Here is a 144179-nt window from a genome sequence, read left to right as displayed (position 1 = left end):
CTGCAGCCACAGTTGGTGCAGGGGACGGCCTCTCTCCTAGTCTCCCTAGCACCAGCACCCCCGAGCTCCATAGTGCTCGGCTCAGAAGTGCTGGGGGATGGAATGGACGGCCCCAACTCTGGACGCCCGCGGGTAGCCAACAGGGTATCTAGGCGAATCGACATGTCCACCAGCTGATCGAAACTTAGGTTGGTGTCCCTGCAGGCCAACTCTCGATGAACTTCCTCCCTTAGGCTGTACCTGTAGTGGTCGATGAGGGCCCTTTCATTCCATCCCGCATTGGCAGCCAGAGTCCGGAAGTCCAGTGCGAACTCCTGCGCGCTCCTCTTCCCTTGTCTGAGGTGGAACAGACGCTCACCCGCCGCCTTCCCCTCTGGGGGATGATCGAATACCGCCCTGAAGCGGCGGGTGAACTCCGCATAGTTTACTGTAGCGGCGTCTATTCCCCCCCACTCGGCGTTGGCCCACTCCAGTGCCTTGCCGGACAGACAGGAGATGAGGGCGGACACGCTCTCGTATCCCGAGGGCACCGGGTGGATGGTTGCCAGGTAGAGTTCCACTTGGAGCAGGAAACCCTGCCATCATAAGCCCTCTGGAGCGAGAGCCGAATCCCACTGGACTCCAGAGGTGAAACGATGGGTATGGCTGATGGTGGTGGTGTCGTTGGAGGAGGTGTGGGCAAACCTCCTCTTTCCCTTCGCCTCAAAGTGTTCATCACCCCTTCCATGGCGGTGCCAAGATCCTGGATCATAGCCGCCTGTTGTAAAACACGCTTCTCCAGTGATCCCGTTGGCACCGCCGCTCCTGCTGACTCCATGTCGTGGTGTGTTATTCTGTCACGAATGTCAGTGTAATGCGGTGAAAGAAGTCAGGCGCAGGACGTAGAAACTCTAAGAAACGTACTTTACTAAACGAAGTAAAGAACACAACACAGAATACCTCCTCCACACAGGGAGGAACTAACCCGCTCACCAACGACACACATAACAATGAACAATAACACACAAATTCCAAATGAGGGACAGGGGTAAATATAGGGAATACAATCAAACATAATGGGGAACAGGTGTAAACAATAAAGACTAAACTAGACCAACACCGAAACATCGATCGGCAGCAGCTAGTACTCCGGGGACGACGAACGTCGAAGCCTGCCCGAGCAAGGAGGAGGAGCATCCTCGGCTGAATCCGTGACACACCTACTCATTCTACTTCTATTTTTTGGTTACTACATGATTCCATATGAGTTATTTCATAGTTTTGATGTCTTCCCTATTATTCTACAATGTAGAAAATAGTAAAAATAAAGAAAAACCCTTGAATGAGTAGGTGTGTCCAAACGTTTGACTGGTACTGTATATATATTAATATTTCAATCTCGGACATCGCTCGTTCTGATATTAATGTATTTAAAAAATCTAATTTAAAAACTTGATTAATTTGTATTGCTATTACTGCACTGTCAGAGCTAGAAACACAAACATTTCGCTCTATCCGCGATAACATCTGCAAATCTGTGTACGCGACCAATAAACTTTGATTTGATTTGAAATCATTTTTTCACAGAGATATAAAGTAAGTTGATAAATAGCTACGACAGGTTGTCATCTATCAACAAAAATATGTAGTATACTCAAGTTCATTGAAGTTTTTATGTTAGAAAATTGCAGACGGTACATTGATTTCAATACAATATGAGTGATTAATTTGCACTCGCTATTGATTACAGTACAACAAGCTAATCAAACCCAGTCTTGAATGACCTCTTGGTAAATATTGGTGTGTGTGAAGTTTATAAGGTACTAATTTAGCAAAATACAAATACTCTAAACACAAGTGTGACACGTGTGTGCTGGGAGTAACTTTGATGTATTGGTCTTCACAATATCATGACTTTAGCATATTGATTATGCTATAATTTTGGTGGTATTAGTGAAATGATGAAAATATGTTTGTCCTGTCTACTTATACTGTACATATTCACAAATTGGGGTGAGAAGGAACGTCATCACGTGGAGTGGAGAAACATCAACAAATAGGACACTCACAACTAGCTAATCTTATCTGTTGCTGTTGACAGGTTTTTTTTAAAACACGAAACACCATTACAAATGTAACAAGAGCACAACAACATAAATAAACAAGTTATAAAAAAAAAAATTTGCGGGTGCCTTTTTATGATCATATCCACTTGTGGTGTCTAGCTGCACCAATCAAAGCAGTTGAGCCGAACATGTAGTGAAGCAAAACTTTAGTGGTCAAAACGATTCATCTTGGGCCGATGGGGGGAGCAGGGTTGCAAAATGCAATCATATCACGCATTTATACCATTTATAAAGTGGTCAGATTTATACTTTATTTATTTTTATTGAGTAGTTCAAAAATAAGTGAAAATTGAAAAATTATCCAATGGATTATGATAATTTTCTGGTAAAAAGTGGACGTGCAAAAACATAAATTTGCACCCCATATTTTAATTTGCTCCATGGCTCAGTGGACAAAAGGCTGTTTGGTTCAGCTCAGTTGCGACACGAAGAGGAAGAACTTTGCAGCTGTCTGTGATTAATAAACAATGCCAAGCTGGTGGGTGGCAACATTCAAATAAAATCCAGCCCTGAAACAAAGCGTAGGCTTTTCATAGGAAAAGACACTGCATTGGCATGGATTTCCACAAATGTCCCACTTCATGGCCAAATATATCATACTTTGACTAAAATGATGACCTATTGACGTAAATTGCTGTACAACATTATGGGTATACTCTGGCCATCGTCTTTCTTCTCGAAAAAGTGGATTTCAAATCAAATCAAATCAAATTTTATTGGTCACATGCGCCGAATACAACAGGTGCAGACATTACAGTGAAATGCTTACTTACAGCCCTTAACCAACAGTGCATTTATTTTAAACAAAAAAAGTAAGAATAAAACAACAACAAAAAAAGTGTTGAGAAAAAAAGAGCAGAAGTAAAATAAAGTGACAGTAGGGAGGCTATATATACAGTAAAATAAAGTGACAGTAGGGAGGCTATATATACAGGGGGGTACCGTTGCAGAGTCAATGTGCGGGGGCACCGGCTAGTTGAGGTAGTTGAGGTAATATGTACATGTGGGTAGAGTTAAAGTGACTATGCATAAATACTTAACAGAGTAGCAGCAGCGTAAAAAGGATGGGGTGGGGGGGCAGTGCAAATAGTCCGGGTAGCCATGATTAGCTGTTCAGGAGTCTTATGGCTTGGGGGTAGAAGCTGTTGAGAAGTCTTTTGGACCTAGACTTGGCACTCCGGTACCGCTTGCCGTGCGGTAGCAGAGAGAACAGTCTATGACTAGGGTGGCTGGAGTCTTTGACAATTTTGAGGGCCTTCCTCTGACACCGCCTGGTATAGAGGTCCTGGATGGCAGGGAGCTTTGCCCCAGTGATGTACTGGGCCGTACGCACTACCCTCTGTAGTGCCTTGCGGTCAGAGGCCATACCAGGCGGTGATGCAACCAGTCAGGATGCTCTCGATGGTGCAGCTGTAGAATTTTTTGAGGATCTGAGGACCCATGCCAAATCTTTTTAGTCTCCTGAGGGGGAATAGGCTTTGTCGTGCCCTCTTCACGACTGTCTTGGTGTGTTTGGACCATGATAGTTCGTTGGTGATGTGGACACCAAGGAACTTGAAGCTCTCAACCTGTTCCACTACAGCCCCGTCGATGAGAATGGGGGCGTGCTCAGTCCTCTTTTTTTTCCTGTAGTCCACAATCATCTCCTTTGTCTTGGTCACGTTGAGGGAGAGGTTGTTGTCCTGGCACCACACGGCCAGATCTCTGACCTCCTCCCTATAGGCTGTTTCATCGTTGTCGGTGATCAGGCCTACCACTGTTGTGTCGTCGGCAAACTTAATGATGGTGTTGGAGTCGTGCCTGGCCATGCAGTCATGGGTGAACAGAGAGTACAGGAGGGGACTGAGCACGCACCCCTGAGGGGCCCCCGTGTTGAGGATCAGTGTGGCAGATGTGTTGTTACCTACCCTTACCACCTGGGGGCGGCCCGTCAGGAAGTCCAGGATCCAGTTGCAGAGGGAGGTGTTTAGTCCCAGGATCCTTAGCTTAGTGATGAGCTTAGAGGGCACTATGGTGTTGAATGCTGAGCTGTAGTCAATGAATAGCATTCTCACGTAGGTGTTCCTCTTGTCCAGGTGGGAAAGGGCAGTGTGGAGTGCGATAGAGATTGCATCATCTGTGGATCTGTTGGGGCGGTATGCAAATTGGAGTGGGTCTAGGGTTTCTGGGATTATGCTGTTGATGTGAGCCATGACCAGTCTTTCAAAGCACTTCATGGCTACAGACGTCAGTGCTACGGGTCGGTAGTCATTTAGGCAGGTTATCTTAGAGTTCTTGGGCACGGGGACTATGGTGGTCTGCTTGAAACATGTTGGTATTACAGACTCAGTCAGGGACATGTTGAAAATGTCAGTGAAGACACTTGCCAGTTGGTCAGCACATGCTCGGAGTACACGTCCTGGTAATCCGTCTGGCCCTGCGGCCTTGTGAATGTTGACCTGCTTAAAAGTCTTACTCACATCGGCTACGGAGAGCGTGATCACATAGTCGTCCGGAACAGCTGGTGCTCTCATGCATGCTTCAGTGTTGCTTGCCTCGAAGCGAGCATAGAAGTGGTTTAGCTCGTCTGGTAGGCTTGTGTCACTGGGCAGCTCGCGGCTGTGCTTCCCTTTGTAGTCTGTAATAGTTTTCAAGCCCTGCCACATCCGACGAGCGTCAGAGCCAGTGTAGTATGATTCAATCTTAGACCTGTATTGACTCTTTGCCTGTTTGATGGTTCGTCGGAGGTCAAGGAACGGGTTAGAGTCCCGTTCCTTGAAAGCGGCAGCTCTACCCTTTAGCTCAGTGCGGATGTTTCCTGTAATCCATGGCTTCTGGTTGGGGTATGTAGGTACGGTCACTGTGGGGACGACATCATCGATGCACTTATTGATGAAGCCAGTGACTGATGTGGTGTACTCCTCAATGCTGTCTGAAGAATCCCGGAACATGTTCCAGTCTGTGCTAGCAAAACAGTCCTGTAGCTTAGCATCTGCGTCATCTGACCACTTTTTTATTAACCGAATCACTGGTGCTTCCTGCTTCAGTTTTTGCTTATAAGCAGGAATCAGGAGGATTTCTTCTGGTGTGGGCGTTTAATGTTTAATTTAGCCAAATTATATTTAGCCAAATATACTGTAAAAGACCTAACCCTGTCGAACACTTTACAAAGACGCCTATTTCATTTCAAGGCTTTGTGTCTTGCCTTTTTTTCATTCTTCTTCTTTTGAGCATCAGCTGCAATATTTCCAAGTTGACTTTTCATAAGGAAGCATTCAATAATGAATTGGTGCTTGGCTTTCAACCATGGGTGATGTCATGAAAAGCAATCTAGGGAGAGCAGATTATGGATTAGAGCAGTGGTTCCCAACCTTTTTCTCTTACTGTACCGCCTACTGAATTTTGCTCTGCTCGGAGTACCCCTGAAGTACCCCCTCATGTGCATTTTACCAGTAAGCCTATGGTCTCAAGGGTCTTCTGAAGTACCCCCTGTGGATAGGCCAAGTACCCCCAGTGGTCCTATTACCCCTGGTTGGGAACCACTAGAGTAGAGGGATGAGTAGAGGTTTACTACAATTAGTTGCCCACTGCAGGTCTCTGAAGTATTGTCTCAATGAATTCCACTTGGTTAGGAGAGAATTTTCAAGCTCAGAAAGGGACTAGGGGTTGCTCTATGTATTGGATGTTGCTATCTGTATTGTCATTGATGGATTTGGAGTGCAATGGAGGGGTGTGCTTTAGACATACCTTTTGACTGAATGCATGCTGGGAGTGTTCTCCAATATACAGTGAGGAAAAAAAGTATTTGATCCCCTGCTGATTTTGTACGTTTGCCGACTGACAAAGAAATGATCAGTCTATAATTTTAATGGTAGGTTTATTTGAACAGTGAGAGACAGAATAACAACAAAAAAATCCAGAAAAACGCATGTCAAAAATGTTATAAATTGATTTGCATTTTAATGAGGGAAATAAGTATTTGACCCCTCTGCTAAACATGACTTAGTACTTGGTGCCAGAGGTCAGACGTTTTTTGTAGTTGGCCACCAGGTTTGCACACATCTCAGGAGGGATTTTGTCCCACTCCTCTTTGCAGATCTTCTCCAAGTCATTAAGGTTTCAAGGCTGACGTTTGGCAACTCGAACCTTCAGCTCCCTCCAAAGATTTTCTATGGGATTAAGGTCTGGAGACTGGCTAGGCCACTCCAGGACCTTAATGTGCTCCTTCTTGAGCCACTCCTTTGTTGCCTTGGCTGTGTGTTTTGGGTCATTGTCATGCTGGAATACCCATCCACGACCCATTTTCAATGCCCTGGCTGAGGGAAGGAGGTTCTCACTCAAGATTTGACGTTACATGGCCCTGTTCATCGTCCCTTTGATGCGGTGAAGTTGTCCTGTCCCCTTAGCAGAAAAACACCCCCAAAGCATAATGTTTCCACCTCCATGTTTGAAGGAGGGGATGGTGTTCTTGGGATCATAGGCAGCATTCCTCCTCCTCCAAACACGCGAGTTGTGTTGATGCCAAAGAGATCGATTTTGGTCTCATCTTACCACAACACTTTCACCCAGTTCTCCTCTGGATCATTCAGATGTTCATTGGCAAACTTCAGACGGCCCTGTATATGTGCATTCTTGAGCAGGGGGACCTTGCGGGCGCTGCAGGATTTCAGTCCTTCATGGCGTAGTGTGTTACCAATTGTTTTCTTGGTGACTATGGTCCCTGCTGCCTTGAGATCATTGACAAGATCCTCCTGTGTAGTTCTGGGTTGAATCCTCACCGTTCTCATGATCATTGCAACTCCACGAGGTGAGATCTTGCATGGAGCCCCAGGCCGAGGGAGATTGACAGTTATTTTGTGTTTCTTCCATTTGCGAATAATCGCACCAATTGTTGTCACCTTCTCACCAAGCTGCTTGGCGATGGTCTTGTAGCCCATTCCAGCCTTGTGTAGGTCTACAATCTTGTCCCTGACATCCTTGGAGAGCTCTTTGGTCTTGGCCATGGTGGAGAGTTTGGAATCTGATTGATTGCTTCTGTGGACAGGTGTCTTTTATACAGGTAACAAGCTGAGATTAGGAGCACTCCCTTTAAGAGTGTTCTCCTAATCTCAGCTCGTTGCCTGTATAAAAGACACCTGGGAGCCAGAAATCTTTCTGATTGAGAGGGGGTTAAATAATGATTTCCCTCATTAAAATGCAAATCAATTTATAACATTTTTGCCATGAGTTTTTCTGGATTTTTTTGTTGTTATTCTGTCTCTCACTGTTCAAATAAACCTACCATTAAAATTATAGACTGATCATTTCTTTGTCAGTGGGCAAACGTACAAAATCAGCAGGGGATCAAATACTTTTTTCCCTCACTGTAGATTAAGGCTACTTACTACATTATATTAGGTTATAGTGTGACAAGAATCATTTCAGATTAGTATGGAAGGTATGGTTTGGCAGAATTCAAAAGGAAATTTATACGAGGAAATATTTTTTGTAATTATTGTCTCATGAGCATCAAGAAAACACTCAACACCATGTCTGAGTACTATTATAAAAATGTAAGAACAGCGCTCAAGTCCTTCTGAAACATGCCATGTGTAGAGATGTAATTAACTGTGACATGTACCTGTGTAATATATATATATATATATATATATATATATATATATATATATATATATATATATATATATATATATATATATATATATATATACACACAATGCCTTCGGAAAGTATTCAGACCCCTTGACTTTTTCCACTTTGTTTCATTTGTTAGTTTTTCAGTTTGTTTGTCAGAACATAACGGACAACTAGTCAAAGCTCAAACCAAGTTTTTCTCACCCACGGGGTCAAACAGCTGAAAAGACAAAGACATGTTTACACAAGCACATACACTACCGTTCAAAAGTTTTCGGTCACTTAGAAATGTCCTTGTTTTCGAAAGAAAAGCAATTTCTTTGTCCATTAAAATAACATTGAATCAAATTTGATCAGAAATACAGTGTAGACATTGTTAATGTTGTAAATGGCTATTGTAGCTGGAAACGGCTGATTTTTTAAATGGAATATCTACATAGGCGTAGAGAGGCCCATTATCAGCAACCATCAGTCCTGTAATGGGAGAAGAAGGTGTATGTGCGGTCAGTGTTTATTACGCCTTCACAGAAGGCAGGAATCGTGGTCACATACAGGCAATGGTCATACACAGGTAGGCAAACATGCAGGTGAAACAAAACTAGGACTGAAGGCTAAAACTGGTTCTCACAAACGAGCTAGGAAAAGGCTTAGTAGAGTCAAAACGAACAATAATTCACAAGGCACAAACAGAAAGAACTGAACTACATAAGGAGCTGATGAGACCAGGTGAGTAACTAACACAGGTGAAATCAATGTACAAAATGAAAGACAGGGCTACGTTCAAGAACACAAGGTGAACTAGGAAAATAAATACAGAACCTTACAGTACCCCCCCCCCCCACCCCCCCCCCCACCCCCCCCCGGGGGCGAGGTCCGACAGGCTGGTTCGACACAGTCGTGGACTGACCCGACGTTCTGCGTCGCGGCTGATGTCCAGTAGGTCTGTTCGGGGGTCGACCCCGAGGTCGGGGAGCGGGACAATCCGGACGGTTATGGTGGAATGCCTGAATCATCTCTGGGTCGAGGAGGTCCTAGTCGGGACCCAGGACCGGTCTTCAGGCCCATAACCTTCCCAGTCCACTAGATAGTGGATGCGACCTCTCAGGCATTTGGAATCAAGGATGGCCTGAATGGCGTAGGCGGAGGGATGAATGCATGAGTGATTTCTGAACGTATTCGGCCCAGGCCATATACCGACTTCAGTCGTATGGAGAGGCAGAACATTGTTGGTCTGGGGATGGTTCCCGGAGGAGAGGCGGAGGGCGACCCCCAGTCGGTCACAGAAGGCTCGCCACACCCGGGTGGGACCAGGGTCTGTGAGGGATTGGCAAAGGTTGACGCTTACAGGAAGGGAGATGACGAGGGCTTTTGGTACGGACGCAGACTGGACAGGAGAGTACGTAATCCCTGACGTCGGATACCAGTGAGGACCACCAGAAGTTACGGGTTAGAAGTTTGGTGGTTCGTGCAATGCCCGGATGTCCTGACCCCAAGGACGTGTGACACCATTGCATCAGGTGGGGTCTAACAGCTGCTGGTACGTAACTCTTCCCAGCTGGTGTCTCAGGAGGAGCCGGGTCTGAGGTTAGGGCTTCTTGTATGGCAGATTGAACCTCCCACTGTACCGGTCCCATAATGCAAGAGGAAGGAAGAATGGGTGTAGGGTCTGAGTTACTGGTCGGAAGGTCAAACTGGCGGGAGAGAACATCAGCTTTTACGTTTTTCTTTCCAGGGATGTAAGTAACATGAAAATGGAAGTGTGTGAAGAGAGCCAAGCGGGCTTGTCTGGAGTTTAACCTCTTAGCCCCTCTGATATATTCCAGATTACGATGATCTGTTAGGATGAGAAAGGGATGGTGTGCACCCTCCAACCAGTGGCGCCACTCCTCGAGGGCCAGCTTGATGGCGAGGAGTTCTCTGTTCCCTACATCATAATTCCTCTCAGCAGGGGATAACTTCCTGGAGAAGAAGGCACAAGATGTGATTTTGGAGGTGTTCCCACCCGCTGAGAGTGTATGGCTCCTGCTCCTACTTCGGAGGCATCCACCTCCAGGGTGAAAGGAAGGGTCGATCAGGTTGGCGAAGGACAGGAGCTGAGGTGAAGAGGCGTTTCAAGGTGTTGAAAGCAATCATTCCATTGAAGGGTCCGGGTCTTTTGGCTGGTAAGGACAGTGAGGGGCAGTAGAACTGAAGTTCCGAATGAACCGGCGATAGAAGTTGGAGAACCCAATAAAACGTTGGAGTTCCTTAACAGTGCTGGATTTAGGCCAGATACTGACGGCGGTGACTTTGTTCTCATCCATGCTGACCCCTCCAGGTGTCAGTACGAAACCGAGGAAGTTTACTGAGGTTACATGGAAGGTGCTCTTTTCAGTCTTCACATAAAGATTATCGCCAAGGAGCCGTTGAAGAACCCTTTGTACATGATGTATGTGTTCCTTGATGGAGTGGGAGTAAATCAGGATGTCATCAACGTAGACAATGAGAAAGTGGTTGATCATATCATGGAAAACCTAGTTCATAAAGGATTGGAATACGGCGGTGGCGTTAGTAAGGCCGTAGGGCATGACCAGGTATTCGTAGTGCCCTCGGATGGGTGATAAAGGCCGTCTTCCATTCGTCACCTTCACGTATTCGGACAAGGTTATAAGCACTCCGCAGGTCGAGTTTTGTATAGATGTTGGTGTGGCCCACTTGTTCAAGGGTCACTGGGATCAGAGGAAGAGTGAAACAGTTCTTGACCGTAACGTCATTCAGGGAACGGTAATCAATACATGGACGAATGAAACCGTTTAAGTGCTTCATCAATGTAGTTCTCCATTGCCTCATTTTCCGGGATAGATAGAGGGTAAACACGGCCCTTCGGTGGGGACACACTTGATTTTGCTGAAGACATTGCTGTACTGGGCGTATTCAGATGGTATGGTGGGTGGCACTGCAGAGGCGGAGTCCTCACTGGTCGTGGCTCTGCAGGGTAGGCTGAGACAACTGGTGAAGCAGGTAGAATACCAGGACAGTAGTTCACCTTGTCGTGACGACAAAGCCAGGGGTGTCCGAGGATGAGAGGCTGTTTGGGGGATGAGAGTTCCATGAGTTGAATGGTTTCGGTGTGGAAGACTCCAATCTGGAGGGTAACGCTCTGTGTCAGGTGCGTAATGAAGCCTGTGCCCAATGGCTGCCCGTCCATGGTGTTAATCCTTAAGGGAGGGGTGACAGGTGTAAGATCAATGTCAAGCTCTTGTACTAGCTGGTGATCGAATCTATCAAGCCCTCTACGTACTTCGTAACCCCCTTCACTGTTATCAATACTGGGATTGATAATTGCTTCTGGGAGATATTTAGAAATACGGACCCGCCTACCTGCATGGCAGCGGAGGGACCCTTCTCAACTCTCCGTGGGGGGCGAACAGGGCAATGACTGAGTAGATGATGTTTCCCTGCACAGTATAGGCAGAGCCCTTCTTGGATCCGCCTTTGACGTTCGATACATGGGAGAGGAGCATGACCCAACTGCATGGGCTCTAGAAGATTCGGACGGGATGATGGAATCATGGAAAGAGAAGGTTTCGGGTTCCTGGGTGGCAGAGTTCTTTGGCGGTTGGCGATGAGGTGGTCGATGGAGATGGACATACGAATGTATTGATTTAAATCCTGAAGGTCACCTCTACAGGCCAGCTCCGCCTGAAGATCCCTGTTGAGCCCTCTTCGGTAGACGGTAAGTAAAGCAGCCTCACTCCATCCACTCCCTGCAGCCATGGTGCGGAACTCGAGGGCATACCCGGCAGCTGAATTGCATCCTTGTTGAAGGTCTATGAGGAGGTCCCCTATAGGACGACCGGAAGGAGAGTGATCAAATATCTCTTTGAAGAGGGTGTGGAAATGTGTGTATGTGTGACGTTCAACTTGTCTTCATAGTAGTCTCTATATTGGTCACAATTAGCTGTCCTTCCTCTGCTACAAGCTATACCCTGTATCACTATGAACAGTGGAGTGGTATCGTTCCCCAGAGACTCTATTACCCACTTCCTTCATTCTCAAACACATGCCCCCTATGTACCTTGCCTCTGGTCACAAATTAATTTGCACATAGATCATTCCATCTAACCATAACACTTTAGTCACTACTGCTAGTCCACTTATATAGTTATAAACATACTAAAACATGCTCAAATCAATCAGTCAGTTTCCAACAATCCCTCATCTGGAACAATGATCACTCATGTTCGACACCACCTCATTGACTTGAACAGGGAAGAGTGAAAATACATGTTTAATAATTTCACACCACCCTTGATGAGAATGAGATTGGGGCAAGGACCGTCCATCCATTCTGTTCTATGCCAATGGGATGCTAGTCTCTATGCCAGTCTCCTTCATCCTCATCCTCGGGTGTCAAAGCAAGACACAGACTATGAGCCTTGTACTTAATTAATTGTACTGTATCATCCAGAAAGCCATATGTATTGATGCACTTTAACATTAGGATTCTGATGACATGGTAAAACAAAACCCCTGCTATCAATGTCCCCATCATGGTTAGCCCAAGCTACCATCTAGTGGGTTCTCTAATAACCTCCCTCTCGGAGGACACAAAAAGATAAGGTTTCCTGGGAGGAAACCCACCCTAGACTCAATCAATTAGAGCAGTGCACCCTCCCTTCAATATGTGCTCTCCTCACAGCTTAGGTTATCTCTCTCTCTCTCTCTCTCTCTCTCTCTCTCTCTCTCTCTCTCTCTCTCTCTCTCTCTCTCTCTCTCTCTCTCTCTCTCTCTCTCTCTCTCTCTCTCTCTCTCTCTCTCTCTCTCTCTCTCTCTCTCTCTCTCTCTCTCTCTCTCTCTCTCTCTCTCTCTCTCTCTCTCTCTCTCTCTCTCTCACTCACTCACTCACTCACTCACTCACTCACTCACTCTCTCACTCACTCTCTCTCTCTCTCTCTCTCTCTCTCTCTCTCTCTCTCTCTCTCTCTCTCTCTCTCTCTCTCTCTCTCCTTTCCGTATCATAATTAAAACAATTGACCCAAATTTGGAATGAAAGTCGTTAGTGCTTCATGTTGAGTCTATCACTCGTATTCAAGACCCTCAACTTAGCACCTACCGACACGGTTTGAATGTACTTTTACAGACAGGGAAAATATATCGACAGTATGTACTACTTATATAACCATTATTCACTTTTCAAATCACGGCCCCCGTTTATCCCTGTCTTACTCTGTCGCGAGTGGCATGTTAATGACAGATCAATATCTCAATGCCTTTTAATCTAAATTACAATAAACTTCCCAGTGTGCAGACCTCCAAAATGAACCTGATACCCCAAATAAACAGTTTAGGGCAACCCTAAATCAATTTACGGGCACAGTTGACCACCCCCCTCCTTCCCGGCACTCTTCTTCTGGCATCTCTTGATTTTCTTCAGATAGCTTTACAGTTCATCCTCACAATGGCACATATCTAACTCATGCCTGTCAAATTGGATGGCCCTTGATAATGTCCCAATTCCAATATCTGGGACATAATCAGATTTTCCCAAGCAAACTAATCTCTCACCTGAAGCCTACACCACCATTCTGTACGATCCATTCTGTCTTGTCCATTTGCCCACTAGTGCACCAGCAGCATGAGAGGAGTTTGGACGTGATCTCTCTCCATGCTCACTCCACATGCATGGTCTCAAGACCCATGCCACACTCCTGCCGCTCGTACACAGGTTGCTGGCTTGGACTCAGGTCTCAGTAGAAGTGGTGAAAGCCAAGGTCGTAGTGAACAGCCGGTTAGAGGGGGTGAAGCGCACACTGTTCTCGGTCGAATTATTCCTTCTAGATAACATCTGTAGTCACTATCGCCATAATGTTGAGAGAGGACAGACCAAAACAACAGTTTAAGGCATTTCTGATTCAGAAACTCTTCACCGTATGACAAATTATTACATTCCCAATTTTCTTAACACAAAATACCTAAGAGAAATGTCAAAGAGCATTACAACACACTGCTGAAACAATTTTGCAAATTGGCTTATAGTCCCATATCATACTGGCAACCTCATCGCAGACTTACAGGGTTAGGGAGTTAGAGAACTAACCCTTAGGGAGAAATCCCATCCATACAGCAGACCCAATCTGGTGAGATTTGTATTTAACAAAAGACAAAAACAAGAACAACCAAAACAACAACAGCATTACACTTCTTCATTTATACTTAAATATCACCCAATGTCTCTATCATTCCTAGTGAGGTTGATCAGGCCTCACCAGAAAGTCAGAACAAAGGTCATTCAACACCATTAGGGTATTTTCTTTCCCTTTTCTTTCCCTGTATTTAAAAACATTTCACAAATGTTCTGTGTGCCAGGTTTACATTGGGTTTCTCATTATATTTCTTATCAGGAGAATTTACATGGGTGCAACCAATATTCACCCATGAAGAACCTACTACAACCAAATGAAAAAGACCCCACACAATAAATCAATCACGGTATTAACACCACTAACAAATATTCATAATCGGTGGGCTGTGTGTGCGTGGTAAAATGTAGTGCAAAAACAAACAAATGGCCAGGTCTTACTTATTTGGGATCTCCCTTTACGGATCCGGGCACCTTTATACTTAATAAAACAGCAGAATTTCATTAACTGCTCTCCCAAGACAGTCCTTTCAAAGAGAGAGATAAGGACACTCTCTCCTCTCCTAGAAGAAAAAGTGTACATTTCGTTAGTATTCACTATGCTAAATCTTAACCAGCAAAACAAAAGTTTTAATTACAGACAAAACAAAACATGATAAGGATATGTCCACTGTCCTCAATACACTCATTAATTGTTTGTGTTTTGATCCATCCCAACGTTTATGTACCCTCGCCCCCGAGTCTAACGATTTACTCCCGTATATGACTGGTCTCTCTTTCCCGCTGTGATTTTACGTAACCACCGCACTACAATGCCCTAAAAGTAATTTTAGGTTTGCCAACCCAAATGGTGGCGCCTGACACAACTGCTTCTTTAGCTCGACAAACAAACAAAAACGCTTCCTCGCACTCTTGACTCCACTCTATTTTCTCGTGACCCCTCCTCCTTTTCGTCAATTCTATGAAGCTATTTCAGAATAAGACGGAATAAAGTGTCTCACGAGATTTAAAAACCTAGTGTTTTCCTGAGTGTGCGAGGGGTGTTTGATTGTGCCAAAGAACGCATTGTTCCTACTCGATCACATGTAATGTGCTTCGTGCCTTTTGAAATTGATACCCCCAAAATACACTACCAGTCCCAAGTTTTAGAAAACCTACTCATTCAAGCGTTTTTCTTTATTTTTACTATTTTCTACATTATAGAATAATCGTGAAGACATCAAAACTGTGAAATAACACATATGGAATCATGTAGTAACCAAAAACGTGTTAAACAAATCAAAATATAGTTTATTTAGAGATTCTTCAAATAGCCACCCTTTGCCTTGATGACAGCTTTGCACACGCTTGGCATTCTCTCGACCAGCTTCATGAGATAGTCACCTGGAATCCATTTCAATTAACAGGTGTGCCTTGTTAAAAGTTAATTTGTGAAATTTCTTTCCTTCTAAATGCATTTGAGCCAATCAGTTGTGTTATGACAAGGTAGGGGGGGTATACAGAAGATACAAAGACCAAGTCCATACTATGGCAAGAACAGCTCAAATAATCAAAGAGAAACGATAGTCCATCATTACTTTAAGACATGAAGGTCAGTCATTCCGGAAAATTCCAAGAACTTTGAAAGTTTCTTCAAGTGCAGTCGCAAAAACCATCAAGTGCTATTATGAAACTGGCTCTCATGAGGACCGCCACAGGAAAGGAAGACCCAGAGTTACCTCTGCTGCAGAGGATAAGTTCATTATAGTTACCAGCCTCAGAAATTGCAGCCCAGATATTGCAGCCCAGAAAAGTGCGTCACAGAGTTCAAGTAACAGACACATCTCAACATCAACTGTTTAGAGGAGATTGCATGAATCAGGCCTTCATGGTCGAATTGCTGCAAAGAAACCACTACTAAAGGACACCAATAATAAGAAGAGACTTGCTTGGGCCAAGAAACACGTGCAATGGACATTAGACTGGTGGAAATCTGTCTTTGGTTTGGAGTCCAAATTTGAGATTTTTGGTTACAACCGCTGTGTCTTTGTGAGACGCAGTGTAGGTGAACGGATGATCTCCGTATGTGTAGTTCCCACCGTGAAGCATGGAGGAAGAGGTGTGATTGTGTGGGGGTGCTTTGCTAGTGACACTGTCTGTGATTTATTTATAATTCAAGGCACACTTAACCAGCATGGCTACCACAGCATTCTGCAGTGATATGCCATCCCATCTGGTTTGGGTTTAGTGGGACAATCATTCGTTTTTCAACAGGACAATGACCCAACACACCTCCAGGCTATGTAAGGGCTATTTGACCAAGACGGAGAGTGATGGAGTGCTGCATCAGATGACTTGGTCTCCACAATCCTCCGACCTCAATCAAACTGAGATGGTTTGGGATGAGTCGAACCGCAGAGTGAAGGAAAAGCAGCCAACAAGTGCTAAGCATATGTGGGAACTCCTTCAAGACTGTTGGAAAAGCATTCCAGGTGAAGCTGGTTGAGAGAATGCAAAGCTGTCATCAAGGCAAAGGGTGGCTATTTGAAGAATGTCAAATATAAAAATGTATTTTGATTTGTTAAAAAAAAAATTGGTTACTACTTGATTCCATATGTACTATTTCATAGTTTTGATGTCTTCACTATTATTTTACAATGGTTAAAATAAAGAAAAACCCTTGAATGAGTAGGTGTGTCCAAACTTTTCACTGGTACTGTGTATAAATATCTATAACTTTTTTGGGGAACTCAGTCAGGGTCTGAACTTACTGTTGACAGTTAGAATAGTAGAATACACAAGGTGTAAGTTGGACATTTGGTTGTGCATCAGCAGTTTCTCTCATTTTGTCAGTCACTGATAGTCACTCAATAAGCCATGTCAGCTAACACTTTTTAGATTGGTAAATTAATCTAGCCAGTTATCTAAACTTGTATTAATCATGGCCGAATACCGACCTGGCATGTAGGGCACGTGCCTAGGGGTCTTGTCCTCCAGGGGGCACCCATTGATGTTGTTAGTCACTCTCACTCAGTTTGGCATAAGTCATGGAAAATGTGTAGAATATCAGGAAATGTGCTTTAAAACTGCAAAAATGTATCTCCGCCGTCAAGGTGGGAGCCACAAAACATATGTGTCCACTTGGTGGGGTGGCCCCCAACCAAATCTCGCTTAGGGCCCCCAAAAGGCTAGAGCTGGCCCAGCCATTCCAAAGAGGGAGGAAAGTGATAGTTCAAAAAAATGGAAGAGGCATCCGAAATGGGGCATATGTGCATGGGTTTATTTATTTATCTCTATCCAAATTGGGTGGGTTATGAATGATAACCTGTTCACTCAGGTGGAAGGATTTTCACCCAAAATATTGATCATGAATAATTTCTTATACAAAGTTCTCCAAAACTGAAATCACAATTCAGGAAATAAAGTGCTGAGCAAAAATGTCAGGCCCTATATTTTTTTTAGGCAGTATTTAAAACTCACTTCATGTATTTTGGTGTATGCCTCTTGAATTTGAAATATTTGTTCCTACTTTTTTAACATGAAAAAAATGATGTTTTATACAGTTGTTACAAAACTGTGTTTGCTTTCTGCATGTTATTACATGTCATAGTCAACATAGAATACACAGTCTATGATAATACATTGTATATTGTAGGTGTATATATTTATGTAAAAAAGCCACTCCATTCCATTATTATGAACAATCCTCCGTCACCAGCCTCCACTGGCTTTTATATAGACCCACAATGTATAGCCTAAACGACACGAAGCTTAACAATCCCACACAACATTATACCGAACAGTACAGGGCTAAATAGGGGTGGTGATGAGATGATGAGGTGCAGGTGCGCTGGAGGTATTTAGGGTGCATTGGGTTTCCATTCCGGTGTTGCCGAGGTGGTGCGCTTAGACCGGTGGCTCAGTAGACTGGCGAATCAGAGCACCGGAGGGGATCAACGGGAGGAGACAAGACAATATCTGGACTTCGATTGAGCTTTTCCAGTGTTAGAAGCTATTGTTGTACTTACTGAAATTGCTGGAAACTTTGTTTAACTAAATCGAGCTATGCGTGATGAAAACTCCACTTGGTCCTTTTGATTTTCAATGGAGAATGAGTCTCGTTTGCGCGGGCTTAGCACAATGGCTTTTACTCATACAAAGGACCATCACATACTCATGTAAAGCCCAGCTCATTGGCTATCTAGCTAGCTATGTTACAAAACGATAGGTGGTCTTTGGACCAAGATACAAGTCAATCAAGTGAACACCGCCCTTCTTGGTGCGTAATGAGGTCAGCCCTTGGTGGGCTAAAATAACTTTTGTGTAGCCTATCCGTCATGCAGAATAATGAAAAAGTTTGGTTGCCTTCTTGAGTATCTGAGGATCTCAGAAAAACAGAACTTGACCGGGTGAAACAAGGTGTAGCGTTTATATTACATCAATGCTTTGTTGCAAGTTGAACGAGTCGGAATTCAGGCGGAACGCTGTATACAACATGGATTGTGTTAGGATCCCAAAATTGATTTTATCAAACAAAACTGCTAATCTTCAAACAATAGCATGGTATTTTTTCGCTGTAATAAATTGGACAATGCAGTTAGATTAACAATAACTTAAGCTTTCTGCCCATTTAAGACATGGATATGTCCGTGAAAATGTGCTTTTGTTTACAACGTCATTATAGTCACATTATCCGTATTGAGCAACAACTGTCCCGATTTCGGGACACCCATCCAGCAGAGGCGGAGAGAAAAATCTGCAGTTTTACAGCTAATTTCCTGCAATTCTACACATTTTGCCATAGGGTGGAGGCAAACTCGACCATGCTTACTACAAGTTTAGAAAGCTGTCCACTAGATTAACTGACCAATCAAAAAAATGAAATGCTGACATGGCCTAACTCAGTGACTGCTGATGCACAACCAAACTTCGAAATTGCACCTTGCGTATTCTATTATTCTAACTCTTAACAGTAAGTGGAGACCCTGGCTGAGTTCCAAATTCGTTTTAAATAAATTAACATTTAAATATATTGGTCCACGGGCCTACAAAAGGGCCAGTTGCCCATCCCTGATGGAGAATATAGACTAGAAGGCCTTACATAGAAAAAGGTCACAAATTCACATCCAAATCAAATCAAATTTTATTGGTCACATGCGCCGAATACAACAGGTGCAGACATTACAGTGAAATGCTTACTTACAGCCCTTAACCAACAGTGCATTTATTTTAAACTAAAAAAGTAAAAAAAAAAAAAAGTGTTGAGAAAAAAAAGAGCAGAAGTAAAATAAAGTGACAGTAGGGAGGCTATATATACAGGGGGGTACCGTTGCAGAGTCTGCCTCTCTAACCTGGTGGTCCCTGCACGCACGACCCACGTGGAGTTCCAGGTCTCAGGCAGCCTCTGGAACTGCCGTTCTGCTGCCAACAAGGCAGACTTCATCCCAGCCTATGCTACCCTCCAGTCCCTCGACTTCTTGGCGCTGACGGAAACATGGATTACCACTGAAAACACTGCTACTCCTGCTGCTCTCTCCTCGTCTGACCATGTGTTCTCGCATACCCCAAGAGCATCTGGTCAGCGGGGTGGTGGCACAGGAATCCTCATCTCTCCCAAGTGGACATTCTCAATTTTTCCCCTGACCCATCTGTCTGTCTCCTCATTTGAATTCCATGCTGTCACAGTCACTAGCCCATTTAAGCTTAATATCCTTGTCATCTATCGCCCTCCAGGTTCCCTTGGAGAGTTCATCAACGAGCTTGACGCCTTGATAAGTTCCTTTCCTGAGGATGGCTCACCCCTCACAGTTCTGGGGGATTTCAACCTCCCTACGTCTACATTTGACTCATTTCTCTCTGCCTCCTTCTTTCCACTCCTCTCCTCTTTTGACCTCACCCTCTCACCGTCCCCCCCTACTCACAAGGCAGGCAATACGCTTGACCTCATCTTTACTAGATGCTGTTCTTCTACTAATCTCACTGCAACTCCCCTCCAAGTCTCCGACCACTACTTTGTATCCTTTTCTCTCTCCCTCTCCTCCAACACTACTCACTCTGCCCCTACACAGATGGTAATGCGCCGTCGCAACCTTCGCTCTCTCTCTCCCGCTACTCTCTCCTCTTCCATCCTATCATCTCTTCCTTCTGCTCAATCCTTCTCCCTCCAATCTCCTGATTCTGCCTCCTCAACCCTCCTCTCCCTTTCTGCATCCTTTGACTCTCTATGTCCCCTATCCTCCCGGCCGGCTCGGTCCTCCCCTCCAGCTCAGTGGCTTGATGACTCATTGCGAGCTCACAGAACAGAGCTCCGGGCAGCTGAGCAGAAATGGAAGAAAACTAGAATCCCTGCAGACCTGGCATCTTTTCACTCCCTCCTCTCTACATTTTCTTCATCTGTTTCTGCTGCTAAGGCCACTTTCTACCACTCTAAATTCCAAGCATCCGCCTCTAACCCTAGGAAGCTCATTGCCACATTCTCCTCCCTGCTGAATCCCCCCTCACCCCCCCCCCCTCCTCCCTCTCTGTGGATGACTTCGTCAACCATTTTGAAAAGAAGGTTGACGACATCCGATCCTCGTTTGTTAAGTCAAATGACACTGCTGGTCCTGCTCACACTGCCCTACCCTATGCTTTGACTTCTTTCTCCCCTCTCTCTCCAGATAAAATCTTGCAACCTGTGATGGCAGGCCGCCCAACAACCTGCCCGCTTGACCCTATCCCCTCCTCTCTTCTCCAGACCATCTCCGGTGACCTTCTCCCTTACCTCACCTCGCTGATCAACTCATCCTTGACCGCTGGCTATGTCCCTTCCGTCTTCAAGAGAGCGAGAGTTGCACCCCTTCTAAAAAACCAACACTCGATCCCTCTGATGTCAACAACTACAGACCAGTATCCCTTCTTTCTTTTCTCTCCAAAACTATTGAGCGTGCCGTCTTTAGCCAACTCTCTTGCTATCTCTCTCAGAATGACCTTCTTGATCCAAACCAGTCAGGTTTCAGGACTGGTCATTCAACTGAGACTGCTCTTCTCTGTGTCACAGAGGCTCTCCGCACTGCTAAAGCTAACTCTCTCTCCTCTGCTCTTGTCCTTCTAGACTTCTAGACTAATCTTCTCCTTTCCCCCTTCTGATAACCAGGTGGCGAATCGCATCTCTGCATGTCTGGCAGACATATCAGTATGGATGACGGATCACCACCTCAAGCTGAACCTCGGCAAGACGGAGCTGCTCTTCCTCCCGGGGAAGGACTGCCCGTTCCATGATCTCGCCATCACGGTTGGCATCTCCATTGTGTCCTCCTCCCAGAGTGCGAAGAGCCTTGGCGTGACCCTGGACAACACCCTGTCGTTCTCCGCTAACATCAAGGCGGTGACCCGATCCTGTAGGTTCATGCTCTACAACATTCGGAGAGTACGACCCTGCCTTACACAGGAAGCGGCACAGGTCCTAATCCAGGCACTTGTCATCTCCCGTCTGGATTACTGCAACTCGCTGTTGGCTGGGCTCCCTGCCTGTGCCATTAAACCCCTACAACTCATCCAGAATGCCGCAGCCCGTCTGGTGTTCAACCTTCCCAAGTTCTCTCAAGTCACCCCGCTCCTCCGCACACTCCACTGGCTTCCAGTTGAAGCTCGCATTTGCTACAAGACCATGGTGCTTGCCTACAGAGCTGTGAGGGGAACGGCACCTCCGTCCCTTCAGGCTCTGATCAGTCCCTACACCCAAACGAGGGCACTGCGTTCATCCACCTCTGGCCTGCTGGCTCCCCTACCTCTGCGGAAGCATAGTTCCCGCTCAGCTCAGTCAAAACTGTTCGCTGCTCTGGCACCCCAATGGTGGAACAAGCTCCCTCACGACGCCAGTACAGCGGAGTCACTCACCACCTTCCGGAGACATTTGAAACCCCACCTCTTTAAGGAATACCTGGGATAGGATAACGTAATCCTTCTACCCCCCCCCCCCCTTTACTCCAACCCACCACCCCCCCCCCCCCCCCCCCCAAAAAAAAAGTGGCTATCCCACTGGCTATAAGGTAAATCCACATATTTGTAAGTCGCTCTGGATAAGAGCGTCTGCTAAATTACGTAAATGTAAATGTAAATATGTACATGTGGGTAGAGTTGTGACTATGCATAAATAATTAACAGAGTAGCAGCAGCGTAAAATGATGGGGTGGGGGGGCAGTGCAAATAGTCCGGGTAGCCATGATTAGCTGTTCAGGAGTCTTATGGCTTGGGGGTAGAAGCTGTTGAGAAGTCTTTTGGACCTAGACTTGGCACTCCGGTACCGCTTGCCGTGCGGTAGCAGAGAGAACAGTCTATGACTAGGGTGGCTGGAGTCTTTGACAATTTTGAGGGCCTTCCTTTGACACCGCCTGGTATAGAGGTCCTGGATGGCAGGAAGCTTTGCCCCAGTGATGTACTGGGCCGTACGCACTACCCTCTGTAGTGCCTTGCGGTCGGAGGCCAAGCAGTTGCCATACCAGGCGGTGATGCAACCAGTCAGGATGCTCTCGATGGTGCAGCTGTAGAATTTTTTGAGGATCTGAGGACCCATGCCAAATCTTTTCAGTCTCCTGAGGGGGAATAGGCTTTGTCGTGCCCTCTACACGACTGTCTTGTTGTGTTTGGACCATGATAGTTCGTTGGTGATGTGGACACCAAGGAACTTGAAGCTCTCAACCTGTTCCACTACAGCCCCATCGATGAGAATGGGGGCGTGCTCAGTCCTCTTTTTTTTTCCTGTAGTCCACAATCATCTCCTTTGTCTTGGTCACGTTGAGGGAGAGGTTGTTGTCCTGGCACCACATGGCCAGATCTCTGACCTCCTCCCTATAGGCTGTCTCATCGTTGTCGGTGATCAGGCCTACCACTGTTGTGTCGTCGGCAAACTTAATGATGGTGTTGGAGTCGTGCCTGGCCATGCAGTCATGGGTGAACAGAGAGTACAGGAGGGGTCTGAGCACGCACCCCTGAGGGGCCCCCGTGTTGAGGATCAGTGTGGCAGATGTGTTGTTACCTACCCTTACCACCTGGGGGCGGCCCGTCAGGATGTCCAGGATCCAGTTGCAGAGGGAGGTGTTTAGTCCCAGGATCCTTAGCTTAGTGATGAGCTTAGAGGGCACTATGGTGTTGAATGCTGAGCTGTAGTCAATGAATAGCATTCTCACGTAGGTGTTCCTCTTGTCCAGGTGGGAAAGGGCAGTGTGGAGTGCAATAGAGATTGCATCATCTGTGGATCTGTTGGGGCGGTATGCAAATTGGAGTGGGTCTAGGGTTTCTGGGATAATGCTGTTGATGTGAGCCATGACCAGCCTTTCAAAGCACTTCATGGCTACAGACGTCAGTGCTACGGGTCGGTAGTCATTTAGGCAGGTTATCTTAGAGTCCTTGGGCACGGGGACTATGGTGGTCTGCTTGAAAAATGTTGGTATTATAGAGTCAGTCAGGGAAATGTTGAAAATGTCAGTGAAGACACTTGCCAGTTGGTCAGCACATGCTCGGAGTACACGCCTGGTAATCCGGCCCTCCATTCCAGCCTTTTACTGTACACAGATCTATAAACCACTTACAGTTTGTACAGCTATTTTTCCCTCAACTGTAACCGATTGGCTTTGACTTCCAAACCATCTCACAGTGCGTGAGTAAAAGACATACTGTATGTAAAACTCCTTTCATATGCCTTCCACTGACAGCATTGAAATTAACCACAGATTCACCATCGATCCTCATTGGGCATTTTGTTGGATATGTTTTTTGTGTGAGAAAAATACCTTTCTGCTTAAAAGCAAAGATATTTATATATGCATTTGTTGCAAACCAACCCTCAACACTCCAGTGCCCTGAGACTGCAGTGGCCCCCAAGGTTAAACCGGACATTGGGATGTAATTAAGATAAAGATAATATAATTCAGTTATAGTTCAATAAGCCACAGTTTAATTGTAATGACTTAGCCCAACTTTCTCTCCTAGTAATAGTTAAAATAAAACATAAAAACAGTAATTGATTTTCAGTTTCATGCAGCTCTGGAAAGGGATCAGTATAATGCTCAGGAGAAATGGCCACCTGAGCCAGCAGCGCATTTACACACAAATGGATTCAATATTGTTTGTGCAGTGTGTGCGTGTGTGTGTGCGTGCATTCATTCATGCGTTTGTTTGTGTATGTGTGTTTACTGCACAAACAATATTAAATCCATTTGTTTGCTTTGGAACACACAGGGATTTATCTCCCTCTCCAGGTTCACAGCATTAACATCTCAAAGCAAACACGCTGGCATGACTAACACATAAAGTGGGGATCACACCGGAAGCAGTGCTGATGACTTGATTGGGCTCAGAGGACTAGACTTTACTGCAGTTAATATTCATGTTGACTTTCTGTAACACCCAGGTCAATAGACTGCTGTCTTTCTCACAGCATATGATTTAAAAATGAAGAAAATGCTGTGAGAGTGTCCTCCACAAAATGTTCCTTGCCTGGGCTACAAAGCATATATGCAGTATCATGGGAGTCTTTTGGCATGGCATGAAAAGAATGAATGAGACAGAGGGAGAGCACTAAGCTGCCTCCCCAATTTTCTGCCCTTGATGTTGTGGAGAGAGAGAAGAGCACAGCAAAGCCAAGCGTGTCACACAGGCCAGGAAGGAGCGGCAGGGAGATACAGGAGGTTACACTGTTCATTATTTAACACACAGTACAACATGTGGCCCTCGACACTCACTGTCAAGGGACCAGTGCAAGGGATGAGGAGGAAGATGAGGAGGCTTATGAGGAGAGGTGATGCGTTACTCTAATTAATTTCAACTGACACCTAGCCTAAATTCCAGTTCCATTGAAATGCATTATCTGCAATAACAATGTTGTAGGTCTAATATATCCCTTTACATTGTTGCTGCTATTACTATGTAACTACACAGTTATAACTGTAGCAACAACATAGTATTTAGATAGGTGTTACAATGTAATTACATGGTAATGAGGTTGTAGCACTATCCATGATTACACAATTGGAACAAGGAATGTGCAATCACACATCAACTTGCTGAAGGTTATTACCCATTTTCTTGTTCCACTATGTAACTGTTTTGTTATTACACATTTGAAAGTCACATGTAAAATACAGTGGAGGCTCCTCAGAGGAGGAAGGGGAGGACCATCCTCAGTGAATTTCATGAAAATTAAAATAGTGAAACATTAAAAAAGTGTTCCTTTTTAGATAAGACTATACTAAATATATTCACGTCACAAAATAATTGATTAAAACAGACTGTTTTGCAATGAAGGTCTACAGTAGCCTCAACACAACTCTCTAGTGTAGCACCATGGTGTAGCTGGAGGACAGCTAGTATCCGTCCTCCTCTGGTTACATTGATTTCAATATAAAATCTAAGATGCTCATGGTTCTCACCCCCTTCCATAGACTTACACAGTAATTATGACAACTTGCGTAGGACGTCCTCCAACCTATTAGAGCTCTTGCAGCATGAACTGACATGTTGTCCACCAAATCAAAGGATCAGAGAATGAATCAATTACTGAAAGCATAAGCAACAGCTAGCTAGAACTGCAGTTAATAAATTGTGGTGAGTAGTTGACTCAAAGAGAGAGAAAAACAATAGTTGAACAGTTTTGAACAAATTCAGATCTTCAAAAATGAAAGAGAAGCAAGAGAGAGAGAGAACTAGCTATATTTCATATTCTTGGTACTTTCACTTTCACTTACTTCGCTAGCAAATGCAGCTAGATAGTTTAGCCTACTCAAACACCCGGCTAAAACAAAGAGGGATGCTATATTACCTAGTTGGCTATCACTATCCAACACGGGAACTCTTCCAATTCAAGGTAAGCTATTGGTTTGATTAATTTATTGCCACTGGGGCCCACCTGTGTAACTGCTAAACTGCTTGCTAACTGTAAACTGTAGCGGGTTTACTAACGCGTTAGTTCTAGTAGCTATGTTGACTTGACGTTAGCTTATATGGTGACAACTATGTAGGCTATGTGTAGCGGTTAGTGGATATGATATGAATGTTTGGCTTGGAAAGGTTTTTTCGCCTGGTCACAGACAGAACTGAAGTCCACAAGCCAAGGTAAAGGTGAGAGGAAGAGAGTGCATAGATGCAATAAGGAATTATCCAACGATCACAGGGCTCATGCTGTTTGATATGTGGCTGCTATGAAAGTGAACTGTGTTTGTGTGTGATCAGGGGTATATTCATTCCGCCGATTCTGTGAAAAGCGTTTCTTAACTGGAAGCAAACGGAACGAAATGGGGATAAACATACCTGAATTTGTCTAATAGAAACTCTCGTTTGGAACTGTTGGACTAATGATTACACCCTAGATCAACTAGATCATGGTTGCCCAACCCTGTTCCTGGAGAGCTGCCCTCCTGTAGGTTTTCGCTCCAACCCCAAGTGTTACTAACCTGATTCATCTTATCAACCTGCTAATTATTAGAATCAGGTGTGCTAGATTAGGGTTGGAGCAAAAACCTACAGGACGGTAGCGCTCCAGGAACAGGGTTGAGCAGTCCTGAGCTAGATACAGGCAAGATCGTGCAAGGCGGTATTGAATGTGTCAATGTCTGTCACCTTGATTACTCACATTTTTCTCGATCTGTTCACCTATGTTGTAAACTTTCATTCATAGGCTAGGTTGTAGGTTGTAGGTTGTAGATGGGTATAGGAAAAATTAAAGTATCATGTAGTAGCCTAAAACTATCGATGTTACATTGGGCTGGGTGAATGGAATATGAATGACAGTAATCCAATATGCTGTAATAGAAATAAGGCCATTCTCATAAAAAATATAAAAAATAGTTATCCCTCATCTTAAACGGCACCGACTGCCACTGGTGAAATACCATGTTAATAACTCAAACCAAAATCTGACCTTGTGATATGTTTAACCTTGAGTCCATGTCCACACACCCGCAGAAATCTAATTAGTGTAATAAAAAAATCCCCATAAAAGTCTGTTAGTTTAAGGTAGAGATATCAATTTCAAAGGATCTGAAAACTTGTGTAAATAAGGTATCTGTTTTTATGATTTATACATTTGCTAAAATATACCATAATGACAAAGCGAAAACAGGTTTTTATACATGTTTGCTAATATTTACATAAGTATTCAGACCCTTTGCTATGAGACTCGAAATTGAGCTCAGGTGCACCCTGTTTCCATTGATCATCCTTGAGATGTTTCTACAACTTGATTGGAGTCCACCTGTGGTAAACTCAGTTGATTGGACATGATTTGGAAAGGCACACACCTGTTTATAGATGGTCCCACAGCTGACCGTACATGTCAGAGCAAAAAAAAGCCAGGTCAAAGGAATTGTCCGTAGAGCTCAGAGACGGGATTGTGTCAAGGCACAGATCTGGGGAAGGGTACCAAAACAATTCTGCAGCATTGAAGGTCCCCAAGAACACAGTGGCCTCCATAATTCATAAATGGAAGAAGTTTGGAACCACCGAGACTCTTACTAGAGCTGGCCACCCATCCAAACTGAGCAATCGGGGGAGAAGGGCCTTGGTCAGGGAGGTGACCAAGAACCCGATGGTCACTCTGACAGCGCTCCAGAGTTCCTCTGTGAAGATGGGATAACCTTCCAGAAGGACAACCATCTCTGCAGCAGTCCACCAATCAGGCCTTTATGGTAGAGTGGCCAGACGGAAGCCATTCCTCAGTAAAAGGCACATGACAGCCCACTTGGAGATTGCCAAAAGGCACCTAAAGGACTCAGACCATGAGAAACAAGATTCTCTGGTCTAACGAAACCAAGATTGAACTATTTTAGCCTGAATGCCAAGCGTCACGTCTGGAGGAAACCGGGCACCCTCCCTACGGTGAAGCATGGTGGTGGCAGCATCATGCTGTTGGGATGTTTTTCAGTGGCAGGGACTGGGAGACTAGTCAGGATCGAGGTACAGTACCGAGAGATCCTTGATGAAAACCTTCTCCAGAGCACTCAGGACCTCAAACTGGGGCGAAGGTTCACCTTCCAACAGGACAATGACTCTATGCACACAGCCAAGACAACGCAGGAGTGGCTTCGGGACATTTCTCTGAATGCCATTGAGTGGCCCAGCCAGAGCCCAGACTTGAACCCGATCTAACATCTCTGGAGAGACCTGAAAATAGCTGGGCAGCGACGCTCCCCATCAAACCTGACAGAGCTTGACAGGATCTGCAGAGAAGAATGGGAGAAACTCCCCAAATACAGGTGTGCTAAGCTTGTAGTGTCATACACAAGAAGACTCAAGGCTGTAATGGCTGCCAAAGGGGTTTCAACAAAGTACTGAGTAAAGGGTCTGAATACTTATGTAAATGTGATATGTTAAAAAAAAATTATAAATTTTTTAAAAATTCTATAAACCTGTTTTTGCGTTGTCATTATGGGGTATAGTGTGTAGATTGATGAGGGAAAAAAAACAATTTAATACATTTTTGAATAAGGCCACGTAACAAAATGTGAAAGTCAAGGGGTCTGAATACTTTCCAAATGTGCTTTATATGGAGACTTTAGCGCCCAAAATTAAGGGGTTAAATACATGTAAAAAAATATATATTCCTGATGTTTCTTATCACTTCTGTTAGCTGTTGATTTTATTCTTCAATAACACAGACCCCAAAGCAAATCAGGGGGGGGGATATATTTATTCAAAGAGAACAAATCATAGTTGTTATGCTGGGAAGTAGATGGTAGATCTTAATTCTCCTCTGTTCTCAATGTTTCTCCACTGAACAAAGAGACAGAATGTAGTGGATAGCCTCAAGCCTAGCATGTCGCTGACCAATTAGAATTCCTTGCAATAAAATTGGGCCAATGGCACACCCCACAAGTATCCTGTTTCAGGCTCAATGTATAGACCATTTGGACCAATGAAAACTTGCTACATGTAGCTATGAAAAAAAAAAAACTATTTCCATTGATTGTTAATTCCCTCTTGACCTCTATAAGGCTATTGACCACTAGTCCTCTTGACCACTAGTCCTCTTGACCACTAGTCCCCTGCATTGTGTATATTTATCTTCAAATGTTCTTACACTCCACCCTAGACCATTTAAAAAAGAAATATACTTAAAATGTATTTAGAAAACAAGAGAAAACATGAACAAATAGACAGTATAAAAAACATTAGCTGTAAGCATAAAATCATTTACATGAAACATCTTGCATGTCTATAAAACACAAAGGGCATATTTTACTTGCTGTTGAAATAAGAAATAGATTTCAAACAAAGCTATAGAAAAATAAGTATTGAACAGGTGTGATGATGATGACCCACATCCTGTATTAGGAGGAAACTCACACAATTATTTTGTCTGCAAGACAATAATATTCAATTGTCCAATTGGCAAGGCAATCATTCACAGAGTCTTTAAGAGTGACCAGCTGTTCCGCACCAGTGTCAGTCCCACATAGTTAACTACTAGAGAGTATGTTCTGACAGCCTGCCGGTGGTGATGAATTCTTCTTCCGTTGCACTGGTTGATAAGGACGTCTCTAATGAACAGTTCACCAGTAATCCTGTATCGTTTCAGGTACAGGCCTTGGGTCAAGGGATATTACTGCAGCTTCTGACGATAGATTCTCCTAACTTGTAATGAAGGCAAAAAAAGTGAAAGTAGGGTAAGAGTGCATTTGGCGCTACACATCTCAGGTTGTATTTCCAAACACCTTCTTGATTGAGTATGCACCCTGCAGCCGTCCATTCCCACACTTCAAATTTTGGTGCACTGCTCTGAATGTCTCTAATGTGTTGCAATGTATCCAAGGTATATTTCCTAATCAGTTTAGGTGACAGAGGTGTTCTCTTGGTAGCCGCCTTGGCATCTCTGTCAGCCAGATCATTACCTTGACTCTCGTCTGTAAAGATTTTTCCATGTGCTTTCATTTTCAAAATCGCAACTTGTTCAGGTAACTGGAGAGCATTCAGTAGAACCATCACCTCTGGTCCATTCTTCACAGGAACTCCCAGTGATGTCATGAATCCTCTGTTTTTCCATATTTTTCCAAAATGATGAGTAACACCGAAACCACACCTTGAATCTGTGTAGATGTTAGCTGTTTTTTTCTTCAGCCTGTTTGCATGCTTCTGTCAAAGCCACCAATTCCGCCACCTGTGCTGATGTTCCTGCAGGTAACGTGCCTGCCACTATCACATTGTCCATTGTAGTAACTGCCCAGCCTGCCTTCCTCACACCCACCTCCACAATGCTTGAACCGTCTGCGTATAAGATAAACTCAGGGTTTTCTTTTAATAAACCCATCAGAGAGCTGATCCAACACCAACTTAAAACAGTCGTGTTCAAGTAATGTGGTATCTGGAGTAAGCATCAGAGTAGCTGGATTAGATGGTGTACCATGTTGTATGATGATGTTAGGAGCCTCCAACACCGTTGACCACTTGTTCCAACAAGCAGCTGTGATCTGTGCAGCTCTTCATAGTCAGAAGAGTATGAACAGCATGTGGACACTTGATGGTAAGATGTTGGTCGAGAACAAGCGATGCCACCATCGACACAGCGACATAAGTAGCCTGCATAGCTCTGAGACATGGACCCCATCCCAATGGAACATCATCCAGTTTCTTCGAATAGTAGTCTACAGGTTTCTGACAACCACTATGGTCTTGTGTCAGCACTGAAGTCAAGTAGCCATCTTTTTCAGCCACAAAGAGGGTGAACGGTTGACCTGACCAAAAACCTCTTTCTGTTCTTCCGTGAAAACTACAGTCTTTTGAATCAGGGTCTCCCTTGAGAAGGTCCTTAAGGGGTTGTGCAATTTCGGCAAAGAAGTCCACCCAGTATCTGTTGTAGTTGCACAAGTCCATGAAGGCACAAAGTTCTTTAATAGTAGTGGGCTCCTTGGCAGCTGGTATGGTAGCAGTACGACTTTGTGTGATCTCTCTTTTTCCCTGTGAGACCAGTTGACCGAGGTAGATAACCTGTGATTGCTTGAGTTGGGCGTTATTAGGGCTAGCTTTACGGCCTTTGGCATGCAAGTGGTCTTTACGGCCTTTGGCATGCAGTGATTTTACATCCTTGGCATGTGTTTCCTCATCTTCAGACACTAACAATATATCATCAACATATTGTATGACAACAGATGACATCGGAGGAAGATCTTGTAGATGTCTCCACAATGCCTGATGATAAATCAAAGGACTTTTATGAAGGCCCATAGGAGTCCTAGTCCACTGATAATGTTGTCCATCCACAGAAAAAGCAAGCCATGGACGGACCTCTGATGTAAGGGTACTGACCAAAACCCATTAGCCATATCAATGACTGAGAACACAGAGTGAGCAGGTGACAATGAGGAAAAAATGGTTGAGGGGTCAGCCACCAGTGGAGTGAGTTTAGAGATGGCTTCATTTGCAATCCTGTAATCCACTGTCACCCGCCAGTCACCACTTGATGTTTTCTTTGGCCATACCGGGCTATTAGAGGCAGAGTGTGTCTTTTCAACAATACCCATGTCCCATAAATCTTGAATCACTACTTTAGTAGCAGCCATAGCTTCCTTGCTAATGGGATATTGTTTAGTGCAAGGTGGGGCAACACCTGTCAAGCACACTGGTTCCGTGTCTAAAGTTCCACACTCATTTTTCGTCGTAGTCCAAATAGGATGGTTCTGAACCGTAGATCCCTGCAGTTGTCTAATTTTCCACGCCATCTTTCCTTCAGAGATGTTCAGTGTAGAGTCAGGTTGCAGAATAACATCAAGGCCTAGAATAGGTTGTTCAAAGGATCCTATCCACACCCCTGCATCAATCTTCATTGGACCAATGGTATCTGTCTTCCCCCCTGTTTCCATTTTCCCTTGGACGACCCCTGCTTCTCTAGGCCGCTTCTCAAAAGGACACGTTTTCTTGTCCGTCATTCTCGTAGCCAGTGACCAAAAATCCCGCAATAATTACATACACTAGGTTTCTCTTCTGCTGAACGAGTAATGTTGTTGGTTTCACTCGGAACCTGCACAACTCTGATGACAGCCGGTTTATTATGTTGATTGATGTCTCTGTCCAGTCGTGACAGCCTGTCAATGATGTTGCCATAGTTTTGTCTCTCACAATCAGTGGTTGTGGAAACAAAAGTATTGCACAAATCATCGTGTATGGATTGCATCAACTTATGTGTGATTGCCCCATTCTTGGAGGAGTTGAGTGCATCTTCATCCTCCATATCGGGTAACCAACTGTGTCTAACCACCTCTGCTCCAAACCTCTCTTCTAATTCAACAAATGGCTTGTTTGGTTTTTGGACACATTTGGTTATCTCTCCCCAATTGGTGGTGGCATTGGTCAGACCCTTAAGGAAAGCAAGTATGGCTCTCCATCCATCAGCCATATCTTGCTCTTCACCACCCACAGCGCCATAAACCTTTTCTTCAAGTATGCCATGTTCACGTTTGTTCAAAACAAAGGCTAATAACTGTAACCCAACATAAGGATGTAGATTGTAGAGTTTTTTATATCGCTTTCAATGGTCCCATGTCTTCATACTCACGTCTCGTGGATGCTTCAAAGTCTTTGACCATTCATCGAACTGTTTTGGAGATGCTGATTTATGTGTGATTACTGTCACCGGAGGTTTGTCTTTACTCCCTTTAACAGCCTGTGTTCTGGTTGGCCTAAGACATCGTTCGTCACCGCTGTCGGAATCTGTTGACTCAAAGCCAGGCAGTGTTGACCAGATGCTTGAAACCTGATCTGCCTTTTGCAACTCAGCATGAGGGTAGATTGACGGAACAAAGAGCCCACAGATGGGGGCCAAGTCTGCCTTTAACACACTTGTATTCTGTAATTGTTGAATTTCCTCTTAATGTTCTTATGTGTTCACCAAGAGCCCTCAAACTCTATTCATCACAGCTCTCTGGTCTTGGCCATTATGGAGAGGTTGGAGTCTGTTTGATTGAGTGTGTGGACAGGTGTCTTTTATATAGGTAACGAGTTCAAACAGGTGCAGTTAATACAGGTAATGAGTGGAGAACAGGAGGGCTTCTTAAAGAAAAACTAACAAGTCTGTGAGAGACGGAATTCTTACTGGTTGGTAGGTGATCAAATACTTATGTCATGCAATAAAATGCAAATTAATTACTTAAAAATCATACAATGTGATTTTCTGGATTTTTGTTTTAGATTCCGTCTCTCACAGTTGAAGTGTACCTATGATACAAACTACAGACCTCTACATGCTTTGTAAGTAGGAAAACCTGCAAAATCGGCAGTGTATCAAATACTTGTTCTCCCCACTGTATATCTATATGTTTATATGCTTATTTAACCCCAATATATATATATAACCCATTGAGGACCCATTGAGGACTCAAACCTCTATCTATATAACACAAATTGTTTCTGTAGGGCCTGGTTACCCATAAAAAAACAGTGTTTGCTTCATAAGCTTGTTGAGGACTTGAACCTCCTAAAACTTGTCTTCACTTCAAAAGCTTGTTGAGGACTTGAACCTCATAAAACGTGTGTTCACTTCAAAAGCTTGTAAAGTGCTTACAAGGATGACATTACCCAAAATTCAAAAGCTTGTAAAATGCTTACAAGGCTTACATCACCCAAAAGCTTGTCAAGTGCTTAAAATGCTTACATTATCCAAAATTGCTACTCAACTAGCAACTCACTTCTATACAAAAAGAAGGTTTCACTCCCTTAATCAATTAATGCTTATTTTAACTGATAGGGCTTTTACAAAGGACTCTAACCTTTAACAAAGGACTTTAACCTTTATACATCACATATACATATCACTCATTGCATGCACTTATTTTAACCTGATTTTGTTATTTTAGATGATATAGGTCTAGACTCACCCAGCAATTATGCCATCAATCAGGAGATTAAGAACTGAATCCCGAAGTGGGTTGAGCACAGCCCTCTCTTTTTCCCCTGGATCAACACACAGTTGATGAGTTTTTCTTGTTGTTGGTCAAGACCAATTCATCCGGATCACGGCAACAATTATTCAATAACACAGACCCCAAATCAAATCAGGGGGAGAAAAATATATTTATTCAAAGAGAACAAATCATAGTTGTTATGCTGTGAAGTAGAAGGTAGATGTTCATTCTCACATGTTCTCAATGTTTCTCCTCTGAACAAAGAGACAGGATGAAGCCTAGCATGTTGCTGACCAATTAGAATTTGTTGCAATAACATTAGGCCAATGCCAACCCCCCAAGTATCCTGTTTCAGGCTCAATGTATAGACCATTTGAACCAATGGAAACTTGCCACATGTAGCTATGAATAAAAACAACTATTTCCATTGATCATTAATTCCCTCTTGACCTCTAGTCCTCTATTGACCACTAGTCTGCTTGACCACTAGTCCTCTGCGTTGTGTATATTTATCTTTGAATATTCTTACACTTCAGAACAAACTCCCTTTAGAGTTATTATTTATTTGTTTACTATCTGTTGTTATATGTAGTGAATCTGTAATTCAATGCATTTGTATGGGCTAATAGCAGTAAGGCCAAAATTGTAAATATTTAATGTTTTCTTTAAATACTTCAAGGGGTCTTAAAATTCTAAATCAAATAGCTAAATGATCCTTGGTATGACCTTCTTAAAACAATTCAATATAGCTTAGTAGAACCCCCCCTCCTCCCCTGGCATAGACAGGGCTTAGCCTCTTATGGGTTAACAGCTAACTAAAATAGTTATTGCTTTGAGTCTGAAATGGGAAATGGAATTTGAACGGTTTGAATATGAATCTTTGTCAAATCCGTTAACGAAAAGTCAAACTGCAAACATTTAGCCTTTCTCGTTATTTTTCCTGGTTAGCCTATTTTCTGCAAAGGTTGTAACATTGTAACTACAAAGTAATTAAAGATGTTACTTCACATTAAGTTGCCTGCTCCTGGGTTATTACACATGTGTAATAACCTTCAGCTAGTAGATGTGTAATTGCACATTTCCTGTTCCAATTGTGTAATAACTGATAGCGCTACAACATTAACTTTTATAACATGGCATTGTTGAATACTCGTTTCTGATTGGCGAGAAGGGCATTCTAGAATTGGCATTAAAACTAGATATCGGGACAGTTGGAAAAGATTTCGGGACACCATGAAATCATGACGCAATATGCTCCTACACATACAGACCACTTGCTACAAAGTTACAGAAAGCTAAACCAACAACCACACAAAGCAAAATTGGATACATTGTAAACGCAGATTCAACAAGGAAAAATGTCCAGCATTGATTTGCTTTTGCAGAGACTTATTTTCTTGGAGCATCTGATGAACGTGGTGAGTGAAGAACATGAATTTCTCCGGGCCCTACTATTGCAGTCATGACGCAAGTGGCGCTATGCTGTCAAATCGTCCCACATGTTTCTAGTTTGACAAGTTGTTTTCAGCAACATATTTTTGTATTTGGTTGTCATACTGGCAGGTTTGCAAGCAATAAACTATTTAGCTAGCTTCGGGCCTAGTGTTTGATATGTAATGCGATCTCCTCATATTGAACAGTGTCGAGTATCCTGACGAGAAAGTTAACTTTCTAGCTATGCCAGGCAAAATTAGGCATCATCATTCATTTGGATGTATCCAAATAAATGTAAATAGAAAACAGCTTAAACAAACGATAATGCAGCGACTTTGCTGTTGGTCTCATAGACTAGACGTAACATAGTAAAAGTAAATCAGGGATACTCATTAGTATGATATGAATTAGTATGGTATAACGCAAACATCTAGCAACATAAAGGTTGCGAGTTCGAATCTCATCACGGACAACTTTAGCTTTTTTGCTTATTAGCAACTTTTCAACGACTTACCACTTTTGCAACTTTACAACTACTTAGCATGTTAGCTAACCCTTTCCCTAACCTTAACCATTTAGCTAACCCTAACCATTTAACCTAACTCCTAAACATAACCCTAACCTTAACCGCTAGCCTAGATAACGTTAGCCAGCTAGCTAGAATTTGTAACATATCATACGTTTTTCAAATGTGTAAAATATTGTAGGTTTCGCAAATTTGTAACTCATTGTATATTTTGCAAATTCGTAACATATAATATGAATTGTAATTTGTAACATATCACATGAAATGGGTGATGGACATCCACAAATTAATATATACTATACGAAATGTAAAATATCATACTAAACGGAGTGTTCCGGATTTACGTACAGAATATGAAATACTCTGAGATAAGGTTGGATATTCTGGCTGCAGAGGTCGTGACTTTGTTAGCCGTTGCTATTTGGCTAGCAAGCAAGGGATAAGAACGTTGCCAGTGAAAATGGCAGTGGAACACAGAGAATGAAAAATTGGGTTGCGTACATAAAAATATAACTAATTCCTCTGAATGGCGCCGGAGGAGATGGCTGCTGTTTTAGAGCCCCCTAACCAATTGTGTTATTATGTGTGTTTTTTCACTTTATTTGTAATTTATTCTGTACATAATGTTTCTGCCACCATCTCTTATGACCAAAAATAGCTTCTGGATATAAGGAAAGATTTTTTCTTTAATGAGTCGGACGCAAATTATATTCTACCGACACCCGACAAGGCCCAAATCTCGTCATTCGTATGAGAAAGAGACAGAGATATCATGCACGTAGGTCGGGGTGCCTTGTAAGGATCCGACGGCAAGCGAGTAATCTGCCTCTTCCATCAGTCCTATTAGCCAAAGTACAATCATTGGAAAACAAAATGGACGACCTAAGATCAAGGATATCCTACCAACGGGACAATAAAAACGGTAGTAACTTATGTTTCACCGAGTCGTGGCTGAATCAACGACATGGATAACATACAGCTGGCAGGATATACGCAGGATATACGCTCTGCAGGATAGAACGGCTGACTCCGGTAAGACAAGGGGTGGTGGTCTGTTTATATTTATAAACAACAGCTGGTGCACGAAATCTAATATTGAGGAAGTCTCAACGTTTTGATCGCCTGAGGTAGAGTATCTCATTATAAGCTGTAGACCACACTATTTACCAAGAGAGTTTTCTTCTATATTTTTTGTAGCTGTCGATTTACCACCACAAACCGATGCTGGCACTAAGATTGCACTCAATGATCTGTATAAGGCCATAAGCAAACAGGGAAAAACTCATCCAGAGGCAGCGCTCCTAGTGGCCGGGGACTTTAATGCAGGGAAACTTAAATCCGTTCGACCTAATTTCTACCAGCATGTTAAATGTTCAACCAGAGGAAGAAAAAAAAAACTCTAGACCACTTTTACTCCACACACAGAGACGCGTACAAAGCTCTTCCTCGTCCTCCATTTGGCAAATCTGACCATAACTATATCCTCCTGATTCCTGCTTATAAGCTAAAACTAAAGCAGGAAGCACTAGTGACTCGGTTAATAATGAAGTGGTCAGATGACGCAGATGCTAAGCAACAGGACTGTTTTGCTAGCACAGACTGGAATATGTTCCGGGATTTTCCGATGTAATTGAGGAGTACACCACATCAGTCACTGGCTTTATCAAATAAAATAAAATAAAATGTAATTGGCCACATACGCCGAATACAACAGGTGTAGACCTTACAGTGAAATGCTTACTTACAAGCCCTTAACCAACAATGCAGTGTTAAGTAAAAAATAGATAAGTAAAAAATGTAAATAGCAAATAATTAAAGAGCAGCAGTAAATAAAATAACAGTAGGGAGGCTATATACAGAGGGTACCGGTACAGAGTCAATGTGCGGGGGCACCGGTTAGTCGAGGTAATTGAGGTAATATGTAATATGTGGGTAGAGTTAAAGTGACTATGCATAGATAATAAATAGAGTAGCAGCAGCGTCAAAGAGGGTGTGGGGGCGGGGGGGACTAAACACCTCCCTCTGCAACTGGATCCTGGACTTCCTGACGGGCCGCACCCTGGTGGTAAGGGTAGGTAACAACACATCTACCATGCTGATCCTCAACACGGGGGCCCCTCAGGGGTGCGTGCTCAGTCCTCTCCTGTACTCCCTGTTCACCCATGGCTGCATGGCCAGGCACGACTCCAACACCATCATTAAGTTTGCCGACGAAACAACAGTTGAAGGCCTGATCACCGACAACGATGAGACAGCCTATAGGGAGGAGGTCAGAGACCTGGCCGTGTGGTGCCAGGATAACAACCTCTCCCTCAACGTGATCAAGACAAAGGAGATGATTGTGGACTACAGGAAAAAAAAGAGGACTGAGCACACCCCTATTCTCATCGACAGGGCTGTAGTGGAACAGATTGGAGAGCTTCAAGTTCCTTGGTGTCCACATCAACAACAAACTATCATGGTCCAAACACACCAAGACAGTCGTGAAAAGGGCACGACAAAGGAGACTGAAAAGATCCTCAAAGAGTTCTACAGCTGCACCATCGAGAGCATCCTGACTAGTTGCATCACCGCCTGGTATGGCAACTGCTCGGCCTCCGACCGCAAGACACTAAAGAGGGTACTATGTATATATATATATACAGTTGAAGTCGGAAGTTTACATACACTTAGGTTGGAGTCATTAAAACTAGTTTTTCAACCACTCCACAAATGTATTGTTAACAAACTAAAGTTTTGGCAAGTCATTTAGGACATCTACTTTGTGCATGACACTAGTAATTTTTCCAACAATTGTTTACAGACAGATTATTTCACTTATAATTCACTGTATCACAATTCCAGTGGGTCAGAAGTTTACATACACTAACTTGACTCTGCCTTTAAACAGCTTGGAAAATTCCAGAAAATGATATCATGGCTTTAGAAGCTTCTGATAGGCTAATTGACATCATTTGAGTCATTTGGAGGTGTACCTGTGGATGTATTTCAAGGCTTACCTTCACTCAGTGCCTCTATGCTTGATATCATGGGAAAATCAAAAGAAATCAGCCAAGACCTCAAAAACAAAATGTGGACCTCCACAAGTCTGGTTCATCCTTGGGAGCAATTTCCAAACGCCTAACGGTACTTTGTTCCTCTGTACAAACAATAGTACCGAAGTATAAAAACCATGGGACCACTCAGCCGTCATACTGCTCAGGAAGGAGACGCGTTCTGTCTCCTAGAGATGAACGTACTTTGGTGCGAAAAGTGCAAATCAATCCCAGAACAACAGCAAAGGACCTTGTGAAGATGCTGGAGGAAACCGGCACAAAAGTATCTATAAGTATCCATATCCACAGTAAAGTGAGTCCTATATCGACATATCCTGAAAGGCCGCTCAGCAATTAAGAAGCCACTGCTCCAAAACCGCCATAAAAAAGCCAGACTACGGTTTGCAACTGGGGACAAAGATCGTACTTTTTGGAGAAATCTCCTCTGGTCTGATGAAACAAAAATATAACTGTTTGCCACAATGACCATCGTTTGGTTTGGAGGAAAAAAGGGGTGTTTGCAAGCCGAAGAACACCATCCCAACTCTGAAGCACGGGGGTGGCAGCATCATGCTGTGTGGGTGCTTTGCTGCAAGAGGGACTGGTGCACTTCACAAAATAGATGGCATCATGAGGAAGGAATATTATGTGGATATATTGAAGCAACATCTCAAGACATCAGTCAGGAAGTTAAAGCTTGGTCGCAAATGGGTCTTCCAAATGGACAACGACCCCAAGCATACTTCCAAAGTTGTGGCAAAATGGCTTAAGGACAACAAAGTCAACGTATTGGAGTGGCCATCACAAAGCCCTGACCTCAATCCTATAGAACATTTGTGGGCAGAACTGAAAGAGCGTTTTTGAGCAAGGAGGCCTACAAACCTGACTCAGTTACACCAGCTCTGTCAGGAGGAAAGGGCCAAAATTCACCCAACTTATTGTGGGAAGCTTGTGGAAGGCTACCCGAAACGTTTGACCCAAGTTAAACAATTTAAAGACAATGCTACCAAATACTAATTGAGTGTATGTACATTTCTGACCCACTGGGTATTTGAAGAAATAAATCAAAGCTGAAATATATCACTCTACTATTATTCTGACATTTACATTCTTAAAATAAAGTGGTGATTCTAAATGACCTAAGACAGGGAATTTTTACTAGGATTAAATGTCAGGAATTGTGAAAAACTGAGTTTAAATGTTTTTGGCTAATGTGTATGTTAACTTCCGACTTCAACTGTATATTCTGTATACATACACTACCGTTCAAAAGTTTGGGGTCACTTAGAAATGACATTGTTTTCGTAAGAAAAGTAAAGAAAATGGTCCATTAAAATAACATCAAATTGATCAGAAATACAGTGTAGACATTGTTAATGTTGTAAATGGCTATATGGCTATTGTAGCTGGATTTTTTATGGAATATCTACATAGGCATACAGAGGCCCACTGATGCTCCAGATACTTAACTAATTTCAAGAAGGACAGTTTTATTGCTTCTTAAAGCAGCACAACAGTTTTCAGCTGTGCTAACATAATTGCAAAAGGGTTTTCTAACGATCAATTAGCCTTTTAAAATGATAAACTTGGATTAGCAAACACAACGTGCAATTGGAACACAGGAGTGATGTTTTCATACCTTGCTCTAACTTTTAATAACCTCCCCTCAACCAGCTATTCAACCTCAAACGACAAAGGCAAAAACCCTTTTGAGAACAGGATAGCTATACCCCCACTTTTTGGGCTTTTGTGAAAACACACCACTGTCCCACTCCATTTTTCTCGCTATTTTGTTGTGATGCATCAGATGACACTCTTGCTATCCTCCCCAGAGGAAAACTCCACAATCTCTGCAACCTGTGTATCCTCACTGATTTATCAATCTCTACCTTCCTCTTAGAATTAGAACCTTCACCACCTCTTACTCCTTGGTACTTTGAAAACAGCTGCTTCATTTTCTATTGTTTCAGTCTCTTCTTGAACTTCAGTTTCCTTTTCTAGTATCAACTCAGCGACCCCAATTGCAGTCTCACCAACTGTTTCCCCTCCCTCTTTGTTCTGATCTACCCTAATTGCCTCTATATCCACACTTCTTTCCTTCCCTACTTTTCCAACCACATCTGCCCACCTTCTCCCTTCCCCTGAACCCTTAGTATGTGCACCAGCGCAATAACTACTACCGGGCTCTGCACTCTCATTCTCGGGACAAAACCGTACCAAATGTCCCTCTCTTCCACAGCCAAAACATTTAATTGATTCAAATCAAATCAAATTTTATTGGTCACATGCGCCGAATACAACAGGTGCAGACATTACAGTGAAATGCTTACTTACAGCCCTTAACCAACAGTGCATTTATTTTAAACAAAAAAGTAAAAATAAAACAACAACAACAAAAAAAGTGTTGAGAAAAAAAGAGCAGAAGTAAAATAAAGTGACAGTAGGGAGGCTATATATACAGGGGGGTACCGTTGCAGAGTCAATGTGCGGGGGCACATTTAGTAGTTGAGGTAATATGTACATGTGGGTAGAGTTAAAGTGACTATGCATAAATACTTAACAGAGCAGCAGCAGCGTAAAAAGGATGGGGTGGGGGGGCAGTGCAAATAGTCCGGGTAGCCATGATTAGCTGTTCAGGAGTCTTATGGCTTGGGGGTAGAAGCTGTTGAGAAGTCTTTTGGACCTAGACTTGGCACTCCGGTACCGCTTGCCGTGTGGTAGCAGAGAGAACAGTCTATGACTAAGGTGGCTGGAGTCTTTGACAATTTTGAGGGCCTTCCTCTGACACCGCCTGGTATAGAGGTCCTGGATGGCAGGAAGCTTTGCCCCAGTGATGTACTGGGCCGTACGCACTACCCTCTGTAGTGCCTTGCGGTCGGAGGCCAAGCAGTTGCCATACCAGGCGGTGATGCAACCAGTCAGGATGCTCTCGATGGTGCAGCTGTATAATTTTTTGAGAATCTGAGGACCCATGCCAAATCTTTTTAGTCTCCTGAGGGGGAATAGGCTTTGTCATGCCCTCTTCACGACTGTCTTGGTGTGTTTGGACCATGATAGTTCGTTGGTGATGTGGACACCAAGGAACTTGAAGCTCTCAACCTGTTCCACTACAGCCCCGTCGATGAGAATGGGGGCGTGCTCAGTCCTCTTTTTTTTCCTGTAGTCCACAATCATCTCCTTTGTCTTGGTCACGTTGAGGGAGAGGTTGTTGTCCTGGCACCACACGGCCAGATCTCTGACCTCCTCCCTATAGGCTGTCTCATCGTTGTCGGTGATCAGGCCTACCACTGTTGTGTCGTCGGCAAACTTAATGATGGTGTTGGAGTCGTGCCTGTCCAGGATCCAGTTGCAGAGGGAGGTGTTTAGTCCCAGGATCCTTAGCTTAGTGATGAGCTTAGAGGACACTATGGTGTTGAATGCTGAGCTGTAGTCAATGAATAGCATTCTCACATAGGTGTTCCTCTTGTCCAGGTGGGAGAGGGCATTGTGGAGTGCAATAGAGATTGCATCATCTGTGGATCTGTTGGGGCGGTATGCAAATTGGAGTGGGTCTAGGGTTTCTGGGATAATGTTGTTTATGTGAGCCATGCCCAGCCTTTCAAAGCACTTCATGGCTACAGACGTCAGTACTACGGGTCGGTAGTCATTTAGGCAGGTTATCTTAGAGTCCTTGGGCACGGGGACTATGGTGGTCTGCTTGAAACATGTTGGTATTACAGACTCAGTCAGGGACATGTTGAAAATGTCAGTGAAGACACTTGCCAGTTGGTCAGCACATGCTCGGAGTACACGTCATGATAATCCGTCTGGCCCTGCGGCCTTGTGAATGTTGACCAGCTTAAAAGTCTTACTCACATCGGCTACGGAGAGCGTGATCACATAGTCATCCGGAACAGCTGGTGCTCTCATGCATGCTTCAGTGTTGCTTGCCTCGAAGCGAGCATAGAAGTGGTTTAGCTCGTCTGGTAGGCTTGTGTCACTGGGCAGCTCGCGGCTGTGCTTCCCTTTGTAGTCTGTAATAGTTTTCAAGCCCTGCCACATCCGACGAGCATCAGAGCCAGTGTAGTACGATTCAATCTTAGACCTGTATTGACTCTTTGCCTGTTTGATGGTTCGTCGGAGGTCATAGCGGGATTTCTTATAAGCGTCCGGGTTAGAGTCCCGTTCCTTGAAAGCGGCAGCTCTACCCTTTAGCAAAATCTTCGTCCAATACGAGGTGAGTAATCGCTGTCCTGATATCCAGAAGCTCTTTTTGGTTATAAGAGACGATGGCAGAAACATTATGTACAAAATAAATTACAAATAACGCGGAAAAACACACATAATAGTACAATTGGTTAGAGGGCTGTAAAACGGCAGCCATCTTCTCCGGCGCTGTTCTTCTGCGAAGCATAGAACACAAAACTGAATGCTAAATTCAGTTTGTCAATATCCTTCTTTAAAATCATATGCACTTGTCTCCTGTGAGACACGACATGTTTCAGAAAAGGAATGCAAAGCAATGGAATCTAAAAATATCACTACAGCGCTTTCATCCTTGAGGCTGATTTTCTGTTATCATACCCAATGATAGCGCCAACTGCTAAACTACATTCTTCCACCGAACACTCTGCCTCAGCACGAATCTTTACTCCATGCCGCCGACTATGTTTTTCCAATCCCAAACCCTCTCAAGTGGGTTGCGCCATCGAGAAAAACAACCTCAAAAGATCACACCACCCCTATATGTGTTTAGTGACAGTGAACCAAAATAACCCCAAAACAACTTAACTAATCAATATACACTACCAGTCAAAAGTTTGGACACACCTACTAATTCAAGGGTTTTTCTTTATTTTTAAATTTTTTTACATTGTAGAATAATAGTGAAGACATCAAAACTATGAAATAACACATATGGAATCATGTATTATCCCAAAAAGTGTAAAATGAATCAAAATATATTTTGCATTTGAGATTCTTCAAATAGTCACCCTTTGCCTTGATGACAGCTTTGCACACTTATACTGTATTTACAGGAGAGAGAGAGATAGAGAGGGAGAGAGACTCAACTCTGAATAGCTGACTGATCGACCATTATGTCATGTCACTTTACTGACTTGTAAGCCTTGATAACCCAAAAGCTCATTTTGCCACGGCAACAGGCCTTCAATAACAGCAGGTAGTGGAGTGAGAATGGAGAATCAGGTTATCTCTACATGTCTATGAGGGTGTACAAACAGTGTATTAAATAATACTATAACAACTAGATACTGCACAATGAATGTGTTGGTTGCCATGAGTTACCCCCTATGCAGTCCCTGTTCCTGCCGTTCTCTGACTCATTGACCTGTGGTGGGCTGGATGTGTCTGTCCAAGCAACGGATCTGTCTGCTCTGTGGGAGAGTTCACCAAACACATGCACGAATGCATACTGGAAGGTTTTCTCAACAATTCACCACAACCATAGAAGTAATTTGATACTGTAGTCAAATAGCCAACCTCCAACATGTGTGACAGAATGGTGCAGGCCAAAAACAATCCAGGCCTTAGTGAGACCCTCACATGGTGCTCAGATACCCACACAGAACGAGTCTGACTCACTGACAGCTGACACTATGGGCAACCTGACTGCAGGCTTACTGTCTCTCTCCGGTGATCTCCACAAATATGATATTGCCAGAAGAATATATGGCCTTAGTATTGTCTGTTCAGTCTATATGATGGTGTGTAGCATCATGGAGCTATACCTCAATTTGAATAAAATAATAAAATCTCCATATAGCATACACAGGAAGATAATATGTTACGTAAGACTTGTGATAAACGGCAGGATTTTAAAAGGCCATTGGTGCACAACATGTTTGAGAGTTAAATCCAACATGTCGTTGAAGAAGGCTCGACTTCAAGAACATGGTGATCTGTATTTGACCCTATGCTGCTGGGACCTGCGTCACGCTGACCTGACCCTTAGCTCTCAGTCCCAGGACACGGGCTGCTTGTCCATGTGGAGCATCCTCTGCTGTCTGGTGTACTCTTAATAAAGTGCTACCCCTTGCAGACACACACACAAATAAGCAAGAATGCAAACACACCCACATGACCTCAAGCGCGCGCGCGCACACACACATAGACAACCTCAAGGGACACCCGGGGAGGCTCCTGGATAGGTGCTATATAAATGCATTGCTCCTCACTTTGCCCTTCAATGAGGGAGGAGAGGACAACAGAAGGTAGGAATAAAGCCCTGGACTGACACTGTCATTAGATAAAAAGCAACCTTTAATTTCCCCTGGACTTGTAAAGATTGCTGCCCTTCAAGGAAGGAGGTCGACACAGTCAGCTCTGGGGAAGTGAGAGTAAGGATCCTTTATTGAAGCAGTCAGACACTAACAAACGACTGCAATAAACTTCACACCGCACTGTATGAACTGATCAGAGGAGTAAAGGTCTCTGTGTGCCCTCTTCGTCTCTGCCAGAGACGAAAGGCTCATTAGAGATTCAAAGTGAGAAACACCTTGTTTATGATTCTCTAGTTGGCTCTGAACAAAGGAATCCACAGAGAGCTGCTTGCCACAAAGGTAACAATTGATATATATTTGTTCAAATGAGGGCTCTATCCACCTGCATGCACATTACAAGTCACTCCTCAAAAAATATTTGAGATCAACGTGCCCTACCTGATTCTAATATTAACCATTTGGAGTTACACATCTTAACTTTACTCAGTCATCATACTATTCTTCTGGTGAGGGCATACAATAGATAATAGCACCGGGTTTAGGCTGATGGTGCGGTTGATCAAATCACAGAGAGCAACGAAGAGAAATAAATCATTTGAATTACAACTGCTAATTAATGCTAATCAAGTTTGTATTGTTTCCTTTGCCACACCTATCTATTGAGAAGCCAAAGCCAATAGACACTACGGGTGACTGAACAATTTAAAACCATCCTTAAAGAAAATTGATAGCCCACATGAAACGTCCACTTTGCTTGCTTATTCGGTCTGAGGTGGGCAATTTTGTACTTTATGTAAATGTAGATGAAGACACGTTGATATGCAACAATGCACATGCTTAAACAAATTCAGGTCTCACCTGTGTCCTGGTCAATTTGGCAAGGGGTGTCTTACAGGTGTACTCCCGCCTACCTAGAGAGGAGGTCAGAAACCTGGCAGTGTGGTGCCAGGACAACAATCTCTCCCTCAGCGTCAGCAAGATCAAGGAGCTGATCATGGACTACAGGGAAGGGGATGGGGGGTGCACACCCCCATCCAACATACACATCAACGGGACCGCAGTGGAGAGGGTCAAGAGCTTCAAGTTCCTCGGGGTCCACATCACTGAGGATTTAACATGGTCCTCTCACACCAGCACAGTTGTGAAGAAGGCGCCACAGCACCTCTTCTCCCTCAAGAGGCTGAAGAGATTTGGCATGGCCCCTCAGATCCTCAATAACTTTTACAGTTGCACCATCAAGAGCATCCTGACTGGTTGCATTACCGCCTGATGTGGCAACTGCACCGCCCTCGACCACAAGGCCCTATAGAGGGTGGTGCGGGCGGCCCAGCGCATCACAGGGGGCGAGATCCCAGCCATTCGGGCCATTCATACCAGGTGGTGTGAAACTCCAGTCATTCCAACTGTTCTCTTTGCTAATGTCTGGCACGCGGCACCGGAGCGTCGGGTCTCGGACCAACAGGCTCCAAGACAGCTATAAAACTGCTGAACAGCTAAACAACAGCTGCCCACCCTCTCCAACGGACTATCTGTACTGACTATCTGCACTGACTATGCTCACCCACATACTCACACACACCTACACTGATACTCTTGCACACACACACACACACACACACACACACACACACACACACACACACACACTCACTACTGACGGCACACACATTTACTCACACTCATCACCATGCACACATCCACCCACCACTTATGATGCTGCTATATTGATTATTATAGATTACTATTACAATTAGTATTTATCCTGCTACCAGTCACTGTACATACACTACATGACCAAAAGTATGTGGACACCTGCTCGTCGAACATCTCATTCCAAAATCATGTGCATTAATATGGAATTGGTCCCCCCTTTGCTGATGTTACAGCCTCCACTCTTCTGGGAAGGCTTTCCATTAGATGTTGGAACATAAGTCGCCTCCAATGTCAGTTTTAGAGAATGTGGCAGTACGTCCAACTGGCCTCACAACTGCAGACCACGTGTAACCGCGCCAGCCCAAGACCTCCACATCCAGCTTTTTCACCTGCGGGATCGTCTGAGACCAGCCACCCGGACAGCTAATGAAACTGAGGAGTATTTCTGTCTGTAATAAAGCCCTTTTGTGAGGAAAAACTCAATCTGATTGGCTGGGCCTGGCTCCCCAGTGGGTGGACCTGGCTCCCAAGTGGGTGGGTCTATGCCCTCCCAGGCCCACCCATGGCTGCGCCCCTGCCCAGTCATGTGAAATCCATAGATTAGGGCCTAATGAATTTATTCCAATTGACTGATTTCGTTATTTGAACTGTAACTCATTAAAATCGTTGAAATTGTTGCATGTTGCGTTTATATTTTTGTTCAGTATATATTGGATATACATACACTACTTGTCTGGACTGCTTTAGTGAATTCTCAATGTCAATACACTGTAACAACTGCAGAAGGGATATTAGATCTATTTATGTTCTCCAGAGAAAAGGTTAACCCCTAGACAGTTCATCATTAAAGATTGGTTGAGCAAGGCTGAAAAATCACACACTGAGTGAAAAGAGGGGTTTGGATAAACAGTATTCATTCTAACTGCTCCAACAAGGCTAGAAGTCATTGACATGGCACTAGCAACAACACCATAATCCACTGGGAAACACAAATGTGTTCTAGATGTTTCACAGATGTCTTTCCAATTAACAAATTATGTGGAAGGGAAAGGATAATGATGAATAGTCTTATGTGCTTAAAAATATGGCCTAGTTTTCTGGCCCCAAAAGCAAGGCTGCCACTTCTAAGTTGCATGCATGATGATGATGATCAAACAGATGTGTAAATGAGGCAAGAGAAGAACTCTTGTTCAGACGCAATGGGAAAGCACAGTGTATTGATATAAAGCAACACAAACGATGGCGGTAGCTTTTAGGATATTCCCTTGCCTTGAATAACATGACAGCTCCTGTAGGATTCTCCTCAACTAAAAAAGCATATTTATTTCTTAATGTTTCCTCATTAAGGTTTGTATCACTCTGTTCTGCTTAAAGCTTTCTGTTGCATACTTCCCTTCCTTTATTAATATGAGCTTTGAATAAGCAGCGAGTTTCAAAGACATGATATCATTAGTTCAATTATTTAATTAAGCAGCTAAATTACCCCTCAGTATATTGAGGCAGCATGGCTTGAGACTCTTGAGATGTATTTTGTTCAGTTATTCAAAAGCCCTTGTGTTCCCCATGCTAGTACATATATATTTGGGCCATATCAGCTAAATACCACAAGGGGAATGAGACTGACTGCCCTTGGCTGTTGATATTATATTCTCTTGTTGAATAATGTGACATGCGTCACCTAATTGTAATTATTTCCAGGTGCTACTTGTTGAAGTTGGGCGGGGTTTTGCATTTAAATGCCCAATGTCTCCCTGTACCTAACATATCATTTTTTATCCGTTTACAGGTTGGCGTGCTCAGGGAGAGCGGGGACAGTGTAAAAGCCAATTCATGGTCAATCCGCATGTGATGCTGTCATACTCATCCAATAAATTGGTTTGAACCGCACCACTCGTAGTGATTCAGAGCTAATCTATATAACCATCCAGCTAATTACGAGCAACTGGCTAAATGAAAAGACAACAAATCTTCTGAGATGATGGAGTCTATTTCCCTGTGCTTGACATAGGAGCTCAGCAAAGATGGCATAAAATAAAAAGGCTGCACCATTTTCCCATCTGCATCTCCATCCCGACTCTCCACACTGCCCCCAAGCATTGTTTAAATGTTTATTTCACATACGTTGAGGTAAAAATCAGAGTATAATGCTTGTATGGATGTCAACCTCAATACATCTTCATGTCATCAATCAACTGCATCAGTTTAAAAAAGTAATTTCACTACCACTACCGATTTCTTTATGCTAGCTATGCTACCATCTTATACAAACAGGAGTTAGCATTTAGCAGTCACTTTTTCTAAACCTGAAAAGGGACAACTTCTAAATATAATGCTGCGAAAACAGCCAAATATATCCAAATCAAATGTTAGTAATCACATTGTGGGCTTGTTACTATTCATCAATCATGATGGATTTGACAAATATCCACTTAGTTAGATCAGATTTGTTGATTGTTACATATATTTAACCCTGTGTTTTGGGGAAGGCACAAAACTACCTCCATACTTCCATTCATTTTTCAAAAAAGCACTGAGTACCTTCAGATGAGTATCATGACACTTGTGGGGATCGTAGAGTGAAAGTCTCCCCTTTCCACAGTGGGGACACATTAGTTTGTAGTCCAAACAGTTTGGACTCTACAGCCGTTTTTTGTGGGAAGACCGATTTTTGGGATGTCTCATGGTCTGACAAACACCGCTGTAGCTTGGCCACCTTCCACCGGAAGGCCACCATAGGTGGATGTGGTGGATTGAGACGTAGCCCATGCAAAAAAAACATACTGTATCTCTATCTTAAACTGATGGATTCTGATGGGGATTTCTTATTATGTTACTTATTTTGACCCACCAGTGCTCTAAGGGGACTTATACAGGAAGTACCGCCCCCACCTACCGTCAACCAATCATGTCAATGCGGAGCTATGCGGAGCTATACGGAGCCCTCCGCATTGTTAAAACATTTGGGAGGTGCACGGCATCGTCATGCGGAGCTCGATTTGGCCTCTGCAAGCCTCCGGAGGCTCCGCAATTCGTCATACCCTCCGTATGGAGTCTGGGGACCGCATTTCTGGATCAAGCATACATCGGCTTTAAGTGTGCTTGCAGTGTGAGTGCCCATATCCCTCCTTCTCCATTGGCGCGCCTTCCTCATCTGTATGCATTTTTGTAATTGTTATTGAAAGCTGATATTGACTCTAACTATTGGATAGCTTGTTGTTCGAGCAATAGTGCTGAAGATCATGTTTGATAAGTGCAGAACGCGCCAATTATTGATTATTTATGGTGATATTGAGAGCATTGCTGCTTTCTGCTACAAAATAAAGCTTTCTATTGCAATCTCACCTAATAAATTCCATGCTCCACCACTGATGTGAAAGAACCTGTGTTTTATAAATGTTTAGTTATCTATCCGAGGACTTCACCTCGTTAAACAAGGTGGCGTATGGCTACAATCTTCTCCCTATCACAATAAGAATGGCATTAATTTCCGCTCTGGTTTCTGGATATTTTTGATAATCTCATTGACACCAGGTCCATGACGTATTCTTGATATTTTTTTTTTCTTTCAAAAGTACTGTCTGCAATTTTTCTGGTGCTATATCGACATACTCTACCTTGAGTAGGCTAGTCCTTCAGTAAAATGTATGATGAGATGCGGTTCTATTCCAGAAATTGGAAGAGCTGCCTGTCAACTTGACTTGCAGCGTTGCACACATTTGGCATTGTAGGTAAATTCCACCAGATCCACCAGCCTAGCGTATTGACAGCAGCTGGCACATAATTGTCCCACTATAACAACTTGGACGATTTTGGTTTGAGTGACCCACAGTGCCTTCTGTTTCTCCTGTGATGTGGCCATCTGTGCCTAATACTATCCTGTCACATCTCAGTCCCTGGATTTGGGAGAAAAACAAACAAAAAAGTTATTTCCCAGAGGGCTCTAGAGCAGGGATGGGCAACTGGCAGATCAATTTCCCAAAAAGGAACTCAGTTGGGGTATCAACTTACTGTTGGAAGTTAGAGTAGTAGAACACACAAGGTGCAATTTCAAAATGTGGTTGTGTATAGCAGTTTTTCTCCCAACCAGGGGCCCCCATAGATTTTGTTAACCACTCTCACTCAGATATCATATTAAGAACTGCAGAAATGTCTCTAAAATGCTAAAATGTTTTGCTCGCAAGGTGCCCCAACAAAATGTAGCTTAGGGTCCCCAAAAAGCTAGGGCCGGCTCTGACTGCATGTGTGGGTATGGATGTGGGTACGCAGACCAGCGAGCCACTGTGAACCCTCATGATGAGTTCAGATTTTTGTAGCCTCCATCAAAGTTGCCCATCCCTGCTCTACAATGGCTTCCGAAAGTATATAACCCCGCTTGGCATTTTTCCTATTTTGTTGCCTTACAACCTGGAATTAAAATGGATTTTTGGGGGGTCTGTATCATTTGATTTACACAATATGCCTACCACTTAAAAAATTTTAATACGATTAATTTTTTATTTAACCTTTATTTAACCAGGTAACAAGTTCTCATTTACAACTTCGACCTGGCCAAGATAAAGCAAAGCAGTGCGATAAAAACAACAACAACACAGAGTTACATATGGAATAAACAAAACGTACAGTCAATACCACAATAGAAAATCTATATACAGTGTGTGCAAATGTAGTAAGTTATGGAGGTAAGGCAATAAATAGGCCATAGTGCAAAATAATTACAATTTAGAATTAACACTGGAGTGATAGATGTGCAGAAGATGATGTGCAAATAGAGATACTGGGGTGCAAATGAGCAAAATTGGGTGAAAAAAGCTGGTTCCCCACACGACAAACAGTGGCTCGCGAAAGTATTCACCCCCTTGGCATTTTTCCTATTTTGTTGCCTTACAACCTGGAATTAAAATGAATTTTTTGGGGGTCTGTGTCATTTGATTTACACAATATGCCTACAACTTTGAAGATGCAAAATATTTTTTTTTGTGAGACAAACAAGAAATAAGATTTATAAAATAGAAAACTTGAGCGTGTATAACTATTCACCCCTCTCCCAAAGTGAATACTTTGTAGAGCCACCTTTTGCAGCAATTACAGCTGAAAGTCTCTTGAGGTATGTCTCTATAAGCTTGGCACATCTAGCCATTGGGAATTTTGCCCGTTCTTCAAGGCAAAACTGCTCCAGCTCCTTCAAGTTGGATGGGTTCCGCTGGTGTACAGCAATCTTTAAGTCATATCACAGATTCTCAATTGGATTGAGGTCTGGGCTTTGACTAGGCCATTCAAAGACATTTAAACCACTCAAGTGTTGCTTTAGCAGTATGCTTAGGGTCATTTAACTGCTGGAAGGTGAACCTCTGTCCCAGTCTCAAATCTCTGGAAGACTGAAACAGGTTTCCCTCAAGAATGTCCCTGTATTTAGCACCATCCATCATTCATTCAATTCTGACCCGTTTCCTAGTCCCTGCCGATGAAAAACATCCCCACAGCATGATGCTGCCACCACCATGCTTCACTGTGGGGATGGTGTTCTCGGGGTGATTAGAGGTGTTGGGTTTGTGCCAGACATAGCGATTTCCTTGATGCCCAAAAAGCTCAATTTTAGTCTCATCTGACCAGAGTACCTTATTCTATATGTTTTGGGAGTCTCCCACATACCTTTTGGCGAACACCAAAGGTGTTTGCTAATTTTCTTCTTTAAGCAATGGCTTTTTTCTGGCCACTCTTCCGTAAAGTCCAGCTCTGTGGAGTGTATGGGTTAAAGTGGTCCTATGGACAGATACTCCAATCTCCGCTGTGGAGCTTTGCAGCTCCTTTATGGTTGTCTTTGGTGTCTTTGTTACCTTTCTGATTAATGCCCTCCTTGCCTGGTCCGTGAGTTTTGGTGTGCGGCCCTCTCTTGGCAGGTTTGTTGTGGTGCCATATTCTTTCCATTTTTAAATAATGGATTTAATGGTGCTCCGTGGGATGTTCAAATTTTCGGATATTTTTTTATAACCCAACCCTGATCTGTACTTCTCCACAACTTTGTCCCTGACCTGTTTGGAGAGCTCCTTGGTCTTCATGGTGCCGCTTGCTCGGTAGTGCCCCTTGCTTAGTTGTGTTGCAGACTCTGGGGCCTTTCAGAACAGGTGTATATATACTGAGATCATGTCACAGATCATGTGACACTTAGATTGCACAGAGGTGGACTTTACTTAACTAATTATATGACTTCTGAATGTAATTAGTTGCATCAGATCTTATTTAGGGGCTTCATAGCAAAGGAGGTGAATACATATGCACGCACCACTTTACCTTCAAGAATTTTTTGAATTTTTTGAAACAAGTTATTTTTTTAATTTGGACTATTTTGTGTATGTCCATTACATAAAATCCAAATAAAAATCCATTTAAATTACAGGTTGTAATGCAACAAAATAGAAAAAACGCCAAGGGTATGAATACTTTTGCAAGGCACTGTAGAACATTCTTACAACACAGTAACACCTGCATAAAACAAATACATTTACAGAGACAATGGTGATTATTTCAACATAGGCCTACATTCAGAGGAAGACTGTTGGAATCCATTAGTCATAGACCACTGAGAAAAGTGTTAATATACTTTACAGAAGATCATGTAGGCCTACAACACATTTACATACATGATTCAGTCAAAAATGATAGACATGGTTAAATAAAAAAATGTAAATGTAAAATCTATGTTTGGCTAGCAAGGGAATGGCTTTACTGAATCACCTGTTTGATGAAAATAATAGAATAACCACTGAGGCAGCAAGGAAAAAGTGAGCAGTCCCATTCTCACCCTCCTTGCCATATACGCTGTCTGTGATTGTTTAACAAGCTATCAAATGACTTGTCAGGAACATGTTATTTGTAGACCTCTGTTATGTCTCCAGTTCAGGAGACACCCTATCCGCCCTCCTGCCTCCCACAGGTCGTTAAATTCCCTATATCAGTCACGGTGAGAGGGCTTTATCACCATCCTTCCCATCTCGTCATCCTCCTAATGGTGTCAGAGCAGGAAGGAGACAGAGTACACTACAGTATGTGCATATACAGTGAGGGAAAAAAGTATTTGATCCTCTGCTGATTTTGTACGTTTGCCCACTGACAAAGAAATTATCAGTCTATCATTTTAATGGTAGGTTTATTTCAACAGTGAGAGACAGAATAACAACAAAAAAATCAAGAAAAACGCATGTCAAAAATGTTATAAATTGATTTGCATTTTAATGAGGGAAATAAGTATTTGACCCCTTCTCAATCAGAAAGATTTCTGGCTCCCAGGTGTCTTTTATACAGCTAACGAGCTGAGATTAGGAGCACACTCTTAAAGGGAGTGCTCCTAATCTCAGCTTGTTACCTGTATAAAAGACACCTGTCCATAGAAGCAATCAGTCAATCAGATTCCAAACTCTCCACCATGGCCAAGACCAAAGAGCTCTCCAAGGATGTCAGGGACAAGATTGTAGACCTACACAAGGCTGGAATGGGTTACAAGACCATCGCCAAGCAGCTTGGTGAGAAGGTGACAACAGTTGGTGCGACTATTCGCAAATGGAAGAAACATAAAAGACTGTCAATCTCCCTCGGCCTGAGGCTCCATGCAAGATCTCACCTCGTGGAGTTGCAATGATCATGAGAACGGTGAGGAATCAGCCCAGAACTACACGGGAGGATCTTGTCAATGATCTCAAGGCAGCTGGGACCATAGTCACCAAGAAAACAATTGGTAACACACTACCCCGTGAAGGACTGAAATCCTGCAGCGCCCGCAAGGTCCCCCTGCTCAAGAAAGCACATATACAGGCCCGTCTGAAGTTTGCCAATGAACATCTGAATGATTCAGAGGAGAACTGGGTGAAAGTGTTGTGGTCAGATGAGACCAAAATCGAGCTCTTTGGCATCAACTCAACTCGCCATGTTTGGAGGAGGAGGAATGCTGCCTATGACCACAAGAACACCATCCCCACTATCAAACATGGAGGTGGAAACATTATGCTTTGGGGGTGTTTTTCTGCTAAGGGGACAGGACAACTTCACCGCATCAAAGGGACGATGGACGGGGCCATATACCGTCAAATCTTGTGTGGGAACCTCCTTCCCTCAGCCAGGGCATTGAAAATGGGTCGTGGATGGGTATTCCAGCATGACAATGACCCAAAACACACAGCCAAGGCAACAAAGGCGTGGCTCAAGAAGAAGCACATTAAGGTCCTGGAGTGGCCTAGCCAGTCTCCAGACCTTAATCCCATAGAAAATCTGTGGAAGGAGCTGAAGGTTAGAGTTGCCAAACGTCAGCCTCGAAACCTTAATGACTTGGAGAAGATCTGCAAAGAGGAGTAGAACAAAATCCCTCCTGAGATATGTGCAAACCTGGTGGCCAACTACAAGAAACGTCTGACCTCTGTGATTGCCAACAAGGGTTTTGCCACCAAGTACGAAGTAATGTTTTGCAGAGGGGTCAAATTGTTATTTCCCTCATTAAAATGCAAATCAATTTATAACATTTTTGACATGCGTTTTTCTGGATTTTGTTGTTGTTATTCTGTCTCTCACTGTTCAAATAAACGTACCATTACAATTATAGACTGAACAGTTCTTTGTCAGAGGGCAAACGTACAAAATCAGCAGGGGATCAAATACTTTTTTTCCCTCACTGTACCTCATGATGTCATGGTGCGCTTATGATAAAACTAAGGTTTGGAGCAGTTTCTATGTATTTGGATTTTTTTGCTCACAAACCGTCAGATATTACTGTATTTTGAACTGGTGCTGTTGGTGATTTAATCTAGCTCTCTTAATTCAAACAAACTAATTGAAATGTTTGTATACCTTGTGAGTGTCCTAAAGTTGAGCTGTGTCCATGTCCCACTGCATTTATTTCATGTATCCATAAACACCTCTCTCCAGAAGAAATGGAGAAAAAACTCACTTCCCACTGGACACACCACGTACAGATGGGAGAGAAAAATAAAAAGTATTTAGTCAGCCACCAATTGTGCAAGTTCTCCCACTTAAAAAGATGAGAGGCCTGTAATTTTCATCATAGGTACACGTCAACTATGACAGACAAAATGAGAAGAAAAAAAAACAGAAAATCACATTGTAGGATTTTTTATGAATTTATTTGCACATTTTGGTGGAAAATAAGTATTTGGTCACCTACAAACAAGTGAGATTTCTGGCTCTCACAGACCTGTAACATCTTCTTTAAGAGGCTCCTCTGTCCTCCACTCGTTACCTGTATTAATGGCACCTGTTTGAACTTGTTATCAGTATAAAAGACACCTGTCCACAACCTCAAACAGTCACACTCCAAACTCCACTATGGCCAAGACCAAAGAGCTGTCAAAGGACCAGTGGCGGCTCCTGAAAAAATTCTCAGGAGGGGCAATTTTTCTGATGATTTAGGTGACCTACACACATTTAAAAAAAGATATGTCCAGCAACAACATGAAGACAGGGGCAGCATATAAGTCAATACCAGAAGCATTTATTGACTGATCTCAAAAGTGTTGGCTTACCAGGGTTGGTGGAGCCCTCAGTTTCATCTTTGCCTCGCAAAGCTAACTCAAACACTCCGCAAAACTTCACACACTGGATTAGCCGGCTGAGGATGTGGCGGTTCTTGCTAATGTCGTAGTAAATATATTTGTTATAGTGAATATGGAATATGATATGTTGAGTAAAATGTTGTGCTAAGATCTATTTAGGTCAGGAGCTGGTTATAAGTTCTGTTCCTATCCAATAACAATGGACAAAAGGGTCCTATCTTGTCAGCCTTGTCAGCAGGTGGCCAAGGACAACACCCACGCCATAGGCCTCTCAGTTCTTCCAACTCACGAGTTCTTGCTCTGAGGACACACACACACACAAACACACACACACATCACTGTTAAACACACACACACACACACACATCATCACTGTTAAACACACACACACACACACACACACACACACAAATCCCCTCTCTTAGGCTGAACATTTGAAGACAGAGAACCCGACTCAGAGCCAATGCAACAGTGAGAGTAGCCTGCAGGGGACCTCGCCCAACTCATCAGGACCAATCAGAAGATCAGAACTACTAGATTGAACCTACTTCATTTATTGCATAAAATGTCTGCACAAAATGTTTCGGGGCTCTCTTCAGATAAAAGTAATAATAATAATAATAATAATAATAATAATATGCCATTTAGCAGACGCTTTTATCCAAAGCGACTTACAGTCATGCGTGCATACATTTTTGTGTATGGGTGGTCCCGGGGATCGAACCCACTACCTTGGCGTTACAAGCACCATGCTCTACCAGCTGAGCTACAGAAAGTGGATACTCATGGATGCGCATTGCAATTGTAAAATGTCAACACAATTGGAGACACCACGTCATTTTTGGAGACATGTTATTGACAGTAAACTATTGTAGATGCGACTGCTAACTAAATAAAACATTTTAGCTGGCTAGCTAATCATCTTAGCTAAATGTGGGGCAAACAATTCAGTTATTTACCGTTAATTTGAGGGATTGGGGTGAAAGAAATCGAGTTACATAGTGATACTTTACGATATACTGTATTGACAATATCGCAATATTTTAGCGCTAGTTGGCTGTACCTGCACCAAAACACCATTATTGTTCCTTCATAGCTTGTTCTCAATCTTTTCACATTGGGAGCCAATTTGTTTTCAGCACTTTTATTTCCATGACTGATCAAAACTCGTTCTCATGGCTTTCTGATCCCTCTGCAACAGACATATGGTGCGCAATAAAATCACAGTATCGAATCGCAATACGTATAGAATCATGAGACTCGCAATGCTGATGCATATATCTTATCGTGAGGTTCCTGGCAATTCCCAGCCCAAGTTCATTTGCCACAACAAATCTCTTCGCTAGCAAACGCGATGTCTTCTCCAAAACGGCAATGTGTCTCCAGCAATGTTTACTTTTTTGACGTTCTATGGCATCTCCAATTTCCAAGCATATATGACCACATGTAATATTTTGGTAAGTGATGCAAATAGTGAACTATGTAGGGCCAGGATGTAAAATATATGTAGCTGCAGCAATTTCTCTTATCTGATATGGTAAGTAATGGGGCTTAATTTATAGCTCCCTAAGAGTTTGACGAACGGGTCCGTGAACGCGATTCCAGATATATTTACCTCTGAATAAACTGCCTTTATTACACCATATCCACATCCAGTAAACTTGTGATTATCAACACTAACCTCATCGTTGTGGCGGCGGACAGCTAGCCTGTATCCCTCGTCATCCAGTTGAGTGAGTGGCAATGTCTTTTTTCGTTCGTACCAATTTTTGGAAAATCCTCGGGTGTAGGACTTTCCGCCTTTAGTAGAAACCTGTTGAATTATTAAATTTGGTCTGGGAGGTCCTAATTGTTTCGTTGCCAATTTATCTTCATTTGTTTGCCGACAAAAAGGAACTTCTTTCAAACAATCCACTCTTTTCTCAGTTACGTTCATGGTTACGTAACGTATGACGAAAGCGCGTAAGTGCAAGCCCACAGACACCCATTGAGATTGTATTGAAGGCTCTGAAATTTGAAAAAAATAGATTTTACATGGGAGTCTATGACAGACTTCTGGGCGATTTTCAACCTGACTGAAATCGCCCCAAAAGGGGGGGGAGCCATTTGAAGCACGACTTTAGCCTGATTCGACATTTAGTGGCAGTGTGGCACTGTGGCAGATCAGACGTATAGATTACAACACTGATAACTACTGTTGCCGTGATATAATTGATTAGAAAAAAAATCCCTTCCTTTTCCCGTTTGGCAGTGCGTCGCCCATATCGCCCTATTGAACAGGCCGCCCCTGCAAAGGACACCAGAAACAAAATTGTAGACCTGCACCAGGCTGGGAAGACTGAATCTGCAATAGGTAAGCAGCTTGGTTTGAAGAAATCAACTGTGGGAGCAATTATTAGGAAATGGAAGACATACAAGACCACTGATAATCTCCCTCTATCTGGGGCTCCACGCAAGATCTCACCCCGTGGGGTCAAAATGATCACAAGAACGGTGAGCAACAATCCCAGAACCACACGGGGGGACCTAGTGAATGACCTGCAGAGAGCTGGGACCAAAGTAACAAAGCCTACCATCAGTAACACACTACGCCGCTATGGACTCAAATCCTGCAGTGCCAGACGTGTCCCCCTGCTTAAGCCAGTACATGTCCAGGCCCGGCTGAAGTTTGCTAGAGTGCATTTGGATGATCCAGAAGAGGATTGGGAGAATGTCATATGGTCAAATGAAACCAAAATATAACTTTTTGGTAAAAACTCAAATCGTCGGACAAAGAATGCTGAGTTGCATCCAAAGAACACCATACCTACTGTGAAGCATGGGGGTGGAAACATTATGCTTTGGGGCTGTTTTTCTGCAAAGGGACCAGGACGACTGATCCGTGTAGAGGAAAGAATGAATGGGGCCATGTATCGTGAGATTTTGAGTGAAAACCTCCTTCCATCAGCAAGGGCATTGAAGATTAAACGTGGCTGGGTCTTTCAGCATGACAATGATCCCAAACACACCGCCCGGGCAACGAAGGAGTGGCTTCGTAAGAAGCATTTCAAGGTCCTGGAGTGGCCTAGCCAGTCTCCAGATCTCAACCCCATAGAAAATCGTTGGAGGGAGTTGAAAGTCCGTGTTGCCCAGCGACAGCCCCAAAACATCACTGCTCTAGAGGAGATCTTGATGGAGGAATGGGCCAAAATACCAGCAACAGTGTGTGAAAACCTTGTGAAGACTTACAGAAAACGTTTGACCTGTGTCATTGCCAACAAAGGGTATATAACAAAGTATTGAGAAACTTTTGTTATTGACCAAATACTTATTTTCCACCATAATTTGCAAATAAATTCATAAAAAATCCTACAATGTGATTTTCTGGATCTCATTTTGTCTGTCATAGTTGACGTGTACCTATGATGAAAATTACAGGCCTCTCTCATCTTTTTAAGTGGGAGAACTTGCACAATTGGTGGCTGACTAAATACTTTTTTTCCCCACTGTAAGTTCATTGGAGTTACCAGCCCCATAAATCGATAATTAACTGCATCTCAGATTGCAGCCAATATATATGCTTCACAGATTTCAAGTAACAGATACATCTCAACATCAACTGTTCAGAGGAGACTGAGTGAATCAGGCTTTCATGTTCGAATTGCTGCAAAGAAACCACTACTAAAGGATACCAATAAGAAAAAGAGACTTGCTTGGGCCAAGAAACGTGAGCAATGGACATTAGACCGGTGGACATCTTTCCTTTGGTCTGATGAGTCCAAATTTGAAATGTTTGGTTCCATCCGCCTTCTCTTTGTGAGACGCAGAGTAGGTGAACGGATGACCTCCGCATGTGTGGTTCCCACCATAAAGCATGGTGGAGGAGGTGTGATGGTGTGGGGGTGCTTTGCTGGTGACACTGTCAGTGATTTATTTAGAATTCAAGGCACAATTAACAAGCGTGGCTACCACAGCATTCTGCAGCGATATGCTATCACATCTGGTTTGCGCTTAGTGGGACAATCATTTGTTTTTTCAACAGGACAATGACCCAACACACCTCCATGCTGTTTAAGGGCTATTTTAACAAGAAGGAGAGTGGTGGAGTGCTGCATCAGATGACCTGAGCAACTGGTTTTGTTGAATTTGGTTGTTATATTGGCAGATTTACTAGCAACAAACTATTTAGCTACAGTTGACGTCGGAAGTTTACATACACCTTAGCCAAATACACTTAAACTCTGTTTTTCACAATTCCTGACATTTAATCCTAGTAAAGATTCTCTGTCTTAGGTCAGTTAGGATCACCACTTTATTTTAAGAATGTGAAATGTCAGAATAATAGTAGAGAGAATGATTTATTTCAGCTTTTATTTATTTCATCACATTCCCAGTGGGTCAGAAGTTTACATACACTCAATTATTATTTGGTAGCATTGCCTTTAAATTGTTTAACTTGGGTCAAACGTTTCGGGTAGCCTTCCACAAGCTTCCCACAATAAGTTGGGTGAATTTTGGCCCATTCCTCCTGACAGAGCTGGTGTAACTGAGTCAGATTTGTAGGCCTCCTTGCTCGCACACACTTTTTCAGTTCTGCCCACAAATTATCGATAGGATTGAGGTCAGGGCTTTGTGATGGCCACCCCAACACCTTCACTTTGTTGTCCTTAACCCCCCCGTTGTCCTAGGGTCAAAATGACCCGCCACTGTGTTGAACCAACTTTATTTAATTTTAATATTTTTTGGATCATTTGTGAGAAGGAGGCAGTGATACTTTCTTTAAAGTCTCACTGCCTCCTTCTCACAAATGATCCCAAAAATATAAAAAATTAATAAAGTTGGTTCAACACAGTGGCGGGTCATTTTTACCCTAGGACAACGGGAGGGTTAAGCCATTTTGCCACAACTTTGGAAGTATGCTTGGGGTCATTGTCCATTTGGAAGACCCATTTGCGACCAACCTTTAACTTCCTGACAACGTCTTGAGATGTTACTTCAATAAATCCACATAATTTTCCTTCCTCTCGATGCCATCTATTTTGTGAAGTGCACCAGTCCCTCCTGCAGCAAAGCACCCCCACAGCATGATGCTGCCACCCCGTGCTTCACAGTTGGGATAGTGTTCTTTGGCTTGCAAGGACACCCTTTTTCCTCCAAACATAACGATGGTCATTCAGGCCAAACAGTTCTATTTTTGTTTCATCAGACCAGAGGACATTTCTCCAAAAAGTACGATCTTTGTCCCCATGTGCAGTTGAAAACCGTAGTCTGGCTTTTTTATGGCGGTTTTGGAGCAGTGTCTTCTTCCTTGCTGAGCGGCCTTTCAGGTTATATCGATATTGGACTCATTTTACTGTGGATATAGATACTTTTGTACCTGTTCTGGGATTGATTTGCACTCTTCACACCAAAGTACGTTCATCTCTAGGAGACAGAACGCGTCTCCTTCCTGAGCGGTATGACGTCTGCGTGGTCCAATGGTGTTTATACTTGCGTACTATTGTTTGTACAGATGAACGTGGTACCTTCAGGTGTTTGGAAATTGCTCCCAAGGATGAACCAGACTTGTGGAGGTCTACAAGTTTTTTTCTGAGGTCTTGGCTGATTTCTTTTGATTTTCCCATGGTCAAGGAAAGAGGCACTGAGGTTGAAGTTAGGCCTTGAAATATATCCACAGGTACACCTCCAATTGACTCAAATTATGTCAATTAGCCTATCAGAAACTTCTGACCCACTGGAATTGTGATACAGTGACTTACAAGTGAAATAATCTGTCTGTAAACAATTGTTGGAAAAATTACTTGTGTCATGTACAAAGTAGATGTCCTAATCAGCTTGCCAAAACTATAGTTTGTTAACAAGACATTTGTAGAGTGGTTGAAAAACAAGTTTTAATGACTCCAACCTAAGTGTATGTAAACTTCCGACTTCAACTGTAGCTTCAAGCCTAGTGTTTCATTTGCAATGTGATCTCCTCTGCTGTAATGAACAATGTCCTGAAGAGAGAGCAAATTTTCCATGCCAGGCGAAATCACACATCATCAGCTCAATGTTATGGATGTATCGAAATAAATGTCACTAGAAAACAGCTTAAAGGGATAGTGGAAATGAGGGCCTGTATCTTCTTCCCCAGAGTCAGATGAACTTGTGGATACCATTTCTATGTCTCTGTATGCACTTTGAAGAAAGTTGCTAACTAGTGTTAGCGCAATTGGAAGTCTATGTGAACAGCTAGCTTCCTTTAGACTTCCAGTCATAGCACTAATGCTAGTTAGCATTGGCTCGCGAAACTACCTCGAACTTCCTTCATACTTGACGCATATACAAAATCCCGAACTATTCCTTTAAATCACACTGTACTCCCGAGTGGCGCAGTGGTCTAAGGCACTGCATCGCAGTGCTAGCTGTGCCACTAGAGATCCTGGTTCAATTCCAGGCTCTGTCGTAGCCAGCCGCGACTGGTAGACCCATAGGGCGTCGCACAATTGGCCCAGCGTCGTTCAGGGTAGGGGAGGGAATGGCCGGCAGGGATGTAGCTCAGTTGGAAGAGCATGGCGTTTGCAACGCCAGGGTTGTGAGTTCGATTCCCATGGGGGGCCAGTATGAAAAATAAAACAATAATGTATGCACTCACTAACTGTAAGTCGCTCTGGTTAAGAGCGTCTGCTAAATGACTTAAATGTAAAAATGTATCAACTGAATACTAGTGTTGCACATTCTGTAATAAGATTAACATGTATAGTCAGGTTTGTGTTTAAAACTATATTTTGTCTCTACCAGAGTTCTGCCGGGAATGTTAGTATTTCCCAGCAGCAAGCAGGGGTAGCAGGGGAATGCATTGTGGGAGAAAGTGACATCCCTATTACCTGCCGGCAGCTGCAGGGACATGGAGGGCAGCTCCTCAGCGTGTCCTTTGGGTTGTGACACTCTCCCTTTTAGCTCCCCTCAGATTTACTGGAATCAGTGGTTGCTACTGAAAGGGGCAGTTTATAAATACATCTCCTCTCAATTACTGTGTCCGTCAGCCCTGGGCGGCCGAGTGAAGCCGGGATGACTTTATCCCCTGGGACCTGGTGCAATAAATCAGGCCTCCGAATGCCGCCTAACCCTGTTATCAATCTGTGTTATAGCACACCCATGCAAGGGACACAAAATATGCATTCCCATCTAATCAGTGCAGTGTGGATCACTGGGAGGTAGAAACACAACGGCTTTCTATCCCTTGTCTTTAGGCTGATTAGTGGTACAGGGGAAAGAAGATCCTTGATTGATCTGGTAAAAAAGGATCTCTACCTTCAATGGTAACCATATAATCATTTGAATTAAAAGATACAGGTAACTGCCAAATTAAAGGAAAACCCAACATAAAACGTCTTAATAGGACGTTGGGCCACCATGAGCCAGAACAGCTTCAATACTCCTTGGCATAGATTCTACAAGTGTCTGGAACTCTATCAGAGGAATGCGACACCATTCCTCCACTAGAAATGCTATCATTTGGTGTTTTGTTGATGGTGGTGGAAAACGCTGTCTCAGGCGCCGCTCCAGAATCTCCCATAAGTGTTCAATTGGGTTGAGATTTGGTGACTGAGACGGCCGTGGCATGTGGTTAACATCGTTTTCGTGCTCATCAAACCACTCAGTGACCATTCGTGCCCTGTGGAGGCGGGCATTGTCATCATATGGGGCATAGCCATGGAAGCTAAAATAATGGCCTTCCCAGCATGACCCTAAGCATGATGGGATGTTAATTCCTTAATTAACTCAGTAACCACAACTGTATGGAAGCACCTGCTAAAGCAACACTTGAGTGGTTTAAGGGGAAACATTTAAATGTCTTGGAATGGCCTAGTCTAAGCCCATACATCAATCCAATTGAGAATGTGGTATGACTTAAAGATTGCTGTACACCAGCGGAACCCATCCAACTTGAGCTGGAGCAGTTTTGCCTTGAGGAATGGGCAAAATTCCCAGTGGATAGATGTGCCAAGCTTATAGAGACATACCCCAAGAGACTTGCAGCTGTAATTGCTGCAAAAGGTGGCTCTACAAAGTATTGAGTTTGGGGGGGTGAATAGTTATGCACGCTAAAGTTTTCAGTTTTTTTGTATTATTTCTTGTTTGTTTCACCCCAAAAAATATTTTGCATCTTCAAAGTGGTAGGCATGTTGTGTAAATCAAATGATACAACCCTCCCAAAAAATCCATTTTATTTCCAGGTTGTAAGGCAACAAAATAGGAAAAATGCCAAGGGGGGTGAATACTTTCGCAAGCCACAGTATAGGCCATTTGTTTGTGTTGTTGGTCTTCGCTAACTTAATGTTGTGGTCGGTAGCTAGCTAGCACTCACTCACGTAGCTGCTTGAACAGTCATGAAAAGGGGCATGAGGGAAGCCCTACAATATTACGTTTTTCTAAGTAGTGAGAACGGGGGGGGGGGGGGGGGGTGTAGTTATGTACGCTCAAGTTTTCTGTTTTTAAATCTTATTTCTTGCTTGTTTCACAAGAAAAAATATTTTGCATCTTCAAAGTTGTAGGCATATTGTGTAAATCAAATGACACAGACCCCCAAAAAATTCTTTTTAATTCCAGGTTGTAAGGCAACAAAATAGGAAAAATGCCAAGGGGGGTGAATACTTTCGCAAGCCACTGTTTGTCGTGTGGGGAACCAGATTTTTTCACCCAATTTGTCCAAGTTATCACCTTTAAAATGTAAATAAAACACTATAAAGAGTTTATATAATGTCTCATTACATACATATTTTAAGGTTTGTGTCGAATTTGAATACGGTTTTTAAGGCAGCGCTACATTTATCTTCACAATTAAACTGTGGGTCTCACAGTTTTTGAGTGATGATGGCTCGCAGTGATTACCCAAAAAATTAACAATTGATGATCTCACAAGGAATTAACTTTACACTCACCATTAAACTCAACATTGATCATTTCTTGCTTTTAATCTGCGAGAGAAGCGCTACACCTGGTGGAAAGAGGCTGTACGGCACAGTACTTCGTGTCACACTTTAACGTACAGCGTTAGCGGTGTCAGTTTTTTCAACTTTTCTCTAATACTATTGGTCCTTACCATGTCAATCAACGCTGAATCGAAACTTAATTTCCACCCCAGATTTTGATGCCAACACAGTCGCTACAGTACCTTTAGTTTCCATTGCAGCCTTGTTTGAATGACGCGGTTGCCCACAATGTACGGAACGGAGTTAGCTACCGTTAGTTAGCTAACCTAGCTAAATCGAGAGTAAACGTGAAGCTAACCATGTGCTGTTTTTGGAGGGGAAACTCAGCAAGTGCCTCGTGTCTGATGCAATTGTGGATTCATTTGATGTTTTTAAAGTCATCATCAACAGCAACATGGAAGAACAGTGTTGTGACGTGACTTTCATTATTGTGATAACTATTATTTATCGAATAATTACCTACTATGTTTAATTATTACTAGATTAAATGAATCATGTAACAATTAGCTCATTAGGAATTTGGGGCAGCATGAGAAAAGTTGTTTAACGAGTTACCGTTTCCCGAATTAACTCTAAAGATATCTAGATATATCTTATCATTTAACAGTAATTAATTAATAATTTACCTCATATCAGTCTCAATCTGAAAGTCGTAGACTCTAAGTCTGCACGAACCGGGTCTTACTGATCATTCCGTACCAAACAAATTGATTTAATTATTTATTTACTAACTAATAAAAAATTATAACACAAGATACAAACACGTATACAGTATAGGTAGGGATTAGAAACTTAATACAATGAAAATGGGTCCCTAGCTGACTAAAACAATATGACACTTGTTACAAAAGATGGCGAGTTAAAGAGAGAGAGAGAGAGAGAGAGAGAGAGAGAGAGAGAAAGAACACTTGGATACACATGGACCTACACTCACAGTAGTCCTAATACTTTGCCCGGAACTGCTGCCCGTTTGGGAAGAAAAGCAATGCAGGTACAGTTGAAGTCGGAAGTTTACATACACTTAGGTTGGAGTCATTAAAACTCGTTTTTCAACCACTCCACAAATTTCTTGTTAACAAACTATAGTTTTGGCAAGTTAGGACATCTACTTTGTGCATGACACAAGTAATTTTTCCAACAATTGTTTACAGATAGATTATTTCACTTGTAAGTCACTTTATCACAATTCCAGTGTGTCAGGAGTGTACACACACTAAGTTGACTGTGCCTTTAAACTGCTTGGAAAATTTCAGAAAATGATATCATGCTTTAGAAGCTTCCGATAGGCTAATTGACATCATTTTGAGTCATTTGGAGATGTACCTGTGGATTTATTTCAAGGCTTCCCTTCAAACTCAGTGCCTCTATGCTTGACATCATGGGGAAATCAGCCAAGACCTCAGAAAAAAATGGTAGACCTCCACAAGTCTGGTTCATCCTTGGGAGCAATTTCCAAATGCCTGAAGGTACCATGTTCATCTGTACAAACAATAGTATGCAAGTATAAACACCATGGGACCACGCAGTCATCATACCTCTCAGGAAGGAGACGCATTCTGTCTCCTAGAGATTAACATTCTTTGGTGTTAAAAGTGCAAATCAATCCCAGAACAACAGCAAAGGACCTTGTGAAGATTCTGGAGGAAACAGGTATAAAAGTATCTATAGCCACAATACAACAAGGCCTATATCGACATAACCTGAAAGGCCGCTCAGCAAGAAAGAGGCCACTGCTCCAAAACCGCCATAAAAAAGCCAGACTACGGTTTGCAACTGCACATGGGGACAAAGATCATAGTTTTTGAGAAATGTCCTCTGGTCTGATGAAACAAAAATAGAACTGTTTGGCCATAACGACCATCGTTATGTTTGGAGAAAAAAGGGGGCACTTGCAAGCCGAAAAACACCATCCCAACCGTGAAGCACGGGGGTGGCAGCATCATGCTGTGGGGGTGCTTTGCTGCAGGAGGGTCTGGTGCACTTCACAAAATAGATGGCATCATGAGGAAGGGAAATTATGTGGATATATTGAAGCAACATCTCAAGACATCAGTCAGGAAGTCAAAGCTTGGTCGCAAATGGATCTTCCAAATGGACAATGACCCCAAGCATACTTCCAAAGTGGCTTAAGGACAACAAAGTCAAGGTATTGGAGTGGCCATCACAAAGCCCTGACCTCAATCCTATAGAACATTTGTGGACAGAACTGAAAAAGCGTGTGCGAGCAAGGAGGCCTACAAACCTGACTCAGTTACACTAGCTCTGTCAGGAGGAATGGGCCAAAATTCACCCAACTTATTGTGGAAAGCTTGTGGAAGGCAACCCGAAAATGTAAAGGCAATGCTACCAAATACTAATTGAGTGTATGTAAACTTCTGACCTACTGGGAATGTGATGAAAGAAATAAAAGCTGAAATAATCATTCTCTCTACTATTTTTCTGACATTTCACATTCTTAAAATAAAGTGGTGATCCTAACTGACCTAAGACAGGGAATTTTTACTAGGGTTAAATGTCAGGAATTGTGAAAAACTGAGTTTAAATGTATTTCGCTAAGGTGTATGTAAACTTCCGACTTCAACTGTATTTACGTGTTGGAGGTCTTCGTCATGTATCTCTGTTGGACCCAGGCCTTCGTGGGAAGGGGTCGATTGGGCCTTCTCTTTCAGATGGTCTTTTAGATGTAAGGCTCAGATTGTCCACAAGAACTCACAATTTCCTTCTTCTTAGTTGTCTGTTTACTTTCAATCATTCTGGAAGTGGTCTTCTGAGGACGGCTAATCAGCCGTGTTGATAATCCTCTGTGGGGTGATGAGAGCAGTGTAGTAAACGATGATTTGAAGAGAGTAACAGGATGGTCCCACTTAAATTCACTGTTTTAGATAAAGTACTTAGAACAGCTACTCAGCCGTAACATGATAGTTAGTGGAGTCAACTTTGTCATCTTCATATCGTGTTGATTTTCAGGGTCGTGACCAATATGGACAAAAGCTGCAGCTTGAGGTCTGTCTATTCTGATCTGATAATTTTTATCTCAATCTTTTATGCACTCTGGTAAAGAGGGCCGTTTCTATCATACTGACATGCTCTCTGAGCTCCCTCGGGCGTGGCTAGTTATGAGGTAAAAGTATTATCATCACTATGATTTTGTTAGAAAGCTAAAATCACATTCCTATCTTCACAAAAACATTGTCTTCCTCCTTGATAGTTTCTACACAATGTAAAGGATGTATACCTGATATACACAGTGTAAAATCTCTTCAAGTCACACTGTTGTCGTTATATGCCTTTATACCATTTTTATTGACATCACAAAATATACATTCATTTTCCATATTCCTTTTCCCATCATTCCCAACGTTTGGATGTTGAAATATATTGTCCCAATGTTCATTGTTGGATGTTGAAGTTTTTGGGCGGCAAAAAGTATCTGAAACAAAGGCATTCCTTTCACCATACTAGAATGCCAGCGATAGATTATCCTCATCTCTAATTTATGGCAGTGTTAACGTGTCAAGACCGGCACAGCCCCCCTGTGGGTAAGAGGGTCTGGTTGTTGTCGGTCATTGATGGGAATTTTTCAGTGGACTATAGTTGGATCTTTTCAGACTCAGTAAACTATAGGGCTGTTATGGCTGTTTCTTCTTTTTTCATCCGACCTGTCTTCGGGTCAAATTCCTCGCTCCTCTCTAATCCACAGCTGTCCTGCCTTATCAGTGATTGAAACCAGACTGTTGGCCCTTTACCTCTCTCCTCAGGCATAGTCCTGGAACAGAGCCAGAGTTGAACAGAGTTCAGACTAAACATGGTTGATGACAGCATGTGGGGATGTTTGGACTGGGTGGTACAGAGGAAGGAGGCTGGTATATGTTTGATAAATTGATTATGGACATTCCATGTTTATGTATCGATTGATAGGTTTTGGGAATCAATTAAGGGGTCAGAACAGAATCAGGAAAGGGCTCTGTTATTTTTACATGACAGGGCTGTTATTTTTGCATGACAGGGCTTGAGCCCACCACTATTGTTTCCAGACACGGAACTTGAAGGGAGGGAAGTCAGATAGTGCCATTGAGGAAGTGGGCGGAGTGGTCAAGAGGTAAAAACTGGAGACAGTGGTGGAGCAACCAAAGAGGGAGGGATTAAGCTAAAATGTATGTAAAATGATTATATAAACTGAGAGCTGAGAGGTGGAAAGTTAGATGCTCTGCAGACCCCCTCGGCTCTATTGCTTGTGTAATAAAGTCTATCTTAATTCTACAAAAACTCTGAAATACTTTGTGTTTGACTGAGGTCAAAGACAATTTTCTACAACACCATTTGCCATGCTGATGTGAGGCCTTTGATCCTCACCCAGGGAGAGTCATGACAGTCCCCCTCTGGTGGTTCAACCTTGGAAGGATTCTGCAAGTTTGCAACCCACCATAAAAATGACCACGGGATGTCCTGGTTGTAAATCATTGTTGCGGGCCCGTCATCCGGTTGTCCAGGCTGGTAGATCTAGGCAGTAACTTACACAGACGTTAACAACGCACAACACTCAGGCAATACATCATTACATTTCTTCCCCAAATGGGCAGCGTTGTGGCGCTAACTGGTGGTTGTATGGGGAACTTGTTTGTGGCAATATCACTTCCTTAGTGTCAAAGGAAATAAAAATGTAAAGAATAAAAACACAACAAACGATATACAAAATATAGTTCTCCCACCTTAATCATCTACTTGGACCCTTATTCTATATACGTCCATGGTCTTGGCTAAATGACTCTATCATGACATTTGTCTAATGTCATATCTAGGCCGATCCTACTTGAAGGTGGGTAGTTAAGGCTCAATCTAAAATGGTATCCTGAATGACAAAGCTTCCATTGATGGCACTACAGGGCTGACCTACTGAACTCTGGGGAAGAAGCTGGGGATGCTGTGGATGGGTCACCTGATGGGGTTTTGGAATCCATTGCCAGTTTTCCGAAAATCGGGATTGCTTCCGCCCCACATGTGATCCCAGCATAAGACCTCATTAGGTCTTCCATTGTGTGTGTGCACCTGTGTACATAGTAGGTGCACACGCCAAGGGCAATAAGACCAAGGATCATGGTAACAGTCAGGATACTGTCCGGCACCGTCCAGACCAATCTTTTGGCTTATAGCCAATCGGGTCAACTAAAAGTGCCTCATTCAGTACGCTAAGATCAACAGTCATCGGTCCCTCGTACTGAATTTGGTTTTGAATAGCCAAATTCAAAACCATAAAACGATATACAAAACGATATGCAAAACCATTTTTAAAAAAGTGGTTGTCCCACTTGCTATCATAAATTTAATTCACCAATTTGTAAGTCGCTCTGGATAAGAGTGTCTGCTAAATGATGTAAATGTAAATGTAAATGTAACTCAAGGGAACGTTTAGCAAAAGTGTCAGGCATTTCAATAGCTGTGTCTATACCGTCGTCAGGAAGTTGGTATAGGGCTAGGTCGTCTATGTGGGTAATCGCCCCTTCTGGTACCTTAACAAAAATGGTCTGATTGGGGAGGTTCAGTTGGGTGGTTGAGTCATGGCGTTCGTAAGTCATAGTGGCGGACGTGAATGGGGTGTTAATCAGCCATTGATTCCCCACCACTTCCATTTGCGTGGTGGTGACTCCACCTCTTGCTGTTACTTTGGCTCTACAACGTTCTTCGCTGGTGATAGGCTTAAGGCCACAAAGGCGCTCAGTGTTATCCCTGACGAAGGGTTTGCTAGGACATAAGTAGTGGACGTCTTTGGTTAGAGTACACATTAACAGGTTAGGGGTGAGATAGAAATCTGGATTGTGTTCCTGATAAGCTACGACTGGAGGTGTGATGATTTTTACATGGGTTTTGTTGCGCCAAAATCCTATGTTTAGAACTGTTTTCATACAATAGTTATTCTCTAGTTCAACATCCGGCATCGTCAGTAAAAATCCCACTTCATTTCGATTAACATCAACGTGTATTGGAATTGCAGACCCCAGACTATAGGCCAGGTGTGACTGTAATGGCTTTACAATGGTTGTGGTAGCTGAGGTCAATATGTTGTGCACCATTGAGAGGGTCACTAGATATGAGGGGATTCTATTCATGGTCAAGTGGTCCATAGAAGAGCTAACTTCACGGAGAAAATCCTCCAACAACAATCGAACCAATTGGACATGGGCATAGTCATGGTTCATGACCTCTACTAGCTTGCCTACCGACAGGAGGGTTTTGTTCAGGAGAGTAGCATGTGTGTTTACCACCAAAATAGTGTCCTGGAGAGACCTTCCCACATGCTGCAACTTATGTGCCTGTGATTGCATCTGTTACTGGATAAGTGGTATCTCTTCAGTAATCTCCCTAACATTTATTTTGACCGTGGCTAGACTGACTGCTTGACGGCAGTGGTACCTAGAGCAAATAGTGACCCTAAGGCTGCACCTTTTGAGAATAGCGCCCCGATTAATAGTTTTTCTCGCCTGGGCTCTGCTAGTTCTGACTGGGTGACTGTGAACTTTTGGAGTTGGCAGTGTCTAGCTGAGCGTGCTTAACTGCCTGGGTGGTTCAGGGAAAATGTTTTGGCGGTACACATTCTCTGCATCTAGGCGGAGGTACACCCTCTGCGTGTGTACTCTGCAGTTGGTTATATGGAGTCCTGGATCGTCATGGAGAATGATTCCTGTAGGGAGTCCACTCGTGAGTACATCTGCTGGATTGGTTTTGACCAGGGCGCAGAGTGTCAGGATCATCCAAAGGAACTCCATCCTACAAAAACACATAATTTAGAGATATTGTTTGATTATTTGAGTTGTGTTTTCTTTTTTTACAAAAACGTTTTGACAACAAATTTAGCTGATTTTCCTATTTTGAACAGCACAACTCAGGACAATATCAACAATTACAACGAAATGTGTGTCTTGTAGCTGGGAAGAGAAGAAAATATGCTAGGTGCAATGTACTGACCTCCCGGAAGGGATCAGCTGAGGGTACTTAAGAATGTTGTTAGTACCTCTGATTGGCTAGGTTTCTATCTATTCGGGGCTGGCTTGCATCCCGTCTATTCCCATGGGGGGAGTGTACAACTTGATTTGATTCCTGTGGACCCACTTGATTCCTGTGGACCTGATTCTGATTTGATAAGCAACAGGTGACAGCTTTAACACAATCTCATGTGGCCCTGTCCAGCGGGGCAGGACATTTCTCGCAACGCCCACGGGTTTGGTGTATACGTAGTACCACACCGTATCCCCGACCTCAAACTCCTGGTGTGAGGCCTTTTTGTCGTAATGGGTCTTGTCACCTTCTGCACATCTTTCCAACTTTCCTTGAGCGTACGCAAAGGTAGACTGGAGGTGGGTTCGCAAGTCTGTAACGTATTGATGGGCCGTGTACGTGGTGGCCGCGGCAACGTCTCCCGGTTGGTACAGCAGATGCAGTGGAAGCGTCATTTGCCGGCCCTTCATCTTCTCAAATGGTGTGATTCCCATAGACCTGTTGCGTGTGGCTCTGATCGCCATCACTACCAGTGGGAGTTTGAGGTCCCAATCTTTATGGTTGGCTGCCAAGATTTCTTGCTTTCCTCAAGATTATGACGATTATTTGGTTGCTCCTTTCTACCATGCTTGGAGCTCCTAGGGTGGTACGCAATGTGGAGTTTAGCTTTGACTCCCAAGAGTCGCCACAGTTCGGTCATTACAGCAGCCAAAAAATGGGTTCCTCTGTCGCTGTCCACGGTTTCTCCTGGCAGGCCGAAACGACTGAAAACATGGTTGAGCAAAAGAACGGCCGTGGTTTCTGCTGTGTCATTGAGTGCGGGCAGGCACTCCACCCACTTTGTGAATGCGAAAGTCACTGTGAGGAGATACTTGTTGCCTCTTGCCGACCTGGCAACTGGGCCGACCCAGTCGATCTGGATCGAGCTCCTAGGGTAAGACACACCCTTGCGCTGCAAGAGTACTCTGTGAAGTTGCTTGGAGGGTTGAAACTGGCAGCAAACTAGACAACCCCTCACGTATCTTGCCACGTCTTCTTCCATGTGAGCCAGTGGGCCACCTGTCGCAATGTTTCACATGTAGCCTTGACCCCCCTATGGCCCCCACATGGCTCGTCGTGGGCATGAGCTATCATTATCCCCCTCTGTGTTTTAGGAACCACCACCTTTGTGTGGCATCGGTTTCTGAAACATAAACCAGTAGGTAATCTACAAGTGTGAGGTGCTGTTTAGTTGCGTACAGCGAACGCAAGTCGTGTGAGCCTGCCAAAGCCAGCTCGGACACTGGGTGATTGATAGGATCAGACAAGAAAGCCATGAAAGTGGCGTGGTACTCATCTTGGTGTTGCATTTCTACCAGGTCACCATTCAAGAATGAATGAGTTAGCAACACATTATGTTTGTGCGAAGATGATTCCCACGGTGCTACATGGCTACACTTTACTGCAGATACCATGGGCACCTCGGTGATCCTTGCGTCCCAAGCATCGAACAACCAAGGTGTGCTGTGAATTGCACCAGATTTTGCCATCCTGTCAGCATGGTCGTTGCCAAGTTTGTCACGACTAGGTGATTTGGAGTGTCCCTTGACTTTTTTCCAATTCACCTGTATGTCGTGTTTGGTTATGAGGTCATCGCAAGCTAGAATGACCTCTTTGTTTTTCACTTCTTTGCCACTTGAAGTAGTCATGTGCTTTTGTATCCAAAACGGCAAGTTGTATAAGAAGGTGAGTCTGTCATAGTTTGAGTCGGTGCAGATTGCCAGTTCTGACAAGTCGTGTTTTACCGCAGTTTGCAGTGTGATAAGTACACCAGCTACTTCTGCGAACTGGCTGGTCTTGTTGCCTAGTTGAAATTGAAGCGGTTTGCACGGAATGTCGTTGTGCCATACGAATCCCACACCAGCTTGCAAGTGGTCTAGTTGACGGTAAGAACAGCCATCTACAAATGCCATCGGCATGCCAAGATACACGTTGTCTTCGAAGTAGTGATGGTTCGATGGCAATGGTTTCGTCTTCACTGCAGCATTGACACACCGCCAAAGCCCCACCCAAAGGCAGGTTTTCGCATTTGCGTAGTTGACAACCACATCATGGCTTTGCAGCATCATGAGCCCAGCCGCTATCCTGCTGTTGTGTACAGCACCCTCACGGATTCTTTGGTTTTTCAGAAAAGTCACTGGCTGGTGACATGTTTCTATGATCACCTTTTGTCCGCCGACATAAGAGGTGAAGTGCTTGACCGCCCAGACTGTCGACAGCAGTGCATTTTCGCAGTCTGAGTACTTGTGTTCAGCAGGGTTGAGTGTTTTGCTCGCGTAAGCAACCACACATCTGTCTTGGTCATATTTTTGGTACAACCCAGCACTAAGGCAGTGCTCTGAGAAAAAACATCTTGTCTTTGTTGGGGTAGACCAGGCAGGGTGCCACACAAAGCAGGTCTTTCAAGGAAGTCACAGTTTCGTCGTGAGTGGCATCCCAAACGAACAGGGTGTCTTTCTGAAGAAGACAGGTCAAAGGTTTTGATAAGTCTGCATAATTTTCGATGAATTGACGGGAGTAATTACATACTCCCAAGAAGCTGCGTACCTCATGAAGGTTTGCAGGCGTTTTGATGTTGCGGACTGCTTGGATTATATTAGATTGTTGCAGGATGCCCTCAGCACCCACCAGAAGTCCAACATAGTTGACCTTGGTCCTGCACCATTGTCCTTTCATGATAGCCAGCTTAGCCCCTGCCGTTCCTAGTTGGTTAAGTACGTGGTCCTTCTCGTTGAGGTGATGTGACCAAGTCTCGCTCCTCATGAGAACATTGTCCACATAGATTATCGTTCCCCTGGTGGCTGCATCTGGCATTGCGATTGCCTTTGACGGACAAGTAAAAAGCATCCCTTCCTCACCACATAGGTCTTGGGAGGAAGGAAGAGGCCTAATCACGGGAACAACGTGAAAAAACATGGAATGAGTAATTAATCAATGTTCCTAGGGTGTGCCGAGGAATGAAGATATCCACTTGAGTCAGATTCCGCACCAAGTGGATCTGGCGTTTAGCTCCAACAGCGGGTTACCATTGATAGTTAGCCCCAATTCGAATAATTGCGGCGAGGATTGGAAGAACGCAGTGGTGCCTTCCATCCGGTAGCTGGGCGCCAGGTTCAGTCTTATAGAAACCTCTGAGGTTCTTGTCGGTATCACCACGGCGGACTCAGTTATCACGTTGCAAGCTTCAGGAATAGTCTGCCCAGATGCCATTTGCACAGGGTCGAAAGACAAGGCGTGTTGAGCTGGCTGCGCCAAAGACCAAAGAACTTGGTGTATGGTATAGAGTTTAACACCCAATCTCGCCAAAATGTCCACTCCCACGTAGACTGTATGCGAGAGGTTCCCGACAACCAGTAATTAGTGAAATACTTCCTTGTTTCCAAGCGGATCGATAGCGCACATAACCCTAAAGTGGTGAGCGTCGTCTGGGGAGTGGTTCCCGCTTTTGAAATGTTGTTGAACATTTCCAAACAGATTGAAGATTTTTCGGACCAGGTTGCCAGTATGGCATCCTCAACCATTGTGCTGTTTAGACACAAGCCGCCTATCAGTGGAGGGTGTTATGTATCGGCTGGTGAGTCACCCAAGCTACATAGGAAAACCTCATGTTCAGTTAGTTTCATCTGCCACACCTGTCATCTGCCACAAATGGCGGACTCATTACTAAGTTCACTGAGGGTATGTCAGTTGACGAAGCTGAACCGTCGTCGTGGCATAACATATTGCATGTAGCCTTCGATGAAGGTGGTGGCGTCAGCGGAGTTATTGCAATTTGTGACCAGATTTGGTTGGATTTCCAATCATTCAGTGGTACCAAATAGTCTATTAAATCCATCCCAATCAACATCTGCTCGGTGTCAATGCTAGTCACGTACACAGGGTGGACAAGTGACATGCTTTCGAAGTTCCGTTTTAGTAGGATACGCTTGGTAAGAGGTGAGGTAGCCTGAGTGAAACCTCAAAGTTTAGTGTCACATCGTTCTGTTTTTAACCAACGCTTCGCTGGGTCCACCGCCCTTTTGAGTTCATCCAGCAAAGTTTGAGATATGAGGGAAATAGTCAAACCCGAATCTATCAGTGCATCAGTGGCCTGTTCGAGTCGGTTTTTCTTGTCATATCGCCAACAAAGTGGAGTGGGTTGGCAAAATGGACTGGTGAGTTATCTGTGTTGATTTTTAAGACAGATTGCTGTACTTCGTGACCCAGTCGGTCCTCTAGCAGAATGGGAGAGGAATCAGCTGTTGCAACGCAGCTTACCTTGTGTGTTGCAACATCTACAGTGGGGAGAACAATTATTTGATACACTGACGATTTTGCAGGTTTTCCTACTTACAAAGCATGTAGAGGTCTGTAATTTTTATCATAGGTACCCTTCAACTGTGAGAGACGGAATCTAAAACAAAAATCCAGAAAATCACATTGTATGATTTTTAAGTAATTAATTTGCATTTTATTGCATGACATAAGTATTTGATCACCTACCAACCAGTAAGAATTCCGTCTCTCACAGACTTGTTAGTTTTTCTTTAAGAAGCCCTCCTGTTCTCTACTCATTACCTGCATTAACTGCACCTGTTTGAACTCGTTACCTGTATAAAAGACACCTGTCCACACACTCAATCAAACAGACTCCAACCTCTCCACAATGGCCAAGACCAGAGAGCTGTGTAAGGACATCAGGGATAAAATTGTAGACCTGCACAAGGCTGGGATGGGCTACAGGACAATAGGCAAGCAGCTTGGTGAGAAGGCAACAACTGTTGTGTTGGTGCAATTATTAGAAAATGGAAGAATTTCAAGATGACGGTCAATCACCTTCGGTCTGGGGCTCCATGCAAGATCTCACCTCGTGGGGCATCAATGATCATGAGGAAGGTGAGGGATCAGCCCAGAACTACACGGCAGGACCTGGTCAATGACCTGAAGAGAGCTGGGACCACAGTCTCAAAGAAAACCATTAGTAACACACTACGCCGTCATGGATTAAAATCCTGCAGCGCACACAAGGTCCTCCTGCTCAAGCCAGCGCATGTCCAGGCCCGTCTGAAGTTTGCCAATGACCATCTGGATGATCCAGAGGAGGAATGGGAGAAGGTCATGTGGTCTGATGAGACAAACGTAGAGCTTTTTGGTCTAAACTCCACTCGCCGTGTTTGGAGAAAAAAAGAAGGATGAGTACAACCCCAAGATTACCAGCCCAACCGTGAAGCATGGAGGTGGAAACATCATTCTTTGGGGATGCTTTTCTGCAAAGGGGACAGGACGACTGTACCGTATTGAGGGGAGGATGGATGGGGCCTTGTATCGCGAGATCTTGTCCAACAACCTCCTTCCCTCAGTAAGAGCATTGAAGATGGGTCGTGGCTGGGTCTTCCAGCATGACAACGACCCGAAACACACAGCCAGGGCAACTAAGGAGTGGCTCCGTAAGAAGCATCTCAAGGTCCTGGAGTGGCCTAGCCAGTCTCCAGACCTGAACCCAATAGAAAATCTTTGGAGGGAGCTGAAAGTCCGTATTGCCCAGCGACAGCCCCGAAACCTGAATGATCTGGAGAAGGTCTGTATGGAGGAGTGGGCCAAAATCCCTGCTACAGTGTGTGCAAACCTGGTCAAGATCTACAGGAAACGTATGATCTCTGTAATTGCAAACAAAGGTTTCTGTACCAAATATTAAGTTCTGCTTTTCTGATGTATCAAATACTTATGTCATGCAATAAAATGCAAATTAATTACTTAAAAATCATACAATGTGATTTTCTGGATTTTTGTTTTAGATTCCGTCTCTCACAGTTGAAGTGTACCTATGATAAAAATTACAGACCTCTACATGCTTTGTAAGTAGGAAAACCTGCAAAATCGGCAGTGTATCAAATACTTGTTCTCCCCACTGTATATCATGGTATCTAGACAAAGCCCATGGGCTTGTGTCTAGATCGAGCGGGCCCTGGACTGGGATTTGAGTGAGGGCGGGGTTAAGTTGAACGTTTCCGACCTCGCAAATGGTGTTAATTTTGGGGGACCCATTCTCCGGCAGTTTCACGCCTAGTCATGGTGACTTATCTTTTCCCTCTTTCTCAATTTTTTTCTCTCACTGCAGTACATCTCTTATCAGAGCTTCTAGAGAGCTTTGGGTTACGTTTCGGTCATCATCTGTCACAACTTCCTCCCAAGCTGCCTCCCCTCCTTGTTCGGGCAGGCTTCGGCGTTCGTCGTCACCGGCCTTCTAGCCACTGCCACTCCATATTACATTTTACATTTTAGTCATTTAGCAGACGCTTTTATCCAGAGCGACTTACAGTTAGTGAGTGCATACATTTTCATACTGGCCCCATGGCGAACCCACAGCCCCGTGACGAACCCACAACCCTGGCATTGCAAACGCCATGCTCTAACCAACTGAGCTACAGGGGATCTCATCATATCTCATCATTCCATTTGTCTTGTCTTGTCAATTACACACACCTGGTTCATATTCCCCTCATTAGTACGTGTTTAAATGTTCCCTCTGCCCCCCTTGTCCTTGTAGGTGATTGTTCATTGTGAGGATTAGTAGATCGGTTGAGCTCAGTATTTTGTATTGCCGGGGTATTTTCCCTGTGTGCATGTTTGTTCCAGTGCACCTGTTTTGCGCACTGGACTAGTTACGCTGGATTACGGAATAAACTCTGTATACTGTGATTTACCCTCCTGCGCCTGACTCCTTCAAATCACGCATCACATCATCGAACCCTTTGTTACTCTTGTTACGCTTGTTACCCTTATTCCTTGACCATTTGTGAGGGTTAGATGCAGGAAAGTAGCAGCCAGATTGACCTCTGATGGCCTGTTTGGTTGGGGACGTTCTTTGTAGCTATCGTTACTGCGGTTGTCATCGGTGTGGTATGTACGTGGTAGCTGCACACCTGGTGCGTCATCTTTTTCCGCTCCTGTCCCTGATGCCGCACCCTCCAACTGGAGTGATTGCACCCCCCCAATCTTGAAAACCGAGGTGTCCGGGCTCTTAGCTTTGGATGCATCAAAAGCTGTGCTCGCAAGCTCTCGGAGTGCCGAGATTGGTAAACCAACGTGGGCAGTAGGGCCCAATTAGTTAATGAAGTTGGGATACATGTTTGACATAAACATTTGTTTGAATGGTAATTGCTCTTCCATTCCTGTTTCAGTGAGCATGCCAAAGTAAGCTGAACAAAGTCTATGATAATAGGCTTGTGGTTGTTTATTCCGAGCTTGTTTGACAGTGTTAGCCAGCGAGCTGTCATGTTTGCGAGTCACAGAACCACTGAATTATATTTTCAAAGCTGTGGCAAGTTTAGCGTTGTTGTTTTGCACGTGTTGCTGTTGTAGACGGATGAACCTTGTCACATGTCTGTTGGATGTTCGCTTCAACAGGTAAAACCTGTCAGTATTTGTAGCATTCGGGTAGCCATCCAAGGCAGCCTCTATGTCTGCTAAAAACGTCTCAGTGTCATTTGGTTTACCTGGAACGGGGTCAAAGATGCAGACCTTTTTAAAGATTTTGTCAAGGCGTTCCACTCCAAGGACACGGGCAGCATCTGCTTCCTCCCGTGGGGAATGTTGGACCGAAGGGCCAAGAGGAAAAGCCAAATTGAAATTTTGTTGGCAAAGAGGCACCATGTTACTCTGGGCCGAACGACCAAGATGAAAAGACCCCAAAGAGAGGTGAAGTCTGAAACCTTGTGTCGTCTAAACTCCGTCGTTACCCAGGCTCCTGTTGCGAGCTTGGTTGCTCGGTTGGGTAGTCACGCGGTAGCGCGTGGCTGTTCTGGAGTTCCTCCAGATGGTACATAAGGGTGGTGTTCTGTTGCATCACAGAGTCCACTTGAGAGCTGAGGATATTTATTTTAGAAGTGTGAGTGTCGCAGTTGCTTGTTCGGCCTCAGACTTATCTGTCATGGTTTGCAGGGAGAGGTCTCGAGTGCGGAGCAAGAGATTCAGTGATAAGATGTCCTCTGCTTGCTTAGAGGTCAATTTTTCCAACTTCCTCACCGGGGTTCTCTCATCGTTCATTCGGTCAGCGACTTCAATGAGTTCCGCTGTTTTGTCATCCAACTTGGTCAAGGTGGTCATTAACTGATAGTCTTTGGTCTGCAGTTTTTGGAATAGAACATTATTGCTTTGAGTGGTGTCATTTAAAACTGCTTGCAGGGCATCAAGTTGGTCGCCCTTGTTTTTAGCTAGCTCGTCAGATTCATCTAGTTTTGCGTGGACTTCGTTCTAAATTGAGTTGTTCTTGTAGAAAACTCAAATGCAGCTCCTCGGCTAGCAGCATCTTGTGTTTGTCAGCTTTTGTCATTAGCTTCCTGGTTCTCTCCACCTGTCCCTTCATCTCAACAGTTTCCTGCTCGTGCTTCTGCTGAGCACAGCAGTATTGGACCAATGCCCATCTCTGCTTATGGGCATAGTTCAGGGCTAAATTGGAGAGAACCTGTGGCCTGTGCCTGCCGGCCTATTTTGGAGGGCGTCAGTCACGATTTCTGCAGTTTTTTCGCTTATGGCATTGTGATCGAACATTCTCAACCCTTCGGCATAGTCTGGATTTACATCGCTGCTGAGGTCAGCGATCAATCTTTCTGTGGGTGAGGGTTCACTTATTAGCGGGAGAATGGATGACACCCCCTCTGATAGCTTGCTCATTTTGATGATTATTAGTTGTTTAAACGTATGTAAAATGTAGGGTTTTGAGTCTTTGGAAGCTGCAGATGTCAATGAATTGGTTTACATTTACATTTTTGTCATTTAGCAGACGTTCTTATCCAGAGCGACTTACAGTTAGTGCATACATTACTTTTTCATACCCCCTGTGGGAATCAAACCCACAACCCTGGCGTTGCAAACGCCATGCTCTATCAACTGAGCTACATCCCTGCCGGCCATTCCCTCCCCTACCCTGGACGACACTGGGCCAATTGCGTGCCGCCCCATGGGTCTCCCTGTCGCGGCCGGCTACGACAGAGCCTGGATTCGAACCAGGATCTCTAGTGGCACAGCTAGCACTGCGATGCAGTGCCTTAGACCACTGCGCCACTCAGGAGATATGGATGTTTACGGATATCAATGAATCATCAATACTGGATCAGTAATGTTGGAGTTGGCTTTTAACGAACTTGCAAAAGCAATTTTAATGGAGTAATCAATGTTATTGATTAATCACACCTGTATAGGCTATCTGGGAATTAAACTTTAATTAACATGATAGCATTGTTGTATCTAGGTTAATATGGAAAAGTTTAAATTGTCTCCTTTGTTGAACCAAATCAATCTGGATCTTATCCAAAAAATTTAAAGAGACAATGATATCCAATCATTTGAGATTTGCTGGATATCCTAAGTGTAACCAGTAGTTCAAATGTGAGTATACATTCAACACCAGGGTACTTTTTCCTAAGAGCTGGAACCACATGGGATTCCCGTGAATGCGGGCTTCCATCAATACTGGACCAGTACCGTTGGAGTTGGCCCAATGAGCTTTCCAAAAGCAAATTGAATTGATTAATCAATGATAATGATCAATCGTACCTGTATAGGCTATCTGGGAATTAAACTTTAATTAACTTGAAAAGCGTTGCAGTATCTAGGTTAATGTGGAGAAAGTTTAAAATGTCTCATTGGTTTGAACAAATACATTTGGACCTTATCCAAATGACCAAACCTGAAAAAGGTTTGTTTGGCAATTCACCTTCCCAGTTAAATCGAATGAGACAATGATATCCAACCAGTTGAGATTGGATTGATATCATACAGTGTAATCCATTGTAACAGCGGGTTAAGAGTGTGCCCTCATATTAATTGTTTCAAAAACAAATACTGGCAATTCTTCACCACCAGAGTTCGCTGATCACAGAAAGCTGAAATCAAACGGGAGTCCAGAGGGGTGGAACAGGCCGGGCCGGGCTGGCGACGCGCACCATTGGCTTGGTGCGGGGAGCAGGTACGGACTGGACCGGGCTGACGAAGCGCACCCCTGGCTTGGTGCGGGGAGCAGGAACAGGCCGGACCGGGCTGACGACGCGCACCATTGGCTTGGTGCGAGGGGCAAGAACAGACCGGGCCGGGCTGGCAACGCGCACCATTGGCTTGGTGCGAGGGGCAGGAACAGGCCGGGCCGGGCTGGCGACGCGCACCACAGGCTTGGTGCGAGGGGAAGGAACAGGCCGGGCCGGGCTAGCGACGCGCACCACAGGCTTGGTGCGAGGGGTAGGAACAGGCTGGGCCGGGCCGGGCCGGGCTGGCGACGCGCATTTTAGGCTTGGTGCGAGGGACAGGAACAGGCCGGACCGTACTGGGAACACACACCACTGGCCTTGTGTGGGGATCAGGAACGGGCCAGACCGGACTGGTAACACACCTCTGTACCTCTCGCTGTGCCTCTACACTCTCCTTCCCTCTACTGACCAATGGCCCCCGTAACCTGGTGGCCTTCTCTCCTCGTCCACAAACTCGCCCTTTATCTGCCTCCAGCAGCCCCGTCGTCCATGCCGTGTGCCCCCCCCCCCAAAAAAAAATGTCTTGGGGGTGCCTCTCGCCTGTCCGACGACGGCCCGGTTGATACCGCTTCTCCTCTCCTGCCTGGGTCTCCCCCTTCATCGCCCTCCGGTAACGGACAGCCTCCTCCTCCGTGATCTGCCCCCAACCGAGGAGGACATCCACTAACGTTACCTCCAACGTTTGCTCCTGGACACGCTGCTTGGTCCTGTATTGGTGGGATCTTCTGTCACGATCGTCATAATGATTGGACCAAGGCACAGCGTGATATGCGTACATCTTTAATAGTGTACTGGCAACACGATACAAAATAACCAAACGAAACGTGAAGTCCTCGGTTAACAACACAAACCAACACGGAACAAGATCCCACAAAACACAAGTGCACAACAGGCTGCCTAAGTATGGTTCCCAATCAGAGACAACAAGCAACAGCTGATTCTCGTTGCCTCTGATTGAGAACCACACCGGCCAACCTAGAAAACACACGAACTAGAAACTGAACATAGAACACAAAACATAGACCCTTCACACCCTGGCTCAACATATAAGAGTCCCCAGAGCCAGGGCGTGACAGACTTGCCTTTCATTATTGTGATGACTATTAGTTATTGAATAATTACCTACTATGTTTAATTGTTACTAGATTAAATTAATCATGTAACAATTAACTCATTAGGAATTTGGGGCACCACGGGAAAAGTTGTGTAACAAGTTACCATTTCCCGAATTAACTCTAAAGATATCTAGATATCTCTTATCATTTAACAGTCATTTATTAATAATTTACTTCATATCAGTCTCATTCTGAAAGTAGTAGACTCTTTAAGTCTGCACGAACCCGGGTCTTACTGATCATTCCGTACCAAACAAATTGATTTAATTATTTATTTCCTAACTAATAAAAAATTATAACACAAGATACAAACACGTACATGGTATAGGTAAGGATTAGAAACTTAATACAATGAAAATGGGTCCCTAGTGGACTAACACAATATGACACCTGTTACAAAAGATGGTGAGTTAAAGAGAAAGAGAGAGAAAACACTTGGATACACATGGACCTACGCTCACAGTAATCCTAATACTTTGCCCGGAACTGCCGCCCGTTTGGAAAGAAAAGCAATGCATGTATTTACGTGATGGAGGTCTTCGTTGTGTATCTCTGTTGGACCCTTCGTGGGAAGGGGTCTATTGGGCCTTCTCTTTCGGATGGCCTTTTAGATGTGAGGTTCAGATTGTCCACAACAGGTCACAATGTCCTTCTTCTTACTTGTCTGTTTACTTTCAATCGTTCTGGAAGTGGTCTTCTGAGTTCTGGCTAATCAGCCGTGTCGATGATCCTCTGTGGGGTGATGAGAGCAGTGTAGTAGATGATGGTTTGAATAGAGTAACAGGATGGTCCCACTTAAATTTACCGTCTCAGATACAGTACTTAGAACAGCTAGTCAGCTGTAACATTGATTGTTAGTGGATGCAACTTTGTCGTCTTCACCTCATGTTGATTTTCAGGGTCAGAACCAACATGGACAAAAGCTGCAGCTTGAGGTCAGTCTAATCTGATCTGGTAATTCTTATCTCAATATTTTATGCACTCTGGTAAAGAGGGGCGTTTCCGTCATACTTACACGCTCTCTGAGCTCCCTCGGCGTGGCTAGTTTTGAGGCAAAAGTATTATCATCACTATGATTTCGTTAGAAAGCTAAAATCACATTACTATCTTCACGAAAACATTGTCTTCCTCCTTGATATTTTCTACACAATGTAAAGGATGTATACCTGATATACACAGTGTAAAAGCTCTTCAAGTCACAATGTTTTCATATAATTATTGACATCACAAAATATACATTAATTTTCCATATTACATTTCCCATCATTCCCAACGTTTGGATGTTGAAATATATTGTCCCAATGTTCATTGTTGGATGTTGAAGTTTTTGGGCGGCAAAAAGTCTCTGAAACAAAGGGCATTCCTTTCACCATACTAGAATGCCAGAGATAGAATCTCCTCCTCTCTAATTTATGGCAGTATTAACGTGTCAAGACCGGCACAGCCCCCCTGTGGGTAAGAGGATCTGGTTGTTGTCGGCCATTTGCCAAGCTGATGTGAGGCCTTTGATCCTCACCCAGGGAGAGTCATGACATCAGTCTAGCTTACTACTGTACAGATCCCATTCATTTCCTCTACTACTTTGAGTGTGGCAGTAGTGGCACATTTCTATCCCTTCCCTACTCCTTCAGTAATCAAGGTATAGATCTTAGGCGTTCTAGCTAGCTATATGGCTTTGTTTTGTGGTTGTTTCCATTGTGTGGCTCTCACTAACTCATTTGTGTTGAATCCACTCAATGGAGAGGCTGTGTGTGTGTACTGTTCCTGCAAACTTTACATTATGTCCAGCCAGGCATCCAGCATAGGATGGTCCTCCATTGTTCATTCATTCACTCACAAATACACAAACACTCAATGTGGACATTGTCATCCACCTGAACTCAACCCTGTTGATTCTGTCCTCTATTGATGTTCTTTATTGAAGCTGGGTTGTGTTCATTAGAGCACACACCAAATCAAAATGTGTTGCAATAGAAAAACCAAAACAAGACAAGACTTTGATATTCCACAAGTTCAGATAGTATTACACCTCCTGGTTTCACTGTATATTCTTCTGTGTTGTGCCTTCTGCACATTACCCTGTCCTTTATTGACGTCTTCTCTGTCCGTCTCTGTAGTGGCCTGTTGTTATTTTTGTATTGACGATGTTGTCTTCTGTTGTTATTTCCCCAGTGTCCTGGCTGCGTTGGGCCGGGCTGTGAGGTGGTGGTGATGGTTTCTGGGTGCTGGACTAGGCTGAGAAGCAGAGGCAGGAGGAGCCTGCAGTGGAGGAGTGTCTGTGGGTGTTGAGGTGGTGCCCCTGCTAGGCCATGCACGGGTGCCGGAGAGGGCCGCGTAGATAGCAGCTGAGCTGCTCTGCTCTGCCCTCCCTACAGACACTGGTAGGAGGCAGCCTCAGCAACGGACCCAGGAACAGGTGAGAACTGGAGGAGGGGGTACGACACAGATATAGAGAGAGAGACATACACACACACGGACGGGGTAAATTATTGTATTACATCAAGCAGGCTTAACATCCCCTCCCCCAAACACTCACACACTCACATACTTTATTTATTTACACAAGGCTCATTCCATGGGAAATGAAATGTGTTAGCCTATTTGATCATACCCCCTATTGAGAAAAAATGTGACGTTGACTATCCGTCTGCAACTACAATAAGACGGTCATATGTTCTTTCTTCCTGACTGTGATGTAAGATGCCTGCCTTTGAATCTTCTCTCCCATCTTCTCTAACACAGCGTTTCCCAACTCTAGTCCTCGAGTAGCCCCAACAGCACACATTTTTGTTGTAGCCCCAGACAAACTCACCTGATTCAAGTCATTGAGGGCTTGATGATTAGTTTGACAAGCTGAATCAGGTGTGCTTGTCCAGGGCTACAACAAAAATGTGTGCTGTTGGGGGTTCTCGAGGACTGGAGTTGGGAAACGCTGCTCTAACATAAGAGGTTAGGTTAGTCAAATAAATCAATGATGTGACTGAGGGGAAGTAGAAATTATTGAAATGATTTTCCCTGAGGGGTAAGATGGTATGGCAACACAGAGGAGGGAAAGGACATAATGATATGTGTCCATTGATTATTGACGCAATAATGCCCAAGGAGGTGTGGTATAAGGTCAAGTTACCACGGTTAAGGGCTCTTCTTAAGCACGACGCAACGCGGAGTGAATGGGTACAGCCCTTATGCGCGTGGTATATTGGCCATAACCACAAACCCAGAGGTGCCTTATTGACATTTTGCTATTATAAACTGGTTACCAACATAATTAGAAGAGTAAAAATAAATATTTTGTCATACCCATAGTATATGGTCTGATATACCACGGCATTTTAGCCAATCAGTATTCAGGGTTCGAACCACCAAGTTTATAATGAAGAATATAACTTAGAAATGCCTCATGAGCTTATTTCAACTGTCATACCCAATCAGAACCCAAAATATAAGCTTGTTTTACCCCATTGTTTGTAAACAAAGTAAATGTAAAACACTGCATAGCCTCAAAACATGGTTAAAACTATCATTTTGATTTCATGGATGGTCAGTCCTTGCATCCATAGGTCTTTGAATTTGAGTGGTTAAATTTCTCCAGCTCCAGCTTTTTACCGAAACAGTTATGGGGAAAACACTTTCAACTGCTGATTGCCATGATCCCACAACCTCTGTTTCCATTTACGAGCAGTAACTATGTGGGTCTTCGACGCCACCCCTCTCGGCTCTCATCACACCGGAACCTGTCCATCACTCCTAGATTCCTGACGTGCAATTGGACGTCAGCCTGAATTCCTGCTCTTCCTCTACCTGCTGGTGGCGCTGTTCGTTCAGTACACCAACATCTAAAGCTCCGTGCGGTGGTACCCTTACAGTCATCCTGCTGCCTCCATGTCACAGGTGAGTTGTAGTACAGAAAGACACACACACAGTACATGAATATCTACAGGACCGTGTGGTGGTAACCCTATAGTCATCCAGTGGCCTCAATGTTTCTGGTGGTAGTATTACAGAAACACAGCCACCTTGCTGCCTCTACCTCTCTGGTGAGCACTCACACACTTATTCAGTCCATTTATGTTTTCTCATCTCTGCAGATTTTCCATCTGATGCACTATCACCTGGCTATCTTCATCACTGTGATGCTGGCCAGGAAACTAGTGTGGACCATAGTGTCAGAGGAACTACCCCTTCTATCTATCTCTATCGCTACTGGCCAGGAGACTGGTTATTACATTAGAAATGACAAAAAAGCTATTCAATTATTGGCAGTTATTATATAATGTACTAGTCATTAATGGGGCTAATATTGTCCACTCCTGGTTTAACTGTGTCCAGTCTTCAGTCTTTTAAATCTTGTTTATATAGCAGTATATTTCTATCATAATTTTTTACATTTCACGTTCCTCTCTCTCCAACCCCTTTCTCTCTTGTATCTCCGCTTTCCTCCATCTCTTGTCCCCAGGTGGACTAGTTTTGTTCTGGCTGCTGAGAAGGGCCTTGCAAAGACGAACTAGACCCCTAAAACTCTGGACCTGGAAGCCAGTTCCACTAAATTTGTTCTTTGTTCCCCTCTAATCAGGGACTGATTTAGACCTGGGACACCAGGTGTGTGCAATTAATTATCAGGTAGAACAGAAAACCAGCAGGCTCCGGACCTTGTAGGGTAAGAGTTGAGTACCCCTGATCTAGATCATCTCCTTCCTCAACCTGTCCACCCTCACTCCAAAAGCAGCTAACCAACAATCATTATCATAATCATCATCATGGATCGATATCAGCTGATTTTATTTGGGGAATTAATGAAGTCATTCATTTGAGTTTAAGAAATAAAGCACTTGAAATTTTAAGTCTAAGTATTCCTTTGTCAGTGTTGGTATGTGCAATAGGTTAACAAGTATCAACAATTTAACGTATTCTAACCTTATCGTGAGAGCGACTGATGCAATGATGACGTGAGACGATTGGATTATTATTTACATTATTTAATTGAAGTTATTTCTGTACACATAAAATGGCTTGGAAAAACAACCCCAATATCAATGAAGAAAAAATCCATGGAAGGGTGATCCAAAGGGGAATGTTAGTTGGTTGTATTTACACGGTGAAAAACATATCCATACAAATGTGGCTTTGTATTTACACACCTCTATTTTCTGCTCTTAACCATTTGACACATATGAACACACAGGTGTGATCATTCTACAGTGTTCCCTGCAGCATACACTCAAAACAGTGTGATTAGTACACTTATTTAGAACATCCAGTTACGATTGACGCAACAGTCAGCGTTTGATCTGGCAATTGTTTTTTCACAGAAACATTTTGAACAAACACAGTCTTTACAACGTTATGTCCTCAATGTGCACAGTTCATTTTTGGGATGCAATATTCAGACATTCACAGACGTAGCAACAGCATAACTCAATTCTCATACAAACCGGAATATTTAGGCTACATTAGTCGTAGCACTAACTGAGAAAAGAGTGACCTAACACAAATGGTCATATTTATATGGTCATACTCTCAGATGACAGAAACCATAATAAGAATTAGCTAATAGCAATTACTATTTACAATTCATCACATCACGAGTGACCTCACCAGTGATCAAAATAATTTAGTAAAACACTAATAAAATCTAAAGTAATCCGACGATGGGTAGTTTGTGCACACCGCCATGTTTGTATTTTCGTGCCAACTAAAGATAAGAGGTTACAAGATGAGTTGGGTCTGTTTGCAGCATGCATGTTGAAGGAGATGTGTCGTCTACCATCATTCAAAAGTTTACTAGAAAGACAAGTTTTGTTATAACATCTTTGGTCTGACAGACTTTTACGTGACAACCAGAATGCATTGCATGATGTAAACAAACATGGCGCCACACATAGCTGGCAATTAGCTTAGCATTAGCTCATCATAATCAGTACAACCTTCAAAAAAGTTTTTTTACACACATCATATGTGTCCATTACAATCTATGCAAGAATCAGAATGCATGATTTTTCACCAATAATTGAACACGTGAATGACACACAAAATACATTATGCTCCATACATACAGTTGAAGACGGAAGTTTACATACACCTTAGCCAAATAAATTTAAACTCAGTTTTTCACAATTCCTGACATTTAATGCTAGCAAAAAGTCCCTGTCTTAGGTCAGTTAGGATCACCACTTTATTTTAAGAATGTGAAATGTCAGAATAATAGTAGAGAGAGATTTATTTCAGCTTTCAGCTTTTGTCTCTTTCATCACATTCCCAGTGGGTCAGAAGAATACACTCAATTAGTGTTTGGTAGCATTGCCTTTAAATTGTTTAACTTGGGTCAAACGTTTCAGGTAGCCTTCCACAAGCTTCCCACAATAAGTTGGGTGAATTTTGGCCCATTCCTCCTGACAGAGCTGGTGTAACTGAGTCAGGTTTGTAGGCCTCCTTGCTCGCACACACTTTTTCAATTCTGCCCACTAATTTTCTGTAGGAATGAGGTCAGGGCTTTGTGATGGCCACTCCAACACTTTGACTTTGTTGTCCTTAAGCCATTTTGCCACAACTTTGGAAGTCTGCTTGGGGTCATTGTCCATTTGGAAGACCCATTTGCGACCAAGCTTTAATTTCCTGACTGATGTCTTGAGATGTTGCTTCAATATATCCACATCATTTTCCTTCCTCATGATGCCATCTATTTTGTGAAGTGCACCAGTCCCTCCTGCAGCAAAGCACCCCCACAGCATGATGCTACCACCCCCGTGCCTCACGGTTGGGATGGTGTTCTTCGGCTTGCAATCTCCAAACAAGCTCCAAACTTAACGATGGTCATTATGGCCAAACAGTTATATTTTTGTTTAATCAGACCAGAGGACATTTCTACAAAAAGTAAGATATTTGACCCCATGTGCAGTTGCATACCATAGTCTGGCCTTTTTATGGCGGTTTTGGAGCAGTGGCTTCTTCCTTGCTGAGCGACCATTCAGGTTATGTCGATATAGGACTCGTTTTACTGTGGATATAGATACTTTTGCACCTGTTTCCTCCAGCAATTTCAGAAGGTCCTTTGCTGTTGTTCTGGGATTGATTTGCATTTTTCTCACCAAAGTACGTTCATCTCTAGGAGACAGAACGCATCTCCTTCCTGAGCAGTATGACGGCTGCGTGGTCCCATGGTTTTTATACTTCGGTACTATTGTTTGTACAGACGAACGTAGTACCGTTAGGCGTTTGGAAATTGCTCCCAAGGATGAACCAGACTTGTGGAGGTCTACAAATTTTTTTTGAGGTCTTGGCTGATTTCTTTTGATTTTCCCATGATGTCAAGCAAAGAGGCACTGAGTTTGAAGGTAGGCCTTGAAATACATCCACAGGTACACCTCCAATTGACTCAAATGACGTCAATTAGCCTATCAGAAGCTTCTAAAGCCATGACATCATTTTCTGGAAGCTGTTTAAAGGCACAGTCAACTTAGTGTATGTAAACTTCTGACCCACTGGAATTGTGATACAGTGAATTATAAGTGAAATAATCTGTCTATAAACAATTGTTGGAAAAATTACTTGTGTCATGCACAAAGTAGATGTCCTAACCGACTTTGTTAACAGGAAATGTGTTCAGTGGTTGAAAAACTAGTTTTAATGACTCCAACTTAAGTGTATGTAAACTTTCGACTTCAACTGTACACACGGTGTGCTACAGTAGAAACGACAACATGATAATGCACTTACTTTGATAGGAACGCACACATGTCCAAAGTTGTTATTAGTAGTGAAGGCAACGTGGGCTCCAGCCGGAAAATGTGCCAGGGAGGAAAAAGATTGTGCTTGGGCTCTCGTCGGCTCAGTAATTCCTCAAACTATAAATTGTCAGCAAAAGTGAAATGGGCTACTTCTTATGTGAATTAATGAGGATGCGGAACACACATCAATTCAAACTGTTGTTTGAAAATAAACTTGTTAGAAAATAATTAGAAATTGACAAGTTGAAACATAGCCTATAGATAATTAGCAGGCAGTGTGCTTTGGATTGAGGGCAGCGTGGGTTAACTGTCCTGTTGCGTAACAATCACATTTTGGAACAGTGAGTGCATTCTGACATCAAGTGCATAAAAAAACTCATGTTGGGGCGACCGTTAGAGATATTTGGAACTCACGTGTGAAACGGTTAAGCATGAGGGTTGAGCTCATTTCATCCTCCATGGTCTTAACTTAAATGTATTACATTTTCACCAGTTCATAGCCAGGCTGAAACTCTCCCCCAAAATAGTCTTTATTAAAAGGATCGTATTACCCTTCAGGTTAGAACGTGGTTTAAAACGTCAAGAATTAAAACTGTGGGTTAACTGAGACCTCTGTGGTTTAACTGAGATAGATGACCAAAAGTATGTGGACACCTGTTCATCGATCATCTCATTCCAAAATCATGGGCATTAATATGGAGTTGCTCCCTCTTTTGCTGCTATAACAGCCCACTCTTCTCTTTCCACTAGCTGTTGGAACATTGCTGCGGGGACTTGCTTCTATTCAGCCACAAGAGCATTAGTGAGTTTGGGCACTGATGTTGGGCGATTAGGCCTGGCTTGCAGTCGGCGTTCCAATTCATCTCAAAGGTGTTCGATGGGTTTAGGTCAGGGCTCTGTGCAGGCCAGTCAAGTTCTTACACACCGATCTTGACAAACCATTTCTGTATGGACCTCGCTTTGTGCACGGGGGCATGGTCATGCTAAAACAGGAAGGGGCCTTCCCCAAACTTTTGCCACAAAGTTGGAAACACAGAATTGTCTAGAATGTAATTGTATGCTGTAGTGTTAAGATTCCCCTTCACTGGAACTAAGGGGCCATGAAAAACAGCTGCTTGGCCATGGAAACCCACTTCATGAAGATCTCGACATATATCTAGTGTATTTTGTGTCATCTCACATTTTTTAGTGTTTTTCCCAGTGGTTAAGGCGGGGCACAGGAAAGCCACCATTTTTGTAGAATGACCCATTTAACAGAATGCTATGTGTACAATATTATGTTTAGTCCAACGAGGTTAGACCAGAACCTTAATTTGTTTATTGAGATTAAGATCGCCTTATTTGTTGTCAAATTCCGCAATACTGTACACTTTGCTAAGACTTTTGCAGAGTTAGCAAGACTGTGTTTGTAATGTCAATGATCCTTTTTGAATAAATGAATGGGTTGTAGTTATTTTACACAACAATGCTCAATCCAGTACTGTTAAAATAATTATTGTCAATAGATCATTACGTAGCCAATTTGATATTTGAAACTGGAAGTCTTTCTACTAGCTTGGAAAGAAAATAGAGTGCAATATCGAAGAGACCCTTACTGCTGCTCGATCATCCTATCTTTCCAACCTAATTGAGGAGAATAAAATCAATCCAAAATGTATATTTGTTACTGTCGCAAAGCTAACAAAAAAGCAGCATTCTCCAAGAGAGGATGCCTTTCATTTCAGCAGTGATGAATTCATGAACTTCTTCGATGAAAAGATCATGACCATTAGAAAGCAAATTATGGACTCTTCTTTGAATCTACGTATTTATTAAAAGCTCAGCTGTCCTGAGTCTGCACAAAACTGCCAGGACCTAGGATCAATGGAGACACTTTTTAATCCTATATCTCTTGACACATTTATGAAAATAGTCATGGCTTCTAAACCTTCAAGCTGCATACTGGACCCTATTCCAACTAAACTACTGAAAGAGCTACTTCCTGTGCTTGGCCTTCCTATGTTGAACATAATAAATGGCTCCCTATCCACTGGCTGTGTACCAAACTAACTAAAAGTGACAGTAATAAAGCCTCTCTTTAAAAAGCTAAACCTTGACCCAGAAAATGTAAAAAAATAGTGTCTATATCGAATCTCCCATTCCTCTCAAACATTTTAGAAAAAGGTGTTGTGCAGCAACTCACTGCCTTCATGAAGACAAATAATTTATTGAGACTGCACTCGTGAAGGAGGTAAATGACCAAGGCTCTGCATCTGTCCTCGTGCTCCTAGACCTTAGTGCTGCTTTTGACACCATCGATCACCACACTCCTTTGGAGAGATTGGAAACCTTAATTGGTCTACACGGACAAGTTCTTGCCTGGTTTAGATCTTATCTGTCGGAAAGATATCAGTTCGTCTCTGTGGATGGTTTGTCCTCTGACAAATCAATTGTAATTTTGGTGTTCCTCAAGGTTCCGTTTTAGGACCACTACTGTTTTCACTATGTATTTTACCTCTTTGTGATGTCATTCAGAAACACACTGTTAACTTTCATTGCTATGTGGATGACACACAGCTGTACATTCCGATGAAACATGGTTAAGCCCCAAAATTGCCTGCCCTGGAAGCCTGTGTTTCAGACATAAGGAAGTGGATGGCGGCAAATGTGTTACTTTTAAACTCGGATAAAACAGAGATGCTAGTTCTAGGTCCCAAGAAACAATAATATATCTTCTGTTGGATCTGACAATTAACCTTGATGGTTGTACAGTCGTCAAAAAAAAAAACTGTGAAGGACCTCGGCGTTACTCTGGACCCTGATCTCTCTTTTGGCGAACATATCAAGAATATTTAAAGGACAGCTTTTATCCATCTTCATAATGTTGCAAAAATCAGAAACGTTTTGTCCAAAAATTATGCAGAAAAGCTAACCCATGCTTTTGTAACTTCTAGATTAGACAACTGCAATCCTCTACTCTCCGGCTACCCGGATAAAGCACTAAACAAGTTAGTGCTAAACACGGCTGTTAGAACCTTGACTAGAACCCAACATCTTTATCATATTACTCCAGTACTAGCCTCTCTACACTGGCTTCTTGTTAAGGCTAGGGCTGATTTCGAGGTTTTACTGCCAACCTACAAAGCATTACATGGACTTGCTCCTACATATCTCTCTGATTTGGTCCTGCCGTACATACCTACATGTACACTACGGTCACAAGACGCAGGCCTCCTTATTGTCCCTAGAAGTTCTAAGCAAACAGCTGGAGGCAGGGCTTTCTCCTATAGAGCTCAATTTTTATGGAATGTCTGCCTATCCATGTCTCAACCTTTAAGTCTTTACTGAAGACTCATCTCTTCAGTAGGTCCTATGATTGAGTGTAGTATGGCCCAGGGTTGTGAAGGTGAATGGCAAGGCACTGGAGTGACGAACCACCCTTGCTTTATAAATACATTTGATTGGTTGATTGATTGATTGATTGTCATATTACCAAACCATCACATTATTATTTTTTCACCACCAAGAGACTATTGTTCTCCTCCCATGCAACTGAATGTAGGACAATCAATAACTTATTGACCTGCTTGCACCTGTGGTCCCTGGTTTGCTGTGAGTGAGGATGCAGCCACGAGTGGACAACATAATTTGAACTACAGTATATCTGCAGACCATGCTTGCTTATGGTGTTAGTGATTGTTAACTTCACCTATTGTGACACAAGGTCTGGCCCACGCACGCACGCACGCACGCACGCACGCACCTCATATTATAGACAACTCATAGCCCTCCCGCTACTCCGCATCCTCGTAGTTGAATGAATTAATGAAAGATTGTATGAATTAATTTATTGATGAAGGGATCCTGTGGCCAGGCCAGTAAAGCCTGTGTTGCCTCAAGCCACAGAGAAGTTCACACGCTACACTAATTAATATTTGACATGCCAGTTGTGATGGCTGATTAATTTGGCAGGCCAAGGATAGCCTCTTGCTAACTGTCTGCACAAATGGACAGTCAACCCATTGGCTGAACGACTGAACAAAAATATAAACACAACATGTAAAGTGTTGGTCTGTCACGTTCGTTGAAGGACGGGTCAGACCAAGGCGCAGCGTGAAATGCATACATGTTTGTTATAACGATAAATACACCAACAAAACAACGTAACGCGAAGTCCTCAGGCTAAACACAACACAACACAACACAACACAACACAACACAACACAACACAACACAACACAACACAACACAACACAACACAACACAACACAACACAACACAACACAACACAACACAACACAACACAACACAACACAACACAACACAACACAACACAACACAACACAACACAACACAACACAACACAACACAACACAACACAACACAACACAACACAACACAACACAAGCCTCTACACGGAACAAGATTACAACTAATGATTGCAACCAGGCAATTTAAGTATGAACCCCAATCAGAGACAACGAGCGACAGCTGCCTCTGATTGGGAATCACACCCGGCCAAACATAGAAATACAATAACTAGAATGTGAACATAGAAATAATGAAATAGATCGCCACACCCTGACTCAACATACAAGAGTCCCATAAGTCAGGGTGTGACATGGTCCCATGTTTCATGAGCTGAAATTAAAGATCACAGATTTTTAATGCGCATAAAACCTTATTTCTCTCAAATGTTGTGCACAAATTAGTTTACATCCCTTTTAGTGAGCATTTATAATCCATCCACCTGACAGGTGTGGCATATCAAGGAGCTGATCAAACAGCATGATCATTACACAGGTGCACCTTGTGCTAGAGACAATAAAAGGCCACTCTAAAATGTGCAGTTTTGTCACACAACACAATGCCACAGATGTCTCAAGTTTTGAGGGAGAGTGCAATTGGCATGCTGACTGCAGGAATATCAACCAGAGCTGTTGCCAGAGAATTGAGTGTTAATTTCTCTACTATAGCCGCCTCCAACGTAGTTTTAAAGAATTAGGCACTACGTCCAATTAGCCTCACAACCGCAGACCTCGTGTAACCACACCAGCCCAGGACCTCCACATCCAGCTTCTTCACCTGCAGTATCGTCTGAGACCAGCCACCCGGACAGCTGATGAAACTGAGGAGTATTTCTGTCTCTATTAAAGCCCTTTTGTGAGGAAAAACTCATTCTGATTTGCTGGGCCTGGCTCCCAAAAGGGTGGGAGCCACCCATGCCTGTGCCCCTGCCCAGTCGTGAAATCCATAGATTAGAGCCTAATGAATTCATTTCAATTGACTGATTTCCTTATATGAACTGTAACTCAGTAAACCCTGTGAAATTGTTGCATGTTGCATTTATATTTTTGTTCAGTATATATCAGTAGCCTAGATAGTTGGCAAAGTTAGCTGTGAAGCTATGATGCTTACTGATGCATTGACCTGGGTTTCCTGTTGGAGTGAAAAGCTATGTTTCTCCCCTGCAGGGCTGTTTAAGGCTATACATTTTGCAGACGCTCTTATCCAGAGCGACTTACAGTTAGTGAGTGCATACATTATACATTTTTACATACTGGCCCCCCGTAGAAAACGAACCCACAACCCTGGCATTGCAAATGCCATGCTCTACCAACATCCCTGCCGGCCATTCCCTCCCCTACCCTGGACCAATTGTGCGCCACCCCATGGGTCTCCCGGTCACGGCCAGCTACGACAGAGCCTGGATTCGAACCAGGATCTCTAGTGGCACAGCTAGCACTGCGATGCAGTGCCTTAGACCACTGCCCCACTCAAGAGGACATCTAGGTGCTGCTGTGGTATAATGCTGTGCTGTTGATTGGAGGGCATTGAGGGAGGCCATGCGGGCCCTCTTGGGAGTAAAGGTGCTCTTCTGGGCATATAGGGAGTAACAGCACTGCTCTGGTGAATGTTGCTTGAGGCACATCAGATGGGTGGTATCAGCGTGCTGTCTGGTGGTTGCATGGGAAAGACAGCAGAGACAGGCACACACTAGCCAATTTTCAACAGCAGGGCTAACTGGTGCTTGCAGGGCCAGGGCCAATTTCAAAATGTAACACAGGGTCAATGGCACTATTGTTTAATATGAGACCACACACCAGCTGACAAATCATCTCTGGATGCAACAAGATGAATTGGGAACCAAATTAATTACATTTTAGGGGAATGCAATGGCATTAATAATGAGCAAGATGAATGGCCCTGATCAGCCCTGTGTAGTAGAAAGGGGGCTACTAAGCCTAATTCAGTCTCAGCCTCCTCCCTAATCTTCTCTCCTGCCCTCTCCTGTTCTCCCCTTTCCTCCTCTGCTCTCAGACAGTGTGTCTCAGCTGGCTGTGCTATCAGTGTCACTCAGTGGCAGTTGGTGACGTTTAATATGAGGCAGGACGATTATTTATTTTATGAGCATGGCCGTATTTCTATTACAGCATATTGAATGACTGTCATTCATATTCCATTCACCCAGCTCAATGTAACATCAATAGGTTTAGGCTACTACACAATACTCAAATGTTCCCTATATCCATCATGAGGTTGCTACAACCTAGCCCATGAATCAAAATGTACAATGTAGGTGCACAGGTCGAGATAAAAATTAGAGGAATCAAGGTGACAGACAGTGACACATTCAATACCGCCTTGCACACTCTTGCCTCCATCTAGGGTGTAATCATTAGTCCAACAGTTGCAAACAAGAGTTTCTATTGGACAAATTCAGGTATGTTTATCCCCGTTTTGTTCCGTTTGAGAAATGTTTTCCAACAGAATCTGAAGAATGAATACATCCCTGATCACACGCAAACAGAGGTGGCAGGTAGCTTAGTGGTAAGAGTGTTGTGCCAGTAACCAAAAGGTCGCAGGTTCTAATCCCTGAGGTGAAAAATCTGTCCATGTGCCCTTGAGCAAGGCACTTAACCCTAATTACTCCTGTAAGTCGCTCTGGATAAGAGCCTCTGCTAAATGACAAAAAAGCACAGTTCACCTTCATAGCAGCCACAAACACACAGCATGATCAATTTGATCATTGTATAATTCCTTGTCTCTCACCTGTGGACTTCAGCGCACAACACATCAGCTGTCTGTGACCAGTCAATTTTTTTCTTCTTCTCCAAGCCGCTAAATGCTACACACAGCCTACATCGTTATCACCATATTAGCTAACGTCATTGTCAACATAGCTACTAGAACTAATGTGTTAGCAAACCTGCTACAATCATGCAGTACAGTGTACAGTGTACAGTCAGCAAGCAGTTTATCAGTTACACCGGTGGACACCAGTGGCAATAAATTAATAAAACCAAAAGCTTACCTTGACTTTGAAGAGTTCAGTGTTGGATAGCCATAGCCAGCTAGTAAATATAGCATCCCTCTCTGTTTGAGCAGGGTGTTTGAGTATACTAAACTAGTTAGCTGCATTCACTAGCTAAGTCAAAGAGGAAAGAAATACAACAATCTCTCGCTCTCATTTTTAAAGAAATTAATTGGTTGAAAACTGTTAACTATTGTCTTTCTCTCTCTTTGAGTCAACTAGCTAGCATGACTGGCTAGGTGCATTAGCTGGCTTGCTTCCAGATGTTTACGAGGCATTTTAGCAGGCTGGGTACCAGGTAGCTAGCTAACTTAGCTGATATTTGTAATGTTACATGAAAATCGGTACTAACTAGCAACCTAATGTTGTCCATATTATGCAAAAAAGCAACATTGCACCATGCATGTTTTCAGAAAAAGGTAAGCTAAGCTGATAGCTAGCTAGGTATTATTTGATACTGTGATTTGTTTGGCTAACTGAACGGTCGTATATGATTAGCATTAAAGGACTATTTCACCGTTTTGGACAATTGGTTCCTCAATCAATTAGCCGATTAGACTCCAAACGAAGCGGCAACTAGTGTTGGCAGAATGGAGCTACAACATCACATAACATTTAATTTTAATAAAAAACACTGATTTCAGCACCCAAAGAATAGGCCGCAATTACACAGAACAACGTTGTGTGTAATTGCATTTTATGTGGTCAGAGCTACACACTAGTCACTGCTCAACTCCATCATAAATTGTTGAGTTTAGTCGGCTATCAATTACTCAGTTTTAGCTAGCTAATTCCTCAAAATTGTTAGCTATTTGATATCTTCTGCATTTGAAGTGCATTGTTTTTTTGTGTTTAAATCTGAAACACAATAAAACACACAAATCTAACATTTGTCTGCAGTAGTGTAAAAAGTACTCAATTGGCATACTTGAGTAAAAGTAACGACACCTCTTAATAGAAAATTACTCAAGTAAAAGTGAAATTCACAGAGTAAAATACTACTTGAGTAAAAGTCTAATAGTATTGTTTTTAAATATAGTTGAGTATCAAAATCATTTCAAATTCCTTATATTAAGTAAACCAGACGGCACAATTTCCTTGTTTAATTTTATTTATGGATAGCCACGGGCACATTCCAACACTCCAACATAATTTACTAACAAAGCATTTGTGTTTATGATGTCCGCAAGATCAGAGGCAGTGAGGATGACAAGGGATGTTCTCTTGATATGTGCATGAATTGGACCACCTTCCTGTCAAAATGTAACGAGAAGTTTTGGGTGTCATGGAAAATGTATGGAGTAAAAAGTACATTATTTTATTTAGGAATGTAGTGAAGTAAAAGTAGAAGTTGACACAAATATGAATAGCAAAGTACAGATACCCCCACTGGTACCATGACTGACAGTCTTAGCATATTTTACATTTTAGTCATTTAGCAGACGCTCTTATCCAGAGCGACTTACAGTTAGTGAGTGCATACATTTTCATACTGGCCCCCCGTGGGAATCAAACCCACAACCCTGGCATTTCAAGTGCCATGCTCTACCAACTGAGCTACACAGGGCCCTATAGTTTGATTGCTGATCAGTGCAATGTTCATAATTTGCTTGAATTGGGGTAAGCCCTATACGGTTCTGTTCAAACAAACATGCCATTGACAAAATGAGTGTTGTCTACGACAACATGGGAAGTACTGAACACTGTGATGCTACAGTCCCCTTTAGCTCAGTTGGTAGAGCATGGCGCTTGCAACACCAGGGTTGTGGATTCGTTTCCCACGGGGGGCCAGTATGAAAATGTATGCACTCACTAAGTGTAAGTCTCTCTGGATGAGAGCGTCTGCTAAATGACTAAAATGAAATGAATGCTGTCAGTTATTTGCTGTATGAAATCATGGGTTGCTGGCGAAAGCGTGTTCAAAAATACTTTCTTCAGTTTGAAAGTCTCAACTGCAGGCTTGAAAACATTTGGCAATCATAAGCCATCATTCACTGATGCCTTTGTGAAAGGGTTTTGTTGATGTTGTTAAAGTTTTGTGCATCATATTCAATTTTCTTGAAAACTTTGTGCTTTAATTCAAATCTGATGAACCAGACATGCACAAGTGGGCTGAAACAACGTATCAGTTGCAGATTGTGTTAGATGAAATGGTGCTTTGGACAGATGGTCAGACATTTTTTAAGTTAAGTAAAGTATCAATTCTTCTGAGTAACCATGTAACACAAGTTCCACCATGTATTTCAAATCCATCAAGATTTCCCATGCTTTCTCATCCTCTGTGACCTCCGAGCCAATTATGTCAAGAAGAAGCCTTAGCAATGTGAGCTTTTCGTGGCCTTTACCTCCAATAGATTTTCTTTTTGATATGTTTTTAAGGATAGGCTGAGGCCGATCAACCTTTTTATTTGTATTTATTATGGTTCCCATTTGCTGCTGCCAAGGCAGCAGGTGCTCTTCCTGGGGTCCAAATTAAGGCAGTTTATACAATTTTAAAAACATTACAATACATTCATAGATTTCACAACACACTGTGTGCCCTCAGGCCCCTACTCCACCACTACCACATATCTACAGTACAAAATCCATGTGTACATGTGTGTATAGTGCATATGTTATCGTGTGTGTGTGTGTATGCATGTGTCTGTGCCTATGTTTGTGTTGCTTCACAGTCCCTGCTGTTCCATAAGGTGTTTTTTTATCTGTTTTTTAAATCTAATTTTATTACTTGCATCAGTAACTTGATGTGGAATAGAGTTCAATGTAGTCATGGCTCTATGTAGTACTGTGCGCCTCACTTAGTCTGTTCTGTACTTGGGGACTGTGATTACACCTCTGGTAGCATGTATTGTGGGGTATGCATGGGTGTCCGAGCTGTGCGCCAGCAGTTCAAACAGACAGCTCGGTGCATTCAACATGTCAATACCTCTCATAAATACAAGTAGTGATGAAGTCAATCTCTCCTCCACTTTGAACCTGGAGAGATTGACATGCATATTGTTAATATTAGCTATCTGTGTACATCCAAGGGCCAGCCGTGCTGCCCTTTTCTGAGCCAATTGCAAGTCCTTTTTTGTGGCACCTGAACACACGAGTGAACAGTAGTCCAGGTGCGACAAAACTAGGGCCTGTAAGAGTGCTATTAAGAAGGTATAGCAGCGCTTTATTATGGACATACATCTCCCAATCTTAGCTACTGTTGTATCAAAATGTTTTGACCATGACAGTTTACAATCCAGTGTTACTCCAAGCAGTTTAGTCACCTCAACTTGCTCAATTTCCACATTATTTATTACAATATTTAGTTGAGGTTTAGGGTTTAGTGAATGATTTGTCCCAAATACAGTGCTTTTAGTTTTAGATATATTTAGGACTAACGTATTCCTTGCCACCCACTTTGAAACTAACTGGAACTCTTTCTTAATTGTTGCAGTCACTTCAGTCGCAGTAGTAGCTGACATGTATAGTGTTGAGTCATCAGCCTACATTGACACTCTGGCTTTACTCAAAGCCAGTGGCATGTCATTAGAAAAGATGTAATGGGCCTAGACAGCTGCCCTGGGGAATTCCTGATTCTACCTGGATTATGTTGGAGAGGCTTCCATTAAAGAACACCCTCTGTGTTCTGTTAGACAGGTAACTCTTTATCCACAATATAGCAGGGGGAGAAAAGCCATAACACATACATTTTTCCAGCAGCAGACTTTGACCCATAATGTCAAAAGCCGCACGGAAGTCTAACAAAACAGCCCGCGCAATATTTTTATCATCGATTTCTCTCAGCCAATCATCAGTCATTTGTGTATGTGCTGTATTTGTTGAATGTCCTTCTCTATAAGCATGCTGAAAGTTTGTTGTCAATTTGTTTACTGTAAAATTGTATCTGGTCAAAAACTGTTTTTTCCAATAGTTTACTAAGGGTTGGTAACAGGCTGATTGGTCGGCTATTTGAGGCAGTAAAGGGGGCTTTACTATTCTTAGGTAGCGGAATGACTTTTGCTTGATGTCACATGATGTCAGTATATATACACCAGTTCTGAAAGGCCCGAGAGTCTGCAACACCACTAAGCAAGGGGCACCAACAAGCAAGCGCCACCATGAAGACCAAGGAGCTCTACAAACAGGTCAGGGACAAAGTTGTGGAGAAGTACAGATCAGGGTTGGATTATAAAAAAAATTGAAAAGAAACTTTGGACATCCCACAGAGCACCATTAAATCCATTATAAAATGTTTTAAAGAATATGGCACCACATCAAACCTGCCAAGAGAGGGCCGCCCACCAAAACTCACGGACCAGGCAAGCAGGGCATTAATCAGAGAGGCAACAAAGAGACCAAAGATAACCCTGAAGGAGCTGCAAAGCTCCACAGCGGAGATTGGAGTATCTGTCCATAGGACCACTTTAAGCCGTACACTCCACAGAGTTGGGCTTTACAGAAAAGTGGCCAGAAAAAAGCCATTGCTTAAATAAAAAAATAAGCAAACACGTTTGGAGTTCACCAAAAGGAAGAAGAAGGTACACTGGTCAGATGAGACTAAAATTGAGCTTTTTGGCCATCAAGGAAAATGTCTGGCGCAAACCTAACACCTCTCATCACCCCGACAACACCATCCCCACAGTGAAGCATGGTGGTGGCAGCATCATGCTTTGGGGATGTTTTTCATTGGCAGGGACTGGGAAACTGGTCAGAATTGAAGGAATGATGGATGGCGCTAAATACAGGGAAATTCTTGAGGGAAACCTGTTTCAGTCTTCCAGAGATTTGAGACTGGGACGGAGGTTCACCTTCCATCAGGACAATGACCCTAAGCATACTGCTAAAGCAACACTTGAGTGGTTTAAGGGGAAACATTTAAATGTCTTGGAATGGCCTAGACAATTGAAAATCTGTGGTATGTCCTCATGAAAATGGTTGAGAGAATGCCAAGAGTGTGCAAAGCTGTCATCAAGGCAAAGGGTGGCTATTTGAAGAATCTCCTTTTTGGTTACTACATGATTCCATATGTGTTATTTCATAGTTTTGATGGCTTCGCTGTTATTCTACAATGTAGAAAATAGTAAAAATAAAGAAAAACCCTGGAATGAGTAGGTGTGTCCAAACTTTTGACTGGTACGGTATGTGTGCACAATACAAGTCAAGGCTTCTTGCATGCATGCAATGAGTTATAAGTTTCACTCAAAAAACATTTGGGTTGTTTGGATGACCCAATTTCTGGGTTGCAGGCATTGGGTCAATAGTTTGGTTGTTTTCTGTAAATACGATTTAGAGGATGTCCCATGGTCAAACAAACACCGCTCAAGCTCTGCCACACGCACCGGTGCGTCAATCGACTCTAGATTGTGCGACGGGGTTTGATTGGTTCTCTCAAATGTTATTGTTTTCCTTGGTGTTGAGACATCTAATTGTTTGGATTTGATATTCCAACCATTGTAATACAGTGAGGGGAAAAAAGTATTTGATCCTCTGCTGATTTTGTACGTTTGCCCACTGACAAAGACATAATCAGTTTATAATTTTAATAGTAGATTTATTTGAACAGTGAGAGACAGAATAACAAAAAAATAATCCAGGAAAACACATGTAAAAAATGTTATAAATTGATTTGCATTTTAATGAGGGAAATAAGTATTTGAAAAACACGACTTAGTAGTTGGTTGCAAAACCCTTGTTGGCAATCACAGAGGTCAGATGTTTCTTGTAGTTGGTCACCAGGTTTGCACATATCTCAGGAGGGATTTTGTCCCACTCCTCTTTGCAGATCTTCTCCAAGTCATTAAGGTTTCGAGCCTGACGTTTGGCAACTCGAACCTTCAGCTCCCTCCACATATTTTCTATGGGATTAAGGTCTGGAGACTGGCTAGGCCACTCCAGGACCTTGATGTGCTTCTTCTTGAGCCACTCCTTTGTTGCCGTGGCCATGAGTTTTGGGTCATTGTCATGCTGGAATACCCATCCACGACCCATTTTCAATGCCCTGGCTGAGTGAAGGAGGTTCTCACCCAAGATTTGACGGTACATGGCCCCGTCCATCGTTCATTTGATGCGGTGAAGTTGTCCTGTCCCCTTAGCAGAAAAACACCCCCAAAGCATAATGTTTCCAACTCCATGTTTGACGGTGGGGATGGTGTTCTTGGGGTCATAGGCAGCATTCCTCCTCCTCCCAACACGACGAGTTGAGTTGATGCCAAAGAGCTCGATTTTGGTCTCATCTGACCACAACACTTTCACCCAGTTCTACTCTGAATCATTCAGATGTTCATTGGCAAACTTCAGACGGGCATGTATATGTGCTTTCTTGAGCAGGGGGACCTTGCGGGCGCTGCAGGATTTCAGTCCTTCACGGCGTAGTGTGTTACCAATTGTTTTCTTGGTGACTATGGTCCCAGCTGCCTTGAGATCACTGACAAGATCCTCCCACGTAGTTCTGGGCTGATTCCTCACCGTTCTCATGATCGTTGCAACTCCATGAGGTGAGATCTTGCATGGAGCCCCAGGCCGAGGGAGACTGACAGTTATTTTGTGTTTCTTCCATTTGCGAATAATTGCACCAACTGTTGTCACCTTCTCACCAAGATGCTTGGCGATGGTCTTGTAGCCCATTCCAGCCTTGTGTAGGTCTACAATCTTGTCCCTGACATCCTTGGAGAGCTCTTTGGTCTTGGCCATGGTGGAAAGTTTGGAATCTGATTGATTGATTGCTTCTGTGGACAGGTGTCTTTTATACAGGTAACAAACTGAGATTAGGAGCACTCCCTTTAAGAGTGTGCTCCTAATCTCAGCTCGTTACCTGTATAAAAGACACCTGGGAGCCAGAAATCTTTCTGATTGAGAGGGGGTCAAATACTTATTTCCCTCATTTAAAATGCAAATTCAATTTATAATATTTTTAACAATGCGTTTTTCTGGATTTTTTTATTGTTATTCTGTCTCTCACTGTTCAAATAAACCTACCATTAAAGTTATAGACTGATCATTTCTTTGTCAGTGGGCAAACGTACAAAATCAGCAGGGGATCAAATACTTTTTTCCTTCACTGTATAAGGGGGCGGCTCTCAGGGGCTGTGTGTGGCTGTGGGTGTTTGAGTGAGACAGACACAGAGGACAGCGCCTTTCATTATCGATGCATTGTGTTGACAACATCACAGAGCCATTCCAGACTTTGAAGTCAGGAGGACTTCAACAGTAAGGTGTTAGCCAGACTAGTGATTAACTGCAATGGAAAAGTTATTGTTTGTTTGGCTACAACATAACACAATTTGAAGTCATATGTGACAGAGTCTCACAAGCATTAGACACAGCATTGGGTGTCAATATCGTGGGAACAAGTGGATCTGAGCATGTGTGATGTCATTCATGTTTGTGAATATTTATGTAAATATTATCTTTTCAATGTATTTTTCAATAAAAACTAAAAGTTAAATAAAATACATACATTTTTTAAATATCTGCTTTTTTACAGATTCTAAAATCTGCATTAAACAATATGCCAAGCATCAATCATCATGTCACCAGAATAAGACCCTCAATATTTATTGGATTGGCACATCAAGTTCATCACCTTGCACATTCACCATCTTGTGAAGTTAATGATTTATTGAATCTGTAGCCTAGTAAACTGCATGCTTTCCCGTGTCGTAGTGAGAGGACCACACATCATATCATCGTGTGACTCCAAGTTTATGTCGATATGATGGTTATTGTATCAATATTTGCGCATAAAGGAGTTTCCAATGCCATTTCTCACATAATTATTTTTAACAACACAGAAAGATCCCACCATGTCGAACTAACAAATTGTCTGTAAGCATTTATAAAATTGTACCGTCATTTCCTGTTTCCATCAGCCCGGTCGTGACTTTTTTTCTTGCGTCAGGTAATTCATCCGCATTAAATGGTTAGATGGAAACATGTTGTGTAAATTAACCTATGAGCCCCAGCCCCAAATTAACGGAAGATGTAGGCATCAAACAGGGATTGGGTGTTGATTGATGTAAATGGATATAAAATATACAAAATAAATGTTGTGTGATGGCATTGTCAGTGTGATGCTTTGCACAAGTCTGCATATTCTAAAATCAAATGATTTCTCTAACACGTTGGGACTAACATGGTTAAGTACATACACAAGGCAGAGGTGACCAGACCCTACCCATTTGTGTTGGCTCTTGGGGACTGCTCACAGGTGTTTACAGTCATTAGTGGACCGGCATTGGAGCAAGGTACACTGCTTGGGGCACTGGATGTGTGCTTCAAGTCCTATTGTACGTTTGATATCAACTTTCCCCCTGTGCCCCATCATGGGAATTCCTACAGACCATGGTGTATCAGCTGCCAGGAACAGAATCCCCCGCAGTAAAACTGTTGCGAGAATGTATTTTTTCCAGTGAACAATAATGGATAGGTATCTGCTCTTGTATCTAGTGTGAGAAGTGACAGGAGGAAGCACAGCCATCCGACTAATGTGGTCCTGTGAATTAATAGATCAATGGATTGATGAGCCATGAGTGTCTCATTCCAATGCTAATATGCTCTTAAGGCACTATTTATAGCGCTGTTAAATGTATTTTTAGTTAGTTTTTTATGCATTTGTGCTTGCTTTTTGCCTACAGTACAGTATGTGGCTTATTTGCCTTTAGTTCAACTACTTAAGCATGTTCTGGTATGCTTTCATTCTGTCACAACAATTTATTTTAAATATAAATGTTACATTTTGGAGATTGTGAAAAGGACTTGAAATACAGTTATTATGTAATGAGTCATTAGTCCATGTCCTTTGTAGACTGACCTTTGAATGTAATATTTTACACTTATTCTGTGTAACAATGTTTTAACTGAACCCAAATGTAGATCATTATTGTATGGCAAAACATCCTGGAGTGTGTGTCTGTGTGTGTGCACTGTCACCTGAGATAGCCAAAGTGTGTCAATGAATGTGCAAGTCTATTGATTATCTTTGGCACTGTCTGATAGACAGATCTTTGTTAATACCACTTCAGACAGACACTGACACATGCACACATGCTTTGTTTTTCTTAGATTGCAATCACATCAAGTTCAAATGTTTGGACTGTTTGGTTCATGAAATAATATAAAGAAATTCTAATAATCAATCTATATATTCTTGTACTGCAGGCGATATAAATTAATTATTTGAAATTCAACATTGTATCTTGGTTGTGTGTGTAGGAAAGGGACGGGGTGGGATGGTAGAGAAGGCAACAATATTAAAGCAACATTGAAATTAGGATGACACTGAAAATAACCCAAGGATTACATAAATTACCCAGCTGCTGCGCAAGTCCCCCAACCCAATGTGCTGGGTTTATGTCACAACCCAACACACTGTGTTGTACATACACTTAGGTTGGAGTCATTAAAACTCGTTTTTCAACCACTCCACACATTTCTTGTTAACAAACTATAGTTTTGGCAAGTCGGTTAGGACATCTACTTTGTGCATGACGCAAGGTGTTTCCAACAATTGTTTACAGACAGAATATTTCACTTACTATTCACTGTATCACAATTCCAGTGGGTCAGAAGTTTACATACACTAAGTTGACTGTGCCTTTAAACAGCTTGGAAAATTCCAGAAAATGATGTCATGGCTTTAGAAGCTTCAGATAGGCTAATTGACATAATTTGAGCCAATTTGAGGTGTACCTGTGAATGTATTTCAAGGCATACCTTCAAACTCAGTGCCTCTTTGCTTGACATCATGGGAAAATCAAAAGAAATCAGCCAAGACCTCCACATGTCTGGTTCATCCTTGGGAGCAATTTCCAAACGCCTGAAAGGACCACTTTCATCTGTACAAACAATAGTACGCAAGTATAAACACCATGGGAACACGCAGCCGTCATACCACTCAGGATGGAGATGCGTTCTGTCTCCTAGAGAAAAAAAGTGCAAATCAATCCCAGAAAAACATCAAAGGACCTTGAGAAGATGCTGGAGGAAACAGGTACATAAGTATTTATATCCACAGTAAAACAAGTCCTATATGGGGCGGCAGGTAGCTTAGTGGGTAAGAGCGTTGTGCCAGTAACCGAAAGGTCGCTGATTCTAATCCCCAAGCCGACTAGGTGAAAAATCTGTCGATGTGCCCTTAAGCAAGGCACTTAACCGTAATTGCTGCTGTAAGTCGCTCTGGATAAGTGCGTCTGCTAAATGACTAAAATGTAAATGTAATATCGACATAACCTGAAAGGCTGCTCAGCAAGGAAGAAGCCACTGCTCCAAAACCGCCATTAACAAGCCGAACTATGGTTTGCAACTGCACATGGGGACAAAGATCGTACTTTTTGGAGAAATGTCCTCTGGTGTGATGAAACAAAAACAGAAATGTTTGCCCATAATGACAATCGTTATGTTTGGAGGAAAAAGGGGGTTGCTTGCAAGCCAAAGAATACCATCCCAACCGTGAAGCACGGGGGTGGCAGCATCATGCTGTTGGAGTGCTTTGCTGCAGGAGGGACTGGTGCACTTCACAAAATAGATGGCATCATGAGGAAGGAAAATTATGTGGATATATTGAAACAACATCTCAAGACATCAGTCAGGAAGTTAAAGCCTGGTCACAAATGGGTCTTCCAAATGGACAATGACCCCAAGCATACTTCAAAAGTTGTGGCAAAATGGCTTAAGGACAACAAAGTCAAGGTATTGGAGTGGCCATCACAAAGCCCTGACCTCAATCCTATAGAAAATGTGTGGGCAGAACTGAAAAAGCGTGTGCGAGCAAGGAGGCCTACAAACCTGACTCAGTTACACCAGCTCTGTCAGGAGGAATTGGACAACATTTACCCAATTTATTGTGGGAAGCTTGTGGATGGCTACCCGAAACGTTTGACCCAAGTTAAACAATTTAAAGGCAATGCTACCAAATACTAATTGAGTGTATGTAAACTTCCCACTGGGAATGTGGTGAAAGAAATAAAAGCTGAAATAAATCACTCTACTATTATTCTGACATTTCACATTCTTAAAATAAAGTGGTTATCCTAACTGACTTAAGACAGGGAATTTTTACTAGGATTAAATGTCAGGAATTGTGAAAAACTGAGTTTAAATGTATTTGGCTAAGGTGTATGTAAACTTCTGACTTCAACTGTATGTGATTTAGCTTATATAGATACATTTCAATGTTGTTTAGCACACAGTAACCAAAAGCCTGATCTAATAAGTTTTCCAGAATCGTTTGCAAGAAGTTCACAAGTTGCTGCAAATTTACCACAACAGTTTGCCACAAAAAATTATTTGCATGTGAAAATATGAGCCCAAATGTTTATGAATTTCTTTCAATTGACTGATTTCCTTATATGAACTGTAACTCAGTAAAATCTCTGAAATGATTGCATGTTAAGTTTATATTTTTGTTCAGTATACAGTAGATGTATATGGTATTCATCTAGCTAGCAACGTAGTTGAATGGACACATCCAAGCTACAGTGAGGGAAAAAAGTATTTGATCCCCTAGTGATTTTGTATGTTTGCCCACTGACAAAGACATGATCAGTCTATAATTTTTATGGTAGGTTTATTTGAACAGTGAGAGACAGAATAACAACAACAAAGAAAAATGCATGTCAAAAATGTTATAAATTTATTTGCATAAACGTCAGTGGGCAATCGTACAAAATCATTAATCAAATTAATCAATCAATTAAAATCATATTAAAATCAGCAGGGGATCAAATATTTTTTTCCCTCACTGTAGCTAGCCAACTTAGTTATCAGCCAGTTTGTACCACTGACTCAACATGGGCTCCAATAAGAATTCAGACCGAAGTTAATGTTTTTGGCATTTAGGCTACACATGAAAAACTGACAATTACTACAAAGATGATCATCTTATCTAGCTAACACATGAGCAATCAACATTAACCCAAAACTAACGTCAGCTATGCAGCTGCTGGTCAGCTAGCTAGCTACCAGTATGCAGCTGGGTAGCTAGCTATCTAGCTAACAACATAACTAGCAAAGCAAATGACTTAATGAAACAGTTGAAGAAACAATTTATGCTAGCTAGCTGGCAATTTTAACTGTAACATAGTCTCTTACCTGTGTATGTAGCTATGAATGATTCATGGCAGAAGACAAAGTGAAACAGCATTTTTATTCGGCATCAACTTGACATTTTTCTTGACATGATGCGTTGATGGTACCAGCTGAATTTAAGGCAACACATTATTGTTGTCCGTGATGAAAATATGAGTAATCCAAAAAGCTGTCATTATTCAAATATCCACGGCAACGTTAATAGCCTAAGGCAGAATGTGTTATTTGAGAAAAGCCACTGTCTCGTTCTAGTAGTAGGAGGATACATATGCAAATTAAAGTCTGAATAATCTCATCAGATTGTGACGTAATGCTGTGGTCCAAAAACTCCATCCAACCTGAACAGGCTAAAATTCCATCCGTTTTTTTTTCCTTCTCAAAAGCTCCTACACTAAAAGGGCATTATCACAATTTCAGAGGGTTATTTTGACCTCATAGTGTGGAAATAAAAAGAAAACAGGAAAATCACGTTTTTCACTGCACTGCCCCTTTAACATTTCAAAAGAAGCAATCCCACACTGGCGGACCGAGGGTGGGCCTGCCAACACAGTGCAGGACTCTTCGCCTGGCTTGAGCGATGAATGACGACCAGGTCTCTCTGAAGCACAATACCTTGCAGCTTCTGGCAGATCGATCAAGCCTCTCGCTGCAATGCTGGCATGACACTTTTACAAATGCCCATAAAGGGAGATGGATTCTTCCACCACACTTAATATTTCAATGATGAATTGGTCCCTGGCAGCATTCCCCTGCATTCCTTATTTTGGCACTTTTTATTTATTTACATTCAAGTCAAGCACCTGTGACTGGTTGAGACAGAGGGTGGATGGTGAATCTACTGTCTAGGCACATTCCAGTGTGAATGGATTTATGTGGGTTAAACATGTGGTTGTGTTGTTCTCTCACAGTAGGGCTATGGGTTCTTGGTGTGTGATATTGTGTGGTTGTGTGCTGAGACTTTTGGAGCACAGACTGTCTGCTCAACACAACAGAGGCCTCTGAAGGATTTTAAGCTACCAAAGAATCAAAGCCTGAGTCATAAAAAATAATATACCACTGAGGAAATGACTGTTTGCACTCAAACCACATTGGACTGTGTCTAGCGCTAGCAGAAAAGTGTTTACTCCTTGATTATAGAATGGCTTTGTTAGAAATACATTATGCTACCTAAGTAGTAATTCCAAACCAAAAACACAATGCCATAGCATCTGTCACTACTCTGCATCAAAAGCCTTTCCCTAATTTCACCAGACAGAGCTTTTCATATACAGTGAACTCAAAGTATTGCGATAGTGGCACTTTTTTTATATTTATGCCTCTGTAACTTTCTCACTCATCATTATGCATGATTCATTTAGGAATATCCCTAATCATGGTAGCATCCACATTAATGTATAAGTGTTTAGAAACATTCTATTCTTATTTATTTCTATAATGTCTGAGTATAAAACGTACAGTTAAAAAATAAAAAATCACAGTTCTCAAAAACCCTACAAAAGGAACTCTTACATTTCCAGAAAGGTACATTTTTTCCAACATCACTATTGCCAGCCAAGAGGTTTTGCTGACCACACGACCTGACAAGGAAAAACTCTGGGCCCTATACCCCCTTCCCATCATCCTACCCCCTCACATTACCTCTACCATCCCATCTCCTTTCACCTATCACCTCATCCCACCGCCCTCATCACCCCACCTCTCCTCTACTGCCAGAGATCCAGCCCTGCTCTGCTGGTGGCTGTCTCCCAGGCCCTGCAGGCCCATCCGTTACTGCCAGTTAGCCCAGTGCCACCCTCTGGGGAAGCCAGCATGGTACTACCCTGCCCCAGGGACCTACAGGGGACCCAGAGGGTTGGCCTTACCCTACACCCCCAGTGTCTTTGTGTGGAGGCAGCAGCATCAGCAGCAGAATGGCTTCTCCCCCAGGTGTGTGCTCAGTGGCAGCTTCTGTGGAGGATATATTTTGGAGGTAAACAAACCCAATCTGTCTGCCTTCAAGCCTGTGAATAACTCTGTTTTGAATTATTAATCCAGCCCTCCCACACTCTTCCAATAGTGACAGTCTGCTGATTAATATTGGCTCTGACGGCACTAGGTGACCATTGACATTACTCCCGCAGGGAGTTATCAGTTTTTAAAACATGACAGACACTTTCTATAACAGATTTTAGACAGAAGTGGGTGACCGAGCAAACTCGCAGAGAGTGAGCGAGAGGCTTGATCCTAGATAAGACCTTAATGAAATTGTACTCCAATAGATAGTCTGTCTCTCTGAAGCCCAGTATACACAAGCAGCAATCATCCAACTAATGATCTTTGTTCTGAGGTGATAACTGGCTATTAGCTCGTTTGTTTCATACACAAACACGGCTTAAAAGTAAAGAAACTCTGTAACACTGCTGGGAATCACTGTTTGGTATTGTTGACTTTATAGTAGGGGAATGTGGTCATTTCAATTCGAGGCAGAATTAATGGAGCAAACAGACTACAATGTGAACATATTACATGTTTACTTGATACACTCCATCTATTATTCAAAGTGGCGTTATCCACATCATCAGTATCTCCGACATTGACATGTCATGTTGAGAAATTCACTCATTCTCTTGCTCTGGAGGTGTACTGGATACTGTACTATTTTGTTATTCAAACTTACTCAAAACACCCATGCAATTGTTCCTGAGAATGTCCTATTAAACCACTGAGAAAGACTGAATCGGGTGAAAAACATTGGCTCCTGATGCAATTATCAGGTAATAGGCAGACTAATGCTCCACTCAAAAATAATACAATGCATATTCTAACCAGAGTACTATACAGCACTTTGCTATTCAGTATGGCTCTTGTCACTTTTCCCTATATTTATGAAAAAATAACCCATCAGAAACACCCATTAAAATGCATTGGCGTTGGAAAGGGACATTTCAAAACAGTAGCGGTCCAGAACCTTGGTCAAAGGAATCCAAGGGGTCATTCAGAGGGCAGTTACATATATCAGCACATATATTTCATACGATTTTCACATACTGTACATGATAACTGAATACATTTTTCTCAGAGCCATCCACTTCTCCCCATACCAACAAAACTAAGATTATCCGGAGAGCAACAATTATAGTAATTACAAAGTTCAACAGTTCAGCATACAGTGTCTTCAGAAATTGTTCATACCCCTTGATTTACTCTACATTTTGTGGTGTTACAGCCTGAAATCAAACTTGATTAAATCTTTTTTTTTCTCACCCATCAACACACAATAACCCATAAAGACAAAGTGAAAATGTTTTTTTTTTTTTTTGTGTGTGCAAATCTATTGAAAATAAAATACAGAAATAGCTCATTTACATAACTATTTACATCCCTTTGCTATGACACTCCAAATTAAAATCAGGTGCATCCAATTTCCTTTGATCATCCTTGAGATGTCACTACAACTTGATTGGAGTCCACCTGTGGCCAATTCAATTGTTTAGACATGATTGAGAAAGAAACACACCTGTCTATATAATGTCCCACAGTTGACAGTGCATGTCAGAGCAGAAACTATAGCATGAAGCCCGAGATCTCAGAGATAGAATTGTGATGATTGATGAGGCATATACAGTGCCCTCCACTAATATTGGCACCCTTAGTATAAATGAGCAAAACGGGCTGTGAAAAAAATGTCTTTGCTGTTAATCCTCTTGGTCTTTCATAAAAAATATTTGCAAAAATCTAACCTTTAATTGTAGTAAAATGATTGAACAAAATTAATGTGAAAAAAATGTGTGCCACAATTATTGGCACCCCTAGAAATTCATATGAATAAAATCTAACTGAAGTATATTCCCATTCATTTTTTATGTTTTTAAGTTCACCTGAGTGATTAGGAACACTAAAGTGGTAAGCCATGACTTCCTGTTTCACTGGGGTATAAATATGAGGTGACACACAGGCCAAGTTCCCATAGTCATCCATCACTATGGGAAAGACCCGAGAATACAGTAATGATGTGCGACAAAAGGTTGTTGAGCTGCACAAATCAGGAAATGGCTATAAGAAAATAGCTCAATGGTTGAAAATGCCCATTTCCACTATCAGGGCAATAATTAAGAAGTTTAAAGCAACTGGAGATGTTAACGATCGGCCTGGAAGAGGACGTGAGTCTATATTGACCCCACGCACAGTGAGGAGGATGGTTCAAGTGACCAAAAAATCTCCAAGGATCACAGCTGGAGAATTGCAGATGGTAGTTGGGTCTTGGGGTCAGAAAGTCTCCAAAACTACGATCAGACGCCACCTACATAACCACAAGTTGTTTGGGAGGGTTGCCATAAAAAAAGCCTTTGCTATCATCAAACAACAAACTCAAGTGCCTACAGTTTGCCAAACGTTACTGGAACTTTCAATGGGACCGGGTTCTATGGTCAGATGAGACCAAAATAGAGCTTTTTGGAAACAAACACCAGAGGTGGAATTGGTGTACACAGAAAGATAGCCATGCAGAAAAGTACCTCATCTGCATTGTGAAGTATGGTGGTGGATTTTTGATGTTGTGGGGCTGTTTTTCTTCCAAAGGCCCTGGACAACTTGTTAGGATACATGGTATCATGGACTCCATCAAGTATCAGCAGATATTAAATAAAAACCTGACTGCCTCTGCTAGGAAGCTTAAACTGGGCCGTGGTTGGATCTTCCAGCAGGACAATGATCCAAAGCACACCTCAAAATCAACACAAAAATGGTTCACTGACCACAAAATCAAGGTTTTGCCATGGCCATCCCAGTCCCCTGACCTAAACCCCATAGAAAACCTGTGAGATGAGTCCACAATTGTGGTCCTCGGAATCTGAAGGATCTGGAGAGATTCAGTATGGAGGAATGGTCTCAGATCCCTTGCCATGTGTTCTCCAACCTCATTACGCATTATAGGAGAAGACTCAGAGCTGTTATCTTGGCAAAAGGAGGTTGCACAAAGTATTGAATGAAGGGGTGCCAATAATTGTGGCACACAAATATTTGAGAAAAATATTTGTTTCATGATAATTTCTTTTTTCTTTTCAATTATTTTACTTTAATTAAAGGTTAAATTTTTGTGAATATTTTGAATGAAAGACCAAGAGGATAAACAATAAATAAATAAAAATCACAGCCCGTTTTGCTCATATTTAACAAGGGTGCCAATATTGGTGGAGGGCACTGTATATATTTCTAAAGTGTTGAAAGTTTCCAAGAGCACAGTGGTCTCCATCATTGGGAAATTGAAAAAATATGGAACTACACAGACTCTGCCTAGAGCTGGCCGTCCGACCAAACTGAGCAACCGGGCAAGAAGCACCTTGGTCAGGGAGGTGACCAAGAACCCAATGACCACTCTGACAAAACTACAGAGTTCCTTGGCTGAGATGGGAGAACCTGCCAGAAGGACAGTCTCTACAGCACTTCACCAATCTCGGCTTTATGCGAGAGTGGCCAGACGGAAGCAAATGACAGCACGCCTGGAGTTTGCAAAAAGGCACGTGAAATACAGGAAAATCCTTGATGAGAACCTGCTTCAGACTGCAAATGACCTTAGACTGGGGCGAAGATTTAAGTTCCAACAGGACAATGACCCCAAGCATACAGCCAAAGCAATGCTGTAATGGCTTCAGAACAGGAACGTGAATGTCCTTGAGTGCCCTAGCCAAAGTCCAGACTTGAATCCCTTTGGAAACCGGTGGAAAGACTTGAAGAATGCTGTTCACCGCCACTCCCCATCTAACTTAACAGAGCTTGAGAAAATCTGCAAGGAAGAATGGGAGAAAATCCCCAAATCCAGATGTGCAAAGCTGGTACAAACATAACCAAGATGACTCAAAGCTGTAATCGCTGCCAAAGGTGCTTCTACAAAGTATTGAGTCAGGCGTGTGAGTACTAATGTAAATGAGATATTTCTTTATTTCACTTTCAATACAACAATTCTGTAAGAAACATGATTTCACTTAGTTATTTTGGTGTATACATACAGTAGGTGAGAAAATAATATATTTAATCAATTTTGAATTCAAGCTGTAAAACAACAATGTGGAATAAGTCACGGGGTATAAATACTGTAATGACCCAGCTGGGTCATAAAGTAAAAGAGAGATGGGCACCAGGTGTACAGGCAGAACACAATTTATTCCTGAATGGGCTATTGTTCAGGCCACAGCCCACGCCGCTAAACCTCGAACGTACACAAATATAACATGTCAAGTCAAGGGTCCCGAACAGAAGAGAGAGAGAGATGAGACCGTAACCCCTATTTAAGCATTCCAAAACCCTGCGGGATTTCCCATCATACCCCCCCAACCTTTCCAATAGTCCTGGCATATTTAACCCCTGCTAGCACCCATGAGAACGATATCACACCCACGAACACAGAACACAATACCGGGTCGTTACAATACCTTCTGAAGGCACTGTACATATCCACAACATTCAGAACTATACCTTGTAAGCAAGTGGGTCAGACAATAGATAACTTGACATTTATCTATTTAAAGTATGGAGAATTACAAACCATAGTCTGGAACATTTCATATACCATTGTTGTGACTATTGGCTAATTAATTTTCAAGATCATTTGCTGATTAATTACAGGAATAATGAATGATTCTGATTTATTTGAGTAATTTAGTTATTCAATCCAAAGTAATCTAAGAGGGGCACCATTAAGGGTTGGATAGAGAGACCCTTGAATTAACTCTATCAGTAGTTATTATTAGCCGTTATACCGTTAATGCTATCAACAATTTCATCACAGTCAATTTTAATATATTCTCATTAAGAACAGTCAAGCACTAGAACCTCCAGAACCCAATCGCTCGCAAATGAACTCAATGTCACAAATAATTAATTAAATGTTTTATTTACTAGACTAAATAGGTTGGAAAATTAGGTTTTAAGAGATACGACAGGATACACTGGAATTAGTGCTGAGCGATTAACCAAAATGTAGTTTATTTTTCGGTTTTTAATAACGTTATTTTACGTTCCAGCAAAAAAAAAAAAAATCGTACGAAAATGGCAAATAACGTGCCTATGCAAAACCCTCACTCTGTCACTCAGAAACTTATTCCAGCGTCTGTCAGCCAGCTGGAAATCTTTGCCAGTGTGTGTAGGCTACCTGCCCCTCACCTCTGAAGCATAGTTTACTGTAGCCTACTGACAACGTTATAAGCATCATTCAGAAATTAGGGAGAGAAGTGTAAAAGAACGGATTAACCTTTTCAATACTAGTTAAGGTCATAATGGCGCCGGAGGAGATGGCTGCCGTTTTACTGCCCCCTAACCAATTGTGTTATTATGTGTTTTTTCGCGTTATTTGTAATTTATTCTGTACATAATGTTACTAACACGGTCTCTTATGACTAAACATAGTTTCTGGATATCAAGACAGCGATTACTCACCTCGTATTGGACAAATATATTTTTTTCAACGAGTCGGACGCGGAGGACATTCTACAGACACCCGACAAGGCCCAAATCCCTGTCATTCGCATGAGAAAGAGACAAAGATATCGTGGACGTAGGTCGGGGTGCCTTGTAAGGATCCGACGGCAAGCAAGTAATGTGCCTCTACCATCAGTCCAATTAGCCAAAGTACAATCATTGGAAAACAAAATGGACGACCTTCGATCACAGATATCCTACCAACTGTAATATCTTATGTTTCACCTAGTCATGGCTGAACGGCGACATGGATAACATACAGCTGGCGGGTTATATGCTACATCGGCAGAATAGAACGGCTGACTCCGGTAAGACAAGGGGTGGCGGTCTGTCTATATTTGTAAACAACAGCTGGTGCACAAAATCTAATATTAAGGAAGTCTCAAGGGATTTGCTCGGCTGAGGTAGAGTATCTCATGATAAGCTGTAGACCTCACTATTTACCAAGAGAGTTTTCATTTATATTTCTCGTAGCTGTCTATTTACCACCACGAACCGATGCTGGCACTGACTCCACTCAATGAGCTGTATAAGGCCATAAGCAAACAGGAAAACGCTCATACAGAGGCAGCGCTCCTAGTGGCCGGGGACTTCAATGCAGGGAAACTTAAATCTGTTCTACCTAATTTCTACCAGCATGTTAAATGTGCAACCAGAGGGAAAAAAACTCTAGACCATCTTTACTCCACACATAGAGATGCGTACAAACCTCTCCCTCATTTGGCAAATCTGACCATCATTCTGTCTATCCTCCTGATTCCTGCTTATAAACAAAAACTGAAGCAGGAAGCAGTGACTCGGTTAATAAGGAAGTGGTCAGATGACGCAGAAGCTAAGCTACAGGACTGTTTTGCTAGAACAGACTGGAATATGTTCCGGGATTCTTCCGATGGCATTGAGGAGTACACCACATCCGTCACTGGCTTCATCAATAAGTGCATCGATGACGTCGTCCCCACAGTGAGCTTACGTACATACCAGAAGCCATGGATTACAGGCAACATCCGCACTGAGCTAAAGGGTAGAGCTGGCAATTTCAAGGAGCGGGACTCTAACCCAGACGCTTATAAGAAATCCCACTATGCCCTCCGATGAACCATCAAACAGGCAAAGAATCAATAAAGGAATAAGACTGAATTGCACTACACCGGCTCTGACGCTTGTTGGATGTGGCAGGGCTTGCAAACTATTACAGACTACAAAGGGAAACACAGCCGCGAGCTGCCCTGTGACACGAGCCTCCCAGACGAGCTAAATCACTTCTATGCTCGCTTCGAGGCAAACAACACTGAAGCATGCATGAGAGCATCAGCTGTTCCAGATGAACATGTGATCATGCTCTACGTAGCCGATGTGACTTTTAAGCAGGTCAAAATTCACAAGGCCGCAGGACCAGACGGATTACCAGGACACGTACTCAGAGCATGCGCTGACCAACTGGCAAGTGTCTTCACTGACATTTTCAACATGTCCCTGACTGAGTCTGTAATTCCAAGATTTTTCAAGCAGACAACCATTGTCCCTGTGCCCAAGAACACTAAGATAACCTGCCTAAATGACTACTGACATGTAACACTCATGTATGTAGCCATGAAGTGCTTTGAAAGGCTGGTCATGGCTCACATCAACACCATTATCCCAGAAACCGTAGACCCACTCCAATTTGCATACCGCCCAAACAGATCCACAGATGATGCAACCTCTATTGCGCTCCAAACTGCCCTTTCCCACCTGGACAAGAAGAACACCTACGTGAGAATGCTATTCATTGACTACAGCTCAGCATTCAACACCATAGTGCCCTCAAAGCGCATCACTAAGCTAAGGACCATGGAACTAAACACCTCCCTCTGCAACTGGATCCTGGACTTCCTGACAGGCCGCACCCAGGTGGTAAGGGTAGGTAACAACACATCCGCCACACTGATCCTCAACACTGGGGCCCCTCAGTGGTGCGTGCTCAGTCCCCTCCTGTACTCCCTGTTCACCCATGACTGCATGGCCAGGCACAACTCCAACACCATCATTAAGTTTGCCGACGACACAACAGTGGTAGGCCTGATCACCGACAATGATGAGACCGCCTATAGGGAAGAGGTCAGAGACCTAGGTGTGTGGTGCCAGGATAACAACCTCTCCCTCAACGTGATCAAGACAAAGTAGATGATTGTGGACTACAGGGGGAAAAAAGGGGACTGAGCACGCCCCCATTCTCATCGACGGGGTTGTAGTGGAACAGGTAGAGATCTTAAAGTTCCTTGGTGTCATCTTCACCAACAAACTATCCTGGTCCAAACACACCAAGACAGTCGTGAAGAGGGCACGACAAAGCCTATTCCCCCTCAGGAGACGGAAAAGATTTGGCATGGGTCCTCAGATCCTCAAAAAGTTATACAGCTGCACCATCGAGAGCATCCTGACTGGTTGCATCACTGCCTGGTATGGCAACTGCTCTGCCTCCGACCGCAAGGTACTACAGAGGGTAGTGCGTACGTTCCAGTACATCACTGGGGCCAAGCTTCCTGCCATCCAGGACCACTATACCAGGTGGTGTCAGAAGAAGGCCCTAAGAATTGTCAAAGACTCCAGCTACCCTAGTCATAGACTGTTCTCTCTGCTACCGCATGGCAAGCGGTACCGGAGCGCCATGTCTAGGTCCAAAAATTATTCCTTATCTCTACGGGATCAGTGTCCTGTAAATGGGATGGTTGAGCTAACGTGCGCTAATGTTATTAACATGACTGTTGTAAGTAACAGCATACTTTCCAGGACATAGACATGTCTTTTATGGGCAGAAAGCTTAAATTCTTTTTAATCTAACTGCACTGTCCAATTTACAGTAGCTATTTCAGTAAATAAATACCATGCTATTGTTTGAGGAGAATGCACATCAACAAAAAACATATCACGGCAACTGGTTTGATACATTCACCAATCTTGCTTTGATTTGTCATCCTAAGGGTCCTAGAGATAAAATGTAGCATAGTTTTGTGTGATAAAATCCCTTTTTATATTCAAATGTAATAACTGGGTTCTACTGTTTCAACCCCTGCTGTCTCTGGCTCCACACCCACCCCGCCTGGCCATCTAGACGTGTGAATGTTAGTGTATAAGCTAATGATCCATCATGTATGACATTCCTGGGCGTATGTAAACATACATTTCTATTACCATGTAATTTTTGTATGTTCTCTATAGTTATGTACTTGAAAATGTATCAATTGACTAATTCGGCCCATTTGGGCAGACTTCATACAAAATAATCCAGTATTGCTCTGGATAAGAGTGTCTGCTAAATGTGTAAAATGTAAAAAATGTATTGCAATGCTTCACTGGATCAATCTGAAATTTTGCACACACACTGCTGCCTTCTAGTGGCCAAAATCTAAATTGCGCCTAAACTGCAATATTATATTGTGGCCTTTCTCTTGCATTTCAAAGGTGATAGAACAAAATAGAAAACGCATGTTTTTTTGTTTGTATTATCTATTATCTATATTTATTACATTCTCTTCATTAATTTCACATTTCCACAAACTACACTGCTCAAAAAATAAAGGGAACACTTAAACAACACATCCTAGATCTGAATGAATGAAATAATCTTATTAAATACTTAATTCTTTACATTGTTGAATGTGCTGACAACAAAATCACACAAAAAGTATCAATGGAAATCAAATGTATCAACCCATGGAGGTCTGGATATGGAGTCAACCTCAAAATTAAAGTGGAAAACCACATTACAGGCTGATCCAACTTTGATGTAATGTCCTTAAAACAAGTCAAAATGAGGCTCAGTAGTGTGTGTGGCCTCCAGGTGCCTGTATGACCTCCCTACAACGCCTGGGCATGCTCCTGATGAGGTGGCGGATGGTCTCCTGAGGGATCTCCTCCCAGACCTGGACTAAAGCATCCGCCAACTCCTGGACAGTCTGTGGTGCAACGTGGCGTTGGTGGATGGAGCGAGACATGATGTCCCAGATGTGCTCAATCGGATTCAGGTCTGGGGAACGGGCGGGCCAGTCCATAGCATCAATGCCTTCCTCTTGCAGGAACTGCTGACACACTCCAGCCACATGAGGTCTAGCATTGTCTTGCATTAGGAGGAACCCAGGCAAAACCGCACCAGCATATGGTCTCACAAGGGGTCTGAGGATCTCATCTCGGTACCTAATGGCAGTCAGGCTACCTCTGGCGAGCACATGGAGGGCTGTGCGGCCCCCCATAGAAATGCCACCCCACACCATGAATGACCCACCGCCAAACCGGTCATGCTGGAGGATGTTGCAGGCAGCAGAACGTTCTCCACGGCGTCTCCAGACTCTGTCCCATCTGTCACATGTGCTCAGTGTGAACCTGCTTTCATCTGTGAAGAGCACAGGGCGCCAGTGGCGAATTTGCCAATCTTGGTGCCAAACGTCCTGCACGGTGTTGTGCTGTAAGCACAACCCCCACCTGTGGACGTCGGGCCCTCATATCACCCTCATGGAGTCTGTTTCTGACCGTTTGAGCAGACACATGCACATTTGTGGCCTGCTGGAGGTCATTTTGCAGGGCTCTGGCAGTGCTCCTCCTGCTCCTCCTTGCACAAAGGCGGAGGTAGCGGTCCTGCTGCTGGGATGTTGCCCTCCTACGGCCTCCTCCACGTCTCCTGATGTACTGGCCTGTCTCCTGGTAGCGCCTCCATGCTTTGGACACTACGCTGACAGACACAGCAAACCTTCTTGCCACAGCTCGCATTGATGTGCCATCCTGGATGAGCTGCACTACCTGAGTCACTTGTGTGGGTTGTAGACTCCGTCTCATGCTACCACTAGAGTGAAAGCACCGCCAGCATTCAAAAGTGACCAAAACATCAGCCAGGAAGCATAGGAACTGAGAAGTGGTCTGTGGTCACCACCTGCAGAACCACTTCTTTATTGGGGGTGTCTTGCTAATTGCCTATAATTTTCACCTGTTGTCTATTCCATTTGCACAACTCCATGTGAAATTTATTGTCAATCAGTGTTGTTTGCTAAGTGGACAGTTTGATTTCACAGAAGTGTGATTGACTTGGAGTGACATTGTGTTGTTTAAGTGTTCCCTTTATTTTTTTTGAGCAGTGTATATCGATATCTTTTTAAAAAACATTTAATTACCCCCTTTTTCTCCCCAATTGCGATTCAATCTTGCAACTACCCAATGGGTTCGGGAGAGGCAAAGGTCGAGTTATGTGTCCTCTGAAACATGACCCGCTAAGCCGCGTTGCTTGTTAACACACACTCTCTTAACCCGGAAGCAAGCCGCACCAATGTGTCGAAGAAAACACTTTTCAACTGACGATTGAAGTCAGCTTGCAGGCGCCCGGCCTGCCACAAGGAGTCGCTAGAGCGCAATAAGCCAAGGAAATCCCCCCGGCCAAACCCTCCCCTAACGCGGACGACACTGGGCCAATTGTGCGCCGCCCTATTGGACTCACGGTCACGGCTGAGGAAAACACTACCAAATTTCTATCAGTACATCGTCTTCACTACTTGGTCATAAAAAAATTATTGCTACAATTGTTGCTACAGGGCCTTCCGCCCTGCTTTCGGCAAGATCATGTCTCCATTCTGCTCCTCCCTTCCTATAGGTAGAAACTTAAACAGGAAGTACCTGTGGTAAGGACTGTTCAAATATTAGTCTGAGCAATCGGATTCCATGCTTCAAGATTATTTTGATCACGCAGACTGGGATATGTTCCATGTAGCTTCCGAGAATAATATAGACAAATATACTGAAATGGTGACTGAGTTCATCAGGAAGTGTATAGGAGATGTTGTACACACTGTGACTATTAAAATCTAACCTAACCAGAAACCATGTATAGATGGCAGCATTCACGCAAAACTGAAAGCGAGAACCACCGCATTCAACCATGGCAAGGTGACTGGATATATGGCAGACTACAAACAGAGTAGTTATTCACTCCGCAAGGCAATCAAACTGGAAAAACGTCAGTATAGAGACAAAGGGGAGTCGCAATTCAACGGCTCAGACACAAGACTTATGTGGCAGGGTCTACAAACAATCATGGACTACAAGAGGAAAACCAGCCGCTATGCGGACACCGACGTCTTGCTTCCAGACAAGCTAAACTCCTTCTTCGCCGGCTTTGAGGATAATACAGTGCCACCGACGCTGCTAGGGATGCCGGCCCAGACGGCATCCCTAACCGTGTCCTCAGAGCATTCCCAGACTAGCTAGCTGGTGTGTTTACAGACATATTCAATCTCTCCCTATCCCAGTCTGCTGTCCCCACATGCTTCAAGATGGCCACCATTGTTCCTGTACCAAAGAAACCAAAGGTAACTGAACTAAATGACTATTGCCCCGTAGCACTCACTTCTGTCATCATGAATTGCTTTGAGAGACTAGTCAAGGATCATATCACCTCTACCTTACCTGTCACCTTAGACCCACTTCAATTTGCTACCGCCCCAATAGATCCATAGACGATGCAAACACCATCACACTGCCCTATCCCATCTGGACAAGAAGAATACCTATTTAAGAATGCCGTTAATTTATAGCTCAGCATTCAACACCATAATACCCTCCAAGCTCATCATTTAACCTTGAGGCCCTGGGTCTGAACTCCGCCCTGTGCAACTGGGTCCTGGACTTCCTGACATGCCGACCCAGTTGGTGAAGGTAGGAAACAACACCTCTACTTCGCTGATCCTCAGCACTGGGGCCCGACAAGGGTGCATGCTCAGCCCACTCCTGTACTCCCTGTTCACCCATGACTGTGTGGACAAGAACGCCTCCAACTTAATCATCAGGTTTGCAGAAGACACAACAGCAGTAGGCTTGATTACCAACAATGACGAGACATCCTCCCTGTAGTCTGACGGCACTGGGAGTGTGGTGCCAGGAAAATAACCTCTCACTAAACATCAACAAAACAAAGGAGATGATTGTGGACTTCAGGATGCAGCAGAGGGAATACCCCACTATCCACATCGACGGGACTGCAGTGGAGTAGGTGGAAAGCTTCAAGTTTCTCGACGTACACATCACTGACAAACTGAAAAGGTCCACCCACACAGACAGTGTAGTGAAGAAGGCGCAACAGCGCCTATTCAACCTCGGGAGGCTGAAGAAATTTAGCTTGGCACCTAAAACTCTCACAAACGTTTACAGATGTACAATTGAGAACATCCTGTTGGGCTGTATCACCGCCTGGTACGGCAACAGCACCGTCCGCAACCTCAGGGCTCTCCAGAAGGTGGTGCGGTCTGACCAACGCATCACCGGGGGCAAACTAACAGCCCTCCAGGACACCTACAGCACACGATGTCACAAGAATGCCAAAAAGATCGTCAAGATAACAACCACCCGTGCCACCGCCTGTTCACCCCGCTAATATCCAGAAGGCGAGGTCAGTACAAGTGCATCAAAGCTGGGACCGAGAGACTGAAAAACAGCTTCTATCTCAAGGCCATCAGACTGTTAAATAGCCTTCACTAGCACATAAGAGGCTGCTGCCTACAGTGGCTTTAAATGTTTCCCTTTAAACCACTCAAGTGTTGCTTTAGCAGTATGCTTAGGATCATTGTCCTGCTGGAAGATGAACCGCCGTCCCAGTCTCAAATCTCTGGAAGACTGAAACAGGTTTCCCTCAAGAATTTCCCTGTATTTAGCACCATCCATCATTCATTCAATTCTGACCAGTTTCCCAGTACCTGCCGATGAAAAACATCCCCACATGCTTCACTGTGGGGATAGTATTCTCGGGTTGATGAGAGGTGTTGGGTTAGCGCCAGACATAGCGTTTTCCTTGTTGGCCAAAAAGCTGAATTTTAGTCTCATCTGACCAGTGTACCTTCTTCCATATGTATGGGGAGTCTCCCACATGCCTTTTGGCGTACACCAAAAGCTCCTTTAGGGTTATCTTTGTTCTCTTTGTTGTCTCTCTGATTAATGCCCTCCTTGCCTCGTCCATGAGTTTTGGTGGGCGGCCTTCTCTTGGCCGGTTTGTTGTGGTGCCATATTCTTTAAATTTTTTAACAATGGATTTAATGGTGCTCCATTGGATGTTCAAAGTTTCAGATTGTTTTTTTATAACCCAACCCTGATCTGTACATCTCCACTGTCACACCCTGGCTCTGGGACTCTATTTGTTGAGCCAGGGTGTGTTCATTCTATGTGGTTATTTCTATGTTGGGGGTTCTAGTTTGTTGTTTTCTATGTTTGCCCGAATGACTCCCAATCAGAGGCAACGAGTGTCAGCTGTTGGCTGGTTGTCTCAGATTGGGAGCCATATTTAAACTGTCTGTTTTTCACTTTGTTTGTGGGTTTTTGTTCCGTGTTCGGTCATTGTCACCGTGGACGTTACGAGTCGTTTGTTGTTTTGTTTCGTGCTTTAATTAAATAAAGTAACATGTTCGTTCATCACGCTGCGCATTGGTCTACTCCTTACCCTGACGATTGTGACAGAAAAACCCACCATACCAGGACCAAGCAGCGTGTCCAGGAACAGGCAGACTGGACATGGGAGGAAGCGCCAGGAAAGGAGATGGAGAGGCTGGCGATGGCCCAGGTGGGCAAATCGTGGTCCTGGGAGGACATGCTCGGGGGCAAAGGGCCATGGGCAAGGATTAAGGCCCTGGCGAGAGAGGAGCAGCTGCGTCAGCAGTGTCATCGTCGGAAGGACGAGAGGCAACCCCAAAACATTTTTAGGGGGGGGCACACGGCATGGGCGGCTGGGCAGCAGGAGGCTGCCACAGGGCGATTTGGAGAGGAGGCCACCGGGTTTGGGGGCCCAGAAGGCAGGTTGGCGGAGCCTGGAAGGAGAGCGGAACCAACGTCCCGTACTCAGGCATGGGACGGGGCAGGTTCCGCGGTATGCGGAGCGGCGTTCTGTGCCACGAGTGGTCCGGCATAGTCCTGTACGAGCGCCCCGCACGTGTCGTGCGAAGGCGGGTATGCAGCCAGGACGGAGTGTGCCGGCTCAACGCTCCTGGTCTCCAATGCCTCTCCGCGGTCCCGGATATCCTGCTCCAGTGTCACGTGCTGTTATGCCAGTACGGGTACACAGCCCTGTACGTCCTGTGCGGATGCCTCACACAGAGTTTGTGAGGGTAGGCATTCAGCCAGGACGGGTTGTGGCCGCTCTTCACTCCAGGTCTCCTATCCGTCTCCACAGCCCGGTTTGGCCTGTCCCTTCTCCACGCACCAAGCCTACGGTGTGCGTCGCCAGCCCAGTCCGGCCTGTCCTTGATCCACGCACCAAGCCTACGGTGTGCGTCGCCAGCCCGGTCCGGCCTGTTCCTGCCCCTCGCACCAAGCCTACGGTGTGCGTCGCCAGCCCGGCCCGGCCTGTTCCTGCCCCTCGCACCAAGCCTACGGTGCGAGTCGTCAGCCTGGTCCAACCTGTTCCTGCCACTCGCACCAAGCCAGGGGTGCGCATCGTCAGCCTGGTCCGGCCTGTTCCTGCCCCTCGCACCAAGCCTACGGTGTGCGTCGCCAGCCCGGCCCGGCCTGTTCCTGCCCCTCGCACCAAGCCTACGGTGCGAGTCGTCAGCCTGGTCCAGCCTGTTCCTGCCACTCGCACCAAACCTACGGTGCGAGTCGTCAGCCTGGTCCAACCTGTTCCTGCCACTCGCACCAAGCCAGGGGTGCGAGTCGTCAGCCTGGTTCAGCCCGTTCCTGCCACTCGCACCAAGCCAGGGGTGCGAGTCGTCAGCCTGGTCCAGCCCGTTCCTGCCACTCGCACCAAGCCAGGGGTGCGAGTCGTCAGTCCGGTGAGGCCCGTTCCGGCTCCACGCACCAAGCCAGGGGTGCGAGTCATCAGTCCGGTGAGGCCCGTTCCGGCTCCACGCACCAAGCCAGGGGTACGCATCGTCAGCCCGGTCCGGCCCATTGCTGCTACACGCACAAAGCCAGGGGTGCGAGTCGTCAGTCCGGTGAGGCCCGTTCCGGCTCCACGCACCAAGCCTACGGTGCGAGTCGTCAGCCTGGTCCAGCCTGTTCCTGCCCCTCGCACCAAGCCTACGGTGCGAGTCGTCAGCCTGGTCCAACCTGTTCCTGCCACTCGCACCAAGCCAGGGGTGCGAGTCGTCAGCCTGGTTCAGCCCGTTCCTGCCACTCGCACCAAGCCAGGGGTGCGAGTCGTCAGCCTGGTCCAGCCCGTTCCTGCCACTCGCACCAAGCCAGGGGTGCGAGTCGTCAGTCCGGTGAGGCCCGTTCCGGCTCCACGCACCAAGCCAGGGGTGCGAGTCATCAGTCCGGTGAGGCCCGTTCCGGCTCCACGCACCAAGCCAGGGGTACGCATCGTCAGCCCGGTCCGGCCCATTGCTGCTACACGCACAAAGCCAGGGGTGCGAGTCGTCAGTCCGGTGAGGCCCGTTCCGGCTCCACGCACCAAGCCAGGTGTGCGCATCGTCAGCCCGGTCCGGCCCGTTGCTGCTACACGCACCAAGCCAGGGGTGCGCATCGTCAGCCCGGTCCGGCCAGTTGCTGCTCCACGCACCAAGCCAGAGGTGCGCGTCGTCAGTCCGGCACAACCCGTGCCTGGGTCATCGGTGCCAAATCAGGTACCGCTCAACTGCTCCACTAAGGAGCTGAAGCCTACCGCTCCTGCTACGTCCAGTCCAGCTCCAGCCAGCGGGGCCAGACCGGACCAGGGGCGCTATGGGGGGTTTGTTGGAGGGTGGTGGGCAAGCCCGGAGCCAGAACCGCCGCCGAGGAGGAATGCCCACCCAGCCCTCCCTTGTTTTGCTCGTATTGAGGCGCGGTCGCAGTCCGCGCCTTTAGGGGGGGGGGGTACTGTCACACTTTGGCTCTGGGACTCTATTTGTTGAGCCAGGGTGTGTTCATTCTATGTGGTTATTTCTATGTTGGGGGTTCTAGTTTGTTGTTTTCTATGTTTGCCTGAGTGACTCCCAATCAGAGGCAACGAGTGTCAGCTGTTGGCTGGTTGTCTCTGATTGGGAGCCATATTTAAACTGTCTGTTTTTCACTTTGTTTGTGGGTTTTTGTTCCGTGTTCGGTCATTGTCACCGTGGACGTTACGAGTCGTTTGTTGTTTTGTTTCGTGCTTTAATTAAATAAAGTAACATGTTCGTTCATCACGCTGCGCATTGGTCTACTCCTTACCCTGACGATCGTGACATCCACAAGTATGTCACTGACCTGTTTGGAGAGCTCTTTGGTCTTCATGATGGCGCTTAGTGGTGTTGCAGACTCTGGGGCCTTTCAGAACAGGTGTATATATACTGAGATCATGTGAAAGATCATTTGACACTTAGATTGCACACAGGTGGACATTATTTAACTAATTATGTGAATTCTGAAGGTAATTGGTTGCACCAGATCTTATTTAGCGGCTTCATAGCCAAGGTGGTGAATACTCATGCACGCACCACAAGTTATTTTTTTAATTTCACTTCACCAATTTGGACTATTTTGTGTATGTCCATTACATGAAATCCAAATAAAATCCATTTAAATTACAGGTTGTAATGCAACAAAATAGGAAAAATGCCAAGGGGGATGAATACTTTTGCAAGGCACTATATTCCATTCACCCAGCTCAATGTAGCATCGATAGGTTTAGGCTACTACATGATACTCAACTTGTCCCTATACCCATCATGAGGTTGCTACAACCTAGCCTATGAATGAAAATGTACAATGTAGGTCAAGAGAAATTTGAGTAATCAAGGTGACAGACATTGACACATTCAATACCACCTTGCACCCTCTTGCCTGCATCTAGCTGATCTAGGGTGTAATTATTAGTCCAACAGTTGAAAACAAGAGTTTCCTTTGGACAAATTCTGGTATTTTTATCCCTGTTTCGTTCAGTTGGTTTCTGTTTAAGAAACGTTTTTTCAATAGAATCAGTGGAATGAATACACCCCTGATCATTCGCAAACACAGTTCACATTCATAGCAGCCACATTCAAACAGCATAATCCCTTTGATCATGTATAATCCTTCTCACTTCTATGCGCTCTCCTCCTCTCACCTTTTCCCTTCCCTTTTGGACTTAAGTGCACAACACATCAGCTGTCTGTGACCAGGCGAAAAAACCTTTCCAAACCAAACCTACATATCATAACCACTAACCGCTACACATGGCCTACATCGTTTTCACCATATTAGCTAACGTCATAGTGTAGTCATCATAGTTACTAGAACTAACACGTTAGGAAACCTGCTACAATCATGCATTACAGTGTGCATTCAACAAGCAGTTTAGCAGTTACACTGGCAGGCCCTGGTGTCAGTAAATAATACAACCAATAGCTTTCCTTGACTTGGAAGAGTTCCAGTGTTGGATAGCCATAACTAGCTAGCTAACATAGCATCCCTCTCTGTTTGAGCCGGGAGTTTGAGTAGGCTAAACTAGCTAGTGAAAGTTACACAAAAATTACAACGAATTATAGCTACTTCTCCTTCATTTTTGAAGAAATGAATTTGTTAAGACCGGTTCACTATTGTCTTTCTCTCTCTTTGAGTCAATTACTCACCAAATGTTATGGACTGCAGTGCTATCTAGCTGTAGCTTATGCTTTCAGTATTAGATTCATTCTCTGATCATTTTATTGGGTGGACATGTCAGTTCATGCTGCAAGAGCTCTGATAGGTTGGAGGATATCCTCCGGAAGTTGTCATTTTTACTGTTTAAGTCTATGGAAGAGGGTGAGAACCACGAGCCTCCTAGGTTTTGTATTGAAGTCAATGTACCCAGAGGAGGACGGAAACTAGCTATTTAGTATAGTTGTATCTAAAAAGGATAACTTTTTACTGTTTCACTATTTTTATTTTTATGAAATTGACTGAGGAGGATGGTCCTCGCTTCCTCCTCTGAAGAGTCTACGCTGGTGTCTGTGTGTGTGTGTGTATCGCCACTGCATGTAATTGTTAGGACAGTGTTATAACAGAATTTGAACCTTTAAGCACAGAAGTATGAATTAGCGAGAAACCCGTCTGCTTTGTTTTTTTGTTAAGTAATTTATGGTTTCCATAAAATGTCAGAGTAAACAACAGAAAATATCCCCTCTGGCTGTTTCAATTATGCTTGGAATTTTACACTTTCTTTTTCTCTCCTGCTGAATAAAAAAATACCCTGGCCTTCTACAATACCTAATTTCATACACTGTCTCTATTTTTTATAACAGAATGTTCTGATGTTCACTCTCCCCCTGCCATCCAAAGAGACAATTACAATTATTATTGGATACTCCACACAAGTGTAAAAAACCCTCTATTACAGGGATGGGCAACTGATGGGCAACTGGCCCCCCATTTGTAGGCCCGTGGTAATGTTTTTAGATTGGTAAATTAGTCTAGCCAGCTATCTCAACTTGTTGTAAAAATGGTCAACAAAATCTAACTTAGGGTCCCAAAAAAGGCTAGGGCTGGCTCTGACTGCATGTATGGGTATGGATGTGGTTACGCTAACCCGCAAGCCACTGTGGTACCTCAATGTTCAGATTTTGTGGCCCCAACCCCCATCAAAGTTGCCCACCCCTGCTCTACTATGAAGCGTGTTGCTTCTTGGACTCAGTTAATTACTGCATTGAAAACCTCCCATTCCAAACACAGAATTTGGTACCTATTAAGTACCTGTAAAGCTCCTCCTTGACAAGACAGCAAGACACAAACAAAGCAATGGATAGTAACCCATACGTGCATTAACTATATGGACAATTGTCTTTGTTTTTCTGATGCATTTGGTTCTATGAACTGGCATCTTGCTGTCTGTATGGGTGTTTTGATGTATGAGCATGACAAATGGGAGAGCACAGTATGCAGAGAGCCTAGTCTGGGCATGATTTATATGGTACAATTGAAACGCATTGTAAACCCAGGGAGAGGGAATTTTGTAATGGATTCTTTGTGAAAGACAAACAACTGGAAGTGTTCCCATCCAGGTTATTGAATGGGTTCTGGGCCCAGTGCAGCCGACAGGTTAACTATCAAACCTTTAACAGTCTTGGTTTTTTACAACCCTCACTTGATTATTTTCCCTTTTCTTTTTTTGTGTAATAAAATGTGATGTCAATGTGCGGTCCTTAGATCTACTCCGTCATCCCCTAGAATGTGGCTTCTCTGTCACCCATCTTGAGGCTTCTGTCAATCACGGTGTGCTGGCACTGAGAGAGGAACACAAATAGTGAGGCTATATCAGTGCAGTAAAAGTGAAAAATCAATATCACTTTCTTTTTAAGGAAGCCTAGGAATGAGATTAATGAAAATGTCCTGTTTCAGAGGTTACATTTTCCTTTCATCTCTACCTGGTCATTGGCAGCATTAGGCCTTGGTTAGAGGGACAAATGGAGAGAGCTGTGATTCACATGCCAAAGGATGTCTGGGAGCAAAGCTCTATAACACAGTGCAACGTTATTGAATTGGAGTTGTTCACTCACTGGTTATAATGGCACAAACTTAATTTGATTAATGGGTTGACGAAAACAATGATGTAGTCATTTAAGTATGTTATATCTAGCTATCTCACTGCTTGTGTCCTCCTGGCAGCCTATGGGGATGCTCTCTGAGAATGTGTCATGCAGACAAATGATGAGAAAGATCCACATGCCTGTCATTGGAGGACTTAAAAATCTGTGCATCGCTCAACCCCAGGGCGACAAAAAGATGGATTGCTTCTCTTAAAACTGAAATTTTCCAGCACAAACCACACAGAGATGGATATGTTGAAGAAACATCAATGGGAAATAGCAACTACAAAGGAAACAAACCACAAATCATCACCATCTGTACTGGAGGATTTACAGTGCATTCGGAAAGTATTCAGATCCCTTGACTTTTTTCACATTTTGTTACGTTACGGCCTTATTCTAAAATGGATTAAATGAAACATGTTCCTCATCAATCTACACACAATACCCCATAATGACAAAGCGGAAACAGGTTTTTAGACATTTTTGCAAATGTATTAAAAATTTAAAACAGAAATACCTTATTTCCATTGATCATCCTTGAGATGTTTGTACAACTTCATTGGAGTCCACGTGGTAAATTATTTGGAAAAAGCACACACCTGTCTATATAAGGCCCCACAAAAAGCAAGCCATGAGGTCGAAGGAATTGTCCGTAGAGCTTCGAGACAAGATTGTGTCGAGGCACAGATCTGGGGAAGGGTACCAAAACATGTCTGCAGCATTGAAGGTCCCCAAGATCACAGTGGCCTCCATCATTCTTAAATGGAAGAAGTTTGGAACCATCAAGACTCTACTAGAGCTGGCCGCCCGGCCAAACTGAGCAATCAGGGGGAGAAGGGCCTTGGTCAGGGAGGTGACCAAGAACCCAATGGTCACTCTGACAGAGCTCCAGAGTTCCTCTGTGGAGATGTGAGAACCTTCCAGAAGGACAACTATCGCTTCAAAACCAATCAGGCCTTTATGTTAGAGTGGCCAGACGGAAGCCACTCCTCAGTAAAAGGCACATGACAGCCCGCTTGGAGTTTGCCAAAAGACACCTAAAGGACTATCAGACCATGAGAAACAAGATTCTCTGGTCTGATGAGACCAAGATGCCAAGCATCACCTCTGGAGGAAACCTGGCACCATCCCTACGGTGAAGCATGGTGGTGGCAGCATCATGCTGTGCGGATGTTTTTCAGCGGCAGGGACTGGGAGACTAGTAAGGATCGAGGCAAAGATGAACGGAGCAAAGTACAGAGAGATCCTTGATGAAAACCTGCTCCAGAGGGCTCAGGACCTCAGTCAGGGGTGAAGGTTCACCTTCCAACAGGACAACGACCCGAAGCACACAGCCAAGACAACGCAGGAGTGGCTTCGGGACATGTCTCTGAATGTCCTTGAGGGGCCCAACCAGAGCCTTGACTTGAACCCAATCAAACATCTCCGGAGAGACCTGAAAATAGCAGTGCAGCGATGCTTCCCATCCAACCTGACAGAGCTTGAGAGGATCTGCAGAGAAGAATGGGAGAAACTCCCCAAATACAGGTGTGCCAAGCTTGTGCGTCATACCCAAGAAGACTCGAGGCTGTAATCGCTGCCAAAGGTGCTTCAACAAAGTACTGAGTAAAGGGTCTGAATACTTATGTAAATGTGATATTTCATTTTTTCATTTATAATACATTTGCTAACATTTTTTAAAACCTGTTTTTGCTTTGTCATTATGGGGTATTGTGTGTAGATTGATGAGGGGAAAAAAACAATTTAATACATTTTAGAATAAGGATGTAACGTAACAAAATGTGGAAAAAGTCAAGGGGTCTGAATACTTTCCGAATGGTCTACTATTATTATCCAACCATATCACTTCACTTAATGATAAACAGTGTAACATTTTGATAATTCATAAAACATCATTCCTGACATCTGGATGCTACGTTGGGGTTATTGTAAACATTGCATTTTGTTGTATCTTTTTCCTTATCACTTGGCTTTATCTTAATATTGTTGACTACAGTAAACCTGTGAGATGTCTATTGAATAAGTCACAAATGCTGCTGTAGGTTTCTCAAAGTCAAAGAGGAAATGACTCTCCTGGATGGAAGTGCAGGCCCATCTTCCCATTTACCTTCTGGTGGCACAGAGATGCTCAGTGGGAGAAATCTACTAAGCCACTCACTCAGATCTGGTGAGCAATGGACTTCAGTGCACCACAATGACTGCAAATACCTCAGTTTTGCTCTGATCCTAAACAGGTTTTGAACAGTGCATGGCTGCTATCTCTCTTCCTTCCTTTCTTCCATAGCTAAAGCCAATTGTTAGCGTATCTCTATAGCTGTCTCCATCTACTGTAGAATGGTGAAAGAAAACAGTATGACTTCAGTAGCAGAGTAGGGAATGTTGTTTCTCCATCCTAACCAGTCACCTTGGCAGGTCATGATCCTATTTGGCAGAGTTTCCCTCTATCCTCCCACAGTACAGCTGGAGCTGGCATAACCTGGTACCCTCAGCCCACACACTAACCAGTGGGATTCGTCACTTGTCCAACAGCCAGGTTTGAGTCATCTAACACAAACCTCTAGAAACCACACTGTCTCACAGTAAGTATGATGGCAGAATTCACCTGTCACACTTCTAGCCCATTCTGTAAACATAATACATGTGTGCTGTATATGAGCAGCAATGTAGATTGACAAAAGAGCAAATGTTGTTGGTAATATTTGTGACACTGGCTAGGTTGCATTACAGTAGTATTTATTATATCAGCAAATAACTATTGTGTGGAGCCAGAGTGTGCAACCCAACATAATTCACATAGAAATGTGAGTTAAAGATCTGTCATTCTCATTGAAAGCAAGTCTGATCAGCGGTAGATCCGTTCTTTATGTGCTATTTCCATACTCCCCCTTTCTATGCTCTCCTTCCACTTTGTTTTTGCGTCTTTTTAACTTTGGTTTTGTACACCAGCTTCAAAATGCTGGAAATATGATATTTCTGGTTATTGAAAATATATTTAACATCAGTTTTAAACAATGATTCTCTACACTTACGCTATACATTACTTGTTTGGTCACAAACTGTAATTAGGTGAACATTTTAGCAACCAGCTAATGGAGGAGTGATTTCTACATTAAGGCCATTACTCATTCAACTATCTGAGACAGTATAGTGTTTGTTGTCCTCCATACCTGAGGTGAGCAGCAAATTAAGTATAACCAGATTAAATCATAAACCAGTTTATTCGTTACAAATCTTTAAGAAATTAGATGCTACACATTTAACCACACATTGTGATTTCCCCACATGTAGAGTTAGCCTTGCTGTTATTATTGTGGGCATCATGATGATTGAACTGAATTGTGTTTTTTAAACAATACAATTAACAATGATATTGTAAATTGTTTTTTTCTGTTTTCCCTCCCACTTTAATATTAAATATTTCAGTTTGTTTGCGTCAGTGAAATTCCATTAATCATATTAATAAAGGTTGGACAGGAAGTTATTTTGCGAAAGAAGAACATAATCTCTCCCACCACAAACTAAACAAAAACACAACAACTGTAAGTGGCAGTGGGACCACATAGATGTACAGCTTTTGTTGTCGTGCTTTGATGTCATAGAACTTTATATTAAAACATATTGGGTGTGCCAGCCAGCTCTTTTCTACAGTGTTTAAATCATCACTAAATACAACCTCCTGGTAGCGCTATTCTTCACACCTCTGAAAGGTCTGTGTGGATTGCACAAAGGGAAGGGGAAATGCTGCAGGCGCTGACAGTCCCCCAAGACAGCATGCCCTGTTTGAGATCCCAGTGGTTGTGCAAAGCTGTCATCAAGGCAAAGGGTGGCTATTTGAATAATCTCAAATATAACATATTTTGATTTGTTTAACACATTTCTGGTTACTACATGATTCCATATGTGTTATTTCATAATTTTGATGTCTTCACTATTATTCTACAATGTAGAAAATAGTAAAAATAAAGAAAAGCCCTGACTGGTACTGTATAGGCATACAATCAGGGGTAAAGTGGCTGAGCAGCAGGGTAATACAATTAAATAATAGTAGCAGCAACCTCTTCGTGGCAAAACTCCCTGATCTTCTCAAAAATATATGTTTTTCTAGCTGTGTCCAGTCCAGGTGGTGTTTGTACAGGCAGACCATCTATGGGAGGTAGGATGTCAGCGTTGCGGAGCAGATGAAACCTGGTCCCGACTGAGTCCGAACGCTCCTTGGCGACAACACCAAGTTCCAGAGCATCGAAATAACAAAAATAATTGAGAAGACATTACAACCTTGCACAACATCAATTCACCTCCCAAGTTTAGATAAGAAGAATAACCTCATACAATGCAATGAAAATGATATTCACCTGAAGTACTGGTACTGCTTGATCTGAGCTTTCCATCAAAGTGTTTGTGTCCTGGGTGGCGTCATGGTAATACTATTGCATTATCCTCTGCGTAGTAGTTGATGAAGTTAACCACTCGCTGCAAGTCCTCATGCTTCAGGTGTAACCTGTGCTTGCTTGGGCCAGCTCTCTTTTTGATGGGAGGCATCAGACCATTCTCCTTGTATGACTGGTGGAGGAGAGTCAGGCGTGTTCTACTGATGCTGAAACACAAATTCCAGATACAAATATTTTAGCATGACTATTAAATAGATAGCCGTAATCACCATCAGACACACCTGGCTAACTTGATGCGTCGTCAGCTAGCTAGCTAACAGTAACCTTTAACTTGGGGTCTTTTGTTTAGACATGTAGCTAGCTAGCTAGCTAAGTAAACAATTAACCATAATCCCAATCCATAGAGTACTAGCAATACAAACCGATTGTCATAGCTAACTAAAGTTAACCAAATAGGTTCGATGTTAGCTAGTTAGCTAGGGCAGCAATATTATTGAGCGCAGTAGCAACATTACATTTATATTTACGTCATTTAGCAGACGCTCTTATCCAGAGCGACTTACAAATTGGTGCATTCAACATATTTGCAGTTCTCCATGGCTAACGTTATATCTTTAGAAAAAGCTGCAGTAGAAAGGAGTATAACGAGCAGCTCATTTTATAGACACAAGATTCTACACCACAGACCAATCTGAAACTCAGCTCTCGGCATGTCCAGCCCACTCATTATCTCAGCCAATCATGGCTAGCGGGAAGGTTCCTGTCTAGGCTCGTAATGTAACTACATAATTCATATTTACAGATGGCATACAAGGCACATGAAAGTTCAAATGTTCCACGAGGCATTTCTGCCAAAAAACACATTTTGATAAAGAAAAATATGTAATGATCAAGTGGCTCTCCTGTGAGGTCGTGACTTGCGACATACGCCTAGTTTCCTGAAATGGGTCACATATTTGTCAAACACAAGGCCTGCGGGCAGAATCCGGTATATCCCCAACAAGATCTTACAGTTTTACCAATTTGACTCCAGATTCGAACGTTTATCTACGTTGCACCAAATGTCAAATTTCAAAGTGTTTTTGACACACTTGGTTGACTCCTCCTGCTCAGCATCATTCCGTCAAATTTCAAAGATGTTCCTTAAGGGTTAAGGTTTAGGATAGGGTTAAAACATTAAAGGGGAACTGCACCTGCTGATTTGGCCTCGTTTTTTGTCTTGCTCCTCAAGAAATGCTGGCGGCCAAGACAGAAACCAAACATGAGTTGGTTTGGAGGTGTGGTTTGATGTGTTTCTTGGGTGCGTCCTTGTGACCACCAAGACACAACCATCTGTCAGAACCTTGCCCGCAGCTGTGTCCCCCCACTCAATCACAACAAACAAACCTCCTGCAGATTGAGTTCAATAACTACAGGCAGAGAATCCTGAGGAAGCTTTGAATAGGTCAGTAGCATTCCTGTGTGGTTTCCCATATACAACAGGTGTTCCCTGATCCTGGTGCAGAACACAAAGGGTTTCTCCCACCCCATATTGACTGATACAGTACCATTCAATAACAAAAAAAAAAGTGAAAGTGATATGTTTATGCCGAGTGTCAGGTCTCTCTCCATTTAGAGACATCAGTATAAAGCCTGTCTGTCAGTCTGGAATTAATCACATCATCTTGCAAGTCTCCATGTGTTGGTTCCTACATACACACATAGTCACTGTTCTATTAATAATGGCAGTTAGGATAGGTAATATTTGACAGGTGCAATGCCATCAGAAAGTATTCACACCCCTTGACTTTTTCCACATTTTGTTGTGTTACAGCCTGAATTTAAAATTGATTACATTTATATTTTTGCCACTGGTTTACACACAATACCCCATAATGTTAAAGTGGAATTATGTTTTTCAATATTTTTATAAAATGAATTGCAAATGAAAAGCTGAAACATCTTGAGTCAATAAGTATTCAACCCCTTTGTTTTGGCAAGCCTAAATACGTTCAGGAGTTCACATTTGTTTACCAAGTCACATAATAAGTTGCATGGACTTATTATGTGACAGCGTTTAACATGATTTTTTAATGACTACCTTATCTCTGTACCCCACACATACATGTATCTGTAAGGTTCCTCAGTCGAGCAATGAATTTCAAACACAGATTCAACCACAACGACAAGGGAGGTTTTCCAACGCCTCGCTAAGAAGGGCACCTATTGGTAGATACTTTTTTTTTTTTAAGAAGACATTGAATATCCCTTTGAGCATGGTGAAGTTATTAATTACATTTTGCATGGTCACTACAAATATACAGGCGTCCTTCCTAACTCATCTGCTGGAGTGAAAGGAAACCGCTCAGGGATTTCACCATGAGGCTAATGGTGACTTTAAAACAGTTACAGAGTTTAATGGCTGTAAGGGAGAAAACTAAGGATGAATCAACGACATTATGGGTATATTTGTAATCGTTAAGGATGGGGAGTTTTTCAGGATAAAAAAAAATAAGCACAGGCAAAATCCTAGAGGAAACCCTGGTTCAGTCTGCTTTCCACCAGACACTAGAAGATGAATTCACTTTCAGCAGGACAATAACCTAAAATACAAGGCCAAATCTACACTGACGTTTCTTACCAAGAAGACAGTGAATGTTCCTGAGTGGCTGAGTTAAAGTTTTGACTTAAATCTACTTGAAAATCTATGGCAAGACCTGAAACTGGCTGTCTAGCAATGATCAACAAACAATTTGACAGAGCTTGAAGAATTTTGAAATTAATAATGGGCAAATGTTGCAGAATACAGGTGTGGAAAGCTCTTAGAGACTTACCCAAAAAGATTCACAGCTGTAATCACTGCCAAAGGTGATTCTAACATGTATTGACTCAGGGAGTTGAATACTTATGTAATCAAGATATATTAGTGTTTTATTTCTCATACATTTCTTACAAATGTTAGAATTGTTCTTCCACTTTGACATTAAAGAGTATTTTGTATAAATCATTGACAAAAAATGACAACTAAATCAATGTAATCCCATTTTGTAACACAACAAAATGTGGAAGAAGTCAAGGGGTGTGAATACTTTCTGAAGGCACTGTACTATGTTGAAGTTTGAACAGGTCAGACTAAACCTACCTAATTCTGTTCTCCCCATCGACGACCGTTGGTGAGCAGGCAAGAGGTGAAGCTGGAGGTGAGGTCTTTGTTGTAGCCCCATTGATGGGCATAGCAGAGTAGATCAGCTCCTTGTCCCTCATCAAAGATACTGGTCGGTCACACACAAACTTACACACACACACACACGCACAGAGCACTGATTTAGATTATCAATGTTGGTTATGATTAGCCTGGTGGAACCAACCTGATCGCTGCGTTCACCTTTCTACTACACTTCAGATATCATAAAATGTGAAGTGAATAGAATTGTGAACACAGCGATCAGGCTGGTTCCACCAGGCTAGGTTATACCCTGGACATTATATGTGTCTAAGAAGTAGAAAATAAGCAACAAATAATGTCAGTTTACATAAATTATGTTTCGCAATTGGGTTATCAAATGTATCAAAGTAATGAAGTGGGTTACCTTCTGTATTTGTAGAATGAGTCTGTGAAAGCTGTTGCCGTTGACAGGTGAAAGTTGCTGGCCGGATACTTGCCAAAATGTGTCTGACTGTTCCAGTCATAGAAATGCTCACAGCGAGGGCATGTCTGCATGATGCTGATGAGGGCCCCCTTGCTGGTCTTCTCTATGCTGCTCTATGGGACATCTCTCGAACAACTACAAAAATGACTATACTATACTAGTTGTATTTGCTTTACTATTTTATCAAGCCGGGTTTGTTTGAATACAACTTTTCACATTTCACATAACACCTTACCTGCTGTCTGTGTCATCAGGGAAGTATCTCAGGTCACTATCAGAGGCCTCATGATGGCGTGTCCTTTTCATAGGAGTCAGACATGAGTTAGCTAGTACCACCATAGCTGCATCTAATATGTATTTGTGCCCTAGACATGGGTTGCACCTCAGAGGCTAGTGACTGTTTAGTCTAGATTACACTAACTTAGAGTGGCATCGAGATACGATGACATTGATAAAGTAGGCAAAACATGTGTAAGAAACAACTTTGCCATATTATGACGTTGTCAAATTTACTTAAGAAAGATGTCAATGTTGCCATTATTGTTACTAGCAAAGTTAGTCAAAAATAGATAGCGATACATCCTCCACCACTGAGTTCTTGTAAGTGAAATTGTTTTTGCAAGTCAAGTTTCTGTTTGCATACAGTAGTAAATACTGTCAGTTGTCAATGCTACAGTAGTGAGTTATTATATACTGCAGGGGACAGTACCAGAGATTATGTAAGGGGGATGATTATCTATACAGGGCTTCCCAAACTCTACAGGAATGACGGACTACATCCAAATCATCTTGGCTCCAGGACTCTGTCCATGTGTTTCAAGTCTGCTCTGAGACAATGACTTATCAATGACCCAAACCCTGCTCAGATAATCTTTACCATTGTGTTGCAGAGTTGTCGTAGTGCTGCAGCAAATGTACATTGTCCCAGGAGCGTTGGAAGTCATAATGTAAGTAACCTAATTTATGTCCCTCTAAGTCCCCTGAATGTCAATCCTTTAGCTATTGTATGCAGTAATCATGTGTCTATGAACCAGAGTTATACTGTTAGCACTGAGGCGGTGTGCCCTAGTAGGACGTTTGTTGTGTGCAGCTCACCCTGCACTATCAGCTCAAACAAACTTGTCATGTCTATTTCTGATAAGCCGCTCAGTAAAACAATCAAAACAATCCCAGAAAATCCCAGAAAAGTGCAAAAAATAGCCCACATTAACATATGTAGCCTAAGAAACAAGGTTCATGAAATCAATAAGTTGCTAGTAATAGATGACATTCATATACTGACTATCTCTGAAACTCACTTAGATTATACCTTTGATGATATAGTGGTAGCAATACATGGTTATAACATCTACAGAAAATACAAAAATGCCAACAGGGTTGGTTTTGCGTTAGAAATTCAGAACCACATTCAAGTAAAGCTTAGAGAGGATCTCATGTCAAATACTGTTGAAGTAATATGGCTACAGGTTCCTCTGCCTCACCTAAAGACCATTCTTGTGGGAAGCTGCTCTAGACCACCAAGTGCTAACAGACAGTATCTGGATAATACAGTGCCTTGCAAAAGTATTCAGCCCCCTTGGTGTTTTTCCTGTTTTGTTGCATTACAACCTGTACTTTAAATTGATTTTTATTTGGATTTCATGTAATGGACATACACAAAATAGTCCAAATTGGTGAAGTGAAATTTAAAAAATAACTTATTTAAAAGAAATCTAAAAAATAAATACTGGAAAAGTGGTATGTGCATATGTATTCACCCCCTTTGCTATGAAGCCCCTAAATAAGATATGGTGCAACCAATTACCTTCAGAAGTCACATAATTAGTTAAATAAAGTCCACCTGTGTGCAATCTAAGGGTCAAATTTTACATTTTATGTTAACATCATTTAGCAGACGCTCTTATCCAGAGCGACTTACAAATTGGTGCATTCACCTTATAGCCAGTGGGATAACCACTTAACAATATGTTTTTTGGGGTGGGGTAAGGGGGGGTAGAAGGATTACTTTATCCTATCCCAGGTATTCCTTAAAGATGTGGGGTTTCAAGTGTCTCCGGAAGATGGTGAGTGACTCGGCTGTCCTGGCGTCGTGAGGGAGCTTGTTCCACCATTGGGGTGCCAGAGCAGCGAACAGTTTTGACTGGGCTGAGCGGGAACTGTGCTTCCGCAGAGGTAGGGGGGCCAGCAGACCAGAGTTAGATGAATGCAATGCCCTCGTTTGGGTGTAGGGACTGATCAGAGCCTGAAGGTACGGAGGTGCCGTTCCCCTCACAGCTCCGTAGGCAAGCACCATGGTCTTGTAGCAGATAAGAGCTTCAACTGGAAGCCAGTGGAGTGTGCGGAGGAGCGGGGTGACGTGAGATAACTTGGGAAGGTTGAACACCAGACGGGCTGCGGCATTCTGGATGAGTTGTAGGGGATTAATGATCTGTCACATGATGTCAGTATATATACACCTGTTCTGAAAGGCCCCAGAGTCTGCATCAACACTAAGCAAGGGGCACCACCAAGCAAGCGGCACCATGAAGACCAAGGAGCTCTACAAACAGGTCAGGGACAAAGTTGTGGAGAAGTACAGATCAGGGTTGGATTATAAAAATATATCAGAAACTTTGAACATCCCACGGAGCACCATTAAATACATTATTTAAAAATGGAATAAATATGGCACCAAAACTCACGGACCAGGCAAGGAGGGCATTAATCAGAGAGGCAACAAAGAGACCAAATATAACGCTGAAGGAGCTGCAAAGCTCCACAGCGGAGATTGGAGTATCTTTCCATAGGACCACTTTAATCCGTACACTCCACAGAGCTGGGCTTTACGGAAGAGTGGCCATATAAAATAAGCAAACACGTTTGGTGTTCGCCAAAAAGCATGTGGGAGACTCCCCAAGGTACTCTGGTCAGATGAGACTAAAATTGAGCTTTTTGGCCATCAAGGAAAATGCTATGTCTGTCCCAAACCCAACACCTCTCATCACCCCGAGAACACCATCCCCCACAGTGAAGCATGGTGGTGGCAGCATCATGCTGTGGGGATGTTTTTCATCAGCAGGGACTGGGAAAATGGCCAGAATTGAAGGAATGATGGATGGTGCTGAATACAGGGAAATTCTTGAGGGACACCTGTTTGTCTTCCAGAGATTTGAGACTAGGACGGAGGTTCACCTTCCAGCAGGACAATGACCCTAAGCATACTGTGAAAGCAACACCTAAATGTCCTGGAATGGCCTAGTAAAAGTCCAGACCTCAATCCAATTGAGAATCTGTGGTATGACTTAAAGATTGCTGTACACCAGCAGAACCCATCCAACTTGAAGGAGCTGGAGCAGTTTTGCCTTGAAGAATGGGCAAAAATCCCAGTGGCTAGATGTGCCAAGTTTATAGCGACATACACCAAGAGACTTGCAGCTGTAATTGCTGCAAAAGGTGGCTCTACAAAGTATTGACTTTGTGGGTTGAATAGTTATGCACGCTCAAGATTTCTTATTTCTTGTTTGTTTCACAAGAAAAAATATTTTGCACCTTCAAAGTGGAAGGCATGTTGTGCAAATCAAATGATATAACCCCCCAAAAAATCAGGTTGTAAGGTAACAGAATAGGAAAAATACTTTCGCAAGCCACTGTATGTTTGGATCTGAATCGCAGTTATAATCATTCGCCAGTACGGAGAATTAAGTAAAACTACAAGTCCAAATCCCTATCTCCATCAATGGCTAATTTAGGAAAGGGCCAATTTTATCTAGCTAGCTAGCCACCGGATGTATAACTTTTTGAGAATCTGAGTGCCCATACCAAATATTATCAGCCTATTTTCAGCCCTGCAGACCAAAATATTTTGCAACTTTATACCAAACTTCGCAGGCCAAAATATTACGCAGCCTCTTACCAAATTCCGCATGACATTTAAATATTTAGCTGCTTTTCTAAATATTTCTCTGTTTTTTGCAAATTTGCAGGGTGAAATATTTCACTCGCCAAAA

This window comes from Coregonus lavaretus, assembly GCF_964263955.1.
Source record: "Coregonus lavaretus genome assembly, chromosome: 17".
Lineage (NCBI taxonomy): Eukaryota > Metazoa > Chordata > Actinopteri > Salmoniformes > Salmonidae > Coregonus > Coregonus lavaretus.
Note: the sequence above shows the minus strand (reverse complement) of the source record.